The sequence below is a fragment of the Oncorhynchus mykiss genome, chromosome 6 (assembly GCF_057628025.1).
Source record: "Oncorhynchus mykiss isolate SJ-2025 chromosome 6, ASM5762802v1, whole genome shotgun sequence".
In the NCBI taxonomy this organism is placed as follows: domain Eukaryota; kingdom Metazoa; phylum Chordata; class Actinopteri; order Salmoniformes; family Salmonidae; genus Oncorhynchus; species Oncorhynchus mykiss.
The window spans coordinates 82,460,140-82,604,318 of record NC_143027.1 but is presented as its reverse complement, the minus strand read 5'-3'; the positions used below and the strand labels follow the sequence as shown (position 1 = coordinate 82,604,318).

General features: G+C 43.6%; 5 protein-coding genes across 12 annotated transcripts in view; 3 read left to right on the top strand and 2 right to left on the bottom strand.

Annotated features, from left to right (window-relative positions):
• Positions 1-38,476: 38,476 nt before the first annotated feature.
• LOC110526985 (basonuclin 1) lies at positions 38,477-68,792 on the top strand. 2 transcript variants are annotated; one of them, XM_090239368.1, is made up of 6 exons: positions 38,848-39,194; positions 42,957-43,011; positions 59,567-59,669; positions 60,794-61,029; positions 62,621-64,740; positions 65,089-68,792. In XM_090239368.1, the coding sequence occupies exons 4-6, from the start codon at positions 60,820-60,822 to the stop codon at positions 65,885-65,887; spliced, it is 3,129 nt and encodes a 1,042-aa protein (XP_090095494.1). In that variant the 5' UTR covers positions 38,848-39,194; positions 42,957-43,011; positions 59,567-59,669; positions 60,794-60,819; the 3' UTR covers positions 65,888-68,792. The 2 variants fall into 2 exon arrangements, with proteins under 2 accessions (XP_090095493.1, XP_090095494.1); XM_090239367.1 differs by lacking the exon at positions 42,957-43,011 and having other exon boundaries at positions 38,477-39,194.
• A 7,417-nt stretch (positions 68,793-76,209) lies between these two features.
• On the top strand, positions 76,210-90,783 carry LOC110526699 (hepatoma-derived growth factor-related protein 3). Of its 4 annotated transcripts, none has more exons than XM_090239370.1 (7): positions 76,210-76,355; positions 76,940-77,040; positions 78,330-78,406; positions 82,276-82,414; positions 82,904-83,068; positions 85,859-85,990; positions 86,616-90,783. In XM_090239370.1, exons 2-7 carry the CDS (start codon positions 76,957-76,959, stop codon positions 86,640-86,642), a joined length of 624 nt encoding a protein of 207 aa, XP_090095496.1. In that variant the 5' UTR covers positions 76,210-76,355; positions 76,940-76,956; the 3' UTR covers positions 86,643-90,783. The 4 variants fall into 4 exon arrangements, with proteins under 4 accessions (XP_090095496.1, XP_090095495.1, XP_090095498.1 ...); XM_090239372.1 differs by having other exon boundaries at positions 76,250-76,355; positions 85,862-85,990; XM_090239369.1 differs by having other exon boundaries at positions 76,225-77,040.
• An 84-nt stretch (positions 90,784-90,867) lies between these two features.
• On the bottom strand, positions 90,868-104,407 carry LOC110526983 (transmembrane 6 superfamily member 1). Its single transcript, XM_036981186.2, has 10 exons — positions 103,931-104,407; positions 103,603-103,706; positions 103,062-103,163; positions 102,642-102,741; positions 100,653-100,735; positions 100,327-100,445; positions 99,776-99,880; positions 99,331-99,423; positions 95,373-95,492; positions 90,868-93,912 (listed from the first exon to the last, which is right to left on the bottom strand). The coding sequence occupies exons 1-10, from the start codon at positions 104,047-104,049 to the stop codon at positions 93,718-93,720; spliced, it is 1,140 nt and encodes a 379-aa protein (XP_036837081.1). The 5' UTR covers positions 104,050-104,407; the 3' UTR covers positions 90,868-93,717.
• A 3,366-nt stretch (positions 104,408-107,773) lies between these two features.
• On the top strand, positions 107,774-118,615 carry LOC110526698 (BTB/POZ domain-containing protein 1). Of its 2 annotated transcripts, none has more exons than XM_090239122.1 (8): positions 107,774-108,374; positions 109,327-109,483; positions 110,094-110,199; positions 111,626-111,823; positions 112,215-112,407; positions 115,310-115,397; positions 115,773-115,919; positions 116,898-118,615. In XM_090239122.1, the coding sequence occupies exons 1-8, from the start codon at positions 107,956-107,958 to the stop codon at positions 117,054-117,056; spliced, it is 1,467 nt and encodes a 488-aa protein (XP_090095248.1). In that variant the 5' UTR covers positions 107,774-107,955; the 3' UTR covers positions 117,057-118,615. The 2 variants fall into 2 exon arrangements, with proteins under 2 accessions (XP_090095248.1, XP_090095249.1); XM_090239123.1 differs by having other exon boundaries at positions 107,793-108,374; positions 112,278-112,407.
• Positions 118,616-136,154: 17,539 nt separating this feature from the next.
• The window catches only part of LOC110526694 (proprotein convertase subtilisin/kexin type 6), a 100,206-nt gene continuing 92,181 nt past the window's right edge, over positions 136,155-144,179 (bottom strand). For all 3 annotated transcript variants that reach the window (XR_016496901.1, XM_090239118.1, XM_090239116.1), the window contains 2 exons: positions 140,599-140,711; positions 136,155-137,211 (listed from right to left, as the gene is read on the bottom strand). Coding sequence is in view for 2 of the 3 variants with exons in the window: in XM_090239118.1 (XP_090095244.1) it covers positions 137,114-137,211; positions 140,599-140,711 (211 nt within the window). In the remaining variant the exon portion in view is untranslated. The remainder of the gene's footprint in view (positions 137,212-140,598; positions 140,712-144,179) is intronic.

The window sequence follows — 144,179 nt, the reverse complement described above, 5'->3', positions numbered from 1 at the left end:
AGGATCAATGGAATGGTTGAAAATGAGCAAACCCTGCACACTGGGGCACCGGGCCATGCAAACGAATTTGTCTGAAATGTTAGTGGTCAAAACCTGTCAAGGGGTGCGTAACTGGTGGCAGGGAAGTCAGACGCAGGAGAGCAGAACTAGGTAATTGCCGGAGCAGTTTAATAGTAAAACCAACGGCATAAGAAATACAAAATATGGGCACAATAACCCGACGCGCATCAGTCAAACAAATGTGCACAAGCACTTACAACAAACAAGACCGCACAAAGACATGGGGGTAACGGAGGGTTAAATACACAACACTTAATGAGGGAATGAAAACCAGGTGTGTGGGAAAACAAGACAAAACAAATGGAAAATGAAAAATGGATCGGCGATGGCTAGAAGACTGGCGACGTCGACCATCTCCCGAACAAGGAGAGGCACCGACTTCGGTAGAAGTCGTGACAAAACCATTAATCTTGGAGACTGAGGGAGCGGGGTTCTAAAATGCAATCATAACACGCAATTGTAGCGTTTTATAATATTGTCATATATTTTTTTATGCAGACTAGCTCAATAATAAGTGAAACTTGACAAATTATCCAATGGATTATGATAATTTGCTGGTAAAAAAGGGGAGGTTCCGGGGGCCTCCCGGGTGGCGCAGTGGTTAAGAGACTCTGGGTTCGCGCCCAGGCTCTGTCGTAACTGGCCGCGACCGGGAGGTCCGTGGGGCAACGCACAATTGGCCTAGCGTCGTCCGGGTTGGGGAGGGTTTGGCCGGTAGGGATATCCTTGTCTCATTGCGCACCAGCCGGGCGCAGTGCGCGCTAACCAAGGTTGCCAGGTGCACGGTGTTTCCTCCGACACATTGGTGCGGCTTCCGGGTTGGATGCGCGCTGTGTTAAGAAGCAGTGCGGCTTGGTTGGGTTGTGTATCGGAGGACACATGACTTTCCGCTAATTTTTACATTTACATTTTGGTCATTTAGCAGACGCTTTTATCCAGAGCGACTTCTGTTAGTGTATTCAACAAAGGTAGATAAACAACCACATGTAAAATGTTTCTGTAACCGCTACTGAGAATGTTGTTGTAGTTAAAGTGGTTTGTTGGTTGGTTCACAGTACTGAGTGGACTGCCAGTTTTGAAACTGGTAACAACATGAGCAAGAGACAGATGGGAGCATAATGTTCCCTACTGTAATCTCTATTATATCATTGTTAGGGTTATTTAGTCAATGTGAATATTGTGAACTTAACTTCATAGTAGGTTCAATTAAATGAAAATATTAAGTCATTTAAAAATGGAGACTTGTTATCTCCACTAAAATGTAAATTGTTCAACTATAATTAGGTTATACTGACAAACTAAAGTTGACTTGACTTTCTTATATTAGTCAAAGTACGTTTGGTGTTAGTTAGGATAACTCTACATTTTAAATTTGACATTGATTCAACCTGGAATAATACGTTATTCTGACAAATGGTGAAGTTGACTTAACTATCTTCTGTCAGTCAAAGCAAATTTGGTGTAAGTTAGGATAGCTTGAAATTTAAAGTTGATACAGCTTGAAAAAGACCATGCAACTACATGACTGGAAATAATAAGTTGAAACAACAAATATTTTTCTCCAGTGGTTTGGTGAATAGCCTTGCCCTCCTGTCTTATGGTAGTGAGCATGTGTAAGCATCCGGTTCACAAAAACTCTACCACTACTTTATTTATTTTGCTGTAAGCAAGTGTGACCGACTGGGTTTGAACCTTGGTAACACGACTACATTAGCCCACTGAGCTAAGCATTAGCCCGGGTAGCTAAAGGTCTTCAGGTCTTGGTCTAAGTTACTCATCATGAAAGTGTGGTTCACATCGGAAACTCCCGTCCGGCTTCAAATGTCTGGATACTTGAGTATTCTGTTTTGAAGGAAACTAAAGGAGGGATAGTGGTGGTGAATGTATGTGTAACAGTTTTTACTTTTGCTTTTGTGTGTGTGTTTGGGGCCCTCTGTGCTTGCCGCACGCCCCTTGCCAGCTAGGCTTCTCTCCCAGCCTCTGAAACATTAATGCAGAAAGCCGATTACCAATGCCATCACAGAGCCTGGCGCTCCATGCCTATTGATTTTCCTTCGACTCTACCCCCCTTCAAACAGCCAGAAGGAGAGCAGAACCCTCAACCCTCTCCTCAGGGCCAGAGCTCCCAGGCCTCCTAGGTCTCTCTCCTAGCCTATCTGCTCTTTACCTCACTACCTACCTACCCATACAGCACCACTGATTTCTACTGAGACTTTAGAGAACCTACACTGACTATAACCCAAGGGCTGCAGAAAGAGAGGTGGTGCTATTGGGGGTGGAGAGGGATAGAGGGATGGAGAGAGTGGAAGAGAGTTAGAGTGAGACAGAGAAAAGGAGAAAGAGCTGGATCAGGCTGATCAGTATTCAGGTTTGAAGGAGTTGGGGGGAGGAGGGGTGTGTGGAGGTAAGGTGGGGGCGGGGGTGTAGCACCCCAGAGAGGCCTCGCTAATCAAAGATGAAAGACATTTGGGGGTCTGGTCAGACAGCACTCCACTGCTCCCCTCTGGGGGGGACACACATACCAGACATTCCATTGAGATTTCCAATTAGTACATTATTGTTATTGAACACTTGGAAACAACATGGAGGATAGTTGGCCACACTGAATATCGATGACTCTGGCACTGATGATTTTGTAGGCACATTCTATGGCAGCACTTCTACACAGTGGCAGTTCTGTGTCAACTAAGAGTACATGTTCACAGCCAGAGTTAGATAATGGCTACAGTGTGAAGAGCTCATCGTTTGGGACTCGAATGTGAAACTCCCTGGTGTCATTGTCTCTCATGAATATACAGCTTGTTGGCGTGGGCGTGTGTAAGTGGATATTATGCTATTGGAACATGATACAGATATAGAGAGCCTCTACATGGATGGTCCAAGTACCCAGCAGTGCAGCAGCAATGACTGTTTTCCATATTGTCACAGCAGAATTCATGAAGAGAGCACGTTGTGACAGACAGGGGTAGTCTAAGTGGATGTACTTTGGGGCTGGGCGATATATCCAATTCATTTGATTAATTTGAATGTATGTTTTAGCGTGTACAGAATTGTTGTCACGTTGTCTTTTTTTTCTCGTCTCCTTTGCTCCTTTTGTTCTCTGTGCACCTTCCTATTTACACACACCAAGCCCCTCCTCCTGCCACTCACAACAACAAAGATGAGAGATCACTTCTTCTCTGACAAGCGGTTTCAACTCGCTATTTGTGTTTGAGGTTTGGTCCAACAGAATGGGTCGTATGGACACTGAAACACATTGAGACATTATTTTACTGTAATGGAGGAGATGTTAAACCTGGAGACTGAAACACATTGAGACATTATTTTACTGTAATGGAGGAGATGTTAACCTGGAGACTGAATCACATTGAGGCATTATTTTACCGTAATGGAGGAGGCGTTAACCTGGAGACTGAAACACACATTTATATTATTTTACTGTAATGGAGGAGATGTTAACCTTTCTAACCAAACCCTGTTTATGTCTCAACTACTCAGATTGAGAGCGGAACAAACACTACTAAAACGAGAGTATCGATAAACATTGATTCTGGAAATGTAACGCTCAGTTTGTTGCTCGTAGCATTGCGATACTACGTACCGCTAACAGCATACTAGCTGTCTAGTTTGTGTTTTATAAATGTGCAATAAGCATAAAACACAATTATATTAGGAATTACAAACTCGTTCTCATTCTGAGAAATAAGGTAGCAGTGTTGTAGACCACATTGAGTGTGTCGGTCTTATCTCGGTGTCTGATACATTTTTACTTGGTCTTAGATAATAAGAAATCATCATTTCTTCCTGAGACCACCTGTGATTATCAGCTCCCATTCAGTCAGTGCTTTGCCAGACCAAATATCCACACTTCTTTTATGACACAATATCTTATGGCCTATCAAGTCCTAGAGTTCCTACTTTACTCGTAACATTACTGTCCTTTACTTTTGTTGAAAAATATCCTCAAACTCTGTTACACTTGTCAGAACTTACTTAATTGGCTGGTAGGGAAGAGTGGGGGGTAATTATTTGAAGTTGCACACTCACTATTAGTAAGGGGAGAGCGCAGGAAGTTCTAACATATTCAGTCTTTTAAACTATTATAGACCGATTTGGGTTAGTGATCATTTGTACAGTGGCTCTCTAAATAGCCCTCAGCAGGCATTCTTTCACCATTCAGAATGTCTAAAGCAGCCTTTTTTAAAGTATGGGTCGCAGGTAGCCTAGCGGTTAAGAGCATTGGGCCAGTAATCGAAAAATCTGTCGATATTCCCTTGAGCAAGGCACCTAACCCTAATTGCTCCTGTAAGCTGCTCTGAAAAAGAGCTTTGGCTAAATGTAATACATTTAAAAATGTGAACATAAAACCCAAAGTGGTTTGTGGACAAGTAAAACATTTTTTGGGGGGGTACTCAGTCGGGTCTCAACTTACTGTTGAGAGTTAGAATATATAATATATACCATTTACCAGATGCTTTTATCGAAAGCGACTTACAGTTATGCAAGTATACATTTTACGTATGGGTGGTCCCAGGAATCAAACCCACTACCCTGGTATTACGCCATGCTCTACCAACTGAGCTACAAAGGACCACAAATTTCATGTAGAATTAAAAAATACGTACAATTTGGAAATTTGGTTGTCCATCAGCAGTTTTTGTTTTGTTCTGTCCATCACTGACAGTCACTCAATTAGCCATGCCAGCTAAACATTTTTAGATTGGTGAGTTAGTCCAGCCAGCTATCTAAACTTGTAGTAATCATCACCAAATACCGACCATGCAAGCAGAGTTCGTGCCCAGGGGCCCTGACCTGCAGGGTCCCCACATTGATTTTGTTAGTCACTCTCACTCCGATATCATATTGTCATGGCAAAATGTGTAGAATTGTAGGACATTTGCTTTAAAACTGCAATTTTCTGATCTCTACCACATGGTAAAATGTGTAGAATTGCAGGAAATTAACTTTAAAATGTACATTGTTCTCTCCGCTGTGAAGACGGAGGCCACTAAATAGTTTTGCCCATGAAGTCGGGGAGCCCCCCAACCAAATCTAGCTTACGACCCCCAAGAGGTGGCATGTTTTCATGAGCTTGGGTCCCAGGAAAACACTGAATTTCTAATTTTGGTCCCAGACTGAAAATGTTTATGAACCTCTGGTCTAAAGAATCCATTGTTCTTCTGAAATACTGTATGAACACTGACATATTGGACATTTTGAACTCTTATCATGGTGGTAATGTGACACAATCAGGGCCTAAAATTAACACTGCCACCTGCAAATTCGGATAGATTTTGGTTTTGACTCGTAAGACTGTCTAATTCACCAGAAACGTTGGCGGTTGGTCACACTCGTAGGCTCTACAGTGTGAGCATTTAATAGAAATAGTAAAAAGTCAAGTATGGGTACATGACTTTTTTATGTGCAAGTTGTGATTTATAGCTAAATAAATGCTGCAGTAGCTGTTTTCAAAGTATTTCAGCATTTTTGTTTCATATCTGGTAATACACAAAGAAATATGACTCCTGACGTTATAGCTATCCCACCTTGACTAGCACACTGCCTGTCTGGGGCCTGTGCGCACTGGGTGAAGTCCTGAAAGATCTATTTTTAGAAGCAGGCATAAAAGTTGGACTATTTCACTCGAAAGTCTAGTGAGACTTTGTCCTCGTGTTTCTTGGCTATTTACATTGGTTTGTTCACAAGCTAGGTTGCTTTTCAATGTTTGAGTTTGCATCCATTTCTAGCAAAGAGACATCGTTGGCCTTTACTAGTGAGATTCTCACAGGCTCACATTGACTTGAATGGCCCCAAGGTAACCTTAAAGGGGCAGCTGAACATTTTTGTCAGATATTTTGGTTAAAAGACTCACAGAATATTAGATTAAATTGCGCATTATGAACTGGGTTGTTCGAGTCCTGATTGGCTGACAGCCGTGTTATATCAGACCGTATGACAAAACGTATGTCTTTTTTTTTTGCACAAATATACCAAGCTACTTCTTACTAGTAATACATTTCTTGTTTTAGAAACATTACTAAGCATGTTCATCCTTTTTGGGGGATTTTTAGTGTAATTATGGCAACAAAAATATTTTGTCTGGTTAAAACTGAGTGGCTGTTTGATTTTTTTTTAAAGTCTACATGCCACAGTGGCTGGTATACAAAAATATATAGTTTTAAGCCATGGACACAATTTCAATCATGTTCTTCAATCTGACATTTTTCTGGTCTCGTTCTTGACTCGGTCTCAGAACCCTCGCCCACCTCCCTGTCTTAGTCTTGACTCGGTCTCCCTCCCCCAGTCTTGGTCTTGAATCGGTCTTGCTTTAGGTGGTGTTGAACACAACGCTGTAAGGTAGGCCACTTAATTTCAACACCTGAAACGTTGACAGGCTAGCATGCTGCAACTTCAAGCAACTTCAAATATAAAGATCAGCTGGTTACTCACTAGCACGTAGGCTTGTACCGGAGAGATTGTTTATGTGTGTTAATTTGCTATAATGCCTGCTCCCGGAAGTCATTATTACAAGCATTTTGCTACACCCGCAATAACATCTGCTAAATATGTGTATGTGACAAATACATTTGATTTGATTAGTGGATGTGCATTATGCATGGTTCTGGTTAAATGTTTAACAAACAATAATTTCCATAGACAGACTTGGAAGTCAGATCAGTGATTATTGCAACAAAAAAAACAAGCTTATTTAGAGAACATATAATTTTTTATATACAATATATCGTTAATAAGTTTGAAAAAAATAATGATATGATCTTTAGGCCATATCGCCCAGTCCTAACCCACTGTGTGTGTTTGTGCCTGTGTGTGTCCGTGTGTCTATTTACAATTGTTTACATGTACGTGTGTGTGTGCATGTGAGTGTGATCGTGTGTCTATGTGCGCTCGTGGACACAGTGCTTAAACCATGTGCTAAAAGGCATTGCTCAAGGCATAATCACCTCTTAATAGCTTGTTGACATACATCATTGTCTGTGATGCAAGCATCTAATTACGCCAATTATCTTCATCGCCACTGTGACAAAGTCTAGACATTGAGGTGTAGGTAAGGGTATTGTCTGTGTTGGAGGGTGTTTTACCCTGCTATACACTGTTTAGGTAAATTAACTACCAGATGTGTTGCAATAGAAGTAGAGTGTGTATGTAGGGCCTATATATCAGGGTGTATGTAGTTTGGGGGCCTATATACCCAAAAGTCCCCCCCCCCCCCCCTCTTGTTGACAGAGACAACATTTTGCATGTTTAAAGCTTATTTCCTGCAATTCTACACATTTTGCCAAGGGATGCAAAGGAAGTTTTGCTGTTTTTAAAGCATATTTTCTTGCAATTCTATACATTTTTCCATGTCTAATGTGTATTCATATGATATTTGAGTGACTCGAATATTACTACAAAATCTAAAAAACCTAGAAAAAAACTATGCTAGTTGATCTGAGCATTTCTGACAAGTTATAAATATCTCTCTAAGGTATATAATGACTGACATGACAAGAGGAAAACTGATGATGCACTACCCAATTTTGAATCTGCACCTTGTGCATTCTACTATTACAACTTTCAAGAGCAAGTTGAAAGCCGGACGGGGTTGGGGGGAGGGGCCTGTCGTTCACCCCTCAGTTTATATACTTTTATTAGAGACGGATAACTGCACATGTAGTACAGTAAAAAGAAGGCTGTGATGTATGCCTTTGCATGTGTGTGAGTGTGATGTGCATTCTCTGGGATGGGATTCCCCTAGAGTGACCGATAGCTCTAGAAAGCCCCCTGTGCTGCGCTGCAGACCCCTGGCTGGCCTGATCAATGACACGTTAAGCTGGTCCCCTTTCATGTGAGCGCTTCCAGAGGGGGTTGTGTAGGGTTGGGTGTGTGTGTGTGGGAGGGGGAGGGGGGCCCGTGTGTGTGCGTGGGGTGACAGAGGGTTTGAGGGGTATTGATGATGTGTGGGGATGGACTGGTGGGGAGAAGGGGTGGTGGACCTGGGATAGGGGGTCTGGAACCAGTCTGGATCCCATCACTAGGACAGTGGGGTGGGGGTGATGGCATGCTTGATGGATTCCTTTTAACCACTCTCCAGTCATTCTCAAACCAGTGTTTCCCATAGCTAGATATGCTCTGAAGCTGGACACCAGGAGCCCGGAATCAGAACCTGTATTATATTAGGCAAAATCTAAAAGTAAAATCTGCTAGCTGTACATAGTTGGGCGCTGCAGGGTGGCTGCCCTCTGCTCCAGCCTCTCCAACTTTGTGCGTGTGTGTGTATCGGAGGGGTTGAATACAGCAGTCTCGTATGGATTAATTCAGTATTCTTCTTCATAGTGGAGCAACAGAAAGACCTATGTTCCTTGAACCATAGGCAGAAGGACAAGACAGATCTGACACACTTGGCAGTTAGTAGTGTGTTCTCTGTCTGTTTTAGTTTCTCTCTCTCTCTTTCTCGTTCCCTCTGGAAAAAAAGGAATATCACGGAAGAAAACGGAATGGTATCTGGTGTGCTCTCTGAGTCAGCAGAGCCTTGTGTGTGCATCCATGTGTTTGTTTGTGTGCGTGTTTGTGCATGCGTGCTTGTGCGTGTGTGGGATCCTGAGAACTTGGCAGTGTGTTAGTGGTGTGTTCCAGTAGTGAGGGGGTCGGTGTGAGCCTATCTACCCCTTTCTCTGGATCCCTTTCAGCCCAGACACAATCCTCCATCCAGCCCCTGGCTCTGTGCCTCATAGCTCCACCGCCAAGATGCTGTGGTACCATACACACACTTGTGTCAATGTGTCTGTATCAAACCAATTCTTTACTGTTTAAACACTTCTCATTTGTCAGTGTTTAGTGATGGTAGTGTATATTTGTCAGAGAATAAAAGCCTGAAATATCCGACTGCTTAAATGTGTCATATGACATGGCAAATTTTCTAATTGCTTTCGCAGATTTACATTTTTCTTCATTGTTGCTTTGGTGTCTCTTTCCACAGTGATTTGAAACACGGATGAAAACAGTACACTACTGGCCTCCAGATAATAGCCTAATACAGGTAACTGCCAAAATAAAAGAAACATCAACATAAAGTGTCTTAATGGGGTGTTGTGCCACCATGATCCAGAACAATCACTCACATTTATTTATAGAGCCCTTTTTAGAACAGCAGTTGTCACAAAGTGCTTATACAGAAACCCAGCCTAAAACCCCAGAGATGAGATGCAGAGGCAGTTTCAGTGCACCTAGGCATAGATTCTACAAGTGTCTGGAACTCTGTTGGAGGTATGTGACACCATTCTTCCACGATATATTCCATCACTTGATGTTTTGTTGATGGTGGTGGAAAACACACTCTCAGGCGCCGCTCCAGATTCTCCTATAAGTGTTCAATTGGGTTGAGATCTGGTGACTGAGACGGCCATGCAATATGGTTTACATCGTTTTCATGCTCACCAAACCATTCAGTGATCACTTGTGCTCTGTGGATGGGGGCATTGTCATCCTATGGGGGCATAGCCCTGGTAGCCAAAATAATGGCCTGCTCAGCATTTTTATTCATTAACCTAAGCATGAGGGGATGTTAATTTCCTAATTAACGCAGAAAACACACCTGTGTGGAAGCACCTCCTTTCATTATACTTTGTATCCCTGATTTTACTCAAGTGTTTCCATTATTTTGGCATTTACCTGTAGCTATTAGTAGGGCCCATTGACATTTTATTTTTTGCCTAATTCTGTTTTTTCCAAAATTCCATTTTCTCAGTTTTAGTTTTTCAAAGTTTCAGTTTTATCCCTCAGATTTTTGCTCTCAAAATTGCATGTTTTTAATTGAATATCAACAATATTGGATGTTTTAAGTCAACAACAATGCTTAAACCGCATCAGGAGACCACTTTTGAGGTCTGGGAAAAATAGAAGATGCCCTTTAATTCAGCTGTGGACCGACAATAGACTAATTTGGTTATTTTTGTAGCACACATGTCATTGCAGAGTTGGCTAAACAAATCGCCATTGGATTGATGCAAATAATCATGATATTATGATACCAGGTAGACATACTGTAGTTAACATTTAATTGAGAAGGTTTTTGGCAAAGCCTTTCCATCTACCAGAAGAAGGTTATCATTGTTAGCGTCATCACTAACGGTTACAAGTGGTAGACAGACACTCACACACAGATGGGCATTCCTGCATTGCCTCTTCAGAAAGTTAAAGGAAACTACGAATCATTGAATTTTGTTCATGTTTTATGATAATCTTGGGCATATTAATAAATGTTCTTATAAGTTCAATACATTTAGTCGATTTCCTACTAAGTTCAATACATTTTTGAATATTGTTGAAATTATGTCTTAATGTCTGGATTCCATGATTCGTTCCGCGTTCTCCGCATCACAGATTTTATAGGGCCCCAGTTGAGTGTCAGACAGTGTATGGAGTTATTGATTAAGTCTCAGTGGGATGACCCTGTTAATGTGACAAACAGACGGCCATTTCCTCACTGCACTCCCAAACATCACTTTAGCCACAATCACACACAACCATCGGCGCCTTCATCAGTGCACTCTTCACTCTTCCGGCCTAGGGACTGGACTGATGGATAATGGATCATATGACAATGTCTGCATCCCAAGTGGCACACTATTCCCCATAGGGCTCTGGTAAAAAGTAGTGCACTATATAGGGAATAGGGTGCCACCTAATGACTTTAGGACACGCCCACTGAAATGGACTTCAGCAAAACATCCTAGAACAGGATTGGCAACGCGAGTCCTTGGGGGTGAATCGCTTTATTGGAAACACACGCTGTTCTGCGGGCAGACCTGCCGGTCCTGACTAGATTGAGTACAGCTGAAGTGACTTTTTGTAACAGATTAGGAGAATTAGGAGAATGGGGCGGCAGGGTAGCCTAGTGGTTAGAGCATTGGACTAGTAACCGGAAGGTTGCAAGTTCAAATCACCGAGCTGACAAGGTACAAATCTGTCGTTCTGCCCCTGAATAGGCATAACCCACTGTTCCTAGGCCGTCATTGAAAATAAGAATTTGTTCTTAACTGACTTGCCTAGTTAAATAAAGGTAAAATAAATTAACGTAACAGGTTAGGAGAATTAGCGTAGCAGGTTAGGAGAATTAGCGTAGCAGGTTAGGAGAGTTAGCATAGCAGGTTAGGAGAGTTAACGTAGCAGGTTGGGAAATTTAGGTTAATTCTACAATTGTCTCTGACACAACTCAAACATATCTAGCCACAACCAGGCCTGCCATCAGAACAGCCTTCGTTTCCAATAACGTGATTCTGCATCCTAGGGGGCCTGATTGGTGTCATACATTTCCCCCAGCCCTAACTAATACGCCTGATTAAACTTCTTAAATATTCTAAACTGGAGACTTTGATAAGTTAATTATTGGTGTCAGGTGTGTGTTAGCTAGGCCTGGGACAAAAGTGTATCCTGTGCCTGAGGACTGGAGTTGCCCTTCCCTGTCCCAGAACTGAACAGCTACTTGTACCTATAGACATGCTATGCATGTTTTTTTTTTTACCCTGTTCTAGGATGGACCGATTCCGCATGACTTCAACAGAGCACTAGAAAGGATGTACTAGGTCCAGTATGATACATCCAGCAATGTAGTTACGTGGTCAAGATGGCTTTCTAATGCTAACTATGCTATTATGGCAAAAAAAACTATATGCAGAGTAAAAAGGTGTGTAAACAGCATTTACATGTACCCTCCGAAACATACCTGAATACGTCATGTATTGAATCTATAGGGGCGTACACAAATGGAGAAAGATTTAGATTTTTCACTGTAACAGACCACAAAGGGAAGCACAGCCACGAGCTGCCCAGTGACATGAGCCTACCACATGAGCTAAATCACTTCTATGCTCGCTTCGAGGCAAGCAACACTGAGGCATGCATGAGAGCATCAGCTGTTCCAGACGACTGTGTGATCACGCTCTCCGTAGCCGACGTGAGTAAGACCTTTAAATAGGTCAACATTCACAAGGCTGCGGGGCCAGACGGATTACCAGGACGTGTGCTCCGGGCATGTGCTGACCAAGTGTCTTCACTGACATTTTCAACATGTCCCTGATTGAGTCTGTAATACCAACATGTTTCAAGCAGACCACCATAGTCCCTGTGCCCAAGAACACGTAGGCAACCTGCCTAAATGACTACAGACCTGTAGCACTCACGTCCATAGCCATGAAGTGCTTTGAAAGGCTGGTAATGGCTCACATCAACACCATTAATCCCTTCCTGTACTCCCTGTTCACCCACGACTGCATGGCCAGACACGACTCCAACACCATCATTAAGTTTGCAGACGACACAACAGTGGTAGGCCTGATCACCGACAACAACGAGACAGCCTATAGGGAGGAGGTCAGAGACCTGGCCGGGTGGTGCCAGAATAACAAACTATCCCTCAACGTAACCAAGACTAAGGAGATGATTGTAGACTACAGGAAAAGGAGGACCGAGCACGCCCCCATTCTCATCATCGGGGCTGCAGTGGAGCAGGTTGAGAGCTTCAAGTTTCTTGGTGTCCACATCAACAACAATCTAGAATGGTCCAAACACACCAAGACAGGCGTGAAGAGGGCACGACAAAACCTATTCCCCTGCAGGAAACAAAAAATATTTGGCATGGGTCCTGAGATCCTCAAAAGGTTGCATCACTGCCTGGTACGGCAATTGCTCGGCTACAGAGGGTAGTGTGTACGGCCCAGTACATCACTGGGGCTAAGCTGCCTGTCATCCAGGACCTCTACACCAGGCGGTGTCAGAGGAAGGCCCTAAAAATGGTCAAAGACCCCAGCCACACCAGTCATAGACTGTTCTTTCTACTACCGCATGGCAAGCGATACTGGAGTGCCAAGTCTAGGACAAAAAGGCTTCTCAACAGTATTTACCTCCAAGCCATAAGACTCCTGAACAGGTGATCAAATGGCTACCTGGACTATTTGCATTGTGTGCCCCCCTCAACCCCTCTTTTACGGTACTGCTACTCTCTGTTCATCATAAGTTCATAGTCACTTTAACCATATCTACATGTACATACTACCTCGATCAGCCTGACTAACCGGTGTCTGTATGTAGCCTCGCTACTTTTATAGCCTCGTTACTGTATATAGCCTGTCTTTTTCCTGTTGTTTTAATTCTTTATTTACCTATTTTTCACCTAAACTTTTTTGCACTATTGGTTAGAGCCTGTAAGTAAGCATTTCACTGTTGTATTCGGCGCACGTGACAAATAAACTTTGATTTGATTTGTTCACCCAATATGGCTTATTTACTACTTCATGCATACTTACAGTTGAAGTCTGAAGTTTACATACACCTTAGCCAAATACATTTAAACTCAGTTTTTCACAATTCCTGACATTTAATCAGAGTAAAAATTCCCTGTCTTATGTCAGTTAGGATCACCACTTTAAGAATGTGAAATGTCAGAATAATAGTAGAGAATGATTTATTTCAGCTTTTATTTCTTTTATCGCATTCCCAGTGGGTCAGAAGATTACATAAACTCAATTAGTATTTGGTAGCATTGACTGAAACTATTTAAACTTGAGTCAAACGTTTCAGGTAGCCTTCCACAAGCTTTCCACAATAAGTTGGGTGAATTTTGGCCCATTCCTCCTGACAGAGCTGGTGTAACTGAGTCAGGTTTGTAGGCCTCCTTGCTCACACACACTTTTTCAGTTCTGCCCACAAATATTCTATAGGATTGAGGTCAGGGCTTTGTGATGGCCACGCCAATACCTTGACTTTGTTGTCCTTAAGCCATTTTGCCACAACTTTGGAAGTAAGCTTGGGGTCATTGTCCATTTGGAAGACCCATTTGCGACCAAGCTTTAACTTCCTGACTGATGTCTTGAGATGTTGCTTCAATATATCCACATAATTTTCCATCCTCGTGAAGCCATCTATTTTGTGAATTGCACCAGTCCCCCCTGCAGCAAAGCACCCACACAACATGATGCTGCCACCCCCGTGCTTAACGGTTGGGATGGTGTTCTTCGGCTTGCAAGCATCCCCCTCTATCCTCCAGACATAACGATGGTCATTATGGCCAAACAGTTCTATTTTTGTTTCATCGTGTTTCATTGTTTCATTTCTCCAAAAAGTACAATCTTTGTCCCCATGTGCAGTTGCAAGCCATAGTCTGGCTTTTTTATGGCGGTTTTGGAGCAGAGGTATCTTTCTTGCTGAGCGGCCTTTCGGGTTTTGGTGATACAGGACTCGTTTAAATGTGGATATAGATACTTTTGTACCTGATTCCTCCAGCATCTTCACAAGGTCCTTTGCTGCTGTTCTGGGATTGATTGGCACTTTTCACATCAAAGTACGTTCATCTCTAGGAGACAGAACGCGTTTCCTTCCTGAGCGGTATGACAGCTGCCTGGTCCCATGGTGTTTATACTTGCGTACTATTGTTTGTACAGATGAACGTGATACCTTCAGGCGTTTTGAAATTGCCCCCAAGGATGAAAACCAGACTTATAAGGTCTTGGCTGATTTCTTTTGATTTCCCCATGATATCAAGTAAAGAGGCACTGAGTTTGAAGGTAGGCCTTGAAATACATCCACAGGTCCATTTCCAATTGACTGAAATTATGTCAATTAGCCTATCAGAAGCTTCTAAAGCCATGACATCATTTTCTGGAATTTTCCAAGCTGTTTAAAGGTACAGTCAACTTAGTGTATGTTAACTTCTGACCCAGTGGAATTGAGATACAGTGAAATAAACTTGTCTGTAAACATTTGTTGGAAAAATGACTTGTGTCATGCACAAAGTAGATGTCCTAACCGACTTTCCAAAATGATAGTTTGTTAACAAGAGATTTGATGAGTGGTTGAAACACTTAGGTTGGAGTCATTTAAACTGGTTTATGTACACTTCCGACTTCAACTGTACATATTACATGCACCTTATCAGTTATCAGTAAAAATCTGTCATTAATGATGCCTAGGTCCCTAGGATTGATGTCGAGAAACATTGGGGTAGATTGAAACACTGAGAGAGGACACAACTCTGAAGAGAGGAGCAGTGGAATGACGGTCTTCATCGCTGTGCTCACAAAGGGTTAACAACGTACCTGCCTGCAGTCATGGAGCCACCCTGTCAGGAGGGCTGGGGCTACAGACAGACAGCCACATCAGCAGTGTGTGAGTGCTTGTCCGTGCCTATGTGTCCGTCCTGCGTGTCTGTCTGTCTCTGTGTCTATGCGTGTGTGTGCATGTGGTTTTGTGCCTCTGCGTTTGTGTGTGTGTCTGTATGTGTGTTCCTGTGTTTAAATGCTGATTGATGTAGCTCTGGCTTTGTCAGCTCTTTGGCATAGGTGGAACAGGTGTGACTCTGCCACAGAGAGCTCGGCTCAGACAAGCCATATCACGGTACAATGAGGTCATTGTGGAACACACACATTCCTCACTCAGCAAGGGCCTCGGACTGTTACAGGGCTGGAGGTGGCCATCTGCATGTGTGTGTCCATGTGTGGTGTGTGTTTGTCCGTGTGTATGTGTGTCCAGGTTAGGAGGATTTGGATGAGATTTACAGTACTACAGGTAATGTGCGCTCGCCAGTTGTGTGTCTCTGTACACTCTCTCACACACACACACACACACACACTTATAATCTTCATCTTGTGACTTAAGTGAATGGGTGCTCAGCTAGTGGGAGTGCTCAGTATGATTTTGGAACATGTCATGGCCTTGTCTACAACGTTATTCCTTTTCCAAGTGGGAATATTGCAAGTCTTCTCGGGTAATGTGAATGGGGCCAGTCTTCTAGGTAATGTGAATGGGCCCAGTCTCCTGGGTAATGTGAATGGGGCCAGTCTCCTGGGTAATGTGAATGGGGCCAGTCTTCTAGGTAATGTGAATGGGCCCAGTCTCCTGGGTAATGTGAATGGAACAAGTCTCCTGGGTAATGTGAATGGGGCCAGTCTCCTGGGTCATGTGAATGGGGTCAGTCTCCTGGGTAATGTGAATGGGGCCAGTCTTCTAGGTAATGTGAATGGGGTCAGTCTCCTGGGTAATGTGAATGGGGTCAGTCTCCTGGGTAATGTGAATGTGGTCAGTCTCCTGGGTAATGTGAATGGGGTCAGTCTCCTGGGTAATGTGAATGGGGCCAGTCTCCTGGGTAATGTGAATGGAACAAGTCTCCTGGGTAATGTGAATGGGGCCAGTCTCCTGGGTAATGTGAATGGGGCCAGTCTCCTGGGTAATGTGAATGGGGCCAGTCTCCTGGGTAATGTGAATGGGGTCAGTCTCCTGGGTCATGTTTTATATTTGTATTTATTATGGATCCCCTTTTAGCTACTGCCAAGGCAGAATTAAGGCAGTTTATACAATTTTTAAAACATGACAATACACTCACAGATTTCACAACACTGTGTGCCCTCAGGCCCCAACTCCACCACTACCACATATCTACAGTACTAAATCTATGTGTGTATAGTGCAAATGTTATCGTGTGTGTATGCATGTGTCTGTGTCTATGTTTGTGTTGCTTCACAGTCCCCGCTGTTCCATAAGGTGTTTTTTTAATATGTTTTTTAAATCATATTTTACTGCATGCATCAGTTACTTGATGTGGAATAGAGTTCCATGAAATCATGGCTTTATGTAGTACTGTGCACCTCCCATAGTCTGTTCTGGACTTGGGGACTGTGAAGAGACCTCTTGTAATGTGAATGGGGCCAGTCTCCTGGGTAATGGGAATGGGGCCAGTCTCCTGGGTAATGTGAATGGGGCCAGTCTCCTGGGTAATGTAAATGGGGCCAGTCTCCTGGGTAATGTAAATGGAGCCTGTCTCCGGGGTAATGTGAATGGGGCCAGTCTCCTGGGAGAACATGTACTGTAGTGTTAGAAGGGACTATGTGTGTTTTTCTCATATGAAGTCATCTCTGAGTCAGCATCTGAACTGTGGGCATCTGGGTTTGTTTGGATCAGCACCTTGACTTGTTTTGCCTCACACTGCACTCCTCTGAGCTGTGGATCTATCACTCCTTCCCTCGCTCTGTCGCTTTCTCTCGCTCTCTTTTATTTCTTTATCTGTCTTTGTCTTTCTACTTTTCACTCTCCCTCTGTGTGTGTGTGTGTGTGTGTGTGTGTGTGTGTGTGTGTGTGTGTGTGTGTGTGTGTGTGTGTGTGTGTGTGTGTGTGTGTGTGTGTGTGTGTGTGTGTGGTATAGCCAGGGTTGGGTGTCTGGACCAGGTCCCTTAGCTATTTTATAGTTTAACCAGCCTTGACTTGCTGTGTGGTGACATGCCTGCACTGACTGGATGACTGGGAGGATCTCTGTGTGTGTATGTATCAGTGTGCTAGAGCTCGGGGCTGACTGCTGGGCCATGCTTGAAAGACTTCTGGCATGTGCTGGTGCCTGCATTTTTCACCCTTGACTGGAAGCATATGCTGCCGCACAATCGGGCCAGTGTTAGCGTGTGGGTCCCAGGCAGCTTCCTCCACATCTGGCAGTGCTTGGCCCTCCTTCCAGGTGAATCACGACCCTGGGGAAGGTGGCTCTCAGTCAGCCCCCCTCAACCCCCCTTCAACCCTGGCTTCAGCCTGCCTCCCAGCCCGGGCATCTGGAAGTGTCTGGATCCGTCTCACACACAAAGCTCCATCTCCCACATGCTTTTCCAATTTCATCCGCCTTCACTCCCCCACCATGCCCCCTTGCCCCTCTCTACCCAACCCTGTTACCCCTCTCTACTCACTACTCACTCCTGGTGACGTGGTTAATCCAGCCATGGATGAAGTGTGTGTGCGTGGGAGGTGGGGGGGGGGGGGGTAATTCTCTGTGACCCTTAAACAGGAATGTCATGGGCAGGCTGGGTAATTATGTCCCCATGCCTTATGGGAAGGCCCCGGTGTGTGTGTCCGGGCCGACCGGTGGGAGTTGTGTGTGTGTGTGTGTGTGTGTGTGTCAGCGCTGATTGATTGTGACACAAACAGATGTACGTGGGGAGGAAACATGTCTGTGTCTGTGTGGAATCGGCCCATTCTGATCATTAAAACTGAAAATCAACATCTTGCTCTGATTAACTACCAAGTCCCCAAGGAGATGTCAAGTAGCTCAGAGACAGCACCGATCCTGTACACGTGTATCTTCGTTTGACATAAATCTGTGTCCCTGTGTTTAAATACTTGTCATTGACAGTACATTGTCAGCTAGCCTAATACTGTCTTTGTGACTCTGTTTGACATAATCCTGTGTCCCTGTCATTACATTGTGCCGGTGGATGATGGTACATTGTCATTTAGCCTAGTACTACAACACACTGCCATGTCGCTCTTTGTTCTGGTGTTCTAGAATAATATCTAAATGGAGATCATGAATGAAGAATAGAATAGTTTTTTCTCTCTCACCAGTTTGGAAACATACTTTATTTGTGTGGTTGGAGTCGACAGAGACGGGGAGCATTTCTCTCCCCTGCTCTTCACAAAGGAATGTCGCTGCTGGGGTCTCACATTTCACTAAAGAGGCAGAAATGGAGAGAAAGAGTGCGAAAGAGAGAGTGGGAGAGAGAGGGGGAAAAAACAAGTCACCCCAGTGGTTGAGGCCCATGTTGTCTGTGATCGTGTGAGACACCGTGTCACGCTTGTTTTGTTTAAATATTGAACAGCTTTAGTGTGTGTGTGTGTGTGTGTGTGTGTGTGACGACCTGCAAGAGTTTAGTGGATCATCTGGAAGCCTAATAAATTACGTATTTTATTAGCTGTGAGTGTCTCACACACACACACACACACATACAACACACACCACTGTGGTGATTATAACTGTCTCTGATAGGGCCTGTCTACAGAACACCATTTTAAGAGAGAAAACACTCATTACATTACAGGGACTGTTTCTGGCTGCTGTTTCTGGGCTGTGGCTGACTGGGCAGAAAACTGGGCTGGGTTAGGTCTCTCATTTGACTGGCTTGGAATGGGCTTGTATCAGTGGGTCCGTCACAAATTGTACCCTATTCTCTACATAGTGCACTACATATGGAATAAGGTGCCACTGGGTGATGGGTGTAGTTTTGTGTTGTAAGCCAATGTGTTTTAAGATGAAGCATGTCTGAATCATCTTTCTCTCATGTTAATAAAAGGATAGCCCCAGAGAAGGCTTTTTCTGCGGTGTGAGCATTGATCAGACTTGAATAACATCTTTCAGAGAGGTTTTCCTTTAGATGTTATTTAATGAAAAACTCCTTCCAATTCACCTGGCTGGGTTGTAGGCTATGTTTACTAGGAAACATGAAGTGCAGCTCAAAATCTTCTGAAACTGAAAATAAAAATGAGATTTCTTGTTCAGTTAATAGCTTCTCTAAAATGCTATTGTGTGTGTGTGTGTGTTAAACCATGACCCAGGTGTTTGACCCAGACAGCTTTGACTCTCTCTTCCTTTAAACATGTGATGACTGGAGCTTTCACCCAGTGATGTTTGTCCACAAACAGACTACTGTAGTGCCACAGCCAAGCCTCACTCAGCCCCTACAAGCCCTAACACAGCTCTACAGCCCTGGGCCACTCTGTGGATGTCTCAATGTGTGTCTCTGAGTGTGTCAGAGTGTCTCAAAGTAGGGTGTTTATGTGACTGCACTAATGTAAGTCGCTTTGAATAACAGCATCAACTAAATGACTGTGTGCGTGCGTGCGTGTGTGTGTGGGTGTGTGTTCCAGTGCAGGGTCAGAGGGTGGACACAGGAGGACAAACCCACCACTGAGAGTCCTATAGAGTAAGAGCCACCCGAGTGAGTGTTTGTGTTGGTCTTAATGACACCTAAACACAGCCAAGACACGCACAGACCCACAACAATCTCCAGGCCCTCGTCTCTTTAATCTGTCCCCTCACTTATTCCCTCTGTTCCTGCTATCTTCCTCCTGTGCCCAGAGCCCACCCCTAACCCAGCCCAGAGGAGGTCACGTTGTGTCACCACAGCAAAGCCCTCTGGGTAAATAACCCCTCAAGTCTCAGTGCCTCACCGCTGCCACCACCTGAGGGGCGAGAGAGAGACGGCCCCGCAGGACAACGAGCTGGAACTCAAATCAACTGGCAGTGGTTTGGAACAAAATAAGACTATTTGGCCCAAATCTTTATTTCTTTTTCAGTTACCTTTTGAAGTGAACAAAATCATTTGTTTTTTAGACAATGTAATGGAACAATTTGTGTTGTGCTCATTCAAGGCCGTGGTTCTGTGATACGGGCTGTTGCAGTGTGCAGCACTAGAATTCAGTAAAGGTGTCCATTTTTTAGCCTTCACCAAGGTTTACTTCGTTTCTTCACTGGTTCATTGCTTCATTGGTTCATTGTTTACTGGTTTGTTGCTTTACTGGTTTGCCGGTAACGGTAAGTTCAATAAAGGTAAAAAAATATATACATATATATGTGTTTATATATACACACATATATATATATAATACTTCGCCGCTCCATGTAGGCTCGGGCAAAATCCAGCGGTCTGCTGTCCCATGAAGTAACACCCTGATGTGGTTTGATGTGATGACATGGAACAGGAGGGAGCATATGGAAGGTGCTCTCCAGGGATTGAATTATTCCCTTTGTGTGTTTCCCTCAGCCCAGTGCTGCCAGGTGCAGGTGTAGTGACATTTAGATTTCACTGAGCAGATCACATGGCTGTCAGATGGCGGGACAGAGATGAATGTAACGCAGCATCAGATGGGGAGACCAAGATGAATGTAACCCAGCATCAGATGGGGGTGGAGACAGGGTGGTAGATGAAAGATGCTGTAACTCAGCATCAGATGGGGGTGGAGACAGGGTGGTAGATGAATGTAACCCAGCATCAGATGGGGGTGGAGACAGGGTGGTAGATGAATGTAACCCAGCATCAGATGGGGGTGGAGACAGGGTGGTAGATGAATGTAACTCAGCATCAGATGGGGGTGGAGACAGGGTGGTAGATGAATGTAACTCAGCATCAGATGGGGGTGGAGACAGGGTGGTAGATGAATGTAACCCAGCATCAGATGGGGGTGGAGACAGGGTGGTAGATGAATGTAACTCAGCATCAAAAAAAGCCTAGCTGCTCTGAAAGACAGAGACACTTGTCTAATGCTTCCCATCGAGGAACGGGGGGGGGGGGGGGGGGCAGCAATAGAGAAAATATAGGGAATAAAGTCTAGGGAGAGAGAAAGGGAGAGGTTTTGTTATTATTACTGTTTTTTGTTTTGTTGTTATTTAGAGGAAGAGATTAATGTTTCTATTGTTATTATTACTGTGATTTGTTTTTCAAAATAGTAGTGGCCGTGGTAGTAGGGGTAATGGTAGCGGTAGTAGTTTAATGGGGTTGTGGTAGTAGGGATAATGGTAGCGGGGTAGTTTAATGGTGGTAGTGGGGGTAAAGGTAGTGGTAACGGTAGTAGTTTAATGTGGTAGTAGGGATAATGGTGGTGGTAATGGTAGGGATAGTGGGGGTAATGGTAGTTGGGATAATGGTATTGGTGGTGGGGGTAATAGTAGTGATGGTAGTGGGGGTAATGGTAGTAGTGGTAGTAGGGGTAGCGGTATTGGGGTAAAGGTAGTGGTAGTGGGGGTAATGGTAGTAGTTTTTATTGTTGTTATTATTACTGATTATTATTCAAAATAGTAGTGAGCGTGGTAGTAGGGATAATGGTAATGGGAGTAGTTTAATGGGGTAGTGGTTGTGGTAGTAAGGATAATGGTAGCGGTAGTGGGGGTAAAGGTAGTGGTAGTGGGGGTAATGGTAAAGGTCGTGGGGGGTTATGGTAGGGGTAGTGGGGGTAATGGTAGTGGTAATATGGGTAATGGTGGGAGTAATGGTAGCGGTATTGGGGGTAATGGTAGTAGGGGTAGCAGTATTGGGGTAAAGGTAGGGGTAATGGTGGTAAGGGTAGTGGGGGTACGGGTAGGGATAGTGGGGGTAATGGTAGCAGTAGTAGGGGTAATGGTGAAAAGGTTAGTAGTTTAATGGGGTAGTTGTAGTAGGGATAATGGTAGTAGGGTTAGTGGTAGTGGGGGTAAAGGTAGTGATAGTAGGGGTAGTGGTAGTGGTGGTAGTAGTAGGGTAGTAGTTTAATAGTGGTAGTGATGGTAGGGGTAATGGTAGTAGGTGTAGTGATAGTAGGGGTAATGGTAGTAGGTGTAGTGATAGTAGTTTAATAGTGATAGTGGGGGTAAAGGTAGTGATAGTAGGGGTAATGGTAGTAGGTGTAGTGATAGTAGGGGTAATGGTAGTAGGTGTAGTGATAGTAGTTTAATGGTGGTAGTGGGGTAAAGGTAGTAGTGGTGGTAGTAGTAGGATAGTAGGGGTAATGGTAGTAGTGGTAGTAGTTTAATGGTGGTAGTGGTAGTAGGGGGAATGGTAGCGGTAGATGGGGTAATGGTGGTAGGGTTAGTAGTTTAATGGGGGTAGTAGGTAGAGGTCGACCGATTATAATTTTTCAACACCGATACCGATTATTGGAGGACCAAAAAAGCCGAAACCGATTAATCGTCCGATTTAAAAAAAATATATATATATATATACACAGTGCCTTGCGAAAGTATTCGGCCCCCTTGAACTTTGCAACCTTTTTCCACATTTCAGGCTTCAAACATAAAGATATAAAACTTTATTTTTTTTGTGAAGAATCAACAACAAGTGGGACACAATCATGACGTGGAACGACATTTATTGGATATTTCAAACTTTTTTAACAAATCAAAAACTGAAAAATTGGGCGTGCAAAATTATTCAGCCCCCTTAAGTTAATACTTTGTAGCGCCACCTTTTGCTGGGATTACAGCTGTAAGTCGCTTGGGGTATGCCTCTATCAGTTTTGCACATCGAGAGACTGACATTTTTTCCCATTCCTCCTTGCAAAACAGCTCGAGCTCAGTGAGGTTGGATGGAGAGCATTTGTGAACAGCAGTTTTCAGTTCTTTCCACAGATTCTCGATTGGATTCAGGTCTGGACTTTGACTTGGCCATTCTAACACCTGGATATGTTTATTTTTGAACCATTCCATTGTAGATTTTGCTTTATGTTTTGGATCATTGTCTTGTTGGAAGACAAATCTCCGTCCCAGTCTCAGGTCTTTTGCAGACTCCATCAGGTTTTCTTCCAGAATGGTCCTGTATTTGGCTCCATCCATCTTCCCATCAAATTTAACCATCTTCCCTGTCCCTGCTGAAGAAAAGCAGGCCCAAACCATGATGCTGCCACCACCATGTTTGACAGTGGGGATGGTGTGTTCAGGGTGATGAGCTGTGTTGCTTTTACGCCAAACATAACGTTTTGCATTGTTGCCAAAAAGTTCAATTTTGGTTTCATCTGACCAGAGCACCTTCTTCCACATGTTTGGTGTGTCTCCCAGGTGGCTTGTGGCAAACTTTAAACAACACTTTTTATGGATATCTTTAAGAAATGGCTTTCTTCTTGCCACTCTTCCATAAAGGCCAGATTTGTGCAATATACGACTGATTGTTGTCCTATGGACAGAGTCTCCCACCTCAGCTGTAGATCTCTGCAGTTCATCCAGAGTGATCATGGGCCTCTTGGCTGCATCTCTGATCAGTCTTCTCCTTGTATGAGCTGAAAGTTTAGAGGGACGGCCAGGTCTTGGTAGATTTGCAGTGGTCTGATACTCCTTCCATTTCAATATTTGGCTTGCACAGTGCTCCTTGGGATGTTTAAAGCTTGGGAAATCTTTTTGTATCCAAATCCGGCTTTAAACTTCTTCACAACAGTATCTCGGACATGCCTGGTGTGTTCCTTGTTCTTCATGATGCTCTCTGAGAACATATGAAATATATGAGAACATATGAAAGTTGGTGGTTCCTTTTAACATGAGACTTCAATATTCCCAGGTAAGAGGTTTTAGGTTGTAGTTAATATAGTATTTATAGGACTATTTCTCTCTATACCATTTTTTATTTCATATACCTTTGACTATTGGATGTTCTTATAGGCACTATAGTTATAGTTTTGCCAGTATAACAGTATAGCTTCCGTCCCTCTCCTCGCTCCTACCTGGGCTCGAACCAGGAACACATCGACAACAGCCACACTCGAAGCAGCGTTACCCATCGCTCCACAAAAGCCGCGGCCCTTGTAGAGCAAGGGGAATAACTACTCTAAGTCTCAACGCTATTAGCGCGCACCCCGCTAACTAGCTAGCTATTTCACATTGTTTACACCAGCCATTAGGCTGATAGGCTTGAAGTCATAAACAGCGCTGTGCTTGCGAAGAGCTGCTGGCAAAATGCACAAAAGTGCTGTTTGAATGAATGCTTACGAGCCTGCTGCTGCCTACCATCGCTCAGTCAGACTGCTCTATCAAATCATAGACTTAATTATAACATAACACAGAAATACGAGCCTTTGGTCATTAATATGGTCGAATCCGAATACTACTATTTAGAAAACAAAACGTTTATTATTTCAGTGAAATACGGAACCGTTCGGTATTTTATCTAACTGGTGGCATCCCTAAGTCTAAATATTCTTGTTACATTGCACAACCTTCAATGTTATGTCATAATTACGTAAAATTCTGGCAAATTAGTTCGCAATGAGCCAGGCAGCCCAAACTGTTGCATATACCCTGACTCTGTGTGCTATGAATGCAAGAGAAGTGACAATTTCACCTGGTTAATATTGCCTGCTAACCTGGATTTCTTTTAGCTAAATATGCAGGTTTAAATATATATACTTCTGTGTATTGATTTTAAGAAAGGCATTGGTGTTTATGGTTAGGTACAGTCGTCCAACGATTGTGCTTTTTTCGCAAATGCGCTTTTGTTAAATCATCCCCCAGCGTTGCATCGATTATATGCAACGCAGGACATGCTAGATAAACTAGCCTTGCCCCTGAACAAGGCAGTTAACCCACTGTTCCTAGGCCGTCATTGAAAATAAGAATTTGTTCTTAACTGACTTGCCTAGGTAAATAAAGGTAAAACAAATAATAATATATAATCACTATAACTACACATGGTTGATGATATTACTAGTTTATCTAGCGTGTCCTGCGCTGCATATAATCGTTGCAACGCTGGGGGATGATTTAACAAAAGGGGGTGAAGGTAGTAGTGGTAGTAGTTTAATGGTGGTAGTTTCTTTTTTATTTCACCTTTATTTAACCAGGTAGGCAAGTTGAGAATAAGTTCTCATTTACAATTGCGACCTGGCCAAGATAAAACAAAGCAGTTCGACACATACAACAACACAGAGTTACACATGGAGTAAAACAAACATACAGTCAATAATACAGTATAAAAATAAGTCTATATATGATGTGAGCAAATGAGATAAGGGAGGTAAAGGCAAACAAAAGGCCATGGTGTCGAAGTAAATACAATATAGCAAATAAAACACTGGAATGGAAGATTTGCAGTGGAAGAATGTGCGAAGTAGAAATAGAAATAACGGGGTGCAAAGGAGAAAAATAAATAAATAAATACAGTAGGGGAAGAGGTAGTTGTTTGGCCTGAATTATAGATGGGCTATGTACAGGTGCAGTAATCTGTGAGCTGCTCTGACAGCTGGTGCTTAATGATACTACCCATCCCGGATCCGGGAGCGTAATCATCGCCTGAAACTAATTAGCATAACGCAGCGGACATAAATATCCCTAGAAAATGTTCCTATTCATGAACATCACAAATGAAATATATTGAGACACAGCTTAGCCTTTTGTTAATCACACTGTCATCTCAGATTTTCAAAATATGCTTTACAGCCAACGCTAGACAAGCATTTGTGTAAGTTTATCATAGCGTAGCATAGCATTATGCCCTGCTGGCAGCAGGCAACATTTTCACGAAAATAAGAAAAGCAATCAAATTAAATAATTTACCTTTGAAGAACTTTGGATGTTTTCACTCAGGAGACTCTCAGTTAGATAGCAAATGTTCCTTTATTCCAAAAATATTCTTTTTGTAGGCGAAATAGCTCCGTTTGTTCTTCACGTTTGGCTGAGAAATCGACCGGAAAATGCGGTCACTACAACGCCAAACGTTTTTCCAAATTAGCTCCATAATATCGACAGAAACATGGCAAACGTTGTTTAGAATCAATCCTCAAGGTGTTTTTCACATATCTATTCAATAATATATCCCCCGGGACAATTGGTTTCTCATAAGAAGCGATTGGAAAAATGGCTACTTCTGTACTTTACACAAGAGCCCACTTGCTCAATGTGGTCCCTTACGGCTATTCTTCAACATAAATGCATAAAAAGACGTTACAATGCTGTAGACACCTTGGGGAATACGTAGAAAGCGTAAGCTCATTCGTAGCCCATTCACAGCCATATAAGAAGTCATTGGCACGCAGCGCTTTCAAAAAATGGGTCACTTCCTGATTGGATTTTTATTTCGGTTTTGCCTGTAACATCAGTTCTGTTGCACTCACAGACAATATCTTTGCAGTTTTGGAAACGTCAGAGTGTTTTCTATCCAAAGCTGTCAATTATATGCATAGTCGAGCATCTTGTTGGGACAAAATATCCTGTTTAAAACGGGAACGTTTTTCATCCAAAAATGAAATACTGCCCCCAGAGTTTCAAGAGGTTTTAAAGCTAGTGAGGGAGATATGAGTCTCCAGTTTCAGAGATTTTTGTAGTTCGTTCCAGTCATTGGCAGCAGAGAACTGGAAGGAGACGGACAAAGGAAGAATTGGTTTTGGGGGTGACCAGAGAGATATACCTGCTGGAGCGCGTGCTATAGGTGGGTGCTGCTATAGTGACCAGCGAGCTGAGATAAGGGGGGACTTTACCTAGCAGAGTCTTGTAGATGACCTGGAGCCAGTGGGTTTGGTGACGAGTATGAAGCGAGGGCCAGCCAACGAGAGCGTACAGGTCGCAGTGGTGGGTAGTATATGGGGCTTTGTTGACAAAACGGATTGCACTGTGATAGACTGCATCCAATTTATTGAGTAGGGTATTGCAGGCTATTTTGTAAATTACATCGTCGAGGATCGGTAGGATCGTCAGTTTTACGAGGGTATGTTTGGCAGCATGAGTGAAGGATGCTTTGTTGCGAAATAGGAAGCCAATTCTAGATTTAACTTTGGATTGGAGATGTTTGATGTGAGTCTGGAAGCAGAGTTTACAGTCTAACCAGACACCTAGGTATTTGTAGTTGTCCACATATTCTAAGTCAGAACCGTCCAGAGTAGTGATGCTGGACGGGCGGGCAGGTGCAGACAGCGATCGGTTGAAGAGCATGCATTTGGTTTTACTTGTATTTAAGAGCAATTGGAGGCCACGGAAGGAGAGTTGTATGGCATTGAATCTCGTCTGGAGGGTTGTTAACACAGTGTACAAAGAAGGGCCAGAAGTATACAGAATGTTGTCATCTGCGTAGAGGTGGATCAGAGACTCACCAGCAGCAAGAGCGACATCATTGATGTATACAGAGAAGAGAGTCGGCCCAAGAATTGAACCCTGTGGCACCCCCATAGAGACTGCCAGAGGCCCGGACAACAGGCCCTCCGATTTGACACACTGAACTCTATCAGAGAAGTAGTTGGTGAACCAAGTGAGGCAATCATTTGAGAAACCAAGGCTGATGAGGATGTGGTGATTGACAGAGTCGAAAGCCTTGGCCAGGTCAATGAATACGGCTGCACAGTATTGTTTCTTATCGATGGCGGTTAAGATATAGTTTAGGACCTTGAGCGTGGCTGAGGTGCTCCCATGACCAGCTCTGAAACCAGATTGCATAGTGGAGAAGGTGCGGTGGGATTCGAAATGGTCGGTAATCTGTTTGTTGACTTCGCTTTCGAAGACCTTAGAAAGGCAGGGTAGGATAGATATAGGTCTGTAGCAGTTTGTGTCGAGTGTCCCCCCCTCTGAAGAGGGGGCGGACCGCAGCTGCTTTCCAATCTTTGGGAATCTCAGATGACACGAAAGAGAGGTTGAACAGGCTAGTAATAGGGGTTGCAACAATTCCGGCAGATAATTTTAGAAAGAAAGGGTCCAGATTGTCTAGCCCGGCTGATTTGTAGGGGTCCAGATTTTGCAGCTCTTTCAGAACATCAGCTGACTGGATTTGGGAGAAGGAGAAATGGGGAAAGCTTGGGCGAGTTACTGTGGGGGGTACTGTGCTGTTGACCAGGGTAGGGGTAGCCAGGTGGAAAGCATGGCCAGCCGTAGAAAAATGCTTATTGAAATTCTCAATTATAGTGGATTTATCGGTGGTGACAGAGTTTCCTATCCTCAGTGCAGTGGGCAGCTGGGAGGAGGTGTTCTTATTCTCCATGGACTTTACGGTGTCCCAAAACGTTTTTGAGTTTGTGTTGCAGGAAGTAAATTTCTGCTTGAAAAAGCTAGCCTTGGCTTTTCTAACTGCCTGTGTATATTGGTTTCTAACTTCCCTGAAAAGTTGCATATCACGGGGGCTGTTCGATGCTAATGCAGAACGCCATAGGATGTTTTTGTGTTGGTTAAGGGCAGTCAGGTCTGGAGAGAACCAAGGACTATATCTGTTCCTGATGGTAGTGGGGGTAATGGTAGTGGGGGTAGTGGTAGTAGTTTAATGGTGGTAGTAGGGGGAATGGTAGCGGTAGTAGCGGTAATGGTGGTAGGGTTAGTAGTTTAATGGGGGTAGTGGTAGTAGGGGTAATGATAGTAGGGGTAGTGGTAGTAGTTTAATGGTGGTAGTGGGGGTGGTAGAAGTAATGGTAACGATAGTAGTTTAATGGTGCTAGGGGTAGTGGTAGTAGTTTAAGAGTGGTGGTATTCGTAGTAGGGGTAATGGTAGCTGTAGTAGTTTAATGGTGGTGGTAACGGTAGTAGCTTAATGATGATGGTGATGGTGGTAGTAGTAGGTTGTCTAATATTGTCCCCATTATCTATTCTATTTTTCTATTACTATCCACTGTTGTCATTCTATTGTTGTTATTTTTTATCATGTTTTTAGTATTTATGCAATGTTTCTCATTCCAGTAAAGCAATTTGAGAGAGAGAGAGAGAGAGAGAGAGATACTGTAATAGAATGGTTTAAAGGGGGAGAGGGATTAGAGAAATAAATGGATGAAGAGCGAGGTATAGCGAGATCTTATGAGGGAAATGGAGGTAGAGCGAGATCTTATGAGGGAAAGGGAGGTAGAGTGAGATCTTATGAGGGAAAGGGAGGTAGAGAGAGATCTTATGAGGGAAAGGGAGGTAGAGAGAGATCTTATGAGGGAAAGGGAGGTAGAGCGAGATCTTATGAGGGAAAGGGAGGTAGAGCGAGATCTTATGAGGGAAAGGGAGGTAGAGCGAGATCTTATGAGGGAAAGGGGGAGAGAGAGGTAGAGAGAGAGGTAGGGCAGAGGCAGGGAAAGGGAGATAAAGGGAGAGAGAGATAAAGATCTTATGAGGGAAAGGGAGGAAGAGAGAAAGCTCTTATGAGGGAAAGGGAGGTAGAGAGAGTGTGTGTGTGAGAAGCTGCAGAAGCCCCTCTGTGAGTAACTATATCAATGAGTGGGGAGAGTTTGTTGGAAAATGTGTTTACATGGAAACTGTGTGTATGTGCGGTGAGGCAGGGTGTGGTTCAGCGTGAGGGTAAAGTTGAGAGGTCACAGTACACCCTCTACTCCTGCTGTAAGTCACTGGGCATACCTCACCACAGAGCACTCTAAACAACTGACTCATCACTCAGCTGGACTGTTCACCTCATCTTCACTGATAATACCTTATCTTTACTGTCTACAGAACATCTGGGCTAAATTATTCAGATAATACTACTGCTAGTCCCGGGCATGTTCCTGTCACTGGAATGGAGGGGTGGGTTGCCTACAATATCATAAATCCTCAGCAATTTAACTCCAAGAAAGTTGTATCTGGTATTAAATATACTTAAGTGTCAAAGGTAATAGTGAATTCAAAAATATATTTAAGTATCAAAAGTAAAAGTAAATGGTATAAATAACTGAATAGTCCTTATATTAAGTAAACCAGACTGCACAATTTTATATTTTTCTTATTTTATACGGGTAGCCAGGGACACACTCCAACACTCAGACATAATTTACTAACAAAGCATTGGTGTTTAGTGAGTCTGTCAGATCAGAGGCAATAGGGATGACCACGCGTTCTCTTGATAAGTGCATACCATTTTCTTGTCCTGCTAAGCATTTGAAATGCAACAAGTACTTTTGGGTGTCATGGAAAATGTATCTGAGTAAAAAATAAAACATTTCTTTAGGAATGTAGTCGAGTAAAAGTAAAAAAATCAGTCTGCTTCATGTTTTGTTTCCTTGCCATGATACTGATATTGTGACAACCCTAGTACAGATACCACAAAAAAACTACTTAAGTTTCTTTACACCGCTGACCTTAGCTTTATGCTAATGGCCATTACGGAATCTTAGCTTTATGCTAATAGTCTTGACAGTATCTTAGGTTTAAGTTAACAGTTATTATAGTAGCTACACTTTATGCTAACACTTGCTTCATGCTAACAGTAATTAGGCTACAGTAATTTTTAGCTTAAGGCTAAAAGTAATTGCAGTATCTTAGTTTTATGCGAAGTGTCAGTACCTTAGCCATATGCTATTAGTTATTATTACAGTATCATGTGCTTTGTGCGAGACTCATACCGTTAGCCATTCCAGTACTGTATCTTAGCTTTACGCTAACAGATGTGATTAGCTAGCTAGCATGTGGATGGTTGGCACCTATGTGGAGGAAAGCCTGTCTGTTTCCAGTTGGTTCTTATCACCACCGGGCTTCCTGTACATATTCACCATTCCTTTCTCATTAAATATTGTCGTTACACGCTGCCAAGCTGCAGCTGACTTCATATTAGATCAGCACGCGGGCTGAAATACAGTATGTCTCATTGGTTCAAATTGACACCCTCTTCCTCTCTTTCCTCCACATCTCTGTGATTTACTCTCACAACACTTTCTTCCCTTGACAACCTTGACAGTTTTAAAGAGTCTCCATTAAACTCATAAGTGCAACCCCTGATTAATAGTATAGCTTGCGTGTAGCGGTAACTTACAAGAGTTAACAAAGGGAACCCTAACGTGAAGTTGCAGGAGACCAGCATAGTTAAACTATTTGCCATTGCAGTCCCCATGTATGTGATGTCACAAGGGGAGAGCCATCCCTGCCTGGAGGTCCACATCACTGTGTGGGATGTAGAGAGAGAGGAGGGAGGAAGGTTGGGACATAAGGAATAAAATTACAGAGGTAGAGAGAGAGACTTTCTGAGGGCCACAGGCCCCTACAGAAGAGAGTGTAAGGAAGAGAGATCAATATAAAGGTGGCTAAGGCAGTCTGAGGTGTGAAGGTCACAGGCTAGGCCCCTATAGACTATGTCGCCCTGTCCTGGTTCTTAACCCTGGCTCCTAACCTCTAAATCCCTGGTCCTATGAATGCTACTTGTTGTCCCCTGTCCCCTCCCTGGCCGTCCCCCTACTGAGAGATTCCAGAGGCTCCCCTCTCCTGCCTCTCCCCTCTGTCGGCCTCTCAGGGCACCTGGGTCACTCGTTTGTCATCATGACCTTTAACCCCGGCAGGCCAGTGTGCCAGGAGGAATGTCGGAGATGTTTACCTTGGCTGAGACTGATGGTGTCCAGGTGTCTCTCTTCTGTCTTTTTTCTCTCGTTCTTTTCCCCCAGCAGTCGGTTTTCCCTCCAGTAGGTAGGGCAGGGAAGGCTTCCCCAGGCTTCACCCCCTAAGACCTGCCTGGTGAAATATGTGAGGGTGAAAGGGAAAAAAAATCCCCAGGGCCCGTATTCTCAAAGTCGCAGAGTAGGAATGCTGATGTAGCATCGGTTTCCCCTTTTAGGTCATCATGAATAAGATTATATGGGCAGGGGGGACCTGATCCTAGATCAGCTCTCCTACTCTGAGATGAAATCGGGCCCAGATCTTTTAGGGCCAGTTCCTAACTTGTATTTTTTGGGTAACTTCCTTTTTCTTCTCCAAAATTCTCTGATTGGTTTATGCAAACATCCAGGTTTCATACTCCTATTGATCTTAAGTTCATCCACTAAACAAGCCAGCAAGAATGACTATTCTTCATCTATTAACAGTCCACCACAGACACCATTTAGCTTTACCTTCAGATTCTAATCGCTTCAAACAAAGCCCCATTGCAAAGAGTCAGGAATGATCTTGAGTGGACAGCATTGAGAGAGAGGGGGGGAGCACAAGAGAGACAGAGAGAAATAGATGGGGCAGAGTGAGAAAGCAATGAATGGAGGGAGGGAGGGAAATATTGATCAGCTGTTTGTCTGGGTCTGCACTGATCCAGACATATCCTCCCCTCTCCACTCATCCACTTCCCAGTTTCCCCATCAACCAATGGCATCACAGGCAAAACATTCCCTCCCATAATGCACTTCACTCATTTTCTCTCTGGACACTCCCAATGGCTCCTTGCTCTCTGCTCTTCTCCTGTACTGGAAACTCCTGTAAAGTTTCCTATGTCTCTCAACAAGCCCAACCACCCCCCACCCCCCGGCCACTAAAGAGCCCATTAACACAGTGTTGTAATGCAAACAGCCGGTCCTAGGAGAACAGGCCAGGTGTCGGGTGGAAAGGGGATGGGGGTCTAATGCAGCCATTACTGTCCGGTGCTCGCTGTGCCTGACAGAGATTATCATAAAAGCATCTTCCCCCTGCCTCTAATGCCCCACAAGCCTGATCAATACTAGACTCACAGGATGGAGAAATGGAAGGATGGAGAGATGAGGGATGAGAAGGACGGGGAGTAGCTTTATTAATCTCTCTCTATTCTCCTTCGTGACCTGATCAGGGGGGTCTGTGAGATTGATTCTAACATGGGACAACAAACTAACTATAGAGGAGAGGAGTAGGAAGCACTTCAAACAACATGAGATGCAACCAACAATCACAACAACATAGGGTGCATAGGGTGCATCAGTGGTATAGGGCTACATTTAGGATTGGGCATCACTCACATGTGAGTATTACCCCCAAACAAAGAAACAGCAATGCTTAGAGTAAAATGTTAGAGAAAAGTGATCGCTGACTCCAGTTTCCATCTACCTCTCGCAACAGTAGGTTTGAAACGCAATGGTTCCACTTCAGCCAAGTAATGCTTTTTAATCTGACACAATAATAGACAGTGAAGCCAGCTCTCTTCTCTCTCTCTTCTTTCTCTCTCACGCTCTATCCCTTCTTTTTTCTCTCTATATCCCTTCTCTCGCTTTCTCTCTCTATATCCCTTCTCTCTCTTTCTCTCTCTATATCCCTTCACTAACTTTCTATCCCTTCACTCTCTCTGTCTTTCTCACTCTCTGCGTGTGAGTTGTTTTTGTTTCTGCTAATGTGTTTTCCTGCAGGTGAGCCCCATGTTAGGATCCCTTCACACTCTCTCAACGGCCGATAGAACAGACAGACACATGGTTTGCATCAGTCACCCTCACATATGAGCCAGACCGCTGTCCACAGCTCTCTGAGGGTTCCAGTCCAAAACCTTGATTGGCAGCGAGGGGAACATTATTGTAATGGCGGAGGGACAACGGAAATAAGTAAAGCATCAGACAACATTTTTGTTCTCCAAACAAGGTGGTTGACACTATAGAATAGATGCTAAATAGCAAGTGTTTAATAGTAATTGACATTTCTGTTACAATTACATTGTTGACAGTAATCTATAGTATTATTTATCTTTAGAGAGTTTTAATGTGCTGCATTTAGTCTAAAATATTGAAATAAGAATCAGATCTATCAGAATGTTCTTCCCTTTCACTGAAGCAACTCACGTAGTTGATATATTTCTCTAGTTGAATGTTAAAACAGGTGCTCTAAACCTACATTTGAAGTGCACTTAAGAGACCATCCATGCTTTTACTCTCACTGCTTTAGATTAAACTGGTCTTTATTAAACCACCATGAACGAACACACACACACAGAAGCACACTTTAAAACCGTCCACACACACCTACACCAGTGTGTTGCACCAGCATAATTTACCTTGAGTCAAAATGGCCCTCTAAAAAACGATTCTGCGTTGTTTCTTTAGCATACATGGAGTGATTGTTAACGACTAAACCCATCTTATTACTCACCGAACATTCAACAAACTAAGCTGTATTGGACACGCTCATACACATGCCCTGTTTCCCCACTAAATATCTTCCAGCCCAACCACTGACACGTCTGTTTAAAGCCTAATTTGAAGTGAACTCAGGCTCTCTTAGTCTGCGGCCCAAATGGCACCCTATTCCCTATATAGTGCACTACTTTCGACCAGGGCCCATAGGAATAAGGTGCCATTTGGGAGACACCCATGCTCTCTTAGCCTCTCTCTGTCCTCTGTAATGTGATTTTAAAGTGACCGTGGATGCGAGAGTGTTTATTGAGTAATGACTGGGGATGACAGGTAAACGCCTGCCATTTGGGGAGGTGACGGTCGGGGCCTGGTACCACAGAGGATGCTGGATGTAGCCAGAGGCCAGTCCTGCTGAGTGGCTGTGGGTAATGGCTTCTCCTCTACCCTTTTTACTGTCAGCTAAAGTAAAGGCAGACGCACACACACACAGGATAGATGCACATGGTAGATACGTTAACTGCAGACACACACAAGGACACACACACAACCCACACACACAGCTCTTCACAACAAACCACTCCAGTTCGTTCCACCTGGCTGTGTCTGGACAGGCCCAGCCTGGGTCAGGACGACACGGTCGTCACTACCTGGTCATTCCAGAGAGGAGGGAAGTACTTTGGCACTTTATAACCACAAATATGAAAGAACCCTTCCTCTAGTATTTACCTTCATCCTACTAATAATCAGAAGTCTAACCCTAGTTTAGATCTAAATAGCTCATGTATTGCCACTTTTGTCTTTTATAGAACGACTACTGACGTTTTAGTTCCTTCAGACATGGTCATCTAGTGACTACCTGGAGGACACGACCTGCCTTTTATAACATACAGAGCCTTAATCAGACAGGAAACACATTCTATACACAGCTCCCATAATCAGACAGGAAACACATTCTATACACAGCTCCCATAATCAGACAGAGAACACATTCTATACACAGCTCCCATAATCAGACAGGAAACACATTCTATACACAGCACCCATAATCAGACAGGAAACACATTCTATACACAGCACCCATAATCAGACAGGAAACACATTCTATACACAGCTCCCATAATCAGACAGGAAACACATTCTATACACAGCTCCCATAATCAGACAGGAAACACATTCTATACACAGCTCCCATAATCAGACAGGAAACACATTCTATACACAGCTCCCATAATCAGACAGGAAACACATTCTATACACAGCTCCCATAATCAGACAGGAAACACATTCTATACACAGCTCCCATAATCAGACAGGAAACACATTCTATACACAGCTCCCATAATCAGACAGGAAACACATTCTATACACAGCTCACATAATCAGACAGGAAACACATTCTATACACAGCTCACATAATCAGACAGGAAACACATTCTATACACAGCTCCCATAATCAGACAGGAAACACATTCTATACACAGCTCCCATAATCAGACAGGAAACACATTCTATACACAGCTCCCATAATCAGACAGGAAACACATTCTATACACAGCTCCCATAATCAGACAGGAAACACATTCTATACACAGCTCCCATAATCAGACAGGAAACACATTCTATACACAGCTCCCATAATCAGACAGGAAACACATTCTATACAGCTCCCATAATCAGACAGGAAACACATTCTATACACAGCTCCCATAATCAGACAGGAAACACATTCTATACACAGCTCCCATAATCAGACAGGAAACACATTCTATACACAGCTCCCATAATCAGACAGGAAACACATTCTATACACAGCTCACATAATCAGACAGGAAACACATTCTATACACAGCTCCCATAATCAGACAGGAAACACATTCTATACACAGCTCCCACAATCAGACAGGAAACACATTCTATACACAGCACCCATAATCAGACAGGAAACACATTCTATACACAGCACCCATAATCAGACAGGAAACACATTCTATACACAGCTCCCATAATCAGACAGGAAACACATTCTATACACAGCACCCATAATCAGACAGGAAACACATTCTATACACAGCTCCCATAATCAGACAGGAAACACATTCTATACAGCTCCCATAATCAGACAGGAAACACATTCTATACACAGCTCCCATAATCAGACAGGAAACACATTCTATACACAGCTCCCATAATCAGACAGGAAACACATTCTATACACAGCTCCCATAATCAGACAGGAAACACATTCTATACACAGCTCCCATAATCAGACAGGAAACACATTCTATACAGCAGGCGCTTCACAGAGTGAAAGAGAGAGATTTTCAACATCTGAGACAGACAATGTAGACTTTCTGAGCCTGGTGAGCACTCTATAGCACAGCTGACCAAAACCTGAGACAGAGGTCTTCTGATAGGCACTTTCTGTTTTGGTTCATTATGATACAGCAGAGAGAGAATAATCAGTAATCATTGTTTCATTGAATCATACATCACCTCACATTTCATGTAAAATTAGTTATATTTTTGCCATGTAAAAAAATGACGTTTTGTTAGCTTTTCACAGTAAGATGCCAGTTAGGTAATCCACTTTCAATGTTTCACTATGAGGAGAAACAAAATAAATATTGTTTATAAAACCAGCGCTGAAAAAATGTACAAAGATTCTGTCACCTTAACAAACTAAATCTAATACTGATTTAAATGTTTATTGAGTTTTTTTTATTATTATTTTTTTTGTACAAAAACAAGGTTATGGTAAAGTTGTCTCAAATAAACCATTGATATTTCCAAGTCCAAGCCAAACATTCGTACCAACACAACTCATCCTCAAGCATTATTATATTTTCGGAAACCAAAACGCCAACATATAAATAACAGTGTGACCTCTTTCTCTGCACATGGTGTTTATTTACTGTGGTTTTAGCGGGAGCCTCCTCCGTTCCGCCACCCTTGGGGCGTGCATACGGCAACAGCGGTTCTAGCCTACCGTAGAACAGCAATCTAACCAACCAGCAGGACCTCATAATCCAACCCAGGTCTCTGTGTCCGTCCGTCTGTCTGTCTGTTTGGTATGCATCCCCTAGGTAAGGAATAAATGAAGAGTTCCAGGCTTATGTATCTCCCTGACGGGGAAGAAGGACTGGAGCGCCTCCACCCCACGTTGCATGCCTGATTGACTATCTCTCCTGATCCATGTGTAATAACATCATAACATTTGGGCTTATTCACAAATCAGAAAAGCTTTGATGTCATGTGTGAAAGTAATGGAGGGTTAATATCCAACTTCAAGGGTTATTAGATAGGTTTTTATCAGTTACCGTCCCAGACGCTCTCTGTAAATACTTAGATTTATACTTAATGCTTATAAAAAAAAATGCGGCCTGAGATGTTTAGCATCTGAGTGATTTATTTTCCTGGTGGAAACCCTCTCCCCTCTCCTCTCCTCCGCTGGTAGATAACAAAGCACAGGTAGGACAGACAGACAGACAGAGGCAGCAACAGCATACCTGTTTAAACCTGCTGTGTAATTTGTGGATTAGCAGACGCCCCTAATGGCTAAGATCCACAACAGGAGAGAGCTTTCTCTGAGAGCGAGAGAGAGAGAGACACAGACACAGACAGAGCGACAAAGTCAAATAAAATACATTGACAATGGAGAACAAAGAGATGAAAGGAGATGGACAGGAAGGAGAGAGAGAACATTTGAAACGGTGAAGGAGTTAATGAGGAAGAGTGAATTAGAGACATGTAAAAACAGGAGAGAGCGATAGAGAGAGAGTATTAGGCTACTCTGCTTATAGCAGACTTTGCAGGGTGCTCTGACCTCTAACCCCTGTGAGTTGCTCATAATTGAAGCAACAAAAAAAGAAAGAGTCAGATGCTTCATTAGCATTTTTCTCTGACATGGTTTAAGTGTGTCACCATGAGACAATAGCCCTAAACACTGATGTGAAACAGTCACTGTGGGCCATTTCTGAATGAGTGAACACACATTTTGTCACTGTTTTTATCATTATGATAATTGAAAACGAAAGACAATTGATTATTCACACAAAGATAAATTTACTCCTGCACATTTATTTGGATGATCATGTTCTTGAACAAGGTGGACTTAAGGTCCAATACGCTGTCAAAACACAGGTGTGTGTGTGTGCATGTGTGTGTGTGTGCGTGCGCGGGAGTCAATTGTATCATTGATAACTGACTAAGACTTGATAACAAGACTTGGAGTTATTCTACCTTGTGTTCTGTCAGAAAGGTGTGTGAAGAAAAGTGTCTGAGTGAGCAGGGACAATAATGTTTCAGAAGTATTGTGAATGTACTTTGTCCTAAAGAAATACTTAACACAGAGACTGACACATTCCTGACGGCACAAGGCACAACTTGTTATGGAGGCTGTTCACAGAGCTCCATTAAGGTGAACACACACAACCACACTGGACTGAGCTCTCTGCTCTGAGAGGGGCAGCATTGATTTAAAGCATTACTCAGGCTGAGAGAGAGAGGGAGAGGAAAGGAAAGAGAGAGGGAGAGGTAGAGTCTCTCCTGACTGCATTAGGAGTGCCTCCAGCCTTTGTGATTCCTTTTGATCAAATCTCTGTGAAAGATGAGTGTCATGCCCTCTTCTAGCCAGCTGTGAGGGGGGCTGCCCTGTGACTATGGGGGTGGGAGTGTGTGTGTGTGTGTGCGTGCGTGTGCGTGCGCGTGTGTTTGTGCGATTGCTCTGCTGGCTGGGGAGGGAGCAGGCAGCTGAGGTGAGAATGCCGAGTGGGAGAGTGGGAGGATCTCATTCCAATCCCCTGTGCCCGGTTTCAACACACACACTCACACACACACTCTACAGAGCACATCTTGAGTAGTTTAGAGCCAGTCCTCAGCAACATAGGAAGAGAGAGTGGAAAAAAGGTGTGTGAGTAAGAGTAGTACGTTTATTGTTTTTTTATGTGGTGTGAGCGTTGAGGACAGTGTGTGTGTCGTCTCTGTGTGTGTGACAGTGTGTGTATGAGTGTGTGTGACAGAGTGCTGGCGTGTGATGGCTCTTTTGCGTTAGTACTTGTTCAGACGGGAGAGTTGGAGGCAGTTCTTTTGTAGGACTCGCAGGGAATGGCAAACTACACGGTAACCCTGGAAACCTATCTCTAATGACAATGGCTGAGGTGAGAAACATCTTGTCTTATTTCTTTTCCACATTCTTCTCCTCTTTTCTCTCCTTTAGCCAAATCTTGCTACATGCTCCTGAGGTAGAAATGAGAAAAACGTGTATCGTTGTAGCGCTGTCGTTTCCCAGCGTTTGCTGATGCCGTCATTATTCATGTTTATTCACAGAATGCGCCTGGTTTGCATTCAGTAACTTCTAGATCATTTCTCGTCTCTTTTTTTCCACGTGAATCATTTGGTGATTGATGTTTGCGTCCTGGCCGGGCTGTGTCCATGCTTGCTGAGGGAGGTAGAGGTTGTCCTTACCTGCCATAAGACGCTGCTTACTTACTGCGGCAACTCCCTTAAAACAAAAGGAGGAACTTTAAAGCAGCCAACCAGGCAGGAAGTTGTTTTAACCTGACAATATGACTACAGGCCCTCTTCTGTTATATATTCCAACTCAGGGCTAGTTATCCACATGGTTCTATTATATTCCAACTCGGGGCTCATTATCCACGTTTCTATTCTATTCCAACTCAGGGATAGTTATCCACATGGTTCTATTCTATTCCAACTCAGGGCTAGTTATCCACGTTTCTATTCTATTCCAACTCAGGGATAGTTATCCACATGGTTCTATTCTATTCCAACTCAGGGATAGTTATCCACGTTTCTATTCTATTCCAACTCAGGGATAGTTATCCACGTTTCTATTCTATTCCAACTCAGGGATAGTTATCCACATGGTTCTATTCTATTCCAACTCAGGGATAGTTATCCACATGGTTCTATTATATTCCAACTCGGGGCTCATTATCCACGTTTCTATTCTATTCCAAAACAGGGATAGTTATCCACGTTTCTATTATATTCCAACTCAGGGATAGTTATCCACGTTTCTATTCTATTTCAACTCAGGGCTAGTTATCCACATGGTTCTATTCTATTCCAACTCAGGGCTAGTTATCCACATGGTTCTATTCTATTCAAACTCAATATTTACATTTTAGTCATTTAGCAGATGCTCTTACCCAGACCAACTTACAGTAGTGAGTGCATACATTTTCGTACATTTTCATACTGGTCCCCCATTGGAATCGAACCCACAATCCGCAACTAAGCCACACGGGACCTTTGTGTGTTTGTCTAAGCTATTCCTTAATTTGAATGAATTGCTGATTTATACAGTTGCTTCTCTTCCTTTCCAAGTTAGTGCTGGTATATACAGAAGTTTCCATTCTGTTCTATTCTAACTGGGTGCTGCTTGTAATTTGGTCTATCCCAGTGGAGGGTTTATTTAGTGGTCCTGTCATTTGTTTCATTACTACTGTGTTTCCCAGCACTCTCTCTCCCTCAGTCTGTTGCTGTGTAGCCCTGCATAGAAGACTGACTGCTAAGGCATGCTCAGTCTGTTGCTGTGTAGCCCTGTATAGAAGACTGACTGCCAAGGCATGCTCAGTCTGTTGCTGTGTAGCCCTGTATAGAAGACTGACTGCCAAGGCATGCTCAGTCTGTTGCTGTGTATCCCTGTACAGAAGACTGCTAAGGCATGCTCAGTCTGTTGCTGTGTATCCCTGTACAAAAGACTGCTAAGGCATGCTCAGTCTGTTGCTGTGTATCACTGTACAGAAGACTGACTGCTAAGGCATGCTCAGTCTGTTGCTGTGTAGCCCTGTATAGAAGACTGACTGCCAAGGCATGCTCAGTCTGTTGCTGTGTAGCCCTGTATAGAAGACTGCTAAGGCATGCTCAGCCTGTTGCTGTGTAGCCCTGTATAGAAGACTGACTGCCAAGGCATGCTCAGTCTGTTGCTGTGTAGCCCTGTATAGAAGACTGACTGCCAAGGCATGCTCAGTCTGTTGCTGTGTAGCCCTGTACAGAAGACTGCTAAGGCATGCTCAGTCTGTTGCTGTGTATCACTGTACAGAAGACTGCTAAGACATGCTCAGTCTGTTGCTGTGTATCCCTGTACAGAAGACTGCTAAGGCATGCTCAGTATGTTGCTGTGTATCCCTGTACAGAAGACTGCTAAGGCATGCTCAGTATGTTGCTGTGTATCCCTGTACAGAAGACTGACTGCTAAGGCATGCTCAGTCTGTTGCTGTGTAGCCCTGTACAGAAGACTGCTAAGGCATGCTCAGTCTGTTGCTGTGTAGCCCTGTACAGAAGACTGCTAAGGCATGCTCAGTCTGTTGCTGTGTAGCCCTGTACAGAAGACTGCTAAGGCATGCTCAGTCTGTTGCCGTGTAGCCCTGTACAGAAGACTGCTACGGCATGCTCAGTCTGTTGCTGTGTATCCCTGTACAGAAGACTGCTAAGGCATGCTTGCTTTAGCCCCGTCTGCCTCTCTCTGTCTCTATGTGTGCTGGCTTCTGGCCACTCACTAGTGGAATGTAATTTAAGAGCAGCCTAATGTTTTGTTGCAGCCATAATGTAACAATTAGCACAAGTGTCTGTGTGGTGCTGTTAGGCGCAAACACTCACTCTCTTTCTCTCTGTCTCTCTGTGTTTGGAGGTGTGAACAACACACCACAACCACATCTTGTTCTGCAGAGTGTGTATGTGTGTTGTGTTCTGACCTTTAAATATAGGTGACAGGTATTTAATGGAATCTTGATTATATTAACTTCTTTCAGGTGAATATAGAACTAAAAACAGAGGTCCTTCAAGCTTCTCGGCAGATTTAATACCGTCTTTGTTATCGACTCACATGGCCTTGCTTGGTGTTTTTCTATCTCCTCCTTGTTTTTGTGATAGAGAATGAACTCTCCAATAGACTTCTTTAACACAATATGTCCCATCTGATCCAAGACTGGTTTGTACAGTAACAGCATTGTATCATTACCACAGTTCTTTGTGATGAACATCATTTTTTTGGCCTGAATATTGTTTATTTTATTTAAGTTAATATTGCTAATTTTAATATTTAAATGTATGTTGTACCCAGAATTCAGCGTGTTTCTGTCACTGGTACAGTGTTCTGTTGAACATGAGCCATTTTTGTTATAAAATATGTTATTAACACATAGTTGTTACTAGCATAATTATACGACAAATGTATTAGATCAACTTGTAAAGTGACACAGTTAAGTGCTACCACATTTACATAGCAATTACAGTGGCACGTCCTTTCATTTACCTGTTTTGGTAACAGTTGTGTACCTGTCATATCTGATGTAATTCGAGGAAAATAACTTAATAATAGGACTCACTCGGGATCCTTTGGCTGTTAGACATGTTTGACACACTAGAAGAATGGGTTATTCATTAAAAACATCATTGCTCTAAATGATATTGAAGCCACGACATAGAAGCATATACTATTTTTGATTACAGGGGACAGTTTTAATACTCGCCACTGCATCCTGTATCAAAAGGTTGGCTGGTCCTCATTAAAGTCCCGTAGAGCACGTCATTACTCTCTTTTTGTTTAGAAAGCTTTCCTGCACAAGCTTCCAACTTACCTAACTTTGTTGTTAAAGTATAGAAACACCAGATACAGGTTTGGTTAACGCTTGAGGTTCCTCGGGTCTCCACCGAACTAGGTAAATCCGCTTTTAGTTTTAAAGCACCTCATTGCTGGAACCAAGTACCAAATATATTACAATTGGATGTTCTGGTGCCGCTCAGGCAATTGAAAATATTGATTGGGGACCTTCATACTGTGGAATGTAACTGTTTTTCTTGAATATTTGTGTTGTGGTGTATTTTAACGACTTGTTTTACATTGTATCTGATTTTGATTTGATTTGATTGTGTCTTATGAATTGTATATGCAGGGCTCCCTTGTGAAAGAGACCCTGGTCTCAATGGTGACTCCCTGTTTAAATAAAGGTAAAAAGACACAGGTAGATGCAGGTAGATGCTTTCAGTCTACAGAATAAGATGTTTGGATGTGCATTAATAAGGCATGTAGACAAACAGACATCGTTTCTAAACAGAGTTCATATCTAATCATTACAAAACAAGGCCAACCAAGTTACTCTCCATGGTATTTGAAAATGCCTTTTATTTCCTTGACATGTTCAGTGGAACCATTGAAAACAGATTTCTGGCTCTGTGTTAGTGAGCTGGCTGTTGACTTATCTCTCTCTGAACTGGCTCCACCTCACCCTCTGAACTGAGTGGGATGATAATGTGACTCTCTCTGTGTATCTCTCCCTCTCTGTGTGTCTCTTTTTCTGTGTCTCTTTCTCTTTGTATCTCTCTGTTTCTCTCTTCCTCTCTGTGTCTCTTTCTCTGTCTCTATTTCTCCCTCTTTCTCCCTGTCTCTCTTTCTCTCGCTCTCTCTCTCTTTCGCTCTCTCTCTCTCTCTCTCTCTCTCTGTATCTCTCTGTTTCTCTGTCTCTTCCTTCTTTGTCTCGTACTCTATTTTTCTCCCTCTCTTCCCTTGGTTCCCATTCTCCTTAACTCTCTCTCTTTCTTTCTCGCTCTCTCTCTCTGGGTGTGAGTGTGTGTCTCAGTGCTGTAGGGCCCCGGGGCAGAACAGAGCAGGGCTGGGCTCCTCTGAGCTGGGCTGCTGTGTGTGTGTGTGTGTGTGTGTGTGCAGCGGCTGCAGCCTGCCAGCCCAGTCAGCTTCATTAGCTTCATGATGGTCCGTCAGCGAGGGGCTTCTGCTGCAGCCTGCACCCCCTCCAGCCAGTCCCAGGGCGTGATCCGCCCCTCTGCGCCCCAGCCTTCCCCCCCTCCTACAGCCCCCTTGAGCCCCTCTCCACCCCAGCCCTGCGCTGCCACCGAGAGGCTTGTGAGGATTTGTCAGCCAGATGTGACAAGATTGTCAAGAGGCAGGCGAGAGAGAGAGGGGAGATATGATATTAATCAGAGCGTAGCTGGGAGCTAAACTCTCTCCGACGCAGTGTACTAACATGTTCCTCTCATTTACTATACACTCCCTCGCTCCCTCTCTTTCTCTCTCTCTCTCTCGCCGCCGCTACTCTCCCACAGCTATCTCTCTCTCTCGATGTCTCTCTCTCCTCTCCTCTAACGGGTGGCTAGAACTGCTGGGGAGACAGTAATAAAAGTTGTGGCTTTTCTTTTTCTTCATCTGTGATTTGTGTTTTTTATGTAGACGAGACTAACCCACTTTTCATGGAGATTCAGGTAACTTTTTGTTTTCAGGTGTTGTGTTGAAACTGGCAGTGTGTGTGTGCTTGCATGTGTGTGTGTGTGTGTGTGTGTGTTTGCTCTGTGATTGACTGCTGAATTAGGAGGAATAATGAGTTTTTCACGCTGTCTTTGGTCTCCATTGACTCCTAATAGGCTAAAGCATAGCCTGTCACTACTTGCACAAGCAGAGCCTTAGCTTCTCATGCTTTGCTCTCACATTTCACTCTTAGGACAGGAGTTCAAACTCTCACTTTTCATCTTTGAACCTATTTTTAAAGCAGAATCCTGTAAAAAAAAAAAAAGAAGTTTTATTTCAGTCTAAAATGGGGCTATTGAACCAAGTGAGTTGTGTGTCAGATAGAAAGGCTGGTGAACATGTCTAGGAGATGTCCTTTAACTGGGTGGGTGACTTTCACAGTTTTCCCAGCCACTTTGTGATATAGGGTCATTCCTTTAAAAACACTCCACGGAAATACTACTGCTATTTTTATTTTAGAGGGGATGACGTACGTGTTCAAGTTCACACTGGGTCGTGTTAAATACATAACAGCTTTATATCAGTCTGTTTTAAGTAGCTCAACACTTGTCATCAATTAGCTTAGCGTTATAACTGCCACACAGCCGTACATGTGTTTCAGTGGCGTATGATTTATGAATGTGGCCATGGTCTGTGCATGTGTAACACACACTCACACACACTGAGATGTTCAGAAGCAGGAAGTCCTCTGTCTGTGAACCATTAGCTACTGGTTTATATCTTCTCGTTTTATCTCCTGGTTTTATCTCCTGGTTTTAGCTCCTGGTTTTATCTCCTGGTTTTATCTCCTGGTTTTATCTCCTGGTTTCATCTCCTGGTTTTAGCTCCTGGTTTTAGCTCCTGGTTTTAGCTCCTGGTTTTTGACCACTTGTTTTAGTGCTGCAGGTAGTTTTTTTTTACACACAGCGACATCCTAGACTGCTGTATTCCTAAATCCTATTTCCTGTAGCTGCTCTGTGCTAGTCTGTGTGTTTTATTAGAGGAATTCTGCAGGACTTTCTTAGTTCCTGGTACTACCAGGCTGCTCTGTATTTTGGCTGCAGTTTTGGCCTGGAATGAAGATATGAGGAAAATATGTGTGTCCGTGTTTGTTACAGATGGTTTCACTGTGCTATATCTTGGGTTTTTATAGATGTTTTTGCACTGTATAAATAAATGTGATAGATTCGAACAATGTTTCTAGCTTATCTGAATAAATGTCTTTCAAATTAAAAGTGCGTCTTATTTGATGCAGATAGGTGATGTGGTTTATCCATTTTTTATGGTGTCATGCGTTAAATGATATGAAGAGATTTGAACAGAAACGTTACACTCAAGTTTTGCTTAATTGTTTTGCCCAACACTCTCTGCATTTCTCTTACCGAACACGTATGGATTGTTTAATGTTAACTTGTAACTTTAAAAACAATTCTGCACATTTCAGATTTAAAAAAATATAATCCTACATACTGTAGGTCTACAATGGGCATTAGGTCTGTGTACATTATCACTTTTGAAATGAGAGAGGGAGAGAGAGATCCTCCATAAATATACTACATACACATACTGAGTGTACAAAACATTAGGAACACTGCTCTTTCCATGACTTAGACTGACCAGGTGAAAGCTACAGTATGATCCCTTGTTGATGTCGCTTCAATCAGTGTAGATGAAGGGAAGGAGACAGGTTAAAGAAGTGCCTTTGAACAGGGTATGGTAGTAGGTGCCAGGCGCACCGGTTTGAGTGTCTAGAACTACAACGCTGCTGGATTTTTCACGCTCAACAGTTTCTCGTGTGTATCAGGAATGGTTCACCACACAAAGGCATTGAGGCTGTTCTGAGGGCAAAAGGTGGTGCAACTCAATATTAGGAAAGTTCCTAATGTTCCTAATGTTTAGTACACTCAGTTCCTTGCCAGCCAGTTGAATTTCTTATCCCATTCCATTCCCGTCTTTACCATCTTGGCACAGGCACAGCTAGTTTCACATTGTGTGGCAATCTGCACCAATCCTCTCCTAATTGATTTGCTTTCCACTAAATGATTCCAACATGGCCCAGTCAATACACACTGTCACACCCCACAGCTGTTCCCTTCCCTCCCGTCTTGCTCTGAACCACTGACTGCTGTTGACTCTATAAACCAAACCAGTGTGGATATTATGGACATATGGCAGGATTTATTTTACGAGCCGGAGAGGAACAATTTAAATGTTTCTGTCAAGGATGTTATGGCTGTGACGCAGAAGTGACTGGAGACCATTTCTGAGACCCTAGATTGTGCACTATTATTGAACAGGGCCCTGTGTGCACTACATTAGAACTAAGGTTCCACTAGGGACATAGACCCTGAACTCCCAGACACTGAATATAGTGAATAACTGACCTACTGGATGATTTAACACTCTGGCCTGCATGGGTCTGTATATAGTGAATAACTGACCTACTGGATGATTTAACACTCTGACCTGCATGGGTCTGAATATAGTGAATAACTGACCTACTGGATGATTTAACACTCTGGCCTGCATGGGTCTGAATATAGTGAATAACTGACCTACTGGATGATTTAACACTCTGGCCTGCATGGGTCTGTATATAGTGAATAACTGACCTACTGGATGATTTAACACTCTGACCTGCATGGGTCTGAATATAGTGAATAACTGACCTATTGGATGATTTAACACTCTGGCCTGCATGGGTCTGAATATAGTGAATAACTGACCTACTGGATGATTTAACACTCTGGCCTGCATGGGTCTGTATATAGTGAATAACTGACCTACTGGATGATTTAACACTCTGGCCTGCATGGGTCTGTATATAGTGAATAACTGACCTACTGGATGATTTAACACTCTGGCCTGCATGGGTCTGAATATAGTGAATAACTGACCTACTGGATGATTTAACACTCTGGCCTGCATGGGTCTGAATATAGTGAATAACTGACCTACTGGATGATTTAACACTCTGGTCTGCATGGGTCTGTATATAGTGAATAACTGACCTACTGGATGATTTAACACTCTGGCCTGCATGGGTCTGAATATAGTGAATAACTGACCTACTGGATGATTTAACACTCTGGCCTGCATGGGTCTGAATATAGTGAATAACTGACCTACTGGATGATTTAACACTCTGGCCTGCATGGGTCTGAATATAGTGAATAACTGACCTACTGGATGATTTAACACTCTGGCCTGCATGGGTCTGAATATAGTGAATAACTGACCTACTGGATGATTTAACACTGGCCTGCATGGGTGTTTAGAGGAAGTTTTGTTTTATTTGCCCTGAATCACTGTCAATGAAACATGATGAAATGAAACCTCCATTAAACCTCTATGAAGTGTACAACATGTTGGCAGACTTGATCCTCACACTAAGAAACCGTTTGCGTGAGCAAAATTACTTTAATTTTTTTAATAGAATAGCAACTCCAGCTCCAATAGTGCCCTATTCCATCTGATTAAATAGTTCTTGTAAGTTTGCTCACGCAAAGTATTTCATAGCTTGATGATTTATAATATGTTCTCTGTGATTCTGCTCAACCATATCCTCCCCTCTGTGGGTTTGAGTCAGTGTGTGGAGAGGTATTTTCCACACACACACACACCGACAGACCCATGTTATCACCCAGGTTTGGGGTGTCATGGTTTGCTGCTGCTGCTTTCTCAGCCTTTCTCAGCCTCACCCGATTCTCACTCCCTTCCTGACTCTCAGATAAGCAGATTTTAATTGAGAGAGAGAGAAATAATATGACATTTGAAATGTCTCTATTATTTTGGAACTTGTTAGTAATATTTACTGTTCACTTTTTATTGTTTATTTCACTTTAGTTTATCCATTTCCCTTGCTTTAGCACTATAAAACATATGTTTCCAATGCCAATAAAGCCCCTTGAATTAGACAGACAGAGAGAGAAAACATGTCACCCCCACACATAATACCCCATAATGACAAAGCAAAAACAAGTTTATAGACATGTTTTGCTAATTTACACAACCCCCCCCCCCCCCTGAAATGTCACATTTACATAAGTATTCAGACCCTTTACTCAGTACTTTGTTGAAGCACCTTTGCAGCGACTACAGCGGCCCTTTACTCAGTACTTTGTTGAAGCACCTTTGCAGCGATCTCCACAGAGGAACCCTAGAGCGCTGTCAGGGTGACCATCAGGTTCTTGGTCCCCTCCCTGACCAAGGCCTTTCTCCCCCGATTACTCAGTTTGGCTGGGCGGACAGCTCTAGGAAGAGTCTTGGTGGTTCCAAACTTCTTCCATTTAAGAATAATAGAGGCCACTGTGTTCTTGGGGACCTTCAATGCTGCAGAAATGTTTTGGTGCCCTTCCCCAGATCTGTGCCTCGACACAATCCTGTCTCTGTGCTCTACAGACAATTCCTTCTACCCCATGGCTTAGTTTTTGCTCTGACATGCACTGTCAACTGTAGGACCTTACATAGACAGGTGTGTGCCTTTCTAAATCATGTCCAATCAATTAAATTTACCACAGGTGGACTCCAAGTTGTAGAAACATCTCTAGGATGATCAGTGGAAACAGGATGCACCGGAGCTGAATTTTGAGTCTGTTAGCAAAGGGTCTGAATACTTATGTAAATAAGGTATTTCTGTTTTTTATTTTTTATTACATTTGCTACATTTTCTAAAAGCTTTTTTCGCATTGTCATTGTGGGGTATTGTGTGTAGATTGCTGAGGAATTTAAAAAAAAATCAATTTTAAGTTAAGGCTGTAACGTAACAAAATGTGGAAAAGGTCAAGGCTTCTGAATAATTCCCAAAGGCACTGAAGTTTCTGGTTTGGCCAATAAAGACAGAAATTTGCATAGTTTTATTTTGTTTACGAATGTGGAGAGAAATACAAAATCTCCACTTGGGGGAGAGAAAAGGAGCCAACCCCACGTAGAGCGAGAGATTGAAAATGAGAGAGAAAAAAGAGGGAGAAAGACAAAAGCACCTAGAGAAAGGCGAAGGGGGGGATGGATAGAGACTCTGAGACATTTGCTTTCCATTTCCCACCCTGTGGCCCAGTAGATCCAGGTGCTGAGTGACAGCATTAACACCAGCGTGAAGACAGAGACAGGAGATGAGAAGAGTTTCCATTCCACTTTCTGGTGCTCTTCCTTCCTTTCTGCATCTGCCAATGATTTTGTGAAGATTAATAGTGTGGACTATAGGGTAGCCATTCTCTATATTTTTGGACGTAAATTTTCGCTTAAGGTATTTCTGAAAATCAAGTAGACACTGTAGGGTTGCACAATTCAGGGAAAATTCCTAGGTTCTCCAGAATTCCAAGTTGGAATATTCCTCGAATTGCTAGGGAATAAGCACGAAATCAGGGAATCCTCCAATCAAGATATCTGGGATTCTTGGGAATTTGGGGAAAGTTACCAGAATTCAGCAATCCTGCACAGTGTTTTGATTGTCAGAAATATTGTGTAAGGAAAATATTCCATCCCAAGTTGTAGAGACTGGTGTTAATGGTAGTTTATGGAGATTTCTCATTAAAGTGTTAATTAGTGTTATCCTGACATTGTGGACTGTGGAAGACGAACGATCCATTTGTGAATAAAAACATGCTCCCATTCCTGTCTGAATCAAGTTTATCATAAATGCATAACTAAATAAAAGCCTCTGTGATCATGACAATGACCAAGTATTCAGAAATCAAACTGAATAACCAATAAATCATGACACTTTGACTGTGACTATATCACCCTTGATCTAACAACTCATTAACTCTACCAGAGTCCGTCTGTCCGTCTGTTATTCCGTTCGGTCATGGTCACAGCAGCAGACTTAGCCAGCCCAGCGCTGGACTGTCTGGCCGTTCGGTCGTGGTCATAGCAGCAGACTTAGCCAGCCCAGTGCTGGTCTGTCTGGCCGTTCGGTCATGGTCACGGCAGCAGACTTAGCCAGCCCAGCGCTGGTCCGTCTGTCCGTTCGGTCTTGGTCACAGCAGCAGACTTAGCCAGCCCAGCGGTGGTCCGTCTGTCCGTTCGGTCATGGTCACGGCAGCAGACTTAGCCAGCCCAGCGCTGGTCTGTCTGTCCGTTCGGTCATGGTCACAGCAGCAGACTTAGCCAGCCCAGCGGTGGTCTGTCTGTCCGTTCGGTCATGGTCACAGCAGCAGACTTAGCCAGCCCAGCGCTGGTCTGTCTGTCCGTTCGGTCATGGTCACAGCAGCAGACTTAGCCAGCCCAGCGGTGGTCTGTGAAAGTGACAGTTTTTTTTCTTAATCTCAGGAACTAATGAAGAAATGAATAGCTAATTAAGACAAATGAACGACAGGGAGGACTACGCGGAGCAATGCCTGCTGCGTGTGCTTCTGTGTGTGTGCGCACTTTGATTGTCCAGAGGAACAGATTGAGTTGTACACTAGAGGAAACATCAAAGGGGTGTGTGTGTGTGTGTGTGTGTGTCTTTGTGTGTGTGCAGGCATGCCTTCATTCGTTTGCATGTGTGCGAGCACATAAGACTGTGTGTGTGCCTGTGTGTGATGGGATTAGTGTAATTGGGCCGTGTTGGTTGGGCCCTGTAATGATGGGATTATGGTGGTCGGAGGTGACCAAGAGGTTCTTCCACGTCACCTCAGTCCCACAGGAGAAGATCAGCTGAAGATGAGGAGACAGAAGAGAGGGAGACGGAGGAGAGGGAGACGGAGGAGACGGGGAGGAGAGGGAGACGGGGAGGAGAGGGAGACGGGGAGGAGAGGGAGACGGGGAGGAGAGGGAGACGGGGAGGAGAGGGAGACGGGGAGGAGAGGGAGACGGAGGAGAGGGAGACGGGGAGGAGAGGGAGACGGGGAGGAGAGGGAGACGGAGGAGAGGGAGACGGGGAGGAGAGGGAGACTGAGGAGAGGGAGACGGGGAGGAGAGGGAGACGGGGAGGAGAGGGAGACGGGGAGGAGAGGGAGACGGGGAGGAGAGAGAGACGGGGAGGAGAGAGAGACGGGGAGGAGAGAGAGACGGGGAGGAGAGAGAGACGGGGAGGAGAGAGAGACGGGGAGGAGAGAGAGACGGGGAGGAGAGAGAGACGGGGAGGAGAGAGAGACGGGGAGGAGAGAGAGACGGGGAGGAGAGCGAGACGGGGAGGAGAGCGAGACGGGGAGGAGAGCGAGACGGGGAGGAGAGCGAGACGGGGAGGAGAGCGAGACGGGGAGGAGAGCGAGACGGGGAGGAGAGCGAGACGGGGAGGAGAGCGAGACGGGGAGGAGAGCGAGACGGGGAGGAGAGCGAGACGGGGAGGAGAGGGAGACGGGGAGGAGAGGGGGAGGAGAGCGAGACGGGGAGGAGAGGGAGACGGGGAGGAGAGGGGGAGGAGAGGGAGACGGGGAGGAGAGGGAGACGGAGACGGGGAGGAGAGGGGGAGGAGAGGGAGACGGGGAGGAGAGGGAGACGGGGAGGAGAGGGAGACGGGGAGGAGAGCGAGACGGGGAGGAGAGCGAGACGGGGAGGAGAGCGAGACGGGGAGGAGAGCGAGACGGGGAGGAGAGGGAGACGGGGAGGAGAGGGAGACCACGGAGGAGAGGGAGACTGGGAGGAGGAGAGCACGGAGGAGAGGGAGACTGGGAGGAGGAGAGCACAGAGGAGAGGGAGACTGGGAGGAGGAGAGGGAGACCGGGAGGAGAGGGAGACTGGGAGGAGGAGAGGGAGACCGGGAGGAGAGGGAGACTGGGAGGAGAAGGGGAGATGGAGGAGAGAGAGACTGGGAGGAGAGGGAGACTGGGAGGAGGAGACCACGGAGGAGAGGGAGACCGGGAGGAGAGGGAGACTGGGAGGAGAAGGGGAGATGGAGGAGAGGGAGACTGGGAGGAGAAGGGGAGACGGAGGAGAGAGAGACTGGGAGGAGACGGGGAGACGGAGGAGAGGGAGAGAGAGAGAGACGGAGGAGAGGGAGACTGAGGAGTGGGAGACTGAGGAGTGGGAGACTGAGGAGTGGGAGACGGAGGAGAGAGAGAGACGGAGGAGAGAGAGACGGAGGAGTGGGAAACGGAGGAGAGGGAGACTGAGGAGTGGGAGACGGAGGAGAGGGAGACTGAGGAGACGAGAGGATAAAAGACAGAGACAGAGAAGGAAAGAAATGGAAAGAGAGGACAGAGAACAGGAAGGATGCATCGGAGCGTTAATCGGCTGCATTTCATTCCAGAAAGTTGTGGTCTCCCATCTGTCTATGTTCACTCCCCATTGTACATCTAAAATAACTGAGATGACTGAGTAGTTCAAGCACGTTTTAACCGGTTTCCTCCATTTTACTCTAACATATCCTGTCCTGTCAGACTGAAGGGAAGAGAACAAGGGGACATATTTTGGAATGGAACCCAGCCCTGCTGACGAACGAGTGGGAGGAGTTGACTGTGTGATTAATTAAGAGAGAGGGAGACAGTCTCCTCCTCCTCCCCTGTTGAGGGGGTTAGTGCTACAGCAGCAGTAATTGCTAACCATTAAGCATGCTACTCATGTATGCTAACACATGCTGTTGATACATTATAGATGGTAGGGGAGAGAGAGAGAGGTGCTAGCGCAGCACGGGGGGTGGCGTGTAGCGCTAACACAGGTCGCTTTGATCACAATTCTGATGACTCTTCTCAAGGGATGCTAGTTAGTAATCGGCTAGTGGTAAATAACATGCATACTGTTCTTGTTGATGTTACGGAAACCCTGTTTGTTGCTGTGATTTATACACTTATTTTTATGACACATAAAATGTTGATTCTTACCGTCAGGTGAAACGGAATCTTATTAATCACTTTCACACCAACTTCTCAACGCAATCTAATGAGCATCAACACAAGCATGTACACACACTTTGGAATATAAAACCTAGAACCCTGGAATACAATATGCTTCGTTCAGAGAATGAAAGTGTGTGAAATATTGTTTTGGGCCTCTGATTGACTCAGTGTTGTGTAGTGGTGGTCTGGAGAACTGTGATTGACTCATCGTTGTGTAGTGGTGGTCTGGAGAACTGTGATTGACTCAGTGTTGTGTAGTGGTGGTCTGGAGAGCTCTGTTTCAGCCCAGTCACTCTACTGCTCTCTCTCAACCCAACCACTTAACACAGCACTGTACAGCAAGCAGGAAACACAAAACATCAGATAGCAACACACACACACACACACACACACACACACACACACACACAGGGCAACAGCACTAGTAGCATCAGTGACTAGAATCTCTCACACACACACACTTGCTGCTGAGTGCTTGTCCTGAGAGATAAGGACCATTAGTGGGAAACAGAGGTTGCATCCCAAATTACACCTTATTTCCAATGCGCCCTGGTCAAAAGTAGTGCACTATAAAGGGAATACGGTGCCATTTGGGCAACAACCAGAGACAGAGGCATCATCTTTGTGTTGTGTAAAGGGTCTTATGGCCAGGATATGATTGGCTGACATGGAGTTGGTGGGCCAGGTGTGGAGGACACCTCTTTGGTGCTGTAGATGATCCCAGCATGAGGAGAACAGGTCAGGCCTGCTGTAGATGATCCTAGCATGGGGAGAACAGGGCAGGCCTGCTGTAGATGATCCTAGCATGGGGAGAACAGGGCAGGCCTACTGTAGATTATCCTAGCATGGGGAGAACAGGGCAGGCCTGCTGTAGATAATCCTTGCATGGGGAGAACAGGTCAGGCCTGCTGTAGATGATCCTAGCATGGGGAGAACAGGTCAGGCCTGCTGTAGATGATCCTAGCATGGGGAGAACAGGGCAGGCCTGCTGTAGATGATCCTAGCATGGGGAGAACAGGGCAGGCCTGCTGTAGATGACCCTAGCATGGGGAGAACAGGGCAGGCCTGTTGTAGATGATCCTAGCATGGGGAGAACAGGGCAGGCCTGCTGTAGATGATCCTAGCATGGGGAGAACAGGGCAGGCCTGCTGTAGATAATCCTAGCATGGGGAGCCTTTATTTAACCAGGTAGGCTAGTTGAGAACAAGTTCTCATTTACAACTGCGACCTGGCCAAGATAAAGCAAAGCAGTTCAACACATAAAACAACACAGAGTTACACATGGAATAAACAAACATACAGTCAGTAATACAGTAGAAAAAGTTTATATACAGTGTGTGCAATTGAGGTAAGATAAGGGAGGTAAGGCAATAAATAGTCCATGGTGACAAAGTAATTACAATAAACCAATTAAACACTGGAATTAATAGATGTGCGGAAGATGAATGTGCAAGTGGAGATACTGGGGTGCAAAGGAGCAAAATAAATACAGTATTGGGATGAGGTAGTTTGGCGACGAGTATGAAGCGAGGGCCAGCCAACGAGAGCGTACAGGTCGCAGTGGTGGGTAGTATATGGGGCTTTTTGACAAAACGGATGGCACTGTGATAGACTGCATCCAATTTGTTGAGTAGAGTTTTGGAGGCTATTTTGTAGATGACATCACCGAAGTCGAGGATCGGTAGGATGGTCAGTTTTACGAGGGTATGTTTGGCAGCATGAGTGAAGGATGCTTTGTTGTGAAATAGGAAGCCAATTCTAGATTTAACTTTGGATTGGAGATGCTTAATATGAGTCAGGAAGGAAATTTTACAGTCTAGCCAGACACCTAGGTATTTGTAGTTGTCCACATATTCTAGGTCAGAACCATCCAGAGTAGTGATGCTGGACGGGCGGGCAGGTGCGGGCAGCGATCGGTTGAAGAGCATGCATTTAGTTTACTTGCATTTAAGAGCAGTTGGAGGCCACAGAAGGAGAGTTGTATGGCATTGAAGCTCGTCTGGAGGTTTGTTAACAGTGTCCAAAGAAGGGCCAGAGATATACAGAATGGTGTCGTCAGAGTAGAGGTGGATCAGAGAATCACCAGCAGCAAGAGCGACATTGATGTATACGGAGAAGAGAGTCGGCCTGAGAAATGAACCCTGTGGCAGGTCTGGACAACAGGTCCTCAGAATTCAGTGTGTCAAATTGATCAGAGAAGTAGTTGGTGAACTAGGCGAGGCAATCATCTGAGAAACCAAGGCTGGAGGGGGATGACCGCGGCATCTTTCCAATCTTTGGGAATCTCAGAGGTTGAAAAGGCTAGTAATAGGGGTTGCAACAATTTCTGCAGATCATTTTAGATAGAGAGGGTCCAGATTGTCTAGTCTGGCTGATTTGTAGGGGTCCAGATTTTGCAGCTCTTTCAGAACATCAGCTGTCTGGATTTGGGTGAAGGAGAAATGGGGGAGGCTTGGGCGAGTTGCTGTGGGGGGTGCAGGGCAATTTACCGAGGTAGGGGTAGCCAGGTGGAAAGCATGGCCAGCCGTAGAAAAATGCTTATTGAAATTCTCAATTATAGTGGATTTATCGGTGGTGAACAATGTTTCCTAGCCTCCGTGCAGCTGGGAGGAGATGCTCTTATTCTCCATGGACTTTACATTGTCCCAGAACGTTTTGAGTTTGTGCTACAGGATGCACATTTCTGTTTGAAATAGCTAGCCTTTGCTTTCCTATCTGCCTGTGTATATTGGTTCCTAACTTCCCTGAAAAGTTGCATATCATGGGGGCTATTCGATGCTAATGCAGTACGCCGCAGGATGTTTTTGTGCTGGTCAAGGGCAGTCAGGTCTGGAGTGAAGCAAGGGCTATATCTATTCCTGGCTCTAAATTTTTTGAATGGGGCATGCTTATTTAAAATGGTGAGGAAAGCACTTTTAAAGAATAACCAGGCATCCTCTACTGACGGGATGAGGTCAATATCCTTCCAGGATACCCGGGCCAGGTCGATTAGAAAGGCCTGCTCACTGAAGTGTTTTAGGGAGCATTTGAGTGTGATGAGGGGTGGTCGTTTGACCACAGACCCATTACGGATGCAGAGAATGAGGCAGTGATCGCTAAGATCTTGGTTGAAAACAGCAGAGGTGTATTTGGAGGGAGAGTTGGTTAGGATGCTATTTATGAGGGTGCCTATGTTTACGGATTTGGGGTTGTACCTGGTAGGTTCATGAATAATTTGTGTGAGATTGAGGACATCAAGTTTAGATTGTAGGATGGCTGGGGTTTTAAGCATGTCCCAGTTTAGGTCACCTAGCAGCACAAGCTCTGAAGATAGATGGGGGGCAATCAATTCACATATGGTGTCCAGGGCACAGCTGGGCGCAGAGGGTGGTCTATAGCAAAATGGTATAGACTTGTTTCTAGAAAGGTGGATTTTTAAAAGTAGAAGCTTGAATTGTTTGGGTACAGACCTGGATAGTAAGACAGAACTCTGCAGGCTCTCTCTGCAGTAGATTGTAACTCCACCCCCTTTGGCAGTTCTATCTTGTCGGAAAATGTTATAGTTAGGAATGTAAATTTCAGGTGTTTTGGTGTTCTTCCTAAGCCAGGATTCAGACACGGCTAGGACAACCGGGTTGGCAGAGTGTGCTAAAGCAGTGAATTAAACAAATTTAGGGAGGAGGCTTCTAATGTTAACATGCATGAAACCAAGGCTTTACGGTTACAGAAGTCAACAAATGAGATCACCTGGGGAATAGGAGTGGAGCTAGGCACTGCAGGGCCTGGATTAACCTCTACATCACCGGAGGAACAGAGGAGGAGTAGGATAAAGGTGCGGCTAAAGGCTATCAGAACTGGTCGCCTAGTATGTTCGGAACAGAGAGTAAAAGGAGCAGTTTTCTGGGCGCGATAGAATAGATTCAAGGCAAACTGTACAGACAAAGGTATGGTAGGATGTGAATACATTGGAGGTAAACCTAGGAATTGTGTGATGATGAGAGAGATATTGTCTCTTGAAACATTTAAACCAGCTGATGTCACCGCATGTGTGGGTGGTGGAACTAAAGGATTGGTTAAGCCATATTGAGCAGGGCTAGAGGCTCTACAGTGAAATAAGACGATCACTAACCAGAACAGCAATAGACAAGGCATATTGACATTAGGGAGAGACATGTGTAGCCGAGTGATCATAGGAGTCCAGTGAGTAGTTAGGCTGGTTGGAGACACGGTGATTCAGACAGCTAGCGGGCCGGGGCTAGCAAGTTAGCAGAATGGCCTTAGATGGACGTTGTGATGGAGGTAGTCTGTTATAGCCTCCTCGTGCAGTTACGTCTAATAGACCAGTCGTGATGGAGTATTCGGGTTCTGTGTAGCAAAGGGGTTCAGTCCAATTGGCAAAATAGGTATAGTGGCCCAAGAAATTGGCCGATAGATCTCTTTAGCTAACAGTCCAATATGCTCTAGACAGCTAGCGGGCCACGGATAGCAGGCTAGCAGATGGGCATTCAGGGGATGTTGCGAATGAGGTAGGGGGAGGGGGGGGGGGGGACAACCCTCAGGCAGATTACGTCGGTAGTCCAGTCGTGATGGATAAGCAGGGCTTCGTGTAGTAAAAGGGGTCCAAGCCAATTGGCAAAATAGGTATAGTGGCCCAAGAAATTGGCCGCTGGACATATTCAGGTAACAGTCCGATATGCTCTAGACTGCTAGCGGGCCGTGGCTAGCAGATGGGCATTCAGGGGACGTCGCGACATAGGAGCCAGTTGAAAACCCCCTCGGGCAGATTACGTCGGTAGTCCAGTCGTGAAGGAGCTCTGTACGTACCGGCAGTAAAAGGGGTCCGAGCCAATTGGCAAAATAAGTATTGTAGAGTGGCTGATGGACCTCTTCAGCTAGTCAGGAGATGGGCCTAGCATGGGCTAGCTCCAGGCTTCAGGACAGCCAGGAGTAGCTACTCGAATTGCAGCTAGCTAGCTGCGATGATCCAGGTGAAAAGGTTCAGAGCTTGCGATACAAATCCGGGGATATGGAGAGAAAATAGGTCCGGTATGCTCTGGTTTGAATCACGTTGTGCAAATTGGCTAGCTGATGACCGCTAGCAGTGGTTAGCTGACTACTAGCTAGTAGCAGGTTAGCTGGCTAGCTTCTGTTGGGGGATTCCGGTTCCGAAGTAAAGATCCACACCACATTGGGTGAGGCGGGTTGCTGAAGAGTATTTTGAAATTGAGGCTTAGAAAAATATAAAAAAGGATATGTGAAGAAAAAGCTATAAAAAGATATATACATGGGACACGACAGGACAAAGATGTCTGACTTCTACGCCATCTTGGATCTATAATGATCCTAGCATGGGGAGAACAGGGCAGGCCTGATGTAGATGATCCTAGCATGGGGAGAACAGTGCAGGCCTGATGTAGATGATCCTACCATGGGGAGAACAGGCCCGCAGCACTGCTGTGTGTTAGTGTGAGAAGCTTGCCTGATCTCTCTCACATGCACTGCTCATCCCAGGGCAGGGATGATTTATTCACAATGGGAGAACAGATGACTGCAGGCAATCTCTGTTTCTGCCGCTATACATCCAGAAGAGAGAGAGGTGTAAGGCTGTGCATTTATTAATGTACAAAAGATAACTCCCTCCCTGTGAAACATAGTGGATCTGTTTCCCTCAGCTCTAGGTGGGAAGAGAAGCTGTTTCCGTTGGTTGAGGCTGAATGTGTATTTCCCTGTAGAAGTGAGTGATAGGTAGTGTTCTCCATGTGATCAAACTGCATATTGGTTTCTTCTCCTGGTTAATCTATTGTTATACTTTCCCTTTCTCCTGAGTTCAGCTGTGTTTTATGTCAGTGTTTCTCAACTATCAACTTCTGGTTGAGAAAGAACCCCGAACAGTTCTAGTCCAGCACACTTGATTCAACTAACTAAAGGACTTGATGATTAATTGAGTTGTTGAATCAGGTGTGCTAGTGAGGGGCTTGAACAGAAATGTGTGTTGTTAGTGGTACTTGAAAACCGAAGTTGAGTTAACACTGTTTTATTTTGTCGTTTGTGGCTCTCTAATGGAACCCAGTGTTACCTTTACTTCCTCCCCTCCAGACCTTAGTCGGGACGGCTCAGGGGAGCCTTCACTTGCTAGCTCCAAGGCCAGAGAAATGTACAGATGCTCTGGGGCAATTCCCACATTTGGGGATCTTATCTGCTGCTAATGACGAGTTAGTCTGGAATTCCACTGAAATAGTTGACATTTATTAAACTTGTACACTATGTGAGGTAGTCTGAATGACTAAATAAAATAGCAGGCTAATGGAACAAAAAGAGTGTGGCTCACAGTTCCCCTACATCTCCTCCACACAACAATTGCGTCAAAAACAAAAGTTAACTTACTACGTTACCCACAATGCACTTCAGTGTTTTAAAGCTATACCCCTACTTTACCAACACCAGGCATTCCGATCATTCCATTTGCGAATCCTGCCTCATATGGCTTATAAATGTTTCTGGACCATCTGAACTTCTGTCTCTCTGCCAGGCGATCTGCTGCACCTTGGTGAACTGTACCTGTGATAGTTTCAAACCTGGGAAACTGAAGAAAAGACTGTGTGAGCACTGCAAGCATGGATGGGTAGCGCACGGTAAGCACAGATTCAATTGTTACTTTACTTAGTGTACATTTCTATCAGGGTGTGGGAATGGGGGTGGGTGGTAGGTGTGTCATTATTCATGTTTGTGTGTGTGGGGGGGCTGTTTTCTATATTAATGTCTGTGTGTGTGGGGGGGGCTGTTTTCTATATTCATGTTTGTGTGTGTGGGGGGGCTGTTTTCTATATTAATGTCTGTGTGTGTGGGGGGGGCTGTTTTCTATATTAATGTCAGTGTGTGTGGGGGGGGGCAGTTTTCTATATTCATGTCTGTGTGTGTGGGGGGGCTGTTTTCTATATTCATGTCTGTGTGTGTGGGGGGGGCTGATTTCTATATTAATGTCTGTGTGTGTGTGGGGGGGCAGTTTTCTATATTCATGTCTGTGTGTGTGGGGGGGCTGTTTTCTATATTAATGTCTGTGTGTGTGGGGGGGGGCAGTTTTCTATATTCATGTCTGTGTGTGTGGGGGGGCTGTTTTCTATATTCATGTTTGTGTGTGTGGGGGGGCTGTTTTCTATATTAATGTCTGTGTGTGTGGGGGGGGGGCAGTTTTCTATATTCATGTCTGTGTGTGTGGGGGCGCTGTTTTCTATATTCATGTCTGTGTGTGTGTGGGGGGGGGCTGTTTTCTATATTAATGTCTGTGTGTGGGGGGGGCTGTTTTCTATATTAATGTCTGTGTGTGTGGGGGGGCTGTTTTCTATATTAATGTCTGTGTGTGGGGGGGGGCTGTTTTCTATATTCATGTCTGTGTGTGTGTGGGGGGGCTGTTTTCTATATTCATGTCTGTGTGTGGGGGGGGGGCTGTTTTCTATATTCATGTCTGTGTGTGTGGGGGGGGCTGTTTTCTATATTCATGTCTGTGTGTGTGGGGGGGCTGTTTTCTATATTAATGTCTGTGTGTGTGGGGGGGGCTGTTTTCTATATTCATGTCTGTGTGTGGGGGGGGGGCTGTTTTCTATATTAATGTCTGTGTGTGTGGGGGGGGCTGTTTTCTATATTCATGTCTGTGTGTGTGGGGGGGCTGTTTTCTATATTAATGTCTGTGTGTGTGTGGGTTCGCCTGTGTTTTCTCGACTCACTCCTGTGCGTCCTCCACCCCTCCGTCTTCCTGCAGCTCTGAGCAAGCTGAAGCTGCACCACATGTACCAGGGCAGCCAGGTGGAGATCGTCCACTCTAACGTGGTCTTTGACATCTGCAGCCTGATGCTCTACGGGACCCAGGCAATCCCAGTCAGACTAAAGATCCTGCTGGACAGGCTGTTCAGTGTCCTGAAACAAGAGGAGGTCATCCAGATCCTCAACGCATTGGACTGGACCCTACAGGACTACATCCGAGGATACGTCCTACAGGTGGGGGGGGGCTCTTCTTTCTTACTTTAGGACGAGGAGAGGGGAGAGAAAGGAGGACAGAAGAGAGGAGGAGAGAGAGGTACACAGGAGAGAGGGGGAAAAACAAAGCTTCTCTATAGGAACTCTCCTCTTCTCCTCATCCTCCTCTCTGGAGGTCTCCAGACTGATGGAGGGGAGATTTGTAAATATTATTTAGTTCCACGATTTCCCTCTCAAACTTGAGCTAGGCTGAACCAGCCGGCACACAGTCAGTGTCAGCCAACCGCTGCTCACTTCGATTAGTCCGTCATCAACTATTCAGCTTTCTCTCTGCATTTAATGTTAGCTCCTCTAATGGTGAACACAGAGTCAGAATCCTCGACAGGCAGAGCCAAGCGAATGCTGTGTGATGAAATATTGATCATGGTTACTGTATGAAGAGGCCGCGGTCTGACTTTCACAGACACCACAACTCCTATGTAATTACTACTGGGCCGGGTGGAGGAACCTCATTCTCCTCTCCCCTTCCTCTCTGATCTCACTCCACCCTGACGTGCGTGTGTGTGTGCGTGCGTGTGCATTTGTGTGTGTGTGTGTGTATTCATTCATTTGTATGTATGTGTGTGCACATGTCCTCTCTGATGCTGATGGATAGAGGGAAAATCCACGTGATTTAAATGAAGAGAAATGACAGGCAAGATGAAAGGCAGCGCTGTAATGAGGGCTCCCTCCTCTCTGCATTAACTTTACAACTGAACCCTTTATTAAGACGCTCTGGGGTGAAGTTCCCCTAAATACAGATCTAGGATCAACTTCCCCTCCCCCAATCCTCACCTTAGCCATTAGTGGGGAAAATGCTCATTTGACCCAAGATCTGTGTCTAAGGGCAAGTTCACCCTACACCTATTTAGACACAGTCAGTCTGTGTTTTAGATGACTTCATAGCGTCCTTGGTGTGTGAATATACAGGAATAGAGCTTAATACAGATGTATAATGCTAATGATGAAATGCTCTCTCTCTTTCTCTGCATATCAATCGCTTCCTCGCTCTCTCACTCTTTTCCCCCCTCCCCCGCACTCCACCCACCCCCTCTCCTTTCCTCCCTCTCCCCCATCTCCCTCCCCCACACCCTCCTTTCCTCCCTCTCCCCCATCTCCCTCCCCAACACCCTCCTTTCCTCCCTCTCCCCCCCTCCCTCCCCCACACCCTCCTTTCCTCCCCCTCCCCGCTCTCCCCCCTCCCTCCCTCACACCCTCCTTTCCTCCCCCTCCCCGCTCTCCCCCCCTCCCTCCCTCACACCCTCCTTTCCTCCCTCTCCCCCCCTCCCTCCCCCACACCCTCCTTTCCTCCCCCTCCCCGCTCCCCCCCTCCCTCCCTCACACCCTCCTTTCCTCCCCCTCCCCGCTCTCCCCCCTCCCTCCCTCACACCCTCCTTTCCTCCCCCTCCCCGCTCTCCCCCCCTCCCTCCCTCACACCCTCCTTTCCTCCCTCTCCCCCCCTCCCTCCCCCACACCCTCCTTTCCTCCCCCTCCCCGCTCCCCCCCTCCCTCCCTCACACCCTCCTTTCCTCCCCCTCCCCTCTCCCCCCTCCCTCCCTCACACCCTCTCCAGGACATAGCAGGGAAGGTGTTGGACCGCTGGGCCATCATGACGTTCGAGGAGGAGATTGCTACGCTGCAGCAGTTCCTCCGCTTCGGTGAGACCAAGTCCATTGTGGAGCTGATGGCCCTGCAGGACAAGGAGGGCCAGGCCGTGCTGGTCCCCAGCACCCGCACCAACTCAGACATCCGCACCTTCATCGAGCGCAGCACCCCGCGCACTGCCACCACCAACAACATCCTGACCCCCAAGGTGGAGAAACTGAGCTCGTCCAAAGCGCACCACTTTGAGAACTTTATTAATAGTATGGCGTTTATGCTACCATTTCAATTGTTGGGCTCCGTGCCAGCGCCTCTCCTGGGGTCGCCACTGGGGGCGCTGCAGCAGCAAGGGGGGCAGATGGAGCAGGGGCAGAGACGGGGGGACGAGAACCCCAACGCCCTCCCCCTCCCCGGGCCGCCTCCCACCGAGAACAGCCTGGTGGGCTCTAGCTCCGCCTCATTCACCTCTGACCTGGACAGGGGTGGAGACAACCCTATGGACGGCCTCTCGGCCACACCCAAGATGGAGGCTGAGGACTTCCCCACCAGTGACAACTACTCGGACGGCCGCTCCACACCCTGCACACCCTCCATGATGAACTCTGACTTTACCCAGATGTCCCCGGATAGCAAGCTCCAACAATCCATGGACCGGAACGGGGGAGGCGGGGGAGGAAGCCTCAAGAAGGGCCGTGTGTACTGCAGTGCGTGCGACAAGACTTTCTACGACAAGGGCACACTGAAAATCCACTACAACGCTGTGCACCTGAAGATCAAGCACAAGTGCACCATCGACGGCTGCAACATGGTGTTCAGCTCGCTGCGCAGCCGCAACCGCCACAGTGCCAACCCCAACCCGCGCCTGCACATGCCCATGAACCGCAACAACCGCGACAAGGACCTGCGAGGCGGCGGGAGCCTTTCGGCCGACGAAGACTCCGAGGCAAGCGACAAACCGCGGTCTGAGTACCCCCACTCATCCATCCCGGTGTCCCTGACCTCGTCCCCCGACAGCCAGAAGTCAGTTGCCAGCTACATGGTGAGTCATGTGGACTCCACCACCAGCAGCACCAAGCTGCATCACAGCAGCTCCTTCCCCAGCATGGGGCACCTGGGCCACGGCATCCTCTTCCCCAACCTGAAGACAGTGCAGCCTGTGCTGCCTTTCTACCGGAGCCTGGTGACCCCTGCCGAGCTGGCCAACAGCCCCGGCCAACACCTCCCCTCCCTCACCGTCCTCTCCTCCTCGCTTCCCCTCAAACCTACCTCCATCACCGCCCCAGACGCCTGCGGTGCCATCATTGACCCTGTGCCCAAGAAGAAGTCGCGGAAGTCGAGCATGCCCATCAAGATCGAGAAGGAAGCGGTAGAGAGGGAGGGAAGGATGGGGGAGGACAGCGGTTCAGAGGACATGAGCCCTATACAGGGCAGGGACAAGGAGGAGTGTGAGAGAGGGGTAGGAGGAGGGGGGGATTTGTGTACGAGACAGATGGGTGTAGAGAGGGAGAGGGAAAGAGAGGAGAGAGGAGAGAGGGAGGAGGTGAAGCGGCCAAGGTCCCACAGCCCGGAGAGAGATGTGTGTGGAGGCAGGGAACAAGAGGAGGATGAAGAAGAAAAAGAAGAGGGATCCCGGCAGGCAGAGACAGGTATGATCACCTGCGCCTCATCCCCCTATGATGGAAAACTCAACCACAGAGAGAACCACAGCCTCTCTCTGAGCAGAGACCACACAGAGACAGAGGGAGAGGAAGGCAACCAACCAACCTCCCGGCACCAAGACAAGCCGTGCGACGACATGGACCACCGACTGACCAACGGCGGTGTGTTCAGACTAGGCGACAGAGGGAAGGATGAACCAGAGGGCTGTATGGAAGAATACACCAACTCTAGCCTCCTGCAGTCTCGTATGGACTCTCAGGAGGGGCCACTGGACAGGGATGACCTTCCACACCACTGTGAGATCTGCAGCAAGACGTTCAACAACCAGTACAGTGTGAAGATGCACTACCGCAACGTGCACCTGAAGGAGATGCACATGTGCACGGTGGCTGGCTGCAACGCTGCCTTCCCCTCCCGCAGGAGCAGAGACAGGTGAGAGAGAACAAACACACATCAGTCAGTTAATAGTCTGTCATTTAGTTGTATAGTCTGTCAGCGATTTATGAAAGGGATTTGTCATTCTCTAGCACAATATAGGATATTTAAGCATACGATGTCAGAGGTTCTGTTGAAGTGTTATGGTTAGTATTTTGTTATGGTTGGTTAGTCTTTTCAGATGATCTAATAAAACCACACCAAACTGGCAGCAACCACATATACGTCAGTTACAGACTTATTTAACAGAGATGAATAGTCAATTAAAGATAGAACAATTGCTAAAGGTACCTTTGAAAAAACGCCAACCAAGGAACAACCTTTCCTACATTTTGTGTCTTTCAGGCACAGCTCCAACCTCAACCTCCACCACAAGCTGTTGACCAAAGACCTGTATAGCCCATCACCCCGCTCCCTCTACTCCCCAGCCTCCCTCTGCAGGGACAAAGACCCTGTCAGCCTGGACTACCGCCAGGACCTGAGAGACCTCCAGAGGGATAGAGAGCTCCAGAGAGACACAGGCAGCCAGACGTCCGTCATCTTCAGAGGACACAACCGCATGGGCCTGGTCTTCCCCATGAGCAAGATGGCCGACGAAAGGACAGGGGAGAATGCAGGAGAGGAACTGGAAGGAGGAGGAGGGGTGGAGGAGGGGGCGGTACTGGACCTAAGTACGTCATCGTCTGTACCTCCTCGTGGGGGCGGCAGCGCCCCTTCCTCCTGGGACTCGGATGGGGCAGGCAGCGAGGAAGGGGAGGGGCTAGAGGAGGAGCCTCTGCCGATGGAGGAAGACAGCGATGGGGAAAGCTGCGACGGGATTGGTCTAGGAGTCCCCGTTGGGGAAGGATTAAGTTTGGGCGGGGACAGGACCCTGGGCTGTGGGGGGGGAGGACAGATGGGGCCGCAGGGGGGCGGAGGTGGCTCACCCATTACCTGCCACGTGTGCCAGAAGGTATACAGCAACAAGGGGACTTTCAGAGCCCACTACAAGACTGTCCACCTGCGCCTGCTGCACAAGTGTAAAGTCCCAGGCTGCGACACCACGTTCTCGTCAGTACGGAGCCGCAATAGACACAGCCAGAACCCCAACCTGCACCGCAACCTGACTGGCAGTGGCGGCGGCACCACTCTAGACCAGGAGTAGGGCCTTGCCCGAGCTTCAGCTCACACAGACCCTGATTCACTCTCACTGTAATCTTTAGTCTTTGTTTATTTGACACCAGAACAGGCTAGCAGGCTAACAGGTTAGCACTTTTTGAAAAAAAATCCATTGTTTTTTAGGGGGCAATGTCTGTAGTGAGCTTGGGATTGTGGAATCCAGCTGTATTTTTCTTTGTTATGGCAGATTGTATCTGCTTTTTTTGTGCAAATGTTACAGGACAGTATATCTCCCTGAATGTTGAGTGGATTTCTCCAGGTATATCAAGTTCAGCAACCTGAAATTGTTCTGAGGTACACATGAAGACCTTCTGCATTCCATTCCTTGGACACTCATTTTCAACTAATTATGTTTCCTTTCCCCTGCCAACATTTTTTAAATATGTTATTTTAAATTGATATTTATTGATGGTACATGTAGAAAAACAACAATTTATTTTGGACACGAAATTGACAAGTCATTTTCCCATCATTAATTTTTGTCCTGATTTAAAACACTTAAAAATCATGCATCATTTTTTAAAACGTTGTGCATCTCAACCCCTCTCTCTAGCTCTTTTATTTCTATGCACTAATTCTAAATAGTTTGCCTTACAGTCTAGTATAATTTACTCGCATCCAGTTTAGGATCACCTGCCAGTTTCTAAATCACATACTGTTCAAGTGACACTTATCTCCAGTCATCAACAGTGGTGGAAAAAGTAAAGATACCTTCATAGAAAATGACTCGAGTGAGTCACCCAAATACTACTTGAGTAAAAGTATTTGGTTTTAAATATACTTAAATATCAAAAGTAAATGTAAAAGTATAAATAATTTCAAATTCTTTATATTAAGCAAACCAGGGGTCACCATTTGTTTTTAAAATGTACGGATAGCCAGGGGCACACTCCAAAGCTCAGACATAACTTGCAAACTAAGCATTTGTGTTTAGAGAGCGCCAGATCAGAGGCAGTAGGGATGACCAGGGATGTTCTCTTGATAAGTGCGTGAATTGGACCATTTTCCTGTCCTGCTAAGCATTCAAAATTGAACAAGTACTTTTGGGTGTCAGGGAAAATGTATGGAGTAAAAAGTACTTTTTTTTTTCTTTAGGAATGTAGTGAATTAAAAGTAAAAGTTGTCAAAAATATAAATAGTAAGGTACAGATCCCCCCCCCCCCCCCCAAAGAAAACTACTTAAGTAGTACTTTAAAGTATTTTTACGTAAGTACTTTACACCACTGGTTATCAACTATAACAAGTTAAATATTTTCGGTGTTCTTCTTGGTAGTTATCGTCGACTTTCCCTGTGAGTTTACACGTATCGTTCCAATCAAAAGCGTCTGTAACATTCTAGAGGTGTGGCGTACGTTCGTTTCTTTGGACTGTGGTCTGTAAAGATCTTTGTTTAAAAAAAAAAGTTTTCTAAGTATTGTGAACTTGATGGATATAAGTTATTGTTTGATGTTGTATGTGTGGTTCTGTTCCTCTCCTATCGTTGCTGTTTCTGGATGTTGCATTATGCTAGCGTGATAACGTTGACCAAAGATTTCTCAGTCCCGAGGTGCAAACGAATCCAACCGCCTCATGCAGTACAGTGTCCCTATTAGGATAGCCTCAGTGTTGGGCCGAGATTGAGGCTGTCCTAATATGGACACCGTATATTTGAGGCTTGCAGTATTAAAACAGCCTTCTCTTGACGCTCTTATCTGAAAATGCATCACAGAAAAGTCAGTATTCAGACTTGGGCTCTTAAAAAGCTATTACAACTCTTGGAAGAAAACATTTATTGGAAGAACTTTTATATATTTTCATGGTCTTTTGTACTAAAATCTGCTCACATCTTGTGCACTAGAGTGGGTGAGGGCATCATTCTAGACATACAGACAGACAGACGGTCATTGTCTCCAAGAGTTGGATCATATGATATTGTACTGTGAACAAGTCAAACACTGAGAAAAACAAAACCTAACTGAAAGATAAGTAGCCAGGGCCCAATGTCCACACACCCTTCAAAACATATGGTACCTAAATAATTATTGAATTGTATATTTTGTGAATAGAGTCATTTGTAATCTAAAAATAAAAAAAACACATAATGTATCAAATATGCTAATTCTACTAGACTCATTCTGCATCCTAAGAGATGTTTATTGGGAGGAAAAAGATGTCCAAAGTTACGTTCTTGTATTATTTCACAATAGTTTTTTGGTTTAGGTATTCTGCATATACACCAAGTGTACAAACATTAAAAAACCTTCCTAATATTGAGTTTCACCCCCCCCATTTGCCCTCAGAACAGCCTCAATCTGTCGGGCATGGACTCTACAAGGTGTCAAGCATTCCACATGGATGCTGGCCCATGTTGGCTCCAATACTTACCACAGTTGTGTCAAGTTGGCTGGATGTCCTTCGGGGTGTTGACCCTTCTTGATACACACGGGAAACTGTTGAGCGTGAAAAACCCATCAGCATGGAGTTCTTGACACTCAAACCGGTGCGCTTGGCACATACCACCATACACTGCTCAAAGGCACTTAAATGTTTTGTCTCGCCTATTCACCCTCTGAATGGCACATATAGACAACCTATGTCTCGAGACAATCGATTGTCTCAAGGCTTAAAAATCCTTCTTTATCCTGTCTCCTCCCCTTCATCTACACTGATTAAAATGGATTTAACAAGTGACATCAATAAGGGATCATAGCTTTCACCTCGATTCACCTGGTCAGTCTGTCACAATGTTTTGTACACTCAGTGTATATTTGACCTTATGTATTTAATTACATTGAACTAGATAAAATATACATTTCTTTGTGAAGTTGTATGGATTTGTAAAAATAAACCATGTGTTTTTTGATTTAATGTTACAATATTCGTTCCTACTCAATAAAAAGCCATATCTGTTAGCACGCTTTGGTCTCATTTCATATATAATATTTATCTATTTCGTTTTCTTAAAGTAAATAATATCATACGATTAGCCACCTGTAACAAAATATGAATCTGCTTTATACACAATATTTTCAGTGCCAATATCTAGTAATATTAACACACAGTTATTACATTGTCTTCTCTTTGTGGTGCTGGGAATTACAAAACACTACTTCATCCTCAATTTTATAAAAGCTACATTTACAGGAGTAATTGTTTTATACATAACTACATAATAGAAATGACTGCATAGTAGAATGATGTTCAGTAGGCAAGAAACAGAAAACGCTTTGAAAAGGTACAAATGAAATGAGTGTTCTTGTTGGACCTCTTCTGTTTCAAAGCGTTTTCTCCCGTTTTGTGCCCCGTCTATCTCCTAAGGCCTACTAGTGTTCCATACCAGGTAGAACACTGAATGTGCCCCAAATAGCATTCTTTTCCCTACATAGTGCACTACTTTGAGCAGAGCCCTATGTGTCCTGCTCAAAAGTAGTGCACTATATAGGGAATAGAGTGACATTTGGGACATAATGGCACTAATTTGTTCTTAACTGACTTGCCTAGTTAAATAAAAGGTCAAATAAAAAAAATAATCACTGTTGTGAGGTCACCGTGCAGTGTGTTGTTATTGATTGAGGGGTCTTCACTAGTTACAACAGCCACAAAGTCATAAACCACGCCCATTTCTACAATTGATCTATTTAAAATGGGATGTTTAACCTAACCTTAACTCGGGGTGGCAGGTAGCCATTGTCAGAGGCTGTAGACAGAAATGGACCAGCGATGGTAGGAGTAGTTCTGGTGGTAGGAGTAATAGTTCTGGTGGTAGGAATGGTTCTGATGGTAGGAGTAGTTCTGATGGTAGGAGTAGTTCAGGTGGTAGGAATGGTTCTGATGGTAGGAGTAGTTCTGATGGTAGGAGTAGTTCTTGCGGTAGGAGTATTTCTGATGGTAGGAGTAGTTCTGATGGTAGGAATAGTGCTGATTGTAGGAGTAGTTCCGGTGGTAGGAGTAGTTCTGGTGGTAGGAGTAGTTAGTTCTGGTGAGTAGTTCTGGTGGTAGGCGTAGTTTAGGTGGTAAGAGTAGTTCTGGTGAGTAGTTCTAATTGTAGGAGTAGTTCTGGTGGTAGGAGTAGTTCTGGTGGTAGGAGTAGTTAGTTCTGGTGAGTAGTTCTGGTGGTAGGCGTAGTTTAGGTGGTAGGAGTAGTTCTGGTGAATAGTTCTGATTGTAGGAGTAGTTCTGTTGGTAGGAGTAGTTCTGATTGTAGGAGTAGTTCTGGTGGTAGGAGTAGTTCTGGTGGTAGGAGTAGTTAGTTCTGGTGAGTAGTTCTGGTGGTAGGCATAGTTTAGGTGGTAGGAGTAGTTCTGGTGAGTAGTTCTGATTGTAGGAGTAGTTCTGGTGGTAGGAGTAGTTCTGATTGTAGGAGTAGTTCTGGTGGTAGGAGTAGTTATGGTGGTAGGAGTAGTTCCGGTACGTCCACACCCCGAGGTGAGGGGGATGAATCTGTTGCGCAACGAAACAAAGTGTACGTTAAAACTAATGCTGCAAAACAGAGGACGAAAGCGCTGATTGCGTAACTTTTCATTTTCAGTCAACCCACAGCTTCCATTTACATGTTTTACACAGAGCTGGCCATTACCACTTGGCTGCTGCTGAAAAGCCCAGTTCCGACAAGTGCCTCGATCCTTTATTGCTGGTGTGGGAATGTAGTACCACTCAAAGGGGGTGCGACGGTTATTTCCGTCCCCTCAGTGCACTGTATGTAGGCGACACTAACCATAGAAAACCTTGTAGGAGGTGGATCACTTGTTCATTTCACTCCACACACTGTTCACAGCAGAATTTAAACATTTGTATCCAACTTGTTAAGTGGTGATGGAGTAATATTTGTTGGCTACATAGCCTGAGGAGGAATCTTTGTTTCTGGTATCCTGTGTTCCCAACTGGTGGGATGTAACCCACTGGTGGATCGCAGCCAATTCCTACTGAGTCGCAAGCGAAGGTTAGGCGGTATAGCTAGAAACATTGTTCTGTTTATCTTGAGGTTGGAATGAAAATTGTGCATCAGCTTCAGGTGATGAATCATGGCACAAAATAAGTTTAGGAACAACTGCAGCAGAAACCATATCCACAAAGAGAAGTATGTTCCCAAATAATGATTTATTAGAAGAAAAAAGGTTAATAGTATGCATGACTGACAACTACAGATAACTGTTGTTTACCAAATCAACATATTTTTTTCTACATTAGATTCATAGGAGGTTGGTGGCATCTTAATTGGGGAGGACAGGCTCGTGGTAATGGCTGGAGCGGAATAAGTGGAAAGGTATCAAATACATCACGTGGTTTCTATGTTCCGGACAGTATTACGAGCCGTTCAGCAGCCTCCTGTGATTAGATTCTAGTCTTCTCCCTTCTCTCTTCAGCTCTATAGCCTACTACACCACTATGAGTCCAACCACTGTAACAACAGACCCTCATGAGCACTGCTGCTGCTTTTGAGCCTCACATGTTCCAGAGGGGGGGGGGGGGATTTTCTGGGGGCACTGACATTAGATCCCACCTCACAGTCTTGGGCTATGGAGGAGTGCAGGGAGAAGGGGAGACGGGAGGTGGAGGAGGGAAGGGAGAGTGGGAGGAAGGCAGGGAGAGGGGGAGAAAGGAGGAGGGTGAGGCAGAGGGTAAAATTGATTGTCCACAGGGGCTTGGGAAGCTGTTGAATATGAGGGGTATTACCGCCCCGGCACTGCAGCCAGATGGACAGCAGATGACTTTTGTTCCGACTAATACTCTAGTCTGGGGAGGCGTGGGGAGACAGGAAGAAGGAACATTTTGGAGTGCTGGACAACTTACATCACCCACTCTGTCTCAGGGATAGCACCATATTCTCTGTCCTCTATTCAAGGCCTACAGCAGAACAGTGAGAGTAAAAAGACAACAATTCAATGTCAGACATTGATAGTGTTTTTAGATAAGGGATTCTAAAACTTGTGTATTAGGAGTAAGTAGGCCAATATTGTATGTAGCAAATAAAAACATGTAATGCCCCAAAAAATATTTTAAAAAATGAATGTAACCTTTTTAGTATATTTGAAAGGGGTAGGGGGTAAAAAACATGGCACATTTTGACCACTAAAAACACCGTTTGAGATATTTCCACACTATGAGATTGGAATAATACTGTGAAATTTTGAAAATTATGAAAATTCCCTGGTTGTGTAAGAAATGAAATGTCAGCATGTTTTGGTGGGATGGTGTTTTGACCTGCCTGGTGACATCACCAGGTGGTAAATTAGTTAATAGACCAGCAATGAAGAGAGTTCCAAACATCTCTGCCAATAACAGCTCGTTTTCAGTTTTCCCCTCCCCACTCAGACCACTCCCAGACAGTCATAGCTAAATTCTTGCTTGGGAAATTGCTCTTTCCTAAGAAGCTATTTTTGTTTATTTTTGAAATCATTTTAATTGAAGACAATCACAGTAAGGTACTTAATTGTTACCCAGAAATGATTTGATACCTTTAACAACTCCATAAGGTTTAGCACCAACCTAGTTTGAATTGCAAATTGTGGATGAAAAGCAACCCCACTTCCCACCCTTCCCAGTTTGCCAGTTATGCACTAATATGTATAAAAGGGGGTATAGCTGCGAAAAACAAAACAAATAACGATCTGTTTGAATAGAGGTCATATAGTAATAACCTTTTTTTTAAGGTAAAATACTTTCTTCTTTGTGAAAATGGCTTTACAATGATAATCACCAAATGACATAATGTTCTATTATTTTTTATAATGACAACCCTTATCAGACTGTCACTATAGAGGTCCTATAATTCTATGTATTATTATGTAACAACACCTGATCCAAATGTTAACACGTATTTTGAGGAAAATCATTTTCAACCCAAACTGATTAAAACACCTTTGAAGTTATTTTCTTTATTTTTATCTTTTATTATTTCCACTTTCCAGTATGATAACCTTAACCAGTTTATAGCCTACCAAGAGCCTTCCCAAAATACTTTACTAATTTAAGTCTTCATATATGTACCATACACAACATGGAACTAATTATTTGATTAAATCATCAAGTATAAACCATGAAAAAAAATATTGAACGTGATACACCGTACATGTGTGAGGCTTAATGTGATAATTATACTGAAGAAAAATATAAACGCAACATGTAAAGTGTTGGTCCCATGTTTCATGAGCTGAAATAAAAGACTCCAGAAATGTTCCATACGCACAAAAATATTATTTCTCTATATTTTTGTGCACAAATTTGTTTACATCCCTGTTAGTGAGCATTTCTCCTTCACCAAGATAATCCATCCACATGACAGGTCAAGAAGATGATTAAACAGCATGATCGTCTGAGACAGCTGATGAATCTGAGGAGTATTTCTGTCTGTAATAAAGCCCTTTTGTGGGGAAGAACTCATTCTGACTGGCTGGGCCCCTACCCAGTCATGTGTAATTCATAGATTAGGGCCTAATGAATTGATTTATGAACGGTTACTCTGTAAAATTGTGGAAATTGTTGCATGTTGCGTAAATATTTGGAGCTGTTTTCACAGTCATAGTTTACACCTAGTTTATGGACTAAACAACACTTCCAGGGTTGGTCCAGGATTATGCTAGAGAGGAAGAGGAGACATGAGAGATTTTACTCTTCCCAAAATCTGTCCACGAAAAATAAACCCACAAAATGAGAAATTTTTGTATGTGGGGTCAATGAGAGAGTGACGAATTTGGTTAAAAGAAAATATAATATTTAGCTATGTATGGCTTATTTGATCAAATATACGTTTTGTTATGGTTAGGTTGTTACGAGGAAAGCACTGATATAAGTTGACGCACGTGGCATTTCGGCAACTTTAAAAAAAAAAACTTTATATCAAAATTGTGCCTGTTGTCATAGAGATAGATAGAGGATTCATCATTGATATAACTTGTTTTAACATGGCCATTACCATTTAGGGCTTCGAACATTTTGAATTAGTCAAATGGGTGGGGATTCCTATGAGTTGGGCGCAATCAGCAAATGAAGAAGAAGAAACCTGAGTACTATAAAATCAAGACAGCCCATTCTTTCACAGACGCTATAATGGCACAGATACAAAGATGAGTCCTCTATCTCTCAATTCAATTCAAGGGGCTTTATTGGCATGGGAAACATCTGTTAACATTGCCAAAGCAAGTGAAGTAGATAATATACACAAGTGAAATAAACAATAAAAATTAACAGTAAACATTACACTCAGAAGTTACAAAAGAATAAAGACATTACAAATGTCATATTATATATATATATATATATATATATATATATATATATATATACACACACAGTGTTGTAACGATGTACAAATGGTTAAAGTACAAAAGGGAAAATAAATAAGCATAAATATGGGTTGTATTTACAATGGTGTTTGTTCTTCACTGGTTGACCTTTTCTTGAAGCAACAGGTCACAAATCTTGCTGCTGTGATGGCACACTGTGGTATTTCACTGCGGGAGTTTATCAAAATCGGGTTTGTTTTTGAATTCTTTATGGATCTGTGTAATCTGAGAGAAATATGTGTCTCTAATATGGTCATTCATTGGGCAGGAGGTTAGGAAGTGCAGCTCAGTTTCCTCTATCTCTATTGACTGTATCACGTATCTGCCCTCTCATTGGCTAGAATGGTCCCACCAGATCTCGCCTCCTGCCTACATGCCTACCATATTTGAGGATATGTATTTCCATTGTTAGAATGGTCAATCAACTATCTTGTCAATATAATAGACAATCTTTGACTGTGCTTAGTCTGTGTCCTGGAACCGCGCCGTTATCATTTGGGCGGCATTCAGTACAAAAAAACGGAGTGCAACGTTCAATTAAACGGAAACGTTACTGTTCTGTATGGCCAGTTAAAAAACTGGAGTGGTTGGGTTGTGGGTTCAAAATGCACCGCTGCCCTTTAAATAGTCATACGTCACTCATTGTTTCCAGCCACACTCCGATACACTCACCAAACTGATTAAATATACCTCAACGTCTGTTCAAGAAAGTTGACCAACGATTTGGGGAAACGTGTCGTTCAGTACAAACCGTCACGCAACGTAGTAAATGTTGAATCGAACTGAAACACTCCTGGAAACTGCCCTGGCTGTCCATGAGGGTTTGGTTCTCTGGCATTGCTTAGGTTTTACTACCATCTGCTGGTTGAAACATATATGCACATGATTCAGATTTTCCTCTTGAGTTTGAACATGAATTTATGTGACCTTGGATTGTAGTGAACATCTTTCGATGAGTGTGACTTCCTCTCTTAATCTTTATATGGCTAGATGTACATGTCCCTTCCCCATTAAACACAACATATGTGGACATATGTTATAGTTCATTGTAAACTCTACATATGAACCCTTTTCTTTATAACACTTAAACCATTCAGAATAGGCCTAAATCCGAAGCACAACATATGCTTTAACCAAAAACCCAGCCTAAACACAGGATCATATTAATCTGGAATAAAACAAATAAAAACAGGCCCCTGAATCAGATAAATGCAATCAATATCTGTTAAAATAGGCTATACAGAAGTTGCTGGCTAAATGTGAACCTTCAATTTTGGCTTTAGTATTGTCTGCATGGTTCATTAACTCATAAAATCTGAATATTTATGCTAACAGTAGAGCCCCACAGTGGAGATGTCATAATACCCATAAAGCATAGCGGTCAAACAGGGAAATGGATCCAATCGTTTTTCCACCATTCATTTTTTGCATAGGGGATGTTAGAAACACTTACAATAAGGGTTGTGTTTTGTGTAGGTTTACCCAGGCGTGACATTTTGATATCCATGTAAATCTCTCTCGGACAAGGTGACTTTTTGCAATATATTTATTCGGCTCTATTTCCTCTCAGATTTGAACATGCTAATTAGCATCAAAGTAGACATCATGCAAGATTACAAATCCCTGCAAACTCCTGCACATCATCTCGAGCTGACACCTTTGCTAACAGGTATTGTGTCAATTTAAAACTTGCACAAGACAGTTCAAATAATTGTCCATTTAAAGAAATGTAGCTAAATTATTCATTACTACACTTATCTAACATTAGATAGTTAATCCAGAGATTCGTACCTTTACCTTGATTCGGCAGTCTTGTCCAGATTATCATGGCATTTGTAGTTCTTTATGATAGCCACATTAGCAGCTAATTAGCATTTCATTTTGGGTGGGTAAATACAGGCAAATATATTGATAAAAGTCACCTTGTACTAGAGATTTACACAGCCTTTATTTTAAGTGTTTCTAAATACCCCCAAGGGAAAAAGAAATGGTGGGAAAAATGTTGGAGCCATTTCCCTGTTTGACCGCTAGGTTTTATGGGTATTATGACTCATGCTGTGGCACTCTATATACTGTAGTTTATGCTCATGTACATGGGAAGGTGTGCCCCTTTCTATCCAATGAGATAATCTGGGCTCCCCCAGAAGCAAAAGTTCCCTACAGACTCTTTAATCGCGGTGTTCTTTGCACAAGGTAGTATATTGCTGCATATACTTTGGCAGTACTAGGGTTAGTTTGACAACTATGGCACTGGCAGACCTATTTTCTGCCATAATTTATTTAGCATATTTAAGTAGCCTGCAGGCTACTCAAAATGTAGGCTGTAATTGAAAACAATACTGCATTTTAAATTGTGCCTCTGCAAGGACAGGCAAGAAATTGGTTATGTAGTCTAGGAATTACCCATATTTTCTGTCTCTATTTGAGGAGTAGCCTAATTTTGGTGAGAGTCCATGTTCTCCATGCCGCTGTCCTTTTTAAATTAATACATCCACTATTGAGGACGTTTTTTTAAATTATTATTATTATTAACACTCTCTAAGGACTACAGTGACAGCTTCTCGACGTTGGGATTTAGGTTTTGTACCTGTATTCTTGCGCTGATCTACACATTTTCGTGCATGAGGCACCGTTTCCAGGCCTTATCCTTTGCTTTAATTATTTATTTACGTGTAAACTGCGGTCTTGCTATCAAAACATTGATGGTCGATAATCCCCATCTCTGTTGAGGGCCGAACTAAAACACCTTCATTTATTTTCATCTCAAATTGGAGTAGGCTGGCACACAGTCATTATGGCTCGTCCACGGCCGCGGGAGTACAAGGCAGGAGATTTGGTTTTTGCGAAGATGAAGGGATACCCACACTGGCCAGCGAGGGTGAGTAGGTGATGCAGCCGAGCTGAAAAGCAGGGAGGCGGGGTTGCCTGAGACAATACCGCCGATGCTTTGGGATATATGCGATGGGCTCCTTCTTCACCATGCGTGTTTGTCTTTCGCAGCTTAGTTCACAGTGAACCTACCTACCTACCTTCATCACATATTCAGCTATTGCGGATCGCTATTTTGATACGCTGCAAACCACAATAACCAGTCATTCTTATGTTTACCATTCTTTACATTTTCCCTGTGTTTCCCAGTCAGGAAATGAGGGCGCTATTGAATGGTGTGCTACTACGTCTGTTTTTGAATCCGTCTCTTCCTTACGTTTTTACTTTTCATTTCCCACATTCCACAAATTCACTTGAATGCAAAGCGGTTGTAATTGTATCGACCTATAGAGTAATTAGCTACTGTAGCAGCGATTTGGTATAGCCTACTAGAGCTAGCCTTTATAGTCAGTCAGACTTGACCTGAGGTAACCAGGTGACGTGAGCCCTTTCCAACAACAATGTTACATTGTAAGCGTTCTGATTACACTGTTGGCCTCAAGTGTTCTAGCATCTGCAACATTGTTTGAAGATACTGACACTTTACACTCTTATTTCTGTTGTTTGGAATATGTAGACAACACACAGCATTGGAGATATGACACTACTGCATACTGACATATTAAAGTGTGTTAATGCAGTTCACATACACTGTTGCAGTTTGTATTATGGGTTCATTCCTGAGATCCCATGAACAGATACATCTGACATGAGTGTAATAACAGTCTCTCTCTCTCTCTCTCTCTCTCTCTCTCTCTCTCTCTCTCTCTACATCACTCTCTCTCTCTACATCACTCTCTCACACTCTCTACATCTCTCTCTCTCTCACTCTCTACATCACTCTCTCACTCTCTCTCTCTACATCACTCTCTCTCACTCTACATCACTCTCTCTCACTCCCTACATCACTTTCTCTCTCTCTCTACATCACTCTCTCACTCTCTACATCTCTCTCTCTCTCTACATCACTCTCTCTCTCTCTACATCACTCTCTCTCTCTCTACGTCACTCTCTCACTCTCTACATCACTCTCACTCTCTCTCTCTACATCACTCTCTCTCTCTCTCTCTCTCTCTCTCACACACTCTCTACATCACTCTCTCTCTACATCACTCTCTCTCTCTCTACATCACTCTCTCTCTCTCTACATCTTTCTCTCTCACTCTCTACATCACCCTCTCTCTCTCTCTCTCTCTCTCTCTCTCTCTCTCTCTCTCTCTCTCTCTCTACCCCCATTAGATTGATGAACTTCCAGAGGGAGCTGTCAAGCCACCTGCTAATAAATATCCCATATTTTTCTTCGGCACACATGAAACGTAAGCCAACACACTATTATGTCCCAAATGGCACCCTATTCCCTATATAGTGCACTACCTTTGACCAGAGCCCAATGGGGTAAGTAGTGCACTACATAGTGAATATTTGGGACACATGCACACCTTTACAACTTTTTTGTTGATAAGCTTATTACCAAAAGCATCTCCTGTGGCCTATGTTAATACACTGAGGCCTATGGTGTTACACTGTGGCCTATGTTATTACACTGAGGCCTATGTTATTACACTGAGACCTATGTTATTACACTGTGGCCTATGTTAATACACTGAGGCCTATGTTATTACACTGAGGCCTATGTTATTACACTGTGGCCTATGTTAATACACTGAGGCCTATGTTATTACACTGAGACCTATGTTATTACACTGAGGCCTGTGTTATTACACTGTGGCCTATGTTATTACACTGAGGCCTATGGTGTTACACTGTGGCCTATGTTATTACACTGAGGCCTATGTTATTACACTGAGGCCTATGTTATTACACTGTGGCCTATGTTCATACGCTGAGGCCTGTGTTATTACACTAAGGCCTATGGTGTTACACTGAGGCCTATGATATTACACTGAGGCCTATGTTATTACACTGTGGCCTATGTTAATACACTGAGGCCTATGTTATTACACTGTGGCCTATGTTAATACACTGAGGCCTGTGTTATTACACTAAGGCCTATGGTGTTACACTGAGGCCTATGATATTACACTGAGGCCTATGTTATTACACTGTGGCCTATGTTATTACACTGTGGCCTATGTTAATACACTGAGGCCTATGTTATTACACTGAGGCCTATGTTATTACACTGTGGCCTATGTTAATACACTGAGGCCTGTGTTATTACACTAAGGCCTATGGTGTTACACTGAGGCCTATGATATTACACTGAGGCCTATGTTAATACACTGAGGCCTATGATATTACACTGAGGCCTATGTTATTACACTGAGGCCTATGTTATTACACTGAGGCCTATGGTGTTACACTGAGGCCTATGTTAATACACTGAGGCCTATCTTATTACACTGAGTTCTATGATATTACACTGAGGCCTATCTTATTACACTGAGGCCTATGTTAATACACTGAGTTCTATGATATTACACTGAGGCCTATCTTATTACACTGAGGCCTATGTTATTACACTGAGGCCTATGGTGTTACACTGAGGCCTATGTTAATACACTGAGGCCTATGATATTACACTGAGGCCTATGTTAATACACTGAGGCCTATGTTAATACACTGAGGCCTATGTTATTACACTGAGGCCTATGTTAATACACTGAGGCCTATTTTTATTACACTGAGGCCTATGTTAATACACTGAGGCCTATGTTAATACACTGAGGCCTATGATAATACACTGAGGCCTATGTTAATACACTGAGGCCTATGTTAATAGACTGAGGCCTATGTTAATACACTGAGGCCTATGTTATTACACTGAGGCCTATGGTGTTACACTGAGGCCTATGTTAATACACTGAGGCCTATGTTAATACACTGAGGCCTATGTTAATACACTGAGGCCTATGTTAATACACTGAGGCCTATGTTATTACACTGAGGCCTATCTTATTACACTGAGTTCTATGATATTACACTGAGGCCTATCTTATTACACTGAGGCCTATGTTAATACACTGAGTTCTATGATATTACACTGAGGCCTATCTTATTACACTGAGGCCTATGTTATTACACTGAGGCCTATGGTGTTACACTGAGGCCTATGTTAATACACTGAGGCCTATGATATTACACTGAGGCCTATGTTAATACACTGAGGCCTATGTTAATACACTGAGGCCTATCTTATTAAACTGAGGCCTATGTTAATACACTGAGGCCTATGTTATTACACTGAGGCCTATGTTAATACACTGAGGCCTATGTTAATACACTGAGGCCTATGTTAATACACTGAGGCCTATGTTAATACACTGAGGCCTATGTTATTACACTGAGGCCTATGTTAATACACTGAGTCCTATGTTATTACACTGAGGCCTATGGTGTTACACTGAGGCCTATGGTGTTACACTGAGGCCTATGGTGTTACACTGAGGCCTATGTTATTACACTGAGGCCTATGTTATTACACTGAGGCCTATGTTATTACACTGAGGCCTATGTTATTTCACTGAGGCCTATGTTATTACACTGAGGCCTATGTTATTACACTGAGGCCTATGTTATTACACTGAGGCCTATGTTATTACACTGAGGCCTATGTTATTACACTGAGGCCTATGTTATTACACTGAGGCCTATGTTATTACACTGAGGCCTATGGTGTTACACAGTTATAGCACTGTATTTATTTTTTTATTTAGTACTTTTACCCCTTTCTCTCCCCTTTCTCTTCATGGTACCTAATTGGTAGTTACGGTCTTGTCTCATCGCTGCAACTCCCGTACAGACTCGGGAGAGGTCGAGAGCCGTGCGTCCTCCAAAACACAACCCAACCAATGCCCACAGCCGCACCAATGTGTCGGAGAAAACACAGTGCACCTGGCGACCGTGTCAGCGTGCACTGTGCTCGGCCCGCCACAGGAGTCGCTAGTGCGCGATGGGACAAGGGCATCCCTGCCGGCCAAACCCTCCCCAATTGGGCCAATTGTGCGCCGCCCCATGGGTCTCCTGGTCGCGGCCTGCTGCGACAGAGCCTGGAATCGGACCCAGAATCCCTAGTGGCACAGCTAGCACTGCGATTCAGTGCCTTAGACCATTACGCCACTCAGAGCCCGTTATAACAATGTATTATAGTGATCAGCAGATAATATAGGCCTATTATAAACTGGAAGGTTTGAGCCCTGAATGATGATTGACTGCCGTGGTATATCAGACCGTATATCACGGGTATGGCAACATATTTATTTTTACTGCTCTAATTACATTGGTAAACAGTTTATAATAGCAATAAGGCATCTCAGGGGTTTGAGGTATATGGCCAATATACCACGGTTAAGGGCTGTGCCCAGGCACTCCGTGTTGTGTCGTACATAAGAACAGCCCTTAGCCGTGGTAAATTGGCCATATATTACACTCCCTTGTGCCTCATTGCTTAAATATCTTAACTTGGGTACTTTATGGTGAATATATTTATTGTTCGCACACACACTCTAGTTATAAACATGAACGCTCACTTCACAAAACAGTAGCACAACTTGAGTATATCAGTTACATGACAGAGTCTTTGTAGTACATATACTGAGTGTACAAAACATTAAGAACACCTGCTCTTTCCATGACATAGACTGACCAGGTGAATCCAGGTGAAAGATATGATCCCTTATTGATGTCACTTGTTAAATCCACTTCAAATCAGTGTAGATGAAGGGGAGGAGACAGGATAAAGAAGGATTTTTAAGTCTTGAGACAATTGAGACATGGATTATGTATGTGTAACATTCAGAGGGTGATTGGACAAGACAAAAGATTGAAGTGCCTTTGAAGAGGGTATGGTAGTAGGTGCCAGGCGCACCGCTTTGTGTCAAGAACTGCAATGCTTCAGGGTTTTTCATGCTCAGCAGTTTCCCGTGTGTATCAACAATGGTCCACCACCCAAAGGACATCCAGACAACTTGACACAACTGTGGGAAACATTGGAGTCAACAAGGGCCAGCATCCCTGTGGAACGCTTTCAACACCTTGTAGAGTCCATGCCCCGACGAATATAGGCTGCCCTGAGGGGAAAGGGGGGTGCAACTCAATATTAGGAAGGTGTTCTTAATGTTTTGTACACTCAGTGTAAGTTACATTTTTGTGATGACAGATTAATGTTAGTGGTTTGGTTCTGGTCAGGTTGGTATTACTGCTCACCATCTCTGTCCCACCACAGTGCCTTCCTGGGCCCCAGGGATCTCCTACCATACAAGGAGTACAAGGACAAGTTTGGCAAGTCCAACAAGAGGAAAGGTTTCAACGAGGGTCTGTGGGAGATCGAGAACAACGCAGGGGTCAAATTCACCGGCTATCAGGTCCGTCGTGCTTCTCGGTCCATTTTTATGGATTGGCCGGCACATACAGAAGTATACAAAAGTCATCCAGATATGTGGACAGTGCATTCTGAATAGCAGTTATAACTTATAAGCCCAACTCATAACTAATAACTTCTAAGCCATCAGAAACAAGGACACACACACACACACACACACGAGAGTTGTATCTTAGTTGCTGATGTCTCATAACTTCTTGTCATAGTCCAGTGTCTACATATTATGGGCTGCTGCTTCACCTTGGTGCAGTCCTCTCCTGGAGAGTTCCTTATAGAAGAGACTTCTATTTTATTTGTTTTCCTCTCAATATTTTCTCAGTTGATCTCAATAGCACATCAGTGAATAGTGTCTGCTCACTGTACTGTTTTGTAGATTTTTCTCGTGTCACTATGAAGCCAAAGGTATATTTCCTACTCTGTGTGTACAATAAAGTTGTACTATATTCTACTGTACTCTGTCCTATGTTCTCAGGCCATCCAGCAGCAGAGCTTTTCCAAGACGGAGGGAGAAGGAGACGTGGCAGACGGAAGCAGTGAAGGAGAGGAGAGAGATTCCATAGAGGAGGTGGAAGATGACAAAGGCAAACTGAAGGAAGACAGGTCCGGGTTCAAACGGAAAAGGACGGCCTCCTCTAAGGTACCAGGTCATCACAAACTAGTTATCAGACCTGTTATTACACTCTATCACACTGTAAACCTGTAGAACTCAACCATAGTCCTGGAGACCCACAGGGTGTGCAGATGTTTGTTCCAACCCAGCATTAACGCACCTGGTTCAAAGACTTGATAGATGATTTGTTTGGTCAGTTGTGTTAGTGCTGGGCTATATAAAAGTCTGCCAGTCTGTGGGAACCCAGGAACAGGGTTGAAGAACACTGGCTTAACATAAATGTCACGATGGTCTTGGGCGTGTTTTTTTATTTTTTTGTATGAGATGGTTGACAACAGGGTCATTTCAGGGGCATCTCTAAAGTGCATCTAAAAACTTTCAAGGGGCTTCCTCTCCTTGCTTCCTCTCCTTGCCTCCTCTCCTTGTCTCCTCTCCTTCATCTGCACTGACCGGACAAGGTGAAAGCAATATGACGGATGCCTTCCAACCAGGTATCTGTCTTCACTTGTTTAGCAATGTCAGCTAAATGAAACAAACGATAAGATGAGAGGAAGCCACGTGAGACTATTGAGATCTATCTCTAGTCTCTCCGGAGCTATAGCTAACCTATAGGTTAAAGGTAAAAGGTCAGAGTGCAGGTGCGTATGTTCAGGGGAGCAATGGGAGGGGGGGTAGCTATCCTAAGCCTACTGATACATTACATTGCAAGTCGTCAGCATATCTTGAAAAATAATGATTATGAAGTGAACTCGGAGGGTTGAGAAACGCTGATAGTTCCATTTGAATGGTATTTCCTTCATCAGGACAACACAAAGCCTATGGGCCCATACAGAGGCAGGGTGGTTGTAGGTAATGTTACTGTGGTGTCCATTGAGGCCTGGGTTGAAAAAAGTCACCCACAGCCCTCTCCACCCCGTCCTCGCTTAGCAACCACTGTTGCCTAGCAACTGGGCTCTATTACGCACATCTATTCGATGGAATGTAGCATTCCAGAAGACCGACCTCAGCCTCTCAAATTGGAAGTTTAACTCGTGCTTGCATTACACAGATGAACATTTTATTGCTTTTGTTCTTCAAAGTGCTGGCTATGCTTTTGCTGTTTTGTTTCTCAGTGCGAATACAGCTGTTTTGTTTCTCAGTGCAAATACAGCTGTTTTGTTTCTCAGTGCAAATACAGCTGTTTTGTTTCTCAGTGCAAATACAGCTGTTTTGTTTCTCAGTGCGAATACAGCTGTTTTGTTTCTCAGTGCAAATACAGCTGTTTTGTTTCTCAGTGCAAATACAGCTGTTTTGTTTCTCAGTGCAAATACAGCTGTTTTGTTTCTCAGTGCAAATACAGCTGTTTTGTTTCTCAGTGCAAATACAGCTGTTTTGTTTCTCAGTGCAAATACAGCTGTTTTGTTTCTCAGTGCAAATACAGCTGTTTTGTTTCTCAGTGCAAATACAGCTGTTTTGTTTCTCAGTGTTTTGTTTAAGTGCACATAACATTTGACCTGTGTTCTTTATACGTGTAGTGTGTTGTAGTGAAAGTTAAACAAATCAGCATCACACACAGAGTTGAACTGAGCTATGCAGAGCAGATGTTATGTTAATACATTATGATACTCTGACAGGGATGTTAATACATTATGATACTCTAACGGGGATGTTATGTTAATACATTATGATACTCTGACAGGGATGTTAATACATTATGATACTCTAACGGGGATGTTATGTTAATACATTATGATACTCTAACAGGGATGTTAATACATTATGATACTCTAACAGGGATGTTAATACATTATGATACTCTAACAGGGATGTTAATACATTATGCCATTCTAACAGGGAGCAGATCTGATTGGTTGAAACATCATTAGCCATGCTCACTTTTTCAGATACCTACAGAACATTTGGTGTCCAGAAATTATTTAAAAAATCGTCCAGTTCAAAGAATAATGGATGTCACGACTCCTGCCGAAGTCGGCTCCTCTCCTTGTTCGGGCGGCGCTCGGCGGTCGACGTCACCGGTCCTCTAGCCATCGCCCCTCCACCTTTCATTTTCCATTTGTTTTGTCTTGTTTTTTCACACACCTGTTTTACATCCCCTCATCACTCTACGTGTATATTTTCCTCTGTTCCCCCCATGTCTGTGTGTGTAATTGTTCGTTACGTGTCATGTGTGACGCTTCATGCTGGTTTTTCGCCGGGTCTTGTTTGGAACCCGTGGTATTGTATGCTGTTCAATATTTGTGTGACAAGTGCGCTATTTGCTTTTGCCTTTGGCGGGAATGTCGTTACACAGTTGCGTCCGACTGTTTTCCTTCTGCCAAATAAAGTGTGCCTGTTCACTCATCTCTGCTCTCCTGCACCTGACTTCAGTTCACCAGTTGCACACACTGTTGACAATGAATGCATTCATTAAACTTCATTAAGTACTTACTTTATTGTTCAATGAGACTCTATGTTTCCCACATATTGCAAGACAGCAAATCATATTTGTGAAATTGTATGAAATACTTATTGATACAGTATTATGGACTCTAGCTATCCACTAGCAAAGCACGTCCATTTAGTGTTGCATGAGTGCTGTTCTGACAAATAAGCACCTCATCACTACCTGCACACAACAACTTCCTGGTTTCAACGTCCTCAGGAAGGAGTGGTCCTCAATAGGTTCAGAACTGGCCACGGCCCATGGCTCGCCAACCTCCAGCGATGGGGCATAAAAGCAAGCCCCCTATGGCCTGTGGGTTGGAGAAAACAATGCACCACATTTTTTTGCATTCACTGAATAAACAAATAGTGCTGATCTGTGTGTGTTGTCCCCAGAAGTCATCCAAGCTGTCCAGGATCTCGTCTGGAGAGGAGGATCTGGAGGACGGGAAAGAGGAGGATCAGAAGAGCGGATCGGAGGGGGGAGACCCCGATAACGGCATCATTCAGAACACTGCCGACAGCAAGGTGGGCCGCCCAGGGGGGATGTCAGGGTTGGGGACAATTCTAATTAAAGTCAGTTAAATCAGGAAAGGATTTTAATTTAAAATAATGTTTTATTTATTTAAAATAAATAGGTTCTCCTTTTCAGTTTATTGAAAATATAACATTTTTACAACAATTAAGTCAGAATTTCAGTCTACTTCTTGAATTGACTGTCTTCAATTTGAATTGACCCCAACCATGGTGGATGTAGCCTGATCCCAGATCTGTTTGTATGCTTGGGGTGACATTGACCCTAGTTGACAAGACATTGCTGACACATTTCAGTCACAGGTATGTTTATTCCTTCCTTGGAACCGCAAAGTGATAGTGTTGCAAGATCAACACTTGATTACTAATTTATTTGATTTAGCAAAGATTAAAATGGAGATGAAAATGTTGCAGATATTGTTCATTCAATGCAGGAATACTGACACCAGGGGGCATGGTAGCAAAATAACTGTTCTGATTCTCTTGTATCATTCAAACAGCATTATTATATCACTTCATTGTGTCCTGTGTCACTGTCAGATACTTATGTTTCTGATGTGTACTCTAATTGTTTAATAGGATATTTTTCAATTAGAATATTTGTATGCCTCTGTTCCAGAACCAGTTGCTGAGAGAAGAACATTAGGTGCTGTGGACACCTGCCGAGGGAAGGGAAGGTATTCATTGTTGCTGTCACGTGATATTGGAATGGTCAAACTCCCATAATCACCACCTCTAGCACTACCTGTAATGGGTCATTCACATCCATCTCTATGTAGAAAATAACACACATCTACTGCAGTATATCACTAAATCTGTACAACTCTGCTTCAGCCAGTAGACGCCCAGGCTTGACTAGAGCCAAGGTAACTAGCTTCAAAACAACATACACACACACTTGTGTCCCCATCTCTTTCAAAATCAGAACACCACATTTCATATCTAAACAGTGTAAAATAAGCATCAATCGATATTTATATTGACCCTTAGCCTCCACTATCTGATTCCATCAATGATTCATATAGGTAAACATGTTAGCTATGTTTGATAAAACTTCTATGAATATACAGTATAATATACTCCCTTGTGGTCTATGATGATTGATATATGTTGGGTATTGCAGTGTTCTGATCATACTAGTTGTATCTTGGATTTGCTTTTATAAAACAATGGTTTAAGGGGAGGGACTAGCTTAGGGTTGCAAAATTCCAGTACATTTTCAAAACTGTCCAGTTTTCCAGAAATCCCGGTTGGAATAATCCTGCAATCAGGAGGGAATAAGCAGGAAATCCAGTGATCATAAGACTGGAATTCATGTGAAACCTGAGAATTTGGGGAAAGTTACTGGAAATTTGAAATGTGTGTTAAACTGACTGTATAACATATCCATATCACTCAGCACTGTATGTTGCTCTTTTATGTAACCGCAAAAGATGAATGGGAAAAGACAGATAAATGTAGGAAGTGTTGTGCACAAACCGACTCTCTAACTCTCTATCTACAGTGCCTTGCGAAAGTATTCGGCCCCCTTGAACTTTGCGACCTTTTGCCACATTTCAGGCTTCAAACATAAAGATATAAAACTGTATTTTTTTGTGAAGAATCAACAACAAGTGGGACACAATCATGAAGTGGAATGACATTTATTGGATATTTCAAACTTTTTTAACAAATCAAAAACTGAAAAATTGGGCGTGCAAAATTATTCAGCCCCCTTAAGTTAATACTTTGTGGCGCCACCTTTTGCTGCGATTACAGCTGTAAGTCGCTTGGGGTATGTCTCTATCAGTTTTGCACATCGAGAGACTGACATTTTTTCCCATTCCTCCTTGCAAAACAACTCGAGCTCAGTGAGGTTGGATGGAGAGCATTTGTGAACAGCAGTTTTCAGTTCTTTCCACAGATTCTCGATTGGATTCAGGTCTGGACTTTGACTTGGCCATTCTAACACCTGGATATGTTTATTTTTGAACCATTCCATTGTAGATTTTGCTTTATGTTTTGGATCATTGTCTTGTTGGAAGACAAATCTCCATCCCAGTCTCAGGTCTTTTGCAGACTCCATCAGGTTTTCTTCCAGAATGGTCCTGTATTTGGCTCCATCCATCTTCCCATCAATTTTAACCATATTCCCTGTCCCTGCTGAAGAAAAGCAGGCCCAAACCATGATGCTGCCACCACCATGTTTGACAGTGGGGATGGTGTGTTCAGCTGTGTTGCTTTTACGCCAAACATAACGTTTTGCATTGTTGCCAAAAAGTTCCATTTTGGTTTCATCTGACCAGAGCACCTTCTTCCACATGTTTGGTGTGTCTCCCAGGTGGCTTGTGGCAAACTTTAAACAACACTTTTTATGGATATCTTTAAGAAATGGCTTTCTTCTTGCCACTCTTCCATAAAGGCCAGATTTGTGCAATATACGACTGATTGTTGTCCTATGGACAGAGTCTCCCACCTCAGCTGTAGATCTCTGCAGTTCATCCAGAGTGATCATGGTTCTCTTGGCTGCATCTCTGATCAGTCTTCTCCTTGTATGAGCTGAAAGTTTAGAGGGACGGCCAGGTCTTGGTAGATTTGCAGTGGTCTGATACTCCTTCCATTTCAATATTATCGCTTGCACAGTGCTCCTTGGGATGTTTAAAGCTTGGGAAATCTTTTTGTATCCAAATCCGGCTTTAAACTTCTTCACAACAGTATCTCGGACCTGCCTGGTGTGTTCCTTGTTCTTCATGATGCTCTCTGCGCTTTTAACGGACCTCTGAGACTATCACAGTGCAGGTGCATTTATACGGAGACTTGATTACACACAGGTGGATTGTATTTATCATCATTAGTCATTTAGGTCAACATTGGATCATTCAGAGATCCTCACTGAACTTCTGGAGAGAGTTTGCTGCACTGAAAGTAAAGGGGCTGAATAATTTTGCACGCCCAATTTTTCAGTTTTTGATTTGTTAAAAAAGTTTGAAATATCCAATAAATGTCGTTCCACTTCATGATTGTGTCCCACTTGTTGTTGATTCTTCACAAAAAAATACAGTTTTATATCTTTATGTTTGAAGCCTGAAATGTGGCAAAAGGTCGCAAAGTTCAAGGGGGCCGAATACTTTCGCATGGCACTGTACTTTTGTGCACTACGCTGCCTTCATCTTTCTATGGGAAGTGATTAATTGGTTTTAACCTGTGTCAGTAGAATCGGTTATGGTATATTTTAAAAGCTTTCTATAGTGGCATGCTAAACTGTTGTACACAACTACCTAGTTATTTTTTTTACGTTTTCAATTATACTGAACAAAAAGGTAAACGCAACATGTAAAATGTTTCATGATGAGCTGAAATAAAAGATCCCAGAAATGTTTCATACGCACAAAAACATTATTTCTCTCAAATTTGGTGCACAAATTTGTTTAAGTCACTGTTAGTGAGCATTTCTCCATTGCCAAGATTGTCCATCCACCTGACAGGTGTGGCATATCAAGAGGCTGATTAAATTAGCATTACACAGGTGCTCCTTGTGCTAGGGACAATAAAAGTTTTGTCACACAACACAATGCCACAGATGTCGCAAGTTTTGAGTGAGCGTGCAATTGGCATGCTGACTGCAGGAATGTCCACCAGAGCTGTTGCCAGAGAATTGAATGTTCATTTCTCTACCATAAGCCGCCTCCAACGTCATTTTAGAGAATTTGACAGTACATCCAACCAGCCTCACAACCGCAGACCACGTGTAACCACACCAGCCCAGGACCTCCACATCCAGCTTCTTCACCTGCGGGATCGTGTGAGACCAACCACCCGGACAGCTGATGAAACTGAGGCGTATTTCTGTCTGTAAAAAAACGCTTTTGTGGGGAAAAACTCATTCTGATTGGCTGGGCCTGGCTCCCAAGTGGGTGGGTCTATGCCCTCCCATGGCTGCTTCCCTGCCCACTGTGTGAAATCAATAGATTAGGGCCTAATGAATTAATTTACATTGACTGATTTCCTTATATGAACTGTAACTCAGTAAAATCTTTGAAATTGTTGCATGTTGCGTTTATATAAACTCAGTAAAATCTTTAAAATTGTTGCATGTTGCGTTTATATATTTGTTCAGTATACCTGCTGTTTTTCCATTCACACTTCTTCCACAGTGCGGTGAATGAGAAAAAAAGACATAACACAACCATGTTTGCAAGCACCTTTCTCAGACGATATATTGATTTTCATCCTGAGGCATTTATGACATGTTGGAAACTCAGAAATACAAGCTTCCGAGTTAAAAAAACAACATTTGAACTGCCCTCCAACTATTTACAAGTGACATTACCTACTAAGGAAATGACCTCGATAACGAAATCAGCGTTCTCAACGAGTTCAAGGCATGTGAATGCACACAACTCGTTTCTCCGAGTTTTCAAGTCATATTTTCAGAGTTTCCGACTTGTCATGAATGCAGCTTTAGTGTTTGGTGTAAAGTTGGCGCCTGGCATGCTGGAAAATGGTGTTTTCTGCCTTGGTTCAGCTTCCAAACTTACTGTTACACACTCCCATCAATGGTATGCCAGTAGCCTGCTCTCCTTCCTATGTCTTTATGAAAAATATATTCTATTTATTTTTTTGATGATAGTTGATTATAATACTGTGTGAAATGTAAACTCATACATTTTAATGTTTTGATTTAAACCTTTCAATCTTTGTTAATGCTCGGAATTAGAACATGTTTTACATTTGAAAGGTTTGTAGGTTAAAGTAAACTGTTGCTGTTTATGAACAAGACTTTTACAGAATAAACTCATTGGAATGCACTGTGTTTGAAAACACCTATTATTTGGATAACACGGACATCTCACATGCAAGAGCCCCAACAGAGCCAGAAAACACTCATCAGATTTTACAAATCAAGATTTTTAACACTTAAATTAGACACAAACATCCAAATATTGCGTCCACAAAACTAGTCCTTAAATCCTCTCCAAACACCTTTAAACATAACACAATATATTTTGATTCACCATATAGCATTTTATGACAACAAACCTATTGTTTTATTTCAAAGTAAACGTAATGCTTTACAGAACCAGAATACAAGTAATTTAGCTGAAAACACATTTAGAACAGTGCTGTATTCATAACATATCCCAGAGTAGGAGTGCTGCTGATCTAGGGTCAGGTCCCCCCGTCCATTTATTGTTATTCATTGCAATCTAAAAGGCTAAACTGATCCTAAATCAGTTCCATAATAGGCTAAGACTAGTCACTGACAAACAGAAATGAAGAGTAAAGGTATCAAGTTTTCTTTCTATGTAAAGGAATGTACCACTGAGCAAGATATGCTTGGATGCTGTTTTTAAGTCTCTGTTGTGTTGCTGTCAGTAGAGTACAACAGTGAGACTACAGTAGTGTACACTAAAGAGTACACTAAAGACTACACTAAAGAGTACAGTTGTGAGTATTGAATATACTACACTTAGAGTTGGCCAGTGCAGAATATGAAACAGACTGGCCACCAGGTTATGCTAGGCGGAGAGATACTTTTGGACTGGTTTCTGCGGTTATGCTAGGCAGAGAGATACTTTTGGACTGGTTTCTGCGGTTATGCTAGGCGGAGAGATACTTTTGGACTGGTTTCTGCGGTTATGCTAGGCGGAGAGATACTTTTGGACTGGTTTCTGCGGTTATGCTAGGCAGAGAGATACTTTTGGACTGGTTTCTGCGGTTATGCTAGGCGGAGAGATACTTTTGGACTGGTTTCTGCGGTTATGCTAGGCGGAGAGATACTTTTGGACTGGTTTCTGCGGTTATGCTAGGCAGAGAGATACTTTTGGACTGGTTTCTGCGGTTATGCTAGGCAGAGAGATACTTTTGGACTGGTTTCTGCGGTTATGCTAGGCAGAGAGATACTTTTGGACTGGTTTCTGCGGTTATGCTAGGCAGAGAGATACTTTTGGACTGGTTTCTGCGGTTATGCTAGGCAGAGAGATACTTTTGGACTGGTTTCTGCGGTTATGCTAGGCAGAGAGATACTTTTGGACTGGTTTCTGCGGTTATGCTAGGCAGAGAGATACTTTTGGACTGGTTTCTGCGGTTATGCTAGGCAGAGAGATACTTTTGGACTGGTTTCTGCGGTTATGCTAGGCAGAGAGATACTTTTGGACTGGTTTCTGCGGTTATGCTAGGCAGAGAGATACTTTTGGACTGGTTTCTGCGGTTATGCTAGGCAGAGAGATACTTTTGGACTGGTTTCTGCGGTTATGCTAGGCAGAGAGATACTTTTGGACTGGTTTCTGCGGTTATGCTAGGCAGAGAGATACTTTTGGACTGGTTTCTGCGGTTATGCTAGGCGGAGAGATACTTTTGGACTGGTTTCTGCGGTTATGCTAGGCAGAGAGATACTTTTGGACTGGTTTCTGCAGTTATGCTAGGCAGAGAGATACATTTGGACTGGTTTCTGCGGTTATGCTAGGCGGAGAGATACTTTTGGACTGGTTTCTGCGGTTATGCTAGGCAGAGAGATACTTTTGGACTGGTTTCTGCGGTTATGCTAGGCAGAGAGATACTTTTGGACTGGTTTCTGCGGTTATGCTAGGCAGAGAGATACTTTTGGACTGGTTTCTGCGGTTATGCTAGGCAGAGAGATACTTTTGGACTGGTTTCTGCGGTTATGCTAGGCAGAGAGATACTTTTGGACTGGTTTCTGCGGTTATGCTAGGCAGAGAGATACTTTTGGACTGGTTTCTGTGGTTATGCTAGGCGGATAGATACTTTTGGACTGGTTTCTGCGGTTATGCTAGGCAGAGAGATACTTTTGGACTGGTTTCTGCGGTTATGCTAGGCAGAGAGATACTTTTGGACTGGTTTCTGCGGTTATGCTAGGCAGAGAGATACTTTTGGACTGGTTTCTGCAGTTATGCTAGGCAGAGAGATACTTTTGGACTGGTTTCTGCGGTTATGCTAGGCAGAGAGATACTTTTGGACTGGTTTCTGCGGTTATGCTAGGCAGAGAGATACTTTTGGACTGGTTTCTGCGGTTATGCTAGGCAGAGAGATACTTTTGGACTGGTTTCTGCGGTTATGCTAGGCAGAGAGATACTTTTGGACTGGTTTCTGCGGTTATGCTAGGCAGAGAGATACTTTTGGACTGGTTTCTGCGGTTATGCTAGGCAGAGAGATACTTTTGGACTGGTTTCTGTGGTTATGCTAGGCGGATAGATACTTTTGGACTGGTTTCTGCGGTTATGCTAGGCAGAGAGATACTTTTGGACTGGTTTCTGCGGTTATGCTAGGCAGAGAGATACTTTTGGACTGGTTTCTGCGGTTATGCTAGGCAGAGAGATACTTTTGGACTGGTTTCTGCAGTTATGCTAGGCAGAGAGATACTTTTGGACTGGTTTCTGCGGTTATGCTAGGCAGAGAGATACTTTTGGACTGGTTTCTGCGGTTATGCTAGGCAGAGAGATACTTTTGGACTGGTGTCTGCGGTTATGCTAGGCAGAGAGATACTTTTGGACTGGTTTCTGCAGTTATGCTAGGCAGAGAGATACTTTTGGACTGGTTTCTGCGGTTATGCTAGGCAGAGAGATACTTTTGGACTGGTTTCTGCGGTTATGCTAGGCAGAGAGATACTTTTGGACTGGTTTCTGCAGTTATGCTAGGCAGAGAGATACTTTTGGACTGGTTTCTGCGTAGTCAAGGCCTGAGTCGGTCAGCCAGCCAGTCAGTTGGTCAGTCAGCCAGTTCCGTCAGTCAGTCCTCTTGTCATTTTGTTGGTCTCTGAGGAAGAAGGCAGGGCTAGTGACACAGCGGTAGCAGAGGGCTTGGGGTACGATGGCATACACGGCGTTGACTAATAGAAAGACAATCTGGCTGTCAGCTGGTACTCTGTAGGAGAATGGCGTCCGCGTGTGGAGAGATGCACCGATGTGGGAGAACTGGGCCTGAGGAGTAGAGAAGAGAAGATAAGACAGAGAGAGTATAAAAACAAGAAGTGGAGGGGTAGAAAAAAAGAGGGAGGGAGAAGATGAGGAGGAGAAAGAATGAAAGATAAATGAAGGATCCGCTTTGACAATCTCAACATGAAAGCTGGAAGATACACTAGAAAAGCTGGATTTCTTGGTACGTATCTGGTATTCAGAAACTTTTCTTCTATATACTGTACAAGCATACCATACGTCTTCTATGAACCCTGTACCATAGCATAGACCTACACTCTCCTGAGCTGTTCACTGTCATATTCTGTCAGTATCATGAGTGGAATATCTCTCCACTATCAATCTCTGAACTGGGCCTATTTCCCTGTAGCCTACTGCTGTCATTCCTAGCATGGAGAGGCATTGAAACAAGATGTATGAGCCTGTCTGTCTGCTTGTCTGTGTCTGTCTGCCTGTTTTCCTGCTTGTCTGTCTGTCTGTCTCTCTGTCTCTCTGTCTGTCTGTCTGTCTGTCTGTCTGTCTGTACACACACTCGGCCTCTCTCAACCTCTATATTTAGCCTGGCTAGGCAACGTGCCTGCTGTGTCTAAAGATGGCCCCAGCTTTTGTCTCTCTTGGGACTGATGGCACAGGACAGCCTACTGGCTTCACAACAAAGCAATGGCAGCCGCTCACTGTTTCGTTTGCTGCTTCCAACTACACATGTGATCTTTAAATAACCTTTAAGTGGTACACATACACACATTTTGAGCAACCAACCAACCAATCAACCAAAATGTATTGTACCCAAAGGGAAATAGGTCTGCAAGCAAGGTAAATCCGCCTGAGAAAGAATGTGTCAGTCCAATGTCTATCTGTGTGTGACTAAAAGCTGATTCAATTCATCAAGACACGGTGTGATCAGTTGAATCAGGTGTGTTGTTTAGCACAATAATGGAACAAAAGCCTGCACACTGTGGGTCAGTTGCTTTAGCAAATATCACCGGTCCTTGGGGATGCATCAATACTGGCCATACACAGAGCGCTCCCTGAGCCCTTGTTAGGGAGAGTACCTTAGAAACCCGGGAATTTATAGCACTAATCAGACTGTGTGTGTGTGCGCGTGTGTCTCTCTGTGTGTGTGTGTGTGTGTGTGTGTGTGTGTGTGTGTGTTTGTGTGTGTATGTGTGTGTGTGCGCACACACTGGCCTCTGCAGTACGACAGCTTGACCACAGGAATACAGATGAGTTAACCATGTGCAGAGCCACAGTCATTCACATAATTTATCTAGGTCAACACTGGAATTTGTATAGCTGAAATATCCCCTAGGTATAGATCTAGGATCCTCTCCCCCAACCCTAACTTTGACCTATAGTGGGGAAAATGCACAACTGACCCAAGATCAGCATGTAGGAAGGGGAACTTCACCCTACTTCTTTTGAAATAGTCATTTCATTCCAGTTATATTTCTATGCTCCCCACTCACCTGTGCTATTGCCCCAGAGTGGACCAGAGTGAGGTCAGGCATCCACTCACACCCAGGCACGAGCAGCCCGTAGAGTGCAATGATGTAGTACGGACCGGAGTAAAGCATGTTCACTATCATCTAGGACACAGCAGAGACATAATAGGCTGCGTTTACACAGGCAGCACAATTCTGATGTTTTCCACTAATTGGCCTTTTGACCAATCAGATCAGCTCTGAAAAATATGTGAAAAGATTTGATGTGATTGGTCAAAAAAAACAATTAGTGGAAAATAGATCAGAATTGGGCTGCCTGTGTAAACGCAGCTATAGAGGTTAAAAGGGGTCCTACTATATAGTTTGAGGTAAGTATTGAGTCATAACTGCAAACATGGCGTGTGTAACTGCAAACATGGCGTGTGTCTGAAAGTGGGCGTGTCAACAGAAGTGGGAGGATTAACAGAAGTGGGTGTGTGGAAAGCGAATCAGCAAATAGGGCAGATTTGTTGCCACTCAAGACCGTTTTGTGTGGCTGATTGGGCGGCACGACGAGTCGATTGTTGATAACTGTAGCATTTTGGCTAAGACTAACCCTTTTCCTAACCTTAATCTCATTCTCCTAACCTGCAACGTTAATTATCCTAACCTGCCACGTTAATTCTCCTAACCTGCCACGTTAATTCTCCTAACCTGCTACGTTAATTATTCTAACCTGTTAATTATTCTAACCCGCGGTGCACCTGGCTATGGCCGGTCTAACCGATAATGGAGCGCTGATGTTAAACCCATTGCTGTTAATCCACCTACTGATGTTAAACCCATCGCTGTTAATCCACCTACTGATGTTACACCCATCGCTGTTAATCCACCTACTGATGTTAAACCCATCGCTGTTAATCCACCTACTGATGTTAAACCCATCGCTGTTAATCCACCTACTGATGTTACACCCATCGCTGTTAATCCACCTACTGATGTTACACCCATCGCTGTTAAACCACCTACTGATGTTAAACCCATCGCTGTTAATCCACCTACTGATGTTAAACCTATCGCTGTTAATCCACCTACTGATGTTAAACCCATCGCTGTTAATCCACCTACTGATGTTACACCCATCGCTGTTAATCCACCTACTGATGTTACACCCATCGCTGTTAAACCACCTACTGATGTTAAACCCATCGCTGTTAAACCACCTACTGATGTTAAACCCATCGCTGTTAATCTACCTACTGATGTTACACCCATCGCTGTTAATCTACCTACTGATGTTACACCCATCGCTGTTAATCCACCTAATGATGTTACACCCATCGCTGTTAAACCACCTACTGATGTTACAACCATCGCTGTTAATCCACCTACTGATGTTAAACCCATCGCTGTTAAACCACCTACTGATGTTACACCCATCGCTGTTAATCTACCTACTGATGTTACACCCATCGCTGTTAATCTACCTACTGATGTTACATCCATCGCTGTTAATCTACCTACTGATGTTAAACCCATCGCTGTTAATCCACCTACTGATGTTAAACCCATCGCTGTTAATCTACCTACTGATGTTAAACCCATCGCTGTTAATCCACCTACTGATGTTAAACCCATCGCTGTTAATCCACCTACTGATGTTAAACCCATCGCTGTTAATCCACCTAATGATGTTAAACCCATCGCTGTTAATCCACCTACTGATGTTACATCCATCGCTGTTAATCCACCTACTGATGTTAAATCCATCGCTGTTAATCCACCTACTGATGTTAAACTCATCGCTGTTAATCCACCTACTGATGTTAAACCCATCGCTGTTAATCCACCTACTGATGTTAAACCCATCGCTGTTAATCCACCTACTGATGTTAAACCCATCGCTGTTAATCCACCTACTGATGTTAAACCCATCGCTGTTAATCCACCTACTGATGTTAAATCCATCGATGTTAATCCACCTAATGATGTTAAACCCATCGCTGTTAATCCACCTACTGATGTTAAACCCATCGCTGTTAATCCACCTACTGATGTTACACCCATCGCTGTTAATCCACCTACTGATGTTAAACCCATCGCTGTTAATCCACCTAATGATGTTAAACCCATCGCTGTTAATCCACCTAATGATGTTAAACCCATCGCTGTTAATCCACCTACTGATGTTACACCCATCGCTGTTAATCCACCTACTGATGTTAAACCCATCGCTGTTAATCCACCTACTGATGTTAAACCCATCGCTGTAATCTACCTACTGATGTTAAACCCATCGCTGTTAATCCACCTACTGATGTTAAACCCATCGCTGTTAATCCACCTACTGATGTTAAATCCATCGATGTTAATCCACCTAATGATGTTAAACCCATCGCTGTTAATCCACCTACTGATGTTACACCCATCGCTGTTAAACCACCTACTGATGTTAAACCTATCGATGTTAATCCACCTACTGATGTTAAACCCATCGCTGTTAATCCACCTACTGATGTTAAACCCATCGCTGTTAATCCACCTACTGATGTTACACCCATCGCTGTTAATCCACCTACTGATGTTAAACCCATCGCTGTTAATCCACCTACTGATGTTAAACCCATCGCTGTTAATCCACCTACTGATGTTAAACCCATCGCTGTTAATCCACCTAATGATGTTAAACCCATCGCTGTTAATCCACCTACTGATGTTACACCCATCGCTGTTAAACCACCTACTGATGTTAAACCCATCGATGTTAATCCACCTACTGATGTTAAACCCATCGCTGTTAATCCACCTACTGATGTTAAACCCATCGCTGTTAATCCACCTACTGATGTTACACCCATCGCTGTTAATCCACCTACTGATGTTAAACCCATCGCTGTTAATCCACCTACTGATGTTAAACCCATCGCTGTTAATCCACCTAATGATGTTAAACCCATCGCTGTTAATCTACCTACTGATGTTACACCCATCGCTGTTAAACCACCTACTGATGTTAAACCTATCAATGTTAATCCACCTACTGATGTTAAACACATCGCTGTTAATCCACCTACTGATGTTACACCCATCGCTGTTAATCTACCTACTGATGTTACACCCATCGCTGTTAATCCACCTACTGATGTTAAACCCATCGCTGTTAATCCACCTAATGATGTTAAACCCATCGCTGTTAATCCACCTAATGATGTTAAACCCATCGCTGTTAATCCACCTACTGATGTTACACCCATCGCTGTTAATCTACCTACTGATGTTACACCCATCGCTGTTAATCCACCTACTGATGTTAAACCCATCGCTGTTAATCCACCTAATGATGTTAAACCCATCGCTGTTAATCCACCTACTGATGTTACACCCATCGCTGTTAATCCACCTACTGATGTTAAACCCATCGCTGTTAATCCACCTACTGATGTTAAACCCATCGCTGTTAATCCACCTAATGATGTTAAACCCATCGCTGTTAATCCACCTACTGATGTTACACCCATCGCTGTTAATCCACCTACTGATGTTAAACCTATCGATGTTAATCCACCTAATGATGTTAAACCCATCGCTGTTAATCCACCTACTGATGTTACACCCATCGCTGTTAATCCACCTAATGATGTTAAACCCATCGCTGTTAATCCACCTACTGATGTTACACCCATCGCTGTTAATCCACCTACTGATGTTACACCCATCGCTGTTAATCCACCTACTGATGTTAGACCCATCGCTGTTAATCCACCTACTGATGTTAAACCCATCGCTGTTAATCCACCTACTGATGTTAAACCCATCGCTGTTAATCCACCTACTGATGTTAAACACATCGCTGTTAAACCACCTACTGATGTTAAACCCATCACTGTTAATCCACCTACTATATCACCTCCACCTATATCACCTCTATTTTAGACATGACAAACGTATGAGTCCATCATCCATATAACAGTGTGCTCCATGGCTTGGCCTTTCCATTACTTACCTGTATTTTAGGATAAGACGAGGGGTCCTTCAGGTAAGGTTCATATAGCTGTGTGTACTCCTGACACCACTCTGTCGGGCAGTCCAGGGCCACCTAGGCCAGACACTGTTCAATGAGTGTTACATCAGACCCAGTTGTAAACAGTTAAATGGGCCTCAGACCTTTCTTCAGCAATGAGTATAACTATAATGATGAGGTCCTTTTGTAACAGAGGCTTTGATTCAGCTCAGAGTGACATTCAGTACCATGCTCTAACATTTTCATCTATCATCCTTCTCAGGTAGTTTTTACCTTTATTTAACCATTTAACCTTTATTTAACCATTTAACCTTTATTTAACCCTCTTTTGCGAGGGGGACATGGCAGCCGCCACGGTAACGCATAGATCCATTAGAAGTACAACTGGCTGGCATCTGTAGTTTGGCAATGTCTCTGTGGTTCTTACCAGGCCTCTGAAGACACAAAAAAATGTAGCAGGGACGAGGTAGATGACAAACAAAAAGTCTAGGGGCCTCTCCAATAGCGTAGTCCTCTGGGCCTCATTGATACTCTGACAGAAAAAATATATAGAGAAAAATACACCAACATCAGCAATGTCTCTCTGTTTTAATGGATAGTGATATTGCTCAAGTCAGGATTTGTAGCTCGATGTGTGCACACCAAAAAAAGCTTTACAGGATTGAGTGAGCAAAATAAAATAAAAAATTGCTTCAGATTGAAATGCTTCAGATTGACATGAAAACATTTTGTCAAAAAACAGTTGACCTCTGCAAGAGGAGCCAATTCCCATTGAATTGTCTAATAATATCTGGGAACATCTATTTTTACTTTGGCATCTTTAACCAAATTCCCTGGTGGTCAATCATGGTGGATGTAAACAAGTAGGCTTGTTACTGATAAATGGAGAGTAACTATGTCCCTTGCAGTGTTGCATTATAGCATCTGGTTACAATGCAATATTGTATGACCTTTGACCCTGAAGGATTGGGCTCTTACCATTGTCCGAGCCTGTCTGGTGGTGGACTGGCTGAAGACGCGGAAGCAGGCCCACACCGAAACTACGACGTAGAGCATGTGGACCAGGAACAGGGGGCTCAGCTGGGTACCATACTTCCCTGGTGGGGAGAGATCAAAAAGCATGTGTGAAAATAATGTTCCTCTCTGAGGATAGACAATACATGTTCTGTCTGTCTGTACAGGGGTAAATCTCACTAGATCTGTGCTGAGACTGATTTGCATTGTGTTCAGGGATAAAACATATCAGCCATGCATGTTCAATAAAGTAACGGTCTAATTTTATCCATTCGTTTGAGTGTACCCACCCACAACATTTCCAGGAATGTAGACGATGACACGCATGAGAATGGACCCCACCCAGTACAGGCCGATGGCTCTGTAGCTTGCCCTGCAAAGACAGGCAACACACACATCCCAACACACACAACACGCACAACACACACAACACACACAACACAGACATCACACATCATTACTGTGGCTCCTTGTTGTAGCCCATAACTAGGACCTCTATGAGCTCTGGTCAGAATTAGTGCACTACACTATATCACTTTCTCACTCATAATTTTTTACCATTCATTCAGGATTATCCGTAATCAGGGTAGCATCCACATTCATGTAAAAATATACTTCTATTCTTATTTACAATAAAAGTGACTCCAAAATAATACAATACATTATTTACCATTAATTTATATTGGGCACAAAATAATCTGAAACACAACAAAAAACAAAGAGCAAACTCATCCAACAAATGTGTAGAGTCACAAGCTTGATGTAGTCATTACATGCTATGAATATGGGACCAAAAGTTAACTTGTCCCAACACATTTGGTCCCCTAATGTCGGGGGACTATGTACAAAATGTAATTTAATTTCTAAACAATTCCCCCAATATGGATGAAAATACCCTAAAATGAAAGCTAGCAGTATGCACTTTAACCTATCATTTCAAATCCAAATTGCTGGAGTACAGAGCCAAAACAACAGCAAATTAGTAAAATGTCCCAAAACTTGTGAAGCTCACTGTGTATAATATGGCACCCCAAGTCATCATGTCTGATACTGACATGGGTTATGTCTGTTAATGTGAGCATGAGCTACAGGCTGAGACAACCTCATAATAAGGACTTATTAAGGAGTTATTACACCCAGATATGTACAGTTCAGTGGTATTTGCTATCAATGTAAATGTATGATTGTTTCAGCTTCCTTACCTTCAAATACTTTTTATAAACTGGGTTGGGTCGAGCCCTGAATGCTGATTGGCTGACAGCAGTGGCATATCAGACCGAATACCACAGGTATGACAAAACAATTATTTTTACTGCTCTAATTACGTTGGTAACCAGTTTATAATAGCAATAAGGCATCTCAGGGGTTTGTGGTATATGAGCCAAAGGCTGAGACAACCTAATAATGACTTATTTAGGAGTTATTACCCCCAGATAAATACAGTTGAGTGGTAGTTACTATCAATGTAAATGTATGTAGGGCAACAGGTAGCCTAGTGGTTAGAGCATTAGGCCAGTAACTGAAAGGTTGCTAGATCGAATCCCCGAGCTGACAAGGTAAGAATCTGTTGTTCTGCCGCTGGACAAGGCTGTTAACTCACTGTTCCTAGGTCGTCATTGTAAATAAGAATTTGTTCTTAACTGACTTGCCTGGTTAAATGAATAAAAAACAGATTGTTTTAGCTTCCTTACCTATATGGCCTTTATAGACTCCATTGAACTTACTTATATAGTCTTAACAGATTCCATTAAACTTACTTATATAGTCTTAACAGACTCCATTAAACTTACTTATATAGTCTTAATAGACTCCATTAAACTTACTTATATAGTCTTAACAGATTCCATTAAACTTAATTATATACTCTTAACAGATTCCATTAAACTTACTTATATAGTCTTAACAGATTCCATTAAACTTACTTATATACTCTTAACAGATTCCATTAAACTTACTTATATAGTCTTAACAGATTCCATTAAACTTACTTATATAGTCTTAACAGATTCCATTAAACTTACTTATATACTCTTAACAGATTCCATTAAACTTACTTATATAGTCTTAACAGATTCCATTAAACTTACTTATATAGTCTTAACAGATTCCATTAAACGTACTTATATAGTCTTAACAGACTCCATTAAACTTACTTATATAGTCTTAACAGACTCCATTAAACTTACTTACTTACTTAACAGACTCACTTAAATGTTATTCTTCTAAACCTCTTTGGATGTGTCTCCTAAACGGCTATAAAGTCAATGTAAAGCACATACCCCCAGGTTATAGCTGCAACCATGTGCAGGTACATGAGATAGTGGACACATCCATCCCAATAGGAGATAATGTGTCCATGGGCCGTGTTAATGTAGGGGTCTGCCTGTAATGAACATGATAAAGATATAAAGATATATTACTATAACACTGTTAAAGTCTGCTTTCATTGGGTTCTTCATTGCATGGGACAGTTTTCAGTTTTCATTTCTGTATTCAGTGGCATGGACTGTAGGTAGTGTGTGTGTGTGTGTGTGTGTGTGTGTGTGTGTGTGTGTGTGTGTGTGTGTGTGTGTGTGTGTGTGTGTGTGTGTGTGTGTGTGTGTGTGTGTGTGTGTCCATACATGCGTCCATTAGGTCCATGTATGTCCGTCCGTCCGTGTGTGTGCATGCGCCAGTGTGTGTGCCACAGGGATGTTTACTTGCATTTTTGAGATAGAAGGTGATGAAACCATCGATGATACTGTCCTGCTCCAGACCAATGATCAGGTTTACCACACTCAGGAATGCATACACTGCAAACACTGGCAGAACAAGAGAACACTGAATAATACAGTTCCATTTTGCTTGACTTATTTTAGTTATTCTAGTCATTTAGCAGATGCTCTTACAATCAGTTCCTTCAATTAACAAACACATAACAAAATCATAGCAAAGTAAACCTTCAAAAATCAGCTAAATGAGTGGTCTAGTGTGCGCAGCAAAGACAGGTACAACAGCGAAGTTAGAGCCCGTTGTGGCTCAGTTGGTAGAGCAGAGCGCTTGTAACACCAGGTCCAGGATCGTCGCTTTTCCATTCCCACTGGGGCCTCCCATATCAAAATGTGTGCATGCATGTAAGTCACTTTGGATATGCTGTATGTATATAAAAACTAGCCTAAACCTACAAGTCTTAGTTAAAATAGAGAATACCTGCATGGGAAAACACTGGTGAATGTAGAGGAAAACAGTGTAAACTCTCACCATAGAATAGAGGGTCTTTGGGTGCCTTCTTCTTGAATAGAAAGCATGCAGATATAGCCAAGATAAGAACAGTTGTAGATCCAGCGAAAAAGACTGTCTCAATGCTAGACATAAAAAATACTCAATTAATTAGGCCTAACCAGAAATAACCTGCTAAGAATCAAATCAACAAGGATACATATTACTAATGCTTTTAAACTAGATTGCATACAAGACTGCATACAAAACTACTAGGCTATAGCATCATCCACTATCTAGCATTATAAGGTTTATTAACGGCTACAGTAAAACACATGACAACTATATTATCGACAATATCCCTACTCACCTGTTAGTGTAGATCAGAGAGTTGAAGAAAAATGAAATGGGTATTGATGTCAAGGACAAGATAAAAACTCCCGTCCCAGCAGACGCGTGCATTGCTCTATTTACACTGTCGACGCGCATAAATAATGATTTGTTACTGAAAATAAAACACAAAATTATATATGTTAAAAACCATTAGAACATGTTGCTCAATACATTTTTTATTGGGCGCGTGCTGCGCCGTACTACTATTCTGCCAGCACCCTGTGCGCATCTCAATCGTATAATAAGGCTTCCTTCTCTCCCTGCCTAATTAACAATGCAGAAGTCGGGAAATCTAGGCTTAGGTTATCTGCTTTTACCTATCCATGTGTCACAGGTCAGTATGGATGAAGAGAAGGGAGCAATGAGAGGAAGCGACTGCAAAGCATTGAGATCCCCTTTCCTATGGCGCTAAATTCTATTCTGACTGCTGTCGTCGACTCATGATCCCACAAGTGGAGTTCACGTCCCTGAACATGACACGTGATCAATGGCATTTTATCATGTACATTTTGGTTGGGGCAAACAAAATTTAAAAAAGTGGGATGCAGTGTTCTCCCTGTACACCAAGGCAGAACCGTAGGATAAATAAGGGGGGCATATAAGCAGACAATGAAAGCTCTTACAATATTCTGATTATATTTCTCTAAAATAGGTTATAGGCCACATGTGCACCACCAAGTCAGAACAGTAGGGGTAAATAGACCAAATAATTAGAGTGAGGCACATGGGCTACTAACACCTTCTACACAACATACACTTAGTATTACTTTCTTAGCTACAGTATACATATCTCCTTGGCATATTACATAATGTATGCAGCAGCATACATGACATTTTTGGACTCACCTTGTTGTGCTGTGCTCACCTGAACAGGAAGGGGCAAATTTTGTCATCAAAGTCTGGCATTCTCTGAATTTATGATGCTTTCAAAACAACTGGGAACTCTGAAAAAAACGGTTGAATCATGATGACGTCAATGATCTTAAGGTCGTAGCTCTAGAAAGAGGCCAGATTCACAATTCCGAGTTGGATGACCGTTCAACATTTATTTTCCCAGTCGGAGCTCATTTATTCACGATTTCACAGGTTTTTTTTTATTCATTAAAGTCAAGTTTTTGCAGTTCCAAGTTAACTCTTGTTTTGTACGCGGCACAAATCATGATTCATTGACAGCATGGCCAATGTTGAATGTTTATCATTTTAAACTTGGAAAAGAGCCCCTTAATCCCAGATTTGGGACCACACAGCCACTCCACTGAATAGCAAGCTTGTGATTTATTAGCAATGCTTGTACCCTGGTCCTGGAAGAGCAAATTTCAGTTGGTGGTGGAGTAACTGAAAAAGGTTGGAAACCACTGAGCAAAGTGATGATGAGCTATATGGCCATCTTGAATTTAGGCTATTTAAATGCCATTGGCCTACTCTATGTAGTGCAATATAAATCCATCAGACAACATATTTCCATGGCCTACAATTTTTTTTTTAAACTTGTATTTAATCAGGAGAGCCCAATTGAGACCAGTGTCTCATTTGGAATGGAGCCCCGAGGACAAATAAATCCATCAACACAACAACAGAAGATTAAAAAAAATAAACTACAAGACAGATAAATACATGACATCAGGTTATTATAACAAGTTATAATAGTCAATTGAAACAATTGCACACTTCAGCGAACTCATTTAACAACAAACTTTTAAACTGCCCTATTGGTACCAGGGAATCCAGGTGTAATTTGTTTTGTAAGTTATTCCATAACTGTGGTGCATTCAAATTAAAGGCAGATTCACCAAACTTTGTGGAGACAAGTGAGACCTCGAGTTGCAAATGGGTTTGGTATCTCATATTTTTATATTTCAACAGGAAAGTGAGGTAGGTTGGAAGCTTGTGAAGCAGAGCTTTGTAAACAAGAAGGGAGTAATGAAGTGATCTACGGGATTCTAGTGAGGTCTAGACGACCTTCTGATAAAGGATGGAGTGATGAGTATTAAAACTGTCACCTGTAATAAAGTGAAGGGAGATATGGTAGACGGCATCCAAAGGTTTAAGACTACGAGTAGTGGCTGCTGCAATCAGGTAAATGGTGTCAACATACTCAAGAACTGTCAGGAAAGTTGACTGTACAATCTGCTTCCTGCTGTTCATGAAGAGGCAAGATCTATTTCTAAAAAATAAGCCCACTTTAAATCTTAGCTTTTTAACTAACCTCAGTATGTTTTTAAAAGTTACATCTTTATAAATCCAAAGCCCAGATAGTTATAGGCGGGAACCTGCTTGAAGAGAGAGCCATCCAATGAGTGAATATGTAGCCGATCTGAGACATTTTTCAGTGAATTAAAGAACAACATATATTTAGTTCTGTCTGCATTAAGTTCACGTTTTAAATCAACAAGGGTTTTCTGTAATGCAACTAAATCAGATTGCAGCTGTAACATTGCTTGGTCAACAGTCGGTGCAATGGCATACATAACCATATCGTCTGCATACAGATGAATATTACAGGATTTAATACATAGACCAATATTATTTATATAAACATTAAAAAGGACAGGTCCCAATACAGACCCCTGCTGTTCACCTTTCGTAATATTGAGAAAATTAGACTTGACACCATCACAAAGCACACATTGTGTCCTGTCTGTCAGATCGCTCTTAAACCATTTGAAATACTTATTGTCCAGGCCCATTTCTGACAGTTTTTGAATGAGTAGGGAATGGTCAACGGTGTTGAATGCCTTAGAAAGGTCTATAAATCAGGCAGCACAATGTTTTTTATGATCTAGGCAATCCCATCATCTAAAACAAGCATATTAGCTGAAACAGTTCTATGCCCAGCTCTAAAACCAGACTAGTGCATATTTAGAATAGAGTGGGATGTTAAAAAAGTTTGTACCGGGGAGTTGGTCAGGGATTCTCGTACCTTGGCTAGGCAAGATAACTTGGAGATTGGCGGTAATTATCATAAGGATCTCCGCCTTTATGTATCTATCTATCTATCTATCTATCTATCTATCTATCTATCTATCTATCTATCTATCTATCTATCTATCTATCTATATATATATATATATATATATATATATATAGAGAGAGAGAGAGATGAATATTACATTTATATATGTAAATATATATATATATATATAAATATATAAATATATATATATATTTATTCAGATTTTTCAGGGGGAGCTGCAACACCCTCAGAATCCCTACTTCCTGCGACTATGGACAGAGAGCTGTAATAAGAAGGGGTCAAGTGAATCATTTTACATCGATCTTTAGCAAGGCACTTAGTACATCACAGACATCAAATGGTTGAAATGAAAATAAACTATGTGAGTCTGTTAGAGCATTATTCTTTACAATCTGTTGAGGCGACTAAAGGACTACCTCTTTCAGAGACGATCCTTTCAAGCAGGTGGCCAGCTGAAGTCTAACGCTTATTAAAAGCACTACAAATGTACACGTTGTCTAGTATGGGACCAGAGGCTGTCAAAACCCGCCGGGGCAATGAGGGGTTGGAGCCGTGTTTCAAAGATTTGACAATTTTCCAGAATTTAGCTGGAAAGTATTAACAAAAAAAACGAGTTTATAAACTATTCGAGAATACTTGGCTTGTTGCAAAGCAGTTTTGCTCTGCCGCATTCGGATTGTGTGGAAATGATCAACTGTGTGTTGTAGTGTTTCGTGTCGGGTGTCTAATATGCATGATCCAGACAGATTTGTGGTAATTCCAAAATAAAGCTATTCAGCGATGCTGTCTGCTTGACGTGATACCAGAAAACAGCGCCACCTAATGGGTTAAAAGAAAACAACAAGAAGGATTCACAGGAAGAGACGTAAAACCGCGGAAGTGTGCGTCATTCCTGGAGAGCGAGAAAGAAAGCAGTAACAAACACTGGCCCATTAGTCTGTGAAAAATTCGCAATAAAACGCAAAAATGCGTCATTAATATTTTCCACGGTTATCAATCGTAAAAGCCAATAAGGACAACGGTACGAAATGGCGACTGGGGGTGGTGGCATCGGTCCACCGTCCAATCTTGAAGGACGAGCATCAAATTTCGCCCATTCTGGAGCGGGAAGAAATGCTGGAGTGGCCTCGAATATGCCAGTCCCCGTGGTCGCAGCACCAATCTCACCCCCGTCGGGTGGCCTTCACCGGGAGCCTATGTACAACTGGCAGGCCACGAAGAGCTCAGTAAAAGAGCGCTTCGCGTTTCTCTTCAATAACGAACTGCTCAGTGACGTTAGGTTTATTGTCGGTAAAGGTAGACAGGCGCAGAGGATACCAGCGCATAAATTCGTCCTAGCTGCTGGTAGTGCAGTATTTGACGCCATGTTCAACGGGGGAATGGCCACCACCTCAGCCGAGATAGAGTTACCTGATGTGGAACCTGCAGCCTTCCTAGCCTTGCTAAGGTAACATCTATTGACCGACCATGCACTGCATTGCGATATAATATATTTATAGAGAGGTGTTTGTTACCCCAGTACGTTAGTTAAATTGTTCCCCTTATGTTATGAGTGCTGACATTGCATTGTCTGTATGATAATATTCATGTATTATTAACACATTAGAGACTGCTGCCTATAGGCATAGACTAGTAATCACTGGCCACTTTAAGGAATGGAACACTAGTCACTTTAATAATGTTTACATATCTTTCATTACTCATCTCATATGTATATACTGTATTCTATACTATTCTACTGTATCTTAGTCACTTAATAATGTTTACATATCTTTCATTACTCATCTCATATGTATATACTGTATTCTATACTATTCTACTGTATCTTAGTCACTTAATAATGTTTACATATCTGGCTTACTCATCTCATATGTATATACTGTATTCAATACTATTCTACTGTATCTTAGTACATGCCGCTCTGACATTGCTCATCCATATGTATATACTGTATTCTATACTATTCTACTGTATCTTAGTCCGTTCTGCTCTGTCATCACTCGTCCATATGTACATAGTCTTAATTGATTCCTGCTTAGAATGGTGTGTGTTTTATGTATATGTTGTGTAATTTGTTAGATATTACTGCACTGTTGGAGCTGGAAGCTCAAGCATTTTGAGACACCTGCAATAACATCTGCTAATTACGTGTATGTTACCAATACAATTTGATTTGATGTGAGTTGATGAAAGTGATATCAAACGAGGCTCCTGCCTGAGCTATTCCTGATTACTATGCCTAACTACCTCTTTTAAAAAATGAAACGTTTTTCTCTTCTATATGCAATGTCAAGCTTTTGTTTTAGAAGTCAAACATTCTGGTGTTCTGGAAGCCTGTACATCCCACCTTCTTTGACCACTTACTGTGTGTGTGTGTGTGTGTGTGTGTGTGTGTGTAGGTTCCTGTACTCTGACGAGGTCCACATAGGACCAGAGACGGTGATGACCACTCTGTACACGGCGAAGAAATATGCCGTTCCTGCTCTAGAGACTCAGTGTGTGGAGTTCCTTACCAAACACCTCAGGGCAGACAATGCATTCATGCTACTCACTCAGGTATATAGGGCTGCTAATATAACTCCTATTGCATAAACTATTCTACATAATACTGCTACTCACTCAGGTAGTATATAGAACTGGTATCATTAACTATATTACATAAAACCCTCATGTGGGTACTAAAGAATATGCCAGCTCTTCACTAAATAGAATAGACTACTGTAGTTCATCACTTAGAAAGAATAGCCAAGATGGCATCTCTGCCAATTCCTCTTGGGTAACAATTCAGAACAGGGTAATCAAAACTCCAAAAACTAAGCCATGACTGAAGATAATACACAGGCCTAGATGACTTGGGTAGTACTACAGAATAAACTAGCTTAAACACAGGTCACATCCCACACTGTCCATGTCCACTGTCCAAAGTATTTGCGTAGGCCAATGTGCTTCCAAAACAAAACATCTTCAAAAATGTAAGGTATATTCAAGTGTTCTCGTTTCCTGTTTTTGTTCTGTTGAGCGAGCAAGTTTGATCCTAGAATGTTGTATATTACGTTATGCCTTTATCAAATCAAGTGCAAATTGGTGGGGCGGTACTTGAACAGACAACTTCCCCATGTGTCTCATGCTGATGTGTCATCTTGGACCGTGCTCATTCTTTCTGCAGGCCAGACTATTCGATGAGCCTCAGCTTGCCAGCCTCTGTTTGGAAACAATAGACAAAAGCACCGGTGATGCCATAAACGCAGAAGGATTCACTGACATTGACCTAGGTATGCATCAGTATGGCCTATTATTCACACAGGAACATATCCCAATGATATACAGTGGATGATATACAGGAACATATCCCAATGATATACAGTGGATGATATACAGGAACATATCCCAATGATATACAGTGGATGATATACAGGAACATATCCCAATGATATACAGTGGATGATATACAGGAACATATCCCAATGATATACAGTGGATGATATACAGGAACATATCCCAATGATAAACAGTGGATGATATACAGGAACATATCCCAATGATATACAGTGGATGATATACAGGAACATATCCCAATGATAAACAGTGGATGATATACAGGAACATATCCCAATGATAAACAGTGGATGATATACAGGAACATATCCCAATGATATACAGTGGATGATATACAGGAACATATCCCAATGATATACAGTGGATGATATACAGGAACATATCCCAATGATAAACAGTGGATGATATACAGGAACATATCCCAATGATATACAGTGGATGATATACAGGAACATATCCCAATGATATACAGTGGATGATATACAGGAACATATCCCAATGATATACAGTGGATGATATACAGGAACATATCCCAATGATATACAGTGGATGATATACAGGAACATATCCCAATGATAAACAGTGGATGATATACAGGAACATATCCCAATGATAAACAGTGGATGATATACAGGAACATATCCCAATGATATACAGTGGATGATATACAGGAACATATCCCAATGATATACAGTGGATGATATACAGGAACATATCCCAATGATATACAGTGGAACCGCCAATAGACTTATAGTGTTGTTAAAAAGGAAAATGCTATTGCAACCTCTTTGCAATAAGGAATTGAGACCAAAAGCTCAATAGAAGTGTCATGTGTTTAATACCAAGGATACAGTCAGCTGAGTGTTTACAATTAGAAAGCTCACAACACATTTTATATTCTTCGCTTGTAGGTGTCACCTCCCCAGCTATACATTTTATGACCCCAATGAGTTTCCCTCTGGCTCCATGGAATGTCCATGGTCCTCTTTGTTTAGCCAGATGTCAGAATCACACCCCGTCCATCTTCTGTTCTGGGCCTCACCCTGATCATTAGGTCATGGTTTCTAAATGAGCGTACACACAGTTTCATGGCCTAAACTCCATTAATACTCACAGTAATCATTCACTAAACAGGATACAAACTAACTACAGTTTAACTTGTAACATGTTACATTTTAATAGAATCCATCAGTATTTTATTAGGATTCCCATCATAGAGGTAGTGGAAGAAATTAACTGCTTTAAGTGTGTGTTGGTTTCTGGGTGCGTTCTGGAGGCAATTGAGTTTAACCTTTGACCCTAACCCCTTCCCTTTTTGCCATACTGTGTAGACTAGACCTAACACTGAGCCTGTGTTTTTAGATACGCTGTGTGCAGTGCTGGAGAGAGACACCCTGGGGATTCGCGAAAACCGTCTATTTGGTGCGGTGGTGCGCTGGGCGGATGCCGAGTGTTACAGGCAACAGCTTCCCCTCACCTCTGAGAACAAACAGAAGGTTCTGGGCAAGGCCCTAACCCTCATCCGCTTCCCACTCATGACTGTGGAGGAGTTTGCTGCGGGTGGGCATCTCTCTGTCTGAGACATACACACAGAGAGTTGTAGTTTAAAATGCTAAATAACTTAGAACTCTGCTTTGTCAGATTTCACATATCCTAAATGTTATTACTTTTTAATACAAGTAAGCACTGCTTTTCATCAAGCTCAGTTTTGTAAAATGTAAATACTTGAACATACTTGTAACCTAGAATTCATTTTGAACATAACGGTGTATAATCATTTTATAAATGTGTTTGTGTTTCTGCTGTCCAATGAACCCAGCCCTAGAAACCAGTTTGATATTAATTATTGTGCAACAGGGCCTGCCCAGTCTGAAACCAGTTTGATATTAATTATTGTGCAACAGGGCCTGCCCAGTCTGAAACCAGTTTGATATTCTTTCTTGTGCAACAGGGCCTGCCCAGTCTGGAATATTGTTCGATCGGGAGGTGGTAAATCTGTTTTTACACTTTACAGTAAACCCCAAGCCGCGGGTAGACTACATTGACAGGCCCCGCTGCTGTCTCCGAGGAAAGGAGGGCAGCATTAGTAGGTTCCAGCAGGTTGAAAGTCGCTGGGGATACAGTGGCACCAGTGACAGGATCAGGTGAGACTGTGTACCTGCTTGTCTACACCGTGACAATGTCCTACCGGCCCCACACTATACAATTACAATGACTAAAAGCCCTTGCACAGAAATGGCTTTTATTTGGCTCTATTTGGCTATTTGTTTTTTGGACATGCAAATTATTCAGACGGAAAAAGATAAACTATTAATACTAATTCAGATGATGGTGTGTCAAATGCAGCCTCAGTACAACACTGGTTTGTCCTTCAATAACCTATAAGCCTTTTTCTACAGACCTCAGTGGAGAGAAACACTTATGAGCGGCAGGTGGCCTAGTGGTTAGAGCGTTGGGCCAGTGACCAGCAGGTAGCCTAGTGGTTAGAGTGTTGGGCCAGTAACCAGCAGGTAGCCTAGTGGTTAGAGTGTTGGGCCAGTAACCAGCAGGTAGCCTAGTGGTTAGAGCGTTGGGCCAGTAACCAGAATGTAGTCTAGTGGTTAGAGCGTTGGGCCAGTAACCAGCAGGTGGCCTAGTGGTTAGAGCGTTGGACCAGTAACCAGCAGGTAGCCTAGTGGTTAGAGTGTTGGGCCAGTAACCAGCAGGTAGCCTAGTGGTTAGAGTGTTGGGCCAGTAACCAGCAGGTAGCCTAGTGGTTAGAGCGTTGGGCCAGTAACCAGAATGTAGTCTAGTGGTTAGAGCATTGGGCCAGTAACCAGCAGGTAGCCTAGTGGTTAGAGTGTTGGACCAGTAACCAGCAGGTGGCCTAGTGGTTAGAGCGTTGGGCCAGTAACCAGCAGGTAGCCTAGTGGTTAGAGTGTTGGACCAGTAACCAGCAGGTAGTCTAGTGGTTAGAGCGTTAGGCCAGTAACCAGCAGGTAGCCTAGTGGTTAGAGTGTTGGGCCAGTAACCAGCAGGTGGCCTAGTGGTTAGAGTGTTGGACCAGTAACCAGCAGGTGGCCTAGTGGTTAGAGCGTTGGACCAGTAACCAGCAGGTAGCCTAGTGGTTAGAGTGTTGGACCAGTAACCAGCAGGTAGTCTAGTGGTTAGAGCGTTGGGCCAGTAACCAGCAGGTAGCCTAGTGGTTAGAGTGTTGGACCAGTAACCAGCAGGTAGTCTAGTGGTTAGAGCGTTAGGCCAGTAACCAGCAGGTAGCCTAGTGGTTAGAGTGTTGGGCCAGTAACCAGCAGGTAGCCTAGTGGTTAGAGTGTTGGGCCAGTAACCAGCAGGTAGTCTAGTGGTTAGAGTGTTGGACCAGTAACCAGCAGGTAGTCTAGTGGTTAGAGCGTTGGGCCAGTAACCAGCAGGTAGCCTAGTGGTTAGAGCGTTGGGCCAGTAACCAGCAGGTAGTCTAGTGGTTAGAGTGTTGGGCCAGTAACCAGCAGGTAGCCTAGTGGTTAGAGCGTTGGGCCAGTAACCAGCAGGTAGCCTAGTGGTTAGAGCGTTGGGCCAGTAACCAGCAGGTAGCCTAGTGGTTAGAGCGTTGGGCCAGTAACCAGCAGGTAGCCTAGTGGTTAGAGTGTTGGACCAGTAACCAGCAGGTAGCCTAGTGGTTAGACCGTTGGGCCAGTAACCAGCAGGTAGCCTAGTGGTTAGAGCGTTGGGCCAGTAACCAGCAGGTAGCCTAGTGGTTAGAGTGTTGGGTCAGTAACCAGCAGGTAGCCTAGTGGTTAGAGTGTTGGGCCAGTAACCAGCAGGTAGCCTAGTGGTTAGAGCGTTGGGCCAGTAACCAGCAGGTAGTCTAGTGGTTAGAGCGTTGGGCCAGTAACCAGCAGGTAGTCTAGTGGTTAGAGCGTTGGGCCAGTAACCAGCAGGTAGCCTAGTGGTTAGAGCGTTGGACCAGTAACCAGCAGGTAGCCTAGTGGTTAGAGCGTTGGGCCAGTAACCAGCAGGTAGCCTAGTGGTTAGAGTGTTGGGCCAGTGACCAGCAGGTAGCCTAGTGGTTAGAGTGTTGGGCCAGTAACCAGCAGGTAGCCTAGTGGTTAGAGTGTTGGACCAGTAACCAGCAGGTAGCCTAGTGGTTAGAGCGTTGGGCCAGTAACCAGCAGGTAGCCTAGTGGTTAGAGCGTTGGACCAGTAAGAAAGGTTGCTGTTTTGAAGCAAGGCACTTAAACCTGATTACTCTGGATAAGAGCGTCTGATAAATGACAAAATGTCAAAATAATAAGTCGGTTCAACATATTTTTGGAGGGGGGTTGCTTCTGGCAGAGCCATAAAAAACCTGCCACATCACTGTTTTTTACAGTGGTGGAACATTTCAATGCAACTCAACACCCCCAGAATAGTTTGAGATGGTTGTTCTTCTATTGCAATGTGTGCTGTTAAAGGAGTCAACCAGTTGAATTTGAGCGATGGTCTTTCTCCAGCCTCATACCTCTTCACCACACTCCCATTGGCAGAGACGATTGCATGTGTTTTAATAAAGGCAGTGTTCGTCTCCCATTGGTGGAGTTTCTACTGCATGTGTATTAATAAAGGCAGTGTTCGTCTCCCATTGGTGGAGTTTCTACTGCATGTGTATTAATAAAGGCAGTGTTCGTCTCCCATTGGTGGAGTTTCTACTGCATGTGTATTAATAAAGGCAGTGTTCGTCTCCCATTGGTGGAGTTTCTACTGCATGTGTATTAATAAAGGCAGTGTTCGTCTCCCATTGGTGGAGTTTCTACTGCATGTGTATTAATAAAGGCAGTGTTCGTCTCCCATTGGTGGAGTTTCTACTGCATGTGTATTAATAAAGGCAGTGTTCGTCTCCCATTGGTGGAGTTTCTACTGCATGTGTATTATTAAAGGCTGTGTTCGTCTCCCATTGGTGGAGTTTCTACTGCATGTGTATTAATAAAGGCAGTGTTCGTCTCCCATTGGTGGAGTTTCTACTGCATGTGTATTATTAAAGGCTGTGTTCGTTTGAGGTTTCTAAAGGTATCTTGTAATTTCCATCTCCTGTAGATTTAATGTAAATAGAAGAATATCAGTGGTGGGTTTCGGACTGTATGGCTCGATCCACGGACCTACGGACTATCAGGTTAATATACAGGTAAGCATTTAATAATGAAGAGCTAATGATGTTATCAGCCTGGTAGCCAGACCAAATGTGTCCTGTTAGTGCTTCAGTCACACGATAACTTCTCCAATGTTCCTTACTGCGTATGAAGCACTAAGAGATCTGGTTACCAGGGTTGTGTCGAGTAGGGCACATAGTAACAAAACGTTTTGCAATGGAAAACCAAAAACCTGGGTTATTAGACAAGGTCATGTAGTACCTTTCTGTTTCCAAATGTTTTTGTCCCCTGTTTGGTGCCAACTAAACACGATCCAGGCCATTATAGTGAATTTGTTCAGAAAACCTTTTTAATTTTTTTAAGCTATAGTACAAACAGTAATTGACAATAATTGTATAAATTTTTTTCAGATTATTGAGAGTGACAAAAGCCTAACGCTAGCAACAAACGACACGGGCTTCAGCTGTGACGGAACAGCCAACACGTTCAGAGTCATGTTCAAGGAGCCGGTGGAGATTTTACCCAACGTTAGTTACACCGCTTGTGCAACCTTAAAGGTACGCTCACCCCATAACGACAGTACTCAGGTGCAACCTTAAAGGTACGCTCACCCCATAACGACAGTACTCAGGTGCAACCTTAAAGGTACGCTCACCCCATAACGACAGTACTCAGGTGCAACCTTAAAGGTACGCTCACCCCATAACGACAGTACTCAGGTGCAACCTTAAAGGTACGCTCACCCCATAACGACAGTACTCAGGTGCAACCTTAAAGGTACGCTCACCCCATAACGACAGTACTCAGGTGCAACCTTAAAGGTACGCTCACCCCATAACGACAGTACTCAGGTGCAACCTTAAAGGTACGCTCACCCCATAACGACAGTACTCAGGTGCAACCTTAAAGGTACGCTCACCCCATAACGACAGTACTCAGGTGCAACCTTAAAGGTACGCTCACCCCATAACGACAGTACTCAGGTGCAACCTTAAAGGTACGCTCACCCCATAACGACAGTACTCAGGTGCAACCTTAAAGGTACGCTCACCCCATAACGACAGTACTCAGGTGCAACCTTAAAGGTACGCTCACCCCATAACGACAGTACTCAGGTGCAACCTTAAAGGTACGCTCACCCCATAACGACAGTACTCAAGTGCATGTTTACGAACAAATAGGCTATTGTGTTTTATTTTTGCCTCTGCTGCTAACATCAGCATAGTTATTATAGACTTGAATCAAATGTTGATGCAAACTAGTTTTGGTCTGTATTCTACTAGATCATCAACCCTGTGTGACCACAGTTGAGACTTTGTATGAACATTTTAATCATCAGCTCATCTTAAAGGGATTGTTCACACAAAACAACTACAGTATAAACAGTTATTTGTGTATTGTGTCCATTAGTTCACTGTTACAATTTTTTAGGAATGTTTTATGTCAAGCTTTCAAGGTGGATCATTTCAGTACGTTGCGAAAACTGCGTTTTGTGCATAATTTATCTTTGCTAACAATCCACTTGTCTCCTGTAGGGCCCGGACTCTCACTACGGCACTAAAGGGTTAAAGAAAGTGAGCCAGGAGTCCGCCACGGGGACCAAGACCACCTTTTTCTTTTTCAGCTCTCCTGGGAACAACAACGGCACGTCAGTGGAGGACGGACAGATCCCAGAGATCATCTACTACACCTAGTACTACACCTAGACAACTCCTCACCACACCTGGGTCCTGTAGAACCATGGACCCGGACTCGTCCATGAAACATTTTTGCATTTTGGTTTCCGTTGCCGCACTTAAACGAAAAAAAAATTCTGTTGCTTGTACTATTAAACATGGATCCCTAGTAAACACGACTGGGTTGTGTTCGGTAGGCAAACTTGTTGCAGCTAGAAACGCCATGAATAGAGATGACGTGATGACTCATTGCGGCATATTTTTTCTAGGTAATGTATTTCTTTCTGAACGTTCCGCAATGTTGTTCCCTGCTGAACAATGCCCTGGGTCAGGTAGACACCATCTACCACACCTAAACCAGGGGCCATGTTCTGTAGGCATAGAATGGAGGAAACGGAGTGCGACTGGGAGGTACTACCTGAGCTTGTCCAATAAGAAGCACTTGTTTTCTGTTCCAAAATGTTTTGCTATGGTGTGCTCCAATGAGAACTACCTATGAGGTTGGGTAAGTCTGAGAGTGGAATGGAATGGCGCCCTGCAGGGAGGATTGTAGCCTGGTTCCAGATCTGTTTGTGCTCTGGCTGAGTCCATTTCTGTCGTTGTCCAAGACGATTCCAGAAGTAGTTGGCAAAAGGGCAGAAACAGACCGACACCCAGGCTAGAGGGATTGTGCCTTCTGTTGTTCAGGAACGGATACAAAGACTTTTGGAAACCAAAAGGAGTGGAGTAGTGTCGGTCTAGTCTGCTGGTTTGTGAACTTGGATGTGTGCGAGATCAGTGGATGCTGGTGGGAGGAACTATAGGAGGACAGGCTCATTGTAATGGCAGGAATGGAATAAATGGTAAGGAGTTAATGTGGTTTCCATATTTTTGATACCGTTAAATTTATTCCATTCCAGCCATTACAGTGAGCCTGTCCTCCTATAGCTCCTCCCACCAGCCTCCACTGTGTGAGACATTTGACATAATAGAACTGTAACTCAAAAAGGATTGTTACATGTAGAGATGTATAATAGGACTGTGGACTGGCTGGAATCTGGGTGATGGTAGACAATGACACAGTTGGAAATGTTCTATATTCTACTACTGGCTTTCTGTGGTCCGTACCTTCATCAGGGAATTGCTCACTACAGTGCTGGTGTCTGGAGTGTATTCACTAGACACTGAAACGGGAAGGGACTACCTGAAGAAATTTGTTTTCATTGCAAAACGTTTAGCTATGGTGTGCACTTATGAATACACCCTATGTAGTGTAAAATCGCAGAGTGCCCTTCACTGTTCGATCAATGTCATTTCGTAGTTTGAGTGCTGACGTGGTAAAAGTTCCACTGTTTTCGTGCTTAACCTTCATTGATTATATTTGCAGGTGGGGTTTTTCATGTGCAAATAAAATCTTAACTAGTGACGTCTGAGTATTTGTGCGTATGTTAAAGTTTGCCAATGTATGTTACATGCTTTAATTTGTTTCCTTAGCATGTCATCTAAGAGTAAGACAGGATAATATTGTGACTGTTAATTGCTGAAACAAGTGGAAATGTATATTTTTATCTCTCTGCAATAAAGTATGTTGACACCAATGATGTATTTGTCTGATACCTTCTGAAATGAGTCATTAAAGCTACAGTCTGGGATCGGTGAAGTTGTTCAACAATACATCACCAATTTTATGCTCTCAAACACACCCATAATCTGGGAAACAGTTCAACAATACATCACAGATTTAATGCTCTCATACATAATGTATGACTATACAGAAAGATGGGGGGGAATGGCAATGTAACAAGTAGTTGTAATACTACAATAGTTCCTGTAGGTGGAGCTCCAAGTTAAATCAATGGCTCTCCAACAACACCTGCTCCAACCTATCTTCAAACCAGTTCATAGGGACCCTGAACCCACTCGCTGTGCTGCAGGCTTTTGTTCCATCCCAGCATTAATACTTGATTCAACCAACCAAGGCTTTGATTAATAGTTGATTAGCTGAATCAAGTGTTGTGCTTCTAGGCATACATTTTAAATAGCTTTGTATCTGCATGAGTTCCAGATCTAAAACCAACCACCCCTGGTCTCTCTTGTCCATGCTATGGAAATATGGTTTTTCAAATGTCCACTTATTTGATTTTCTACAATATCAAAGGTAATATACATCAGATAACATGCTAGACAAGTTGGCCTGCCTTGTAGGTAATGGAGGAGAGAGAAAGGGATATGCTTGTTTTTTAGTTTCATATGCTGAATTGCTTTGGTTGCTTGTCAAAGATGCAGCAGCTGATTTTTGTTGTTGTTAAATGAGGAATGCCACTCCGGCAAGGACATTGGCCTGTGAGAAAAAAAAAGTTACATCACTTCCACATTAGGCATACTTTACTGGGAAGAAATATGTGTTCAATTGTCAAGCTCAGGAAATAATCTTATTGAAATAGATATATTTCGTGCAAAATACATTTTGTGAAAAACAATTTGCCAAATGGTGTAAAAATTGGCAATATTTTCCAGAATCATACTTGGGGCTGGGTTTGAGAGGTTGGTGAAGAAATGTTCCCATTCCACCATGCTGTTTCTCAGAACATCTGACTGTCTCTTACAAACATCTAAACACAACATAGCTCTTGAATAAGGCAGATAAGTAACAGTTATAGTAGACTTATTCCAGACAGCTATCGTTGAATAGTAGACCTATTAAATATCAATATCAATATTTTACAAACCAATTGTCACACTACATGGACAGTAGCAGAGAGGTAAGTAGCAGTATACCTATTGAAGACAAATATCCATAGACAAACTATTGCTTATTTGATCAAAATTATGAAACTACCAAAAGCCAACCAACTTGTGTTCTTCCTAATGAATATTCAGTGTGCTATCTCTGAATAAGTTAGCACTTTGGTTGAACAGTGATTCCCTGAATAGCTACTTTGAAACAGATGTGTGCACATTAGGGGTTTGTGATGAGTCTTCAAAGACTATTAAAAGCAATAACCAAATGTAGGAAGTGATGTATGGGTATTTCTGACCTTTTGTTTGCACAGACAATAAAAACCACCTATGGTTTGAAAGATGATTATGCATGAGGTAATTATTCTTTGTATTCCTTTTATTACCAAATTCTCAGCCATCCAAATGAGAATATTAGTAGAGAATATTGGCTATCCATAACTGAGCCATATCCAGATACAGAATATATCCAGGACATTTGTAAATGAAATGCATTGATCTCTGCATGCCCTCCCCCCCCCTGTAAAACATTGATATTTCCATAAGCTGACATTGCTTACAGGCCAGTAAAGACCCAGGTGGATATTACTTTTCATGTTTGGTGGCATCTTGCAGTAAGACTATTAGATCCCAGGGAGCCAGTGTATTCCGACTGAGATACACATGGAATCCAAAGCTAAGGGCCGTTTTCACTAAACAGCTATTGAAATATTTAAAGACTTGATGTCTCTCGCTGTGAGTGAGGCTCAATCATGTTTCTCTCTCCAGGCCCAAAACCCTGTAATACTGTGCCACTCACAGACAGGATGAGTTAAATCCCGACCTGTTGGAGTGTGTAAGGTCTAAAGCCCCTCTCTGCACATGGACACATGGGGACTTCCTGGCTGGCATTCTCCTCGCCCTTTTCTCACATTATTATTTACCTACTATGGATCTTCTTGACTTTCAGAATCGTCTTTACTTATTTTTCCGGGGCTGGGATCAGGGGGGATTGTTCAAGCAATTTCTGCTCTGTGGACCAGCGGCGTCTTATTTTCCAAAGGTAATGGGTTTTTCTGCACTGCGGTTTTGCTGTGAATTGCTTCAGAAGGCACAGTGTCTTCGTGCCTCCTTTGGGACTGTGAGACTGGACAGAACAAAAGAGGATGGGATCTTTACAACTTGCCGGTAGGAGGGAAATAGAGTTGAGCCTAAAGGTATGGTAGGTTATCACATAAGCCAGGGGTACACTAATTTAGATGTCGAAGTCGCCTGCATTGCTGGTGTTCACCCTTTCCATTGTGTCAGAGACCTGGGACATCAGGGGCATAACGTTCGGGTAGAAATATATACTGTAGAACAAACATGCCTGACTATGACATGTAGAATAATGAATCATTTTGTCTCTTATTCATGACATTTCTATCTGCAACGTTCAACCATGTTTTCCTTCTGAACATGTCCCAGGTGAGAAAACTCTCTGGCCAATCAGTGGCACGAATAAGTCAGAAAAACAGCAGTACTTCAGACCCTGAGGATTAGATTTCCCCATTCCTATCTCCAAGCAATGCCAACAGGCAGCTGCCATACAAATACTGTACTGAATACCATGTGTCAACTGTAAATCACTTTGAATAGCATCATCTGCTAAATTACCATTTTACACTACTCCTATCTTGTTTAGCAACTTTGGAATCCATCCCTCCAGATAACGTCACATAACGTTACTTTCTCCAAAGTTTAATTCTTCAAAACTTATCCGCCTTAGTTATTGTTATCATGCTAAGCCCAAGTTTGCCTTGTTCGACTCTTCTTGAGTACTTCCCCTCTCTGGGAGCATGAGCGATAGCTCTAACTACCCCTGTGCTGCTGGTAGGTGATAACCTGAGGTACCCACAGACTCAGATCTCAGTCTGGCTTGGGGGGGGATCTAATTCCACCTGTGTGTCTGTGTGAGCATGCACATGCATGCATGAGTGAGTGTGTGTCTCCAGCATATACGCTATAGCTCTGTGGAATTCAGCACAGCTCTCCACATCCCTGGTCTTTTTCTTCCTTCAAATGCTTATCTGCCTCCGAGGATTCACTGAGTGGGATTTGAAAGCTCCAGTTGATTCATACGTGAGCGAGAGAAGAGGACGCTGGAATGGAAAGTCAGACTGTGAAGAAAAGGAGGACATCTCAGAGAGAGATAGCAGAGTCTCATAACTTACAAAACGACTTACGTCGTATGTGGGGGACTTGAATGATGCACCTGAACCAACCAACCAACCAATCAATCAATAAATCAATCAATCAATCAATCAAATGTATTTATATCTAGCAGCAGTTTTCACAAAGTGCTTATACAGAAACCCACCCTAAAAACCCAGATAGCAAGCAATGCAGATATTGAAGCACGGTGGCTAGGAATAACTCCCTAGAAAGGCTGGAACCTAGGAAGAAACCTAGAGCGGAACCAGGCTGTGGGGTGGCCAGTCCTGTTTTGGCTGTGCTGGGTGGAGATTATAAGAGTCCTTGGCCATTAAGGCTGGATCATTCTTTAAGATATTCCAACGTCCATATAGATGACCAGCAGGGTCAAATAATAATCACAGTGGTTATAGAGGGTGCAACAGGTCAACACCTCAGTAGTAAATGTCAGTTAGCTTTTCATAGCCAAGCATTCAAAGGCCGAGACAGCATGTGCGGTAGAGAGAGAGAGAGAGTCGAAACAGCAGGTCCGGGACAAGGTAGCACGACCGGTGAACAGGTTATGATTCCATAGCTGCAGGCAGAACAGCACAAACTGGATCCGCAGCATGACCAGCTGGACTGGAGACAGCCAGGAGTCATCAGGCCAGGTAGTCCTGAGGCATGGTGTTTGGGCTCAGGTCCTCTGAGAGGGAGGGAGGGACAGAGAGAGAAAGAGAGAGAGAGGGAGAGAGAGAGAGAGGGAGGGAGGGGGATTAGATTTAGCATACCTAAGATCACACAGGACACCAGATAAAACAGCATAATTACACCAGAAAGAACAGACTGGCCCTAGCCCCTCGGCACATAGACTATTGAAGCAAAGATACTGGGGACTGAGACAGGGTGGGTCGGGGGACGCTGTGGCCCCGTCCAAAGTTACCCATGGACAGGGCCAACCAGGCAGGATATAACCCCACCCACGATGCCAAAGCACATTCCCCACACCACCAAACAGATATCAACAGACCACTAACTTACTACCCTGAGACAAGGCCGAGTATAGCCCACAAAGATCTCCCCCACTGCACAAGCCTGAGGACAGGAAGAGAGATCAAGTCACTGACTCAACCCACTTAGGTCAAGTATAGCGAAAAAAGCCTGGCTAGACGTGATGCACCCCTCCTAAGGATGGCATGGGAGAGCGTGAGCAAGCCAGTGATTCAGCCCCCGTAATAGGGTCAGAGGCAGAGAATCCCAGTGGAGAGAGGTGAGCCTACCAGGCAGAGACAGCAAGGGTGGTTCATGCTTCAGACCCCTGGGCCAGACTATACTCAATCATAGGACCTACTGAAGAGATTAGTCTTCAGTAAAGAATTAAAGGAATACTTCAGGATTTTGGCAATGAAGCCCTCCATTTACTTCCCCATAGTCATATGAACTCATTTTTATATCTCTGCAAGCAGGTTGAAGGAAGTTACTAACTAGTGTTTCCCATAGACTTCCAGTCATTGCGCTAACACTGGTTAGCATTGGGTCACAAAACTGTTTCTATCTTTCTTCATACTGGATGCAGAGACATAAATGGTATCCATGAGTTCATCTGACTCTGGGGAAGTCCACTGAAAGAAAATATAAACGCAACATGAAACATTTTCTAAGAGTTCATATAAGAAAATCAGTCAATTTAAATAAATAAATTAGGCCCTAATCTATGGTTTCCACATGACTGGGAATAGAGATATGCATCTGTTGGGCACAGATACCTTAAAAATAAGGTAGGGACATGGATCAGAAAACCAGTCAGTATCTGGTGTGACCACCATGTACCTCATGCAGCACAACACATCTCCTTCGCATAGAGTTGATCAGGCTGTTGATTGTGGCCTGTGAAATGTTGTCCCTCTTCTCTTTAATGGCTGTGCAAAATTGCTGGATCTTGGCAGGAACTGGAACGCGCTGTCCTACACATCGATCCAGAGCATCCCAAACATGCTCTATGGGTGACATGTCTGGTGAGTATGCAGGACATGAAAGAACTGAGACATTTTCAGCTTCCAGAAATTGTGTACAGATCTTCCTGACATGGGGCCATGCATTATCATGCTGAAGCATAAGGTTATGGTTGTGGATGAATGGCACAACAATGTGCCTCAGGATCTCGTCACGGCATCTCTGTGCATTTAAATTGCCATTGATAAAATGCAATTGCGTTCTTTGTCGTAGCTTATGCCTGCCCATACCATACCATAACCCTACTACAACCATGGGGCATTCTGTTCACAACGTTGACATCAGTAAACCGCTCACCCACACGACATCATACACACTGTCTGCCATCTGCCTGGTACAGCTGAAACCGGGATTCATCCATGAAGAGCACACTTCTCCAGCGTGCCATCGGCCACCGAAGGTGAGCATTTGCCCACTGAAGTCAGTTATGCAGTCAGGTCAAGACCCTGGTGAGGACAGCGGGCATGCAGATGACCTTCCCTGAGACGGTTTCTGACAATTTGTGCCGAAATACCTCAGTTGTACAAACAAACCGTTTCATTTAGTTGGCTGGGTGACTCGTCTCAGGCGATCTTGAAGGTGAAGAAGCGGGATGTGGAGGTCCTGGGCTGGTGTGGCTACATGTGTCTGTGGTTGTGAGGCCGGTTGGACGTACTGCCAAATTCTCTAAAACAACATTGGAAACAGCTTATGGTAGAGAAATTAACATTCAATTATCTGGCAACAGCTCTGGTGGACATTTCTGCAATGTGTTGTGTGACACAACTATACATTTTAGAGTGGCCTTTTATTGTCCCCAGCACAAGGTGCACCTGTGTAATGAGCATGCTTTTTAATCAGCCTTTGATATGCCACAGTTGTCAGGTGAATTGATTATCTTGACAAAGGAGAAATGCTCACTAAGAGGGATGTAAACATATGTGGCACAACATTTGAGAGAAATAAGCTTTATGGAAAATATCTGGGGTCATTTATTTCAGCTCATGAAACATGGTGCCAACACTTTACATGTTGCATCTATATTTTTGTTAAGTATACATAAAGGGCTTAATTGCCAAAATCCTGAAGTATCCCTTTAAAGGTTGAGACCGAATCTGAATCTGTCACATAGATCGGCAGACCATTCCATATTTTTTTATTTAGCTCTATAGGAGAAAACCCTGCACAAGGCTATCACAACTTTATCAAGTCCAAAGAGAGTGTTTTTTAGTGTTTTACTGTTTTAAGAGTGTGTGAGGTCAAATTAAGCTATTCATCATACTAGCAGTCAGGTAGTCTGCAACAGATTGGTACATAAGGTGTCAGTACACAGAAAGAACTGATGCGATCAGTCAGATTCTGAACTATATAGTGGTTTTCACTTTTACAACAGAAACCAATCTTCTCTGATATCACACTGTTCTACACTTTTGTTATTATTCTGGAAAGACAGGGAGGTCCATCAAAAGGAAACGTCTTCGCCCTTCTTCCCTCCCTCCCTATATGGGGCGAGACGTCTCAGTAGAAGTGGATTTGCGACTCACACCCAGAATGATGCTGCACCTCGGAAAGTTTCCTAATCATACACGCTTATCGGCCTGAGAAATGGGTCACCGCGGAGCCATACTGCCGTTGCTGTAAAGCAGTAATCACCTCCACACTGCGACACAGCCACATCAAGAACAAGGTTCTGGGCAATTGAAGTCATGAGTAACCTGTCTCCAGTGCAGAGAAAACAATGAGCTGAGGAGCACGGGTAGCTGGAAACAGACATAAAAGTCACACTGAGTGATGATTCATGTGCTATGCTTGGATGTTAGCGCTGGCTAAATAGGCTTGTAAGGATGATGGGTAAGGATGGAGTGTCAGAGAAGTCAAAAGGGGTCAGACAATGAATTTGTGCTCTGAAAGATTAAAGTAGCCTTTCATGTTTGGAGCTACATATTCCCTATGTAGTGCACTAAGCCAACTATTGACCAGAACCCTATAGGGCAGGGGAACACCATTAGAATTCAAAGAGGTCCAGTGACTAACATTTTCTGCCCCCAAAGGTCCAAACCATTAAAATGTCTAACGTGCGCTATGATTCTCCAAATGTTCTCCTTTCAATCAAAACAAGACTGCATCTTCACAAAAAATAACAAATGCCTGTTTCTGAAAAAAATACTTAGATTTTTGAACAAATAAGAAACCACAGGTTTAATTTGTATCTTTCCTACTCTCTCACACTTCACTTCTCCATCTCTCTTCTTTAGTGAGAGAAATGGGCTATTGCTTGCCCTGCCAGTCATTTGAACCTTGGCTGGAATGGAGTCAGCGCCATTCTCATGCACATACAATGGGGCAAAAAAGTATTTAGTCAGCCACCAATTGTGCAAGTTCTCCCACTTAAAAAGATGAGAGAGGCCTGTAATTTTCATCATAGGTACACTTCAACTATGACAGACAAAATTAGAAAAAAAAATTCCAGAAAATCACATTGTAGGATTTTTAATGAATTTATTTGCGAATTATGGTGGAAAATAAGTATTTGGTCAATAACAAAAGTTTATCTCAATACTTTGTTATATACCCATTGTTGGCAATGACAGAGGTCAAACGTTTTCTGTAATTCTTCACAAGGTTTTCACACACTGTTGCTGGTATTTTGGCCCATTCCTCCATGCAGATCTCCTCTAGTGCAGTGATGTTTTGGGGCTGTTGCTGGGCAACACAGACTTTCAACTCCCTCCAAAGATTTTCTATGGGGCGCTCTCTGGGACCTTCCCAGCTGCGCTGAGCCAGTGCATTATGTGTACATTGAAAAAAAGTGTTGCTTCATCATTATTTAATTGAACAATTATTTATGAGAAATGTGTCCAGGTCCAGATAGAACCTTCACTCGGTCTGGACCCGGACCAAGGTCCGCCAATTGTGCATCTCTGCTATAGGGCATAGGGTCCTGTTTGGGAGGAACACAGAATAAGCTTACAAAGCATAGTTCTATGTCTATCGGAGAATATAGTATAAGGATGGGATGTTCTCCTTATTAGTCTAGGGCCGTAGAAACATCCACCCAAAAGGTTTCACCAGTTACCATATCACAATTTGAAGTAACTGGTGAAACATTTTTGATCAATGTTTCTATGGCCACATTTCAACCCCATATAATTGAATGTCTTCTACATGTCAATGAAGAAAGCATTACTACATGTCAAGTTCAAAGTTGAAGTATATATTATTGCTCCTATTCATCACTTGCACTTATGGTAAAAGCTTTAGAACAGGTAGTGATCATGTTAAAAGAACCAACAGAACACATTAACTACAACAATATTCCCAGTAATGGTTACGTAAACTGAACACTGGGAATTATTGCAACTGCGACCTGGCCAAGATAAAGCATAGCAATTCGACACAAACAACACAGAGTTACACATGGAATAAACAAAACATACAGTCAATAATACAGTAGAACAAAAGTCAAACAAAAAGTCTATATACAGTGAGTGCAAATGAGGTAAGATAAGGGAGTTAAGGCAATAAATAGGCAATTGTGGCGAAGTAATTACAATATAGCAATTAAATTAAATTAATGTGCAAGTAGAGATACTGGGGTGCAAAGGAGCAAGATAAATAAATAAATACAGTATGGGGATGAGGTAGTTGGATGGGCTGTTTACAGATGGGCTATGTACAGGTGCAGTGATCTGTGAGCAGCTCTGACAGCCTGTGCTTAAAGCTAGTGAGGGAGATATGAGTCTCCAGCTTCAGAGATTTTTGCAGTTCGTTCCAGTCATTGGCAGCAGAGAACTGGAAGGAAAGATGACCAAAGGAGGAATTGGCTTTGGGGGTGACCAGTGAGATATACCTGCTGGAACGCGTGCTACGAGTGGGTGCTGCTATGGTGACCAGTGAGCTGAGAGAAGGCAGAGCTTTACCTACCAGAGACTTGTAGATAACCTGTAGCCCGTGGGTTTGGCAACGAGCATGAATCGAGGGTCAACCTACGAGAGCGTACAGGTCACAATGGTGGGTAGTGTATAGGGCTTTGGTGACAAAACGGATGGCACTGTGATAGACTGCATCCAGTTTGTTGAGTAGAGTGTTGGGGGCCATTTTATAGATGACATCCCTGAAGTCGAGGATCGGTAGGATGGTCAGTTTTACGAGGGTATGTTTGGCAGCATGAGTGAAGGATGCTTTGTTGTGATATAGGAAGCTGATTCTAGATTTAACTTTGGATTGGAGATGCTTAATGTGAGTCTGGAAGGAGAGTTTACAGTCTAACCAGACACCTAGGTATTTGTAGTTGTCCACGTATTCTAAGTCAGAGCCATCCAGAGTAGTGATGCTGGACGTGCGAGCAGGTGCGGACAGTGATCGGTTGAAAAGCATGCATTTAGATTTACTTGCGTTAAAGAGCAGTTGGAGGCCACGGAAGGAGAGTTGTATGGCATTGAAGCTCATCTGGAGGTTAGTTAACACAGTGTCAACAACAGGCCCTCCAATTTGACACACAAAACTCTATCAGAGAAGTAGTTGGTAAACCAGGCGAGGCAATCATTTGAGAAACCAAGGCTGTCCAGTCTGCCAATAAGAATGTGGTGATTGACAGAGTCGAAAGCCTTGGCCAGGTCGATGAATATCGCTGCATATCAGTAATGTCTCTTATCGATGCCGGTTATGATGTCGTTTAGGACCTTGAGCGTGGCTGAGGTGCACCCATGACCAGCTCTGAAACCAGATTGCATAGCGGAGAAGGTACGGTGGGATTTGAAGCGGTCTGTAATCTGTTTGTTAACTTGGCTTTCTCAGAGAGGTTGAACAGGCTAGTAATAGGGGTTGCAACAATTTCGGCAGATCATTTTAGAAAGAGAGGGTCCAGATTGTCCCGGCTAATTTGTTTGGGGTTCAGATTTTGCAGCTCTTTAAGAACATCAGCTATCTGGATTTGGGTGAAGGAGAAATGGTGGGGGCTTTGGCGGGTTGCTGTGGAGGGTGCCGGGCAGTTGACCGGGGTAGGGGTAGCTAGGTGGAAAGCATGGCCAGCAGTAGAGAAATGCTTATTGAAATTCTCAATTACAGTGGATTTATCGGTGGTGACAGTGGTTCCTAGCCTCAGAGCAGTGGGCAGCTGGGAGGAGGTGCTCTTATTCTCCATGGACTTTACAGTGTCCCAGAACTTGGTACTACAGGATTCAAATTTCTGTTTGAAAAAGCTAGCCATAGCTTTCCTAACTGCCTGTGTATATTTGTTCCTAACTTCCCTGAAAAGTTGCATATCGTGGGGGCTATTCGATGCTAATGCAGAATGCCACAGGATGTTTTTGAGCTGGTCAAGGGCAGACAGGTCTGGAGTGAACCAAGGACTATATCTATTCCTAGATTTTGTTTTTGTTGAATGGGGCATGCTTATTTAAGATGGTGAGGGAGGCACTTTTAAAGAATGGCCAAGCATCATCTACTGACGGGATGAGGTCAATGTCATTCCAGGATACCCCGGCCAGGTCGATTAGAAAGGCCTGCTCGCAGAAGTGTTTTAGGGAGCATTTGACAGTGATGAGGGGTGGTCGTTTGGTCGCAGACCCATTACGGATGCAGGCAATGAGACAGTGATCGTTTTCCTAAGCCAGGATTCAGACACGGCTAAGACATCCGGGTTGGCAGAGTGTGCTAAAGCAGTGAGTAAAATAAACTTAGGCATGACCCCTCACTGGCCAATCAGAAAGTGGTCCATGATTAACTATGTGGTTGCTTCAAGTAGTGTATTTACTGTGTTTTACTCCAATTTGAATGTTAACCCATATAAGCCTAGTTTGTTAAATGGCCTACAGAAACAAAATAACAAGATGCATGAAGGCCTATCCCATCTTTTCTAAACATGTTGAACATATTTGCAGTCAACATTGTAAGAAGCCTAATTGCATAGCTTCAATATGAAAATATATTGTTAAACATAGCATTTGCACTGATATAGAGGCCTACTGTGAAATTGCATTGTCTGCCATGTCTCAGCCATGGACACGCCAGATGTTGTCAGAAGCAAGATTAAAATCACTCTTGATAATGCTTAAAAAGTGAGTGAATAATTGTAATCCAATTCTAATCATAACGAAACAACTTGTTTTAAATAGGATATGTGTAAATCCAGTTACTGGCGTCATAACTGCTCCCCGTGGGCAGAATGAAGGTAGACTATGGAGGCTTTTACATACATCCAAAATAATACTAGATGCTAGCTAAAATAATGATAACAAATACGATACCGCTCCCTGTTTTGCTGGTCTGAAACTTGATCTTTTAATATAGCTTGGTGATTCATATTTATTTCCAAGCAATCTCACGAGCCAAACCCTTTATTGATGGGCTGCTATTTGGTGAAAGCATAGATGGGTTGGCAGACAACTTTACAAAAATGATGTGCGCGCTTCAATGGGGCAGAAGTTAGCCTGTTCTGATTCTGGATGGCCAGATTGCTAGCAAAAATGACAAGAAACTGCCATGTGGGGAATCGTACGTGGCTTGTTTCAGTTTGTTTCACCATGTTATTGATACCATGTCTTGTTTTGAGGTGTTGTGGCTGATTTCATGTCAACACTAATATGGCAAAAAAAAATGCTAGTTAGCTAACCTACAATTGTAATGATGTATTTGAGAGACAACAAATGGTAATTGTGTCACTCCCTGACCTTAGAGAGCCTTTTTATTTCTCTATTTGGTTAGGTCAGGGTGTGATTTGGGTGGGCATTCTAGTTTGTCTATTTCTTTGTTGGCCGGGTATGGTTCCCAATCTATTGTTGTCTCTGATTGGGGATCATACTTAGGCAGCCCTTTTTCCCACCTTCAGTTGTGGGATCTTGTTTGTGTGTAGTAGCTGTTGCACTGCTTTGCGTTCGTTTTGATATTTTGTTGTTTTTGTGGCGTCATTTAAAATAAAAGGAAAATGTACGCCTACCACGCTGCACCTTGGTCTCATTCCGTCAACGGGCGTAACAGAAGATCCCACCACCAAAGGACCAAGCAGCGTGGCCAGGAGGAGCAGGGATCCTGGGCCCGGGAGAAAAGTGAGTGGAGGACATCATGGACATGGGAGGAGGTTATGGCAGGGGACAAGACCCTGCCATGGAAGCAGGCGGAGGCAGCGAGAGAGGAACGGCGACGAAACCAGGAATCAAAGAAATGACGGAAGCCAGAGAGGCAGACTCAAAAAAAAATTTGGGGGCGGCACACGGGGTGGCGAGCGGAGCAAAGGTGGGAACAAGAACCAACTCCCTGTAATTACAATGAGGAGTTGGTCACAGTTCAGATACCATGTTTTCTGGTTCTGCGCACTGTGCCTCCAGTGCGCACCCTTAGCCCAGTGCTATGTTATAATTAAGTCTATAATTTGATTTTTGATAAAGCAATCTGACTGAGCGGTGGTAGGCAGCAGCAGGCTCGTAAGCATTCATTCACACAGCACTTTCGTGCGTTTTGCCAGCAGCTCTTTGCTGTGCTTCAAGCATTGAGCTGTTTATGACTTCAAGCCTATCAACTCCCGAGATTAGGCTGGTGTAACCGATGTGAAATGGCTAGCTAGTTAGCGGGGTGAGCTAAACTAGCGGGGTGCGCTAAACTTGGAGTAGTTGTTCCCCTTGCTCTGCAAGGGCCGCAGCTTTTGTGGAGCGATGGGTAACGATGCTTCGAGAGTGGCTGTTGTCGATGTTTCCCTGGTTCGAGCCCAGGTAGGGGCGAGGAGAAGGACGGAAGCTATACTGTTACACTGGCAATACTAAAGTGCCTATGAGAACATCCAATAGTCAAAGGTATATGAAATACAAATGGTATAGAGAGAAATAGTCCTATAATTCCTGTAATAACCTCAACCTAAAACGTCTTACCTGGGAATATTGAAGACTCATGTTAAAAGGAACCACCAGCTTTCATATGTTCTCATGTTCTGAGCAAGGAACTTAAACGTTAGCTTTTTTACATGGCACATATTGCACTTTTACTTTCTTCTCCAACACTTTGTTTTTGCATTATTTAAACCAAATTGAACATGTTTCATTATTTATTTGAGGCTAAATTGATTTGATTGATGTATTATATTAAGTTATAATAAAAGTGTTCAATCAGTATTGTTGTAATTGTCATTATTATAAACTAATTGATTAATATTTTTTTTTTAAATCGTCCGATTAATCGGATTCTGCTTTTTTTGGTCCTCCAATAATCGGTATTGGCGTTGAAAAATCATAATCGGTCGACCTCTAGTCATAAATCACATCTATTGTTCCAAGGCACTGTGTGCAAACATAGTCCTAAATATATTTTTGCATAACATTGACATATCTAGAAAAAAAAGACTCCTGTCAATTGTATCATTGCCTATGTGCAATGCACATTCTCAAAAAAATCTGCAGTTGCTATGGCATTATAGGAGAACTGAATAGTTTGGTGGGGTGCTTCTTTGGTAATAGGACACTCTTTGAAATGGATAGTCTACTGAACAAGTTAAATTAAGTATGCAGGTACTGTATATGAATTGTGAATAATGAAAAAGCAATACATTTAGAGGGCAAAAACCTCCAAAATATTTCAAGGCACACTCAGTAGATCATTTAAACTCCTTTATTCATATAGGCTACTTAGGTAATGCCAGGATAAAAATATACTCCATGTGAAGCTGCTAAACCAGCCTTGATTAAGGGGAGGGAAGCTATGCTTGTTTTTTAAAATAAAATTCAACTAAGTGGAGTAACCCAATCGGTTTTCTCTGTTTCTAAATATGACATTCACAGGCACAAAAGGCACATCTCTTGTTCCATGGGCACTGTGCATCACTGCTGGGCAGGCTGCCCTTACGCTCTCAAAATTAATAACTACAGTTAAGACTTTTGGTGGCTCTTAAAAATTATCTTTAGCGCTGCATGAAATTGTCACTTTTGTGCTTGTTTTCAAGAACACACCTCAAATATTGCCAAGAGTGTGCAAAGCTATTATCAAGGCAAAGGGTGGCTACTTCGAAGAATCTGAAAAATAAAATATATTTGGATTTGTTTAACACTTTTTTGGTTGCTACATGATTCCATATGTGTTATTTCATAGTGTGGATGTCTTCACTAATATTCTACAATGTAGAAAATATTTAAAAGAAAGAAAAACCCTTGAATGAGTAGGTGTGTCCAGAATTTTGACTAGTATTCCAGATCAGAAAGTACCACAAGAATCATGAAGCCAAATGACCAAATCGCCCTCTATTGGCCCCATGGGTAGAAAGTTATTCATATTTTTCATAATTTTATAATTAATCAACATTATTTAAACAACAACAAAAACACTGAAAATCTTGTGTTTCTATGTCAAACAGTTCTGTTATATTTCTGTCTTCTGTGATGCATATAAAGTGTAATATTGGGATGCAAACTCAAAATGTAATACATTTCAGCTCCATATCTGACATGGTACAGGTGTCTTTTTTTTAAGATCATAACCATGTGAGTGAGGTGTATACTTTTGTTTCAAAGTAGAATTGTTTAAGACTACTAAGAAACACTCTGTGTGACCCTGATTTATCCCACTGAGGCAAAATGTTCATTAAAACCTGTCAGAATGACAGGAATACACCAGAAAGGTCCTGTGGCACCGTACCACAAGAATACAAGTAATGTGGTAAATTACCACAAGAGTGAAACAAATGTGGTGATAATGTCTTTTTCTGTGGTAATGTGGTGGTAATGTCTTTTTCTGTGGTAATGTGGTGGTAATCTTGCAGTATTTGACAGAAATCATCAAAGGCAAACTATTCCTGTGGTACCATACTGCCTAAACAGAATCATCCTCAAAATGTAGCTAATAGGTAATATCAATATCATGTTCTGAGTAGGATTAGACAAATTGGACCATTCAAATCTTAAAACAGCCACTTTCAGGAGAAATAAGACAGGTAATATTTTTTTAGAAGTTTATTGTTTATTTTTATTCATTATACACTTCGTCTGGAGCCTCGGTGTCAAATGTAATTAAGAATATTTCACTTTTAAAAGGCATACATGACATCAATTCAATAGATCATGGCACATGTATATACATATTTGTGAGTTGCATTTTACAGATCAGTTTCACATAGATAAAATGCAAAAATTACCATACCATGTGGTACCACTAAATAACCACACAAATAAACAGAATGACCACATTAAAAAACTAAAACCACACAGGATTTGTACCACAGCAATAACACAGTTGTGTGGTAAAATGGTCCAAAATATACTGTATATACAAAAGTATGTGGACACCCCTTCAAATTTGTGAATTCGGCTACTTCAGCCACACCCGTTGCTGATAGTAGTATAACGTCGAGCACACAGCCATGCAATCACCATAGACAAACACTGGCAGTAGAATGGCCTTACTCAAGAGCTCAGTGACTTTCAATGTAGCACCATCTGTTATTGTGTGCTGTTATTGTAAAGTGGAAACATCTAGGAGCAATAATTGCTCAGCCGCGAAGTGTTAGGCTACACAAGCTCACAGAACGGGACTGCTGAAGTGCATAGTGTGTAGAAATCGTCTGTCCTCGGTTGCAACAATCACCACCGAGTTACAAACTGCCTCTGGAAGCAAGGTCAGCACAATAACTGTTTGTCGGGAGCTTCATGAAAAGGGTTTCCATGGCCGAGCAGCAGCACACAAGACTAAGATCACCACGGACAATGCCATGTTGTTCATCTGCATTCTCTGGAGTGATGAATGACACTTCACCATCTGATAGTCAGACGGACAAATCTATGTTTGGCGGATGCCAGGAGAACGCTACCCCATCGAACACTTTTGGGATGAATTGGAACACTGACTGCAAGTCAGGCCCAATCGCCCAACATCAGTGTCCGACCTCACTAATGCTCTTGTGGCTTGTACCACAGGAATAACCCAGAGTACCACAAGACTACCACAGGAGAAGTACCAAAGGAATATTTGACTGTGTGTTAAATTTACCAGGATTACCACAGGACATTTTGTAAATTGCAACGTCAGACATAGTTGTGGGGTTGTTGTGTGTTTTCTGGGAAGTCAGCATTAGACTTAAAAAGCTTGAACAAACATGATTTCCAGAGAGCATGGTGTTATCAGACACCCTGAAGTGATCAGAATTTTGACACTAAATCCTATTTAAACCATCATGTTGGTAAGGTTTGCAAATGTAAAGGACAAGAGATTAAGTGAAATCACTGCAAGGTGTTTTCAATTAGAGAACGCATTGTAATGTGCCAAGCTAAATGAAATGATGTTTAAGTCATGCTGGTGAAAACTGAGGCTTAGATTCAATCAGTTCAGCGTTAACCGACAATTGCATAGCATATCATTGTTTTTATTTAGGCGATGTCGGAGGAGTAACTGCGTTAGAGTTGTCAAATCGGTGAGCGACTGCTCATGTGGTCATTGTCACGACGCCACACCCTTTCCACTAGCTTTAGAAGTTCAGAACGAGAAAGTGTAGGCAATATGGAAATTACATTTAAAATCATTCAACAAAATAATAACGATCTATATCAGCCTTATCAAAGTGAAGATTACATCACACATTCCAGTGGTCAACTTGTGCTGCATGGGGTTTCTACTAAAAGACAGTTGGTTGTTTATCAACACAACCGACGGGTTCGCAACACAGACAGGGTTGGCTTCGACTGTTTACATGTAAACTGTATTACCTCCACAATGTTTATTAAAAACATAAATCAATTTGCACAATGAGCATTTATTGTCGTTATCGATGCATTACAGTTGTTGGTTAGCTAGCGAATTTGCCATATCAGCTTAGACATGAGCAGTCAAAACACCTCAGTACAACATGGTATCAATATACAACGAGCTGAAACGAGCCACCTACGATTCCCGACACGGCAGCTTCTTATCATTGTTGCTAGTTATCTGGCCATCCAGAATCACAGCAACACACAGACTTCTGCCCCATTGTTTACGTGACGTTGTCAGCTAGCCCGTCTCAGCGACTCCGTGTATCCAAAGGCAATGTCTAGGATAGTATTGACACTGGAAACCACTTGTGGATGTGACAGCTCCAACGCAGTGCCACCTCAGACATCGGCTAAACACGGTGAATGGATTGAATCTAGGCCTGAGGCTTTAGACACAACTTAAAACAACAATGTTGACTTCACAAACACCTTGTATTGTTTTGGAATTGGTTTGTCGAAATCTGATGAGTCTTATTCGGGTTGAAGCTTTAGTGAGTTTGAAAGCCTGTGTCAAACATTTCTATGCAAAAAGATATCATACACAATGTACGTCTTTTATTTAATACATAAAAACAAACGATAAAAACATCAAATACACATTCTAGAATGTACAACAGCATTGTAAATGGTACAGTATACAGGAATTGTACAGTATTCAGTAATAGTCCCGTGTATCTCAGTTGGTAGAGCATGGCGCTTGCAATGCCAGGGTTGTGGGTGTGATTCCCACGGGGACCAGTACATGAAAATGTATGCACTCACTACTGTAAGTCATTCTGAATAATAGTGTCTGCTAAAATACAATTACAGTAATTCATTGTTTTACATATTTCTTTATAAAAAAAACTAAAAGCCTTATACAGTATAAACATTTTTTTTTGTGAGGAAGTTTGTATCTTAAGTATGAAAAAGTTGATCAGGGTCGTATTCGGTAGGGCACACAGCAGAAAACAGAAACGTTCAAGTAGTCCCTTCATGTTTCAGTTTGTCTTATTCCACTTGGTGCCTTATAAATACCATCCCCATTTTGAGTGATGCTGTTGGTTTATCAACCAGCTTCACTTCCAAAACACAGTGGTTCAATCAGAGAGTTATCCACTAACGTGTCATTGTAAAAGTACTGTACTTTACAACAATGCAGCATTAGAATACAAAATATACATGTTACATGTATGTTGTTTTTTAAATAAAAAAGACCACTTTAAAATACTGTATGTATCGTATGAAAATCAAGTCTACCCTTTGCGGGGTAAAATTGATGGGAGGAATAGTGTGTGTTCCGGGTTGGGGTCAATTCCATTTCAATTCAGTGGATTCAGGAATGCATTGAGGAAAATGGAATTGACCCCAACCTTGGTGAAGGCCTATTCACTCTTTATTTTCATTCAGACACAGACATTAGCTAGTTTGGAAATGTACAGTGGATGAGGAAGTGGTGGGTTCCACGCAGGGTTCCTCTCCAGGTTCCACTCTTCAGGTTCTCTACTAGGATTCTCAACCGGTCATCAGACAGGTTCTGCAGCAGAACTGGCGGAACAGCTTCTTCTCACACAGCCGGTTGGACTTTACCATCTCACAAAACACCTCGTCGGCTAGAGAGAGAGAGAGAGAGAGAGAGAGAGACTTCATAGATTATACACACAGCTATGTCCTCTCCCACACTTTCCTCCCTTCCCCTATACAAACTTTCTGTGCCAATCCTTTACTACTACACAAACCCCCCCTTTCCCAGTCATCCTCCAAAAATGCCCTCTCCTCACCTCTTTCTCCACTCTCAGCCCCCTCCCTTCTGCCCTCCTCATGACCTCTCCTTGTCCCCTCCTCTCCTAGATCTCCTTCTCTACTACATCCTTTCTCCATATCCATCCATTCTACCCTTTCCGTGCCGTCTCCTCCTTCATCCTCTTCCTCCTCTTCCGTTCTCACTTTGCTATGGCCCCTTTACTCTGTTAGAATATTCTTTCTAGTCCGGTGGTGGAATTGGGTCACTGTAGAGAGTCCGTGGTGCAGAGAGAGAAGCCTGTTAACCACAGAGAGGAGCCCAGACCAATCCTGTTCCCTGTTATACCAAAGCTCCCATGGAGGTGTGAGGCCCTGGTGAGGCCATACAAAGGCACTGTTTACTCATAGCAACATTATGGCTGCTCGGCCAATACTTTCAGTGCGTCCCAATTGGCACTCTATTCACTATGTCGTGCACTACTTTTGACTAGGGCCCATAGCCTTTCCCTCCCTCCCTCCCTCCCTCCCTCCCTACCTTATATATCTCACAGGCTGCTACAGCCATGGGCCCTAGTTGCTCTTTCAAACCCAAATCACATCCCTTCCTCTCACATCCTGCGGCATGCAATTGAGAAACACCCCTGGAGACCTGAGCGAGCGAGCACCCCGCAGGGCCCAACAACTGAAAGTAACTAAAACTTAAGGTGAGAGAATCTGAACGTGAAACATTTCCTAAAGGCACAAACGTAGGGGTGTTTCTTTAAAAAAAAGTATTGGGGAACGAGCTACGAGGTTTGCAGAAGGCAGCAGACCTGTGTTCAAATACTATTGGAAATAATATAAAATACTTTATCTGTGCTTGATTGAGCTTGCCTGGTGTAATTGGCCAATAGAATAGTCCCAAAACTGTAAACACTGACCATCTGGCACTCCGAGCAGGAAAAAGCAAAAGCTGAAAGTTTTTTTTAGAGATTTCTAATTGTATTTGAACCCAAGTCTGGAAAGCAGTGTGTCTATTCCTATATCCAATATCTTGCTGAGTGCATCCAATTGGACGAACTCCGCCACTGTAAAAACAGAATAAACAAACATTTCACAAGATGTCTCGATAGCCACCTACATACAGTATGTGAAACATCCAACATTACAGCTCTATATCCCCTGGATAGTGGCTTAGTAAGGCTTAGCAAGACAGACCTAGACTCTTCTCATTCATTCTTTACCTCACCTTCTTGGACGGGCCGTTAGGGTTGTAGAATGCAGAAACAGGCACGTTAGACATAAAGCGGGCCAACATGGTAATCTAATGAACATGGTAACCTCATAAACATGGTAACCTAATGAACATGGTAACCTCATAAACATGGTAACCTAATGAACATGGTAATCTAATGAACATGGTAACCTAATGAACATGGTAACCTAATGAACATGGTAACCTCATAAACATGGTAACCTAATGAACATGGTAACCTAATGAACATGGCAACCTAATGAACATGGTAACCTAATGAACATGGTAACCTCATAAACATGGTAACCTAATGAACATGGTAACCTAATGAACATGGCAACCTAATGAACATGGCAACCTCATAAACATGGCAACCTCCCAACTCCCCTCTCTGACCGACTCTCTCCCAACTCCCCTCTCTGACCGACTCTCTCCCAACCCCCACTCTCTGACCAACTCTTTCCCAACCCCCCCTCTGACTGACTCTCTCCCAACTCCCCTCTCTGACCGACTCTCTCCCAACTCCCACTCTCTGACCGACTCTTTCCCAACCCCCCCTCTGACTGACTCTTTCCCAACCCCCCCTCTGACTGACTCTCTCCCAACTCCCCTCTCTGACCGACTCTCTCCCAACTCCCACTCTCTGACCGACTCTTTCCCAACCCCCCCTCTGACTGACTCTCTCCCAACTCCCCTCTCTGACCGACTCTTTCCCAACTCCCCTCTCTGACCGACTCTCTCCCAACTCCCCTCTCTGACCGACTCTCTCCCAACTCCCCTCTCTGACCGACTCTCTCCCAACTCCCCTCTCTGACCGACTCTCTCCCAACTCCCCTCTCTGACCGACTCTCTCCCAACTCCCCTCTCTGACCGACTCTCTCCCAACTCCCCTCTCTGACCGACTCTCTCCCAACTCCCCTCTCTGACCGACTCTCTCCCAACTCCCCTCTCTGACCGACTCTCTCCCAACTCCCCTCTCTGACCAACTCTCTCCCAACTCCCCTCTCTGACCGACTCTCTCCCAACTCCCCTCTCTGTCCGACTCTCTCCCAACTCCCCTCTGACTGACTCTCTCCACACAGCCAAATAGCATTAATAGAGTGTTACTGTAAGTCAGGAGGAAACACTTGAACACTACCTTTAAATATCTTATTCTATACCACCATCACCGTGTCATATGAATGTCGTCCCACTCAAAAACAACAAACCATCTTGGTGTGATGTTGTTATGATAATATCATGTCAAAGAAAAACTATCATATTTTTCAAGTAAAACTAGTATTCGCATTGGTACCTTTGTCAACCATCGCAAATGTTCAATTCAATTACATTTCCTAGTCAGAATAAAATGGCCCTTTTTCTGAAATGACACTCGTCACGATCCATTGTGAATGCCTACTGTATGAATCATTAACCACAGCTCCAAAGCCCCACCACCACCACACACTTCAGAAAAGGGAGGAAGCCCATTCAATTGAAAACGCCTCTGCTCGGTTCAGTTATGGCGGTAAAAAGACCAACTAGTTATTACAATAATGACCAAGCAGCTGGTTCTGGCTGTGAGAGCCGAAAGCTGAAAGCAGCTTCTAAGAGCCTAGCTGCAGTAGCTACTGTATCTGGCTCCCAAGTGGCATCCTATTCCCTATATAGTGCACTACTTTGGACCAGGGCCCATAGGGTGCAATTTGGGATGCAACTTGATGCTCCGAGAGAGAATTCAAATCACTTGTTAATGGCAATTACATGCCTTTCAGAACCGCCACCTACTTCACTCAGGGTGAAAGAGATTAAGTGTGACACAGGGGTCACAGTAATGACATTGTTAGCACCCCTCGCCAATCTGTTCTGCATTCACACAATTCATTCACACAAGCCTCCTGTATTAACATCCCACCAGAGAAAGAACTGTTGGGGTATGTGTCACCACCGCTATTTGTGTGTGTGTGTGTGTGTGAAAGTGTGAAAGTGTGAGTGTGTATTTCAGGCCTTTTGAGTGACCCTCAACAAGCTCTCATACACTCACCATTGTTACAGGTGGCGTTCACGATGCACATCCTGCTGACGAGGTTGTAGCTGTCTTTGCACTTGACGCAGGTCGTCCCGGGGCCGTCGCAACTCAGGCAATTCTCCTCACACCTGGACATCGCACCCACACAATAACATGGAGGGACAAAAGAGAATGAGAGAGAATGAAAAGAAAGAAAGAGTATGGGATACGTCCAGAAAACAAGGTGGGCCTTTTTCCCCCCAGAGAGATGTAGAAATAGAGAGACAGAGAGAGGGGAGGTTGAGAGGGAGAAAGAGACACAGGGGTAAAGAAAGAGAGAGGGGGAGGTTGAGAGGGAGAAAGAGACACAGAGGAGTAGAGAAAGAGAGAGGGGGAGGTTGAGAGGGAGAAAGAGAGACATAGGGGTAGAGAAAGAGAGGGGGGGAGGTTGAGAGAGAGAAAGAGAATGTATTGGATAATGAATAGCGACAAGAAGACAATTATGTTATAAATAGTTATGGAAGGGTCTGACCTAGTGGGTGATGGGACAGGGTCTGACTTAACGGGTGATGGGACAGGGTCTGACCTAACGGGTGATGGGACAGGGTCTGACTTAACGTGTGATGGGACAGGATCTGACTTAACGGGTGATGGGACAGGGTCTGACCTAACAGGTGATGGGACAGGGTCTGACTTAACGGGTGATGGGACAGGGTCTGACCTAACAGGTGATGGGACCGGGTCTGACCTAACGGGTGATGGGACAGGGTCTGACCTAACAGGTGATGGGACAGGGTCTGACCTAACGGGTGATGGGACAGGATCTGACCTAACAGGTGATGGGACAGGGTCTGACCTAACAGGTGATCGGACAGGGTCTGACCTAACAGGTGATGGGACAGGGTCTGACTTAACGGGTGATGGGACAGGGTCTGACCTAACGGAGGATGGGACAGGGTCTGACCTAACAGGTGATGGGACAGGGTCTGACCTAACGGGTGATGGGACAGGATCTGACCTAACAGGTGATGGGACAGGGTCTGACCTAACAGGTGATCGGAGAGGGTCTGACCTAACGGATGATGGGACAGGGTCTGACCTAACAGATGATGGGACAGGGTCTGACCTAACAGGTGATGGGACATGGTCTGACCACAGGGTCCCTGTCCCATCACCTGTTAGGTCAGACCCTGTCCCATCACCCGTTAGGTCAGACCCTGACCTAACGGGTGATGGGACAGGGTCTGACCTAACAGGTGATGGGACAGGGTCTGACCTAACAGGTGATGGGACAGGGTCTGACCTAACAGATGATGGGACAGGGTCTGACCTAACAGGTGATGGGACATGGTCTGACCTAACAGGTGATGGGACAGGGTCTGACCTAACAGATGATGGGACAGGGTCTGACCTAACAGATGATGGGACAGGGTCTGACCTAACGGGTGATGGGACAGGGTCTGACCTAACGGATGATGGGACAGGGTCTGACCTAACGGGTGATGGGACAGGGTCTGACCTAACAGATGATGGGACAGGGTCTAACTTAATGGGTGATGGGACAGGGTCTGACCTAACAGGTGATGGGACAGGGTCTGACCTAACAGATGATGGGACAGGGTCTGACCTAACGGATGATGGGACAGGGTCTGACCTAACAGGTGATGGGACAGGGTCTGACCTAACAGGTGATCGGACAGGGTCTGACCCAACGGGTGATGGGACAGGGTCTGACCTAACGGATGATGGGACAGGGTCTGACCTAACAGGTGATGGGACAGGGTCTGACCTAACGGAGGATGGGACAGGGTCTGACCTAACGGGTGATGGGACAGGGTCTGACCTAACGGGTGATGGGACAGGGTCTGACCTAACAGGTGATGGGACAGGGTCTGACCTAACAGGTGATCGGACAGGGTCTGACTTAACGGGTGATGGAACAGGGTCTGACCTAACAGGTGATGGGACAGGGTCTGACCTAACAGGTGATCAGACAGGGTCTGACCTAACGGGTGATGGGACAGGGTCTGACCTAGTGGGTGATGGGACAGGGTCTGACCTGACAGGTGATGGGACAGGGTCTGACTTAACGGATGATGGGACAGGGTCTGACCTAACAGGTGATGGGACAGGGTCTGACCTAACGGAGGATGGGACAGGGTCTGACCTAACAGGTGATGGGACAGGGTCTGACTTAACGGGTGATGGGACAGGGTCTGACCTAACAGATGATGGGACAGTGTCTGAATTAACGGGTGATGGGACAGGGTCTGACCTAACGGAGGATGGGACAGGGTCTGACCTAACAGGTGATGGGACAGGGTCTGACTTAACGGGTGATGGGACAGGGTCTGACCTAACGGATGATGGGACAGGATCTGACTTAACGGGTGATGGGACAGGGTCTGACCTAACAGGTGATGGGACAGGGTCTGACTTAACGGGTGATGGGACAGGGTCTGACCTAAGAGGTGATGGGACCGGGTCTGACCTAACGGGTGATGGGACAGGGTCTGACCTAACAGGTGATGGGACAGGGTCTGACCTAACGGGTGATGGGACAGGATCTGACCTAACAGGTGATGGGACAGGGTCTGACCTAACAGGTGATCGGACAGGGTCTGACCTAACAGGTGATGGGACAGGGTCTGACTTAACGGGTGATGGGACAGGGTCTGACCTAACGGAGGATGGGACAGGGTCTGACCTAACAGGTGATGGGACAGGGTCTGACCTAACGGGTGATGGGACAGGATCTGACCTAACAGGTGATGGGACAGGGTCTGACCTAACAGGTGATCGGACAGGGTCTGACCTAACAGGTGATGGGACAGGGTCTGACTTAACGGGTGATTGGACAGGGTCTGACCTAACAGGTGATGGGACAGGGTCTGACTTAACGGGTGATGGGACAGGGTCTGACCTAACGGAGGATGGGACAGGGTCTGACCTAACGGGTGATGGGACAGGGTCTGACCTAACAGGTGATGGGACAGGGTCTGACTTAACGGGTGATGGGACAGGGTCTGACCTAACGGAGGATGGGACAGGGTCTGACCTAACAGGTGATGGGACAGGGTCTGACCTAACAGGTGATGGGACAGGGTCTGACCTTGTGGGTGATGGGACAGGATCTGACCTAGTGGATGATGGGACAGGGTCTGACCTAGTGGATGATGGGACAGGGTCTGACCTAACGGAGGATGGGACAGGGTGTGACCTAACGTATGATGGGACAGGGTCTGACCTTGTGGGTGATGGGACAGGGGGACAGAGAGTGGATTATGGGACAGGGTCTGACCTAGTGGATGATGGGACAGGGGAGAGAGAGTGGATGATGGGACAGGGGGCGAAAGAGTGAATGATGGGACAGGGGGCGAGAGAGTGGATGATGGGAGTGTGATGGGACAGGGTCTGACCTAATGGGTGATGGGACAGGGTCTGACCTAACGGGTGATGGGACAGGGTCTGACTTAACGGGTGATGGGACAGGGTCTGACCTAACGGGTGATGGGACAGGGTCTGACCTAACGGGTGATGGGACACGGTCTGACCTGACAGATGATGGGACAGGGTCTGACGTAACGGGTGATGGGACAGGGTCTGACTTAACGGGT

Bases quoted from the DNA above. Each gene is read 5' to 3' on its own strand.
- LOC110526985 (XM_090239367.1), top strand. The intron at 61,030-62,620 runs GTGGGGGGGGGC...CACCCTCTCCAG, and splicing joins TCCGAGGATACGTCCTACAG to GACATAGCAGGGAAGGTGTT. The intron at 64,741-65,088 runs GTGAGAGAGAAC...TGTGTCTTTCAG, and splicing joins TCCCGCAGGAGCAGAGACAG to GCACAGCTCCAACCTCAACC.
- LOC110526699 (XM_090239370.1), top strand. From the start codon at position 76,957: ATGGCTCGTCCACGGCCGCGGGAGTACAAGGCAGGAGATTTGGTTTTT. The intron at 82,415-82,903 runs GTCCGTCGTGCT...CTATGTTCTCAG, and splicing joins TCAAATTCACCGGCTATCAG to GCCATCCAGCAGCAGAGCTT. The intron at 83,069-85,858 runs GTACCAGGTCAT...TGTTGTCCCCAG, and splicing joins AAAGGACGGCCTCCTCTAAG to AAGTCATCCAAGCTGTCCAG.
- LOC110526983 (XM_036981186.2), bottom strand. From the start codon at position 104,049: ATGCGCGTCGACAGTGTAAATAGAGCAATGCACGCGTCTGCTGGGACG. The intron at 99,424-99,775 runs GTAAGAACCACA...TGTCTGGCCTAG, and splicing joins TTTGTGTCTTCAGAGGCCTG to GTGGCCCTGGACTGCCCGAC. The intron at 93,913-95,372 runs GTGAGTGGGGAG...TCTACTCCTCAG, and splicing joins ACTCTGGGGCAATAGCACAG to GCCCAGTTCTCCCACATCGG.
- LOC110526698 (XM_090239122.1), top strand. From the start codon at position 107,956: ATGGCGACTGGGGGTGGTGGCATCGGTCCACCGTCCAATCTTGAAGGA. The intron at 112,408-115,309 runs GTGAGACTGTGT...CATCTCCTGTAG, and splicing joins GGCACCAGTGACAGGATCAG to ATTTAATGTAAATAGAAGAA. The intron at 115,398-115,772 runs GTAAGCATTTAA...AATTTTTTTCAG, and splicing joins ACTATCAGGTTAATATACAG to ATTATTGAGAGTGACAAAAG.